The sequence below is a fragment of the Oncorhynchus gorbuscha genome, linkage group LG15 (genome assembly GCF_021184085.1).
Source record: "Oncorhynchus gorbuscha isolate QuinsamMale2020 ecotype Even-year linkage group LG15, OgorEven_v1.0, whole genome shotgun sequence".
NCBI lineage: Eukaryota > Metazoa > Chordata > Actinopteri > Salmoniformes > Salmonidae > Oncorhynchus > Oncorhynchus gorbuscha.
In genome coordinates, this window is record NC_060187.1 from 61,591,290 (window position 1) to 61,714,093 (window position 122,804).

At 42.2% G+C, this 122,804-nt stretch overlaps 5 protein-coding genes and 1 pseudogene across 9 annotated transcripts; 5 read left to right on the top strand and 1 right to left on the bottom strand.

The window, feature by feature from the left end:
* Positions 1-4,667: 4,667 nt before the first annotated feature.
* LOC123997657 lies at positions 4,668-73,973 on the bottom strand. 5 transcript variants are annotated; one of them, XM_046302110.1, is made up of 16 exons: positions 73,861-73,973; positions 23,132-23,285; positions 22,945-23,040; positions 22,569-22,635; positions 22,348-22,431; positions 21,698-21,998; positions 21,541-21,599; positions 19,404-19,630; positions 18,316-19,319; positions 17,769-17,921; positions 16,222-16,299; positions 12,337-12,453; positions 11,402-11,551; positions 11,016-11,182; positions 5,062-5,253; positions 4,668-4,810 (listed from the first exon to the last, which is right to left on the bottom strand). In XM_046302110.1, exons 6-14 carry the CDS (start codon positions 21,710-21,712, stop codon positions 11,051-11,053), a joined length of 1,935 nt encoding a protein of 644 aa, XP_046158066.1. In that variant the 5' UTR covers positions 21,713-21,998; positions 22,348-22,431; positions 22,569-22,635; positions 22,945-23,040; positions 23,132-23,285; positions 73,861-73,973; the 3' UTR covers positions 4,668-4,810; positions 5,062-5,253; positions 11,016-11,050. The 5 variants fall into 5 exon arrangements, with proteins under 5 accessions (XP_046158066.1, XP_046158067.1, XP_046158068.1 ...); XM_046302111.1 differs by lacking the exons at positions 22,348-22,431; positions 22,569-22,635; positions 22,945-23,040; positions 23,132-23,285; positions 73,861-73,973 and having other exon boundaries at positions 21,698-22,319; XM_046302112.1 differs by lacking the exons at positions 21,541-21,599; positions 21,698-21,998; positions 22,348-22,431; ... (2 more) ...; positions 23,132-23,285; positions 73,861-73,973 and adding an exon at positions 20,690-20,783.
* On the top strand, positions 24,741-46,968 carry LOC123997655 (annotated as a pseudogene).
* Positions 48,393-50,757, top strand: LOC123997661 (RING finger protein 225-like). The gene is made up of 2 exons (XM_046302117.1): positions 48,393-48,568; positions 49,168-50,757. Exon 2 carries the CDS (start codon positions 49,274-49,276, stop codon positions 50,210-50,212), a length of 939 nt encoding a protein of 312 aa, XP_046158073.1. The 5' UTR covers positions 48,393-48,568; positions 49,168-49,273; the 3' UTR covers positions 50,213-50,757.
* Positions 55,390-58,375, top strand: LOC123997660 (alpha-1,3-mannosyl-glycoprotein 2-beta-N-acetylglucosaminyltransferase-like). Its single transcript, XM_046302116.1, has 3 exons — positions 55,390-55,610; positions 55,951-56,876; positions 57,023-58,375. Exons 2-3 carry the CDS (start codon positions 56,262-56,264, stop codon positions 57,719-57,721), a joined length of 1,314 nt encoding a protein of 437 aa, XP_046158072.1. The 5' UTR covers positions 55,390-55,610; positions 55,951-56,261; the 3' UTR covers positions 57,722-58,375.
* On the top strand, positions 59,665-67,994 carry LOC123997659 (SH3 domain-binding protein 5-like). Its single transcript, XM_046302115.1, has 6 exons — positions 59,665-60,388; positions 60,578-60,640; positions 60,859-60,987; positions 61,207-61,371; positions 61,903-62,076; positions 65,887-67,994. Exons 1-6 carry the CDS (start codon positions 60,134-60,136, stop codon positions 66,445-66,447), a joined length of 1,347 nt encoding a protein of 448 aa, XP_046158071.1. The 5' UTR covers positions 59,665-60,133; the 3' UTR covers positions 66,448-67,994.
* LOC123997656 (gamma-aminobutyric acid type B receptor subunit 1-like) lies at positions 68,630-119,900 on the top strand. Its single transcript, XM_046302109.1, has 24 exons — positions 68,630-68,976; positions 72,229-72,315; positions 72,565-72,629; positions 73,098-73,236; positions 76,477-76,662; positions 78,987-79,004; positions 84,083-84,243; positions 94,698-94,832; positions 96,204-96,374; positions 97,093-97,194; positions 97,474-97,539; positions 97,850-98,041; positions 98,640-98,885; positions 99,110-99,173; positions 100,011-100,088; positions 103,833-103,983; positions 104,467-104,599; positions 104,992-105,108; positions 106,291-106,398; positions 112,709-112,802; positions 113,403-113,530; positions 115,616-115,744; positions 116,038-116,181; positions 117,802-119,900. The coding sequence occupies exons 2-24, from the start codon at positions 72,237-72,239 to the stop codon at positions 118,090-118,092; spliced, it is 2,997 nt and encodes a 998-aa protein (XP_046158065.1). The 5' UTR covers positions 68,630-68,976; positions 72,229-72,236; the 3' UTR covers positions 118,093-119,900.
* The last annotated feature ends 2,904 nt before the right edge of the window (positions 119,901-122,804 follow it).

A 122,804-nucleotide genomic window follows, 5' to 3' on the forward strand; every position in this document is an offset into this window, starting at 1 on the left:
CAGTTCCTGCAAGAGGAAGGCATTGATGCTATGGACTGGCCCGCCCGTTCCCCAGACCTGAATCCAATTGAGCACATCTGGGACATCATGTCTCGCGCCATCCACCAACGCCACGTTGCACGACAGACTGCCCAGGAGTTGGCGGATGCTTTAGTCCAGGTCTGGGAGGAGATCCCTCAGGAGACCATCCGCCACCTCATCAGGAGCATGCCCAGGCGTTGTAGGGAGGTCATACAGGCACGTGGAGGCGACACACACTACTGAGCCTCATTTTGACTTGTTTTAAGGACATTACATCAAAGTTGGATCAGCCCGTAGTGTGGTTTTCCACTAATTTTCACTCCAAATCCAGACCTCCATGGGTTGATAAATTTGATTTCCATTGATAATTTGTGTGTGATTTTGTTGTCAGCACATTCAACTATGTAAAGAAAAAAGTATTTAATAAGAATATTTAATTCATTCAGATCTAGGATGTGTTATTTTAGTGTTCCCTTTATTTTTTTGAGCAGTGTAGAAACTTTTAACGGTTTCCTCCAGCATCTTCACAAAGTAATTTGCTGCTGTTCTGGGATTAATTTGCACTTTTCACACCAAAGTACGTTCATCTCTAGGAGACAGAACCCGTCTACTTCCTGAGCGGTATGACGGCTGCGTGGTCCCATGGTGTTTATATTTGTGTACTATTGTTTGTATAGATGAACGTGGTACCTTCAGGCATTTGGAAATTGCTCCCAAGGATGAATCAGACTTGTGGAGGTCTGCAATTGTGTTTCTGAGGTCTTGGCTGATTTCCCCATGTCAAGCAAAGAAGCACTGTGTTTGAAGGAAGGCTTTGGAATACATCCACAGGTACACTTCCAATTGACTCAAATGATGTCAATTAGCCTATCAGAAGCTTCTAAAGCTATGGCATAATTTTCTGGAATTTTCCAAGCTGTTTAAAGGCACAGTCAACTTCGTTTTTGTAAGCTTCTGACCCACTGGAATTGTGATACAGTAAATTATAAATTAAATAATCTCTAAACAATTGTTGGAAAAATGACTTGTCATGCACAAAGTAGATGTCCTAACAGACTTGCCAGAACTATAGTTTGTTAACAAGAAATGTGTGGAGTGGTTGAAAAACAAGTTTTAATGACTCCAACCTAAGTGTATGTAAACTTCCAACCTTAACTGTATAGCCAACAAGATTGAAAATAATGCACATTCCGTCACTATTCATTTAATTCATCATAACTTTAACATATTAAACTCACCATTTTAACTGTGGTTTTGAGATCAACGTTTATTCTTACACAAAGCGTCATGAGCACCCCCACTTCAATTGTGTCTGTGCGCCTCGGGGTAAACGCGGCGGCGCTACTGCTCCGCGCACGTCTGACAGACCCTGACCGTCCTGCATCGGTTTGCCACACCAAGTGTTCTGCTCGTCGTTTAGAGTGCAACCCATTATCTCGCCAGACTGAGGTCCTGACGCCACAGAGGCGAGGGGAACTGACTGAACAGGTATCTATTTTTTTTAGCCGCTTTTCTTTACATTTAAACTCAGCAAAAAAATAAACGTCCTCTCACTGTCAACTGCGTTTATTTTCAGCAAACTTAACATGTGTAAATATTTGTATGAACATAAGAGTTAACAACTGAGACATAAACTGAACAAGTTCCACAGACATGTGACTGACAGAATTGGAATAATGTATCCCCGAACAAAGGGGAGGTCAAAATTTAAAAAGTAATAGTGAGTATCTGGTGTGGCCACCAGCTGCATTAAATACTGCAGTGCATCTCTTCCTCATAGACTGCACCAGATTGCCAGTTCTTGCTGTGAGATGTTACTCTACTCTTCCACCAAGGCACCTGTGAGTTCCCAGACATTTCTGGGGGGGAATGGCCCTAGGCCTCCGATCCTACAGGTCCCAGACATGCTCAATGGGATTGAGATCCGGGCTCTTTGCTGGCCACGGTGGAACACTGACAGTTCTGTCTTGCAGGAAATCACGCACAGAACTAGCAGTATGGCTGGTGGCATTGTCATGCTGGAGGGCAATGTCAGGATGAGCCTGCAGGAAGGGTACCACACGAGGGAGGAGGATGTCTTCCCTGTAACGCACAGCATTGAGATTGCCTGCAATGACAACAAGCTCAATCTGATGATGCTTTGACACACCGCCCCAGACCATGACGGACCCTCCACCTCCAAATCAATCCCGCTCCAGAGTACAGGCCTTGTTGTAACACTCATTCCTTTGACGATAAACACAAATCTGAACATCACCCCTGGTGAGACAACCGCGACTCGTCAGTGAAGAACACTGTTTGCCAGTCCTGTCTGGTCCAGCGACGGTGGGTTTGTGCCCATACGCAACTTTGTTGCCGGTGATGTCTGGTGAGGACCTGCTTTACAACAGGCCTACAAGCCCCCAGTCCAGCCCCTCAGTCTGAGCACTGATGGAGGGATTGTGCGTTCCTGGTGTAACTCTGGCAGTTATTGTTGCCATCCTGTACCTGTCCCACAGGTGTGATGTTTGGATGTACCGATCCTGTGCAGGTGTTTACACATGGTCTGCCACTGTGAGGACGATCAGCTGTCCGTCCTGTAGCGCTGTCTTAGGCGTCTCAGTACAGACATTGCAATTTATTGCCCTGGCCACATCTGCATTAGAGATGCCTCCCTTGCAGCATGCCTAAGGCACGTTCACGCAGATGAGCAGGGACCCTGGGCATCTTTCTTTTGATGTTTTTCAGAGTCCGTAGAAAGGCCTTGTGTCCTAGGTTTTCATAACTGTGACCTTAATTGTCTACCGTCTGTAAGCTGTTAGTGTCTTAACGACTGTTCCACAGGTGCATGTTCATTAATTGTTTATAGTTCATTGAACAAGCATGGGAAACAGTGTTTAAACCGTTTACAATGAAGATCTGTGAAGTTATTTGGATTTTAACGAATTATCTTTGAAAGACAGGGTCCTGAAAAAGGGACATTTCTTTTGTATTTATTAATTACCAGGTCTCTTTAGATTAGGTTACTAAATTACAACAAGTTCACCTCAACCTCAGAGGGTCAAATAAACTAGTGTTGAAATATGATCTCCAAAACAGTTCCCAGGTAACCAGAAACCACGGTCCTGCTTGTGATTGATTGGACAAGAGTTCAGTCAGTTGTGGGGTTGACTGAGGTCATGTTGAGATGGGATCCAGCTTTTGCCAAACTTACGCCCCCCCAAGATATTTATTACTAACACTAACTGCCACGTTAATTCTCCTAACCTGCTGCGTAAGTACTCCTAAACCGCCTACAAAAAGTACTTTCTGACAAATGCTGGATCCCTTCTAGCCATGACCGTTTACTGGGGATCATATTCCAAGTGTGAAGTACAGAGCAAAAGAGACACCCGCGGGTCATGAAAGTCCCTTTGATCATCCATGACATAAGCAGCAAAGTACATGCAAAGAAAACAGACTAGATTCAATCATTTCGATCATGTAGAGTTGTATTTCTCAATCTCACAAAGACTTTAAAAAAATTAAAACATGTCAGACATAAAATTAAACCTTTTCCCAAAATAAATGTATCAAACCATTCTGTAGTAAAATTGAACCTGCCAAAAAGTACCAAAATATTTTGGGGTAAAAAATGTAAACCCCTTTATGACAATCACAATACCAAGCAGAAATGATGTAGCTAATTTGTAATGAAATTGGCAGTGTGAATAGAAATAGCCCATTCTGACAAAAAGACACAGGGGGAAAAAAATAAAATCACAGAACTTACAGTATGACACCAATAAAGAAAGCTCTTGGGAAACTGCGACATCAAACTGTCCAGATTCAACACAATAATAATCCCCCTTCTGATAGCACATATCAAGAAGGCTGCACTACACTATGCCCTGAAGGACACATTAACAAATCTCATCATACATTTCCCCATGTCCCATTCTACTAGTTAATCAATGTCTGACAAGGACCAAAGTGTATTTTGAATAAGCATAAATAGAACTCTCGGGAAATGAAATTATTTGAACTGTCTGTATTGATACATTTCATTGACAGAGTACTACCATTTAAGCAAACTATTTCAAAATATACTTTGGTCCATGTCAGACATTAACTACTAGCATACTTCATCAATATGAATATACAAATATGAATGATGCCAAAACAGAGTAATAACATCACTATTGACAAATATCCAGTCAAGAGTTTTGTAAAAGGCCATAAATTGTTTTAACAGAAAAACCAAGGCTTGCCTGCCAAGGCAAGATGCAACTAGTGCAAATGTGCAAAACACAACCTTTTTTAACTACCTGTGGAGAAAATATTGGTTCATGCAACTCCTCTATATAAAATGTGCATTGTACCTTCATGGTTCTATGTTTTTTGCTCTTTCACCATCTTGTTTGTCTTTCATAATGTGTGTTTGACAGCAATCATGGGTTCACATTTGTTCAGCAGGTTCTGTTGAAGTTCTTTGAGTAGATGATCCCGTTCTTCGGAATCCAGGAGAACTTGCTAAATAAAACAAGTTTACAAATCAAAATAGTCAGTTAATTTGGTCCGACCTTTAGTGCTGTTCTAAAGTCATGTATGTGCATACCTCGCTCATGTACGGACATACCTCGATGAGTTTGTCTCTCTTCTCCAGGCTCTCCCTCAATTTCCTCTCCTCCCTCTCTTTGTCATCCATTTCGCTCCGCCAGGCTCGCTGTGCCTCCTTGTTCTCCTTCCCGCTCTCCCTCAGGTCGTTGCGTGTGTCGTTGAGTTGCTTTGACAGTGAAGACACCGTCTGACTATGATTCTGCTGCTGCACCTTGTAAAGGCAGGGGAAAAGATGGGAAGAGAGGAAAGGTATGGGTTCTAATGACCAAACTATATTATAGGCTTGGTATTTTAGATACCTCACTGAAGATGACCTGAATTGTGTAGAAGACAATGGAAGACACAGCACATCTCAGTATATAGAGGGAGCCTCTTTACTAGTCTTACATGGCTTCCCCTTCACTGATATGAAAGACAGGGATTGGTGAAAGCATCCACTCTCCCATCCTCGTTTGTACTCACCTGCACTATACCCTGATAGTCCTGCAGGGCGGTGGTGAGCTTGGAGAACTCCCGGAACATGGCGGCGCTGTGCTCCTCTCTGTCCTGTAACCAGGCTATCACTAGGCTCTCCTTCTCCTTCAGCTGAGAGGCCAGAGCCCCCTCAGCCCCACCTCCTGACACCCCTTGGCTAATCACAGAGTCTGACAGTGCCTGGGGGGAAAGAAAACAAGTTATGAGGAGGAAAGTCTCCCTGAAGCCAGTCAAAAGAGCTACATGTAGAATTTTTGCATTGTAATTTAAAAAAAAGTACATATAATAGCTGGGCCAATACAAAAATCGCGAGCTGCTCACTCCCTCTCCCCACATTGTGCAAGGACAAATGGAACAATACAGAAATTTGACATTTGGAGCAACTTTGACATTTGGAGAAATGTGGATAAATGTCAGAATCTGATGTCAAAATTGGTAAAACCGAGGTCTTGTATAATGAACAAAAATGTGGCCTTTAATTGGAGACAATTAAAGGCCACACTAAAATGTGCAGTTGTCACAACACAATGCCACAGATGTCTCAAGTTGAGGGAGTGTGCAATTGGCATGCTGACTGCACCAGAACTGTTGCCAGAGAATTTAATATTAATTTCTCTACCATACGCCGCCTCTGTCGTTTTAGGGAATTTTGCAGTACGTCCCAACTGGCCTCACAACCGCACACCACCTGTTTGGCGACGTGTTGGCGAGCGGTTTACTAATGTCAACATTGTGAACACAGTGCCCCATGGTGGCGGTGGGGTTATGGTATGGGCCGGAATAAGCTATGGACAATAAACACAACTGCATTTTATCGATGGCAAATTGAATGCACAGAGATATCGTGATGAGATCCTGAGGGCCATTGTTGTGCCATTTATCTGCCGCCATCACCACATATTTCAACATGATACTGCCCGGGCTCAGGTCACAAGGATCTGTACAGAATTCCTGGAAGCAGCAAATGACTCAGTTCTTCAATGGCCTGTGTACTCACCAGACATGTCAACCATTGAGCATGTTTGGGATGTTCTGGATTAACATGTATAACAGCGTGTTCCAGTTCCCGCCAATATCCAGCAACTTCGCACAGCCATTGAAGAGTGGGACAACATTCCATAAGCCACAATAAACAGCCCGATCAGCTCTATGCATAGGAGATGTGTCACTCTGCATGAGGTAAATGGTGGTCAACACTAGATACTGACTCTCTGATCCACGCCCCTACCTTTTTTTTAAAAGGCATCTGTATTCCCAGTCATGTGAAATCCATAGGTTAAGCCTAATGAATTTATTAATCTTTGAAATGGCTGCATTTATATTTTTGTTGAGTATACATAAAATAGCAGAGGCCCATCAATTAGCCCACATGGCTATATAGCAACAATATCATATTTAGAGTTAGCAGTCTAGCTAAGTGTTTTGAGTTCCGACTTCACCAGGTAGTGAATAATATAGCCTATAGGCCAATATGCTGGCAAAAAATATATAAATCGGCAAAAAAATAATGTCCCTTTTCCAGGACCCGGTCTTAATCATTTGTAAAAATCCAAATAACTTCACAGATCTTCATTGTAAACGGTTTAAACACTTTTTCCCATGCTTGTTCAATGAACTATAAACAATTAATGAACATGCACCTGTGGAACGGTCGTTAAGACACGAACAGCTTACAGACGGTAGACAATTAATGTCACAGTTATGAAAACTTAGGACACCAGAGGGCCTTTCTACTGACTCTGAAAAACACCAAAAGAACGTGCCTTAGGCATGCTGCATGGAGTCATGAGGACTGCAGATGTGGCCAGGGCAATAAATTGCAATGTCCGTACTGTGAGACGCCCAAGACAGCACTACAGGGAGACAGGACGGACAGCTGATCGTCCTCGCAGTGGCAGACCACGTGTAACAACACCTGCACAGGATCGGTACATCCAAACATCACACCTGCAGGACAGGTACAGGATGGCAACAATAACTGCCAGAGTTACACCAGGAACGCACAATCCCTCCATCAGTGCTCAGACTGTCTGAGGGGCTGGACTGAGGGCTTGTAGGCCTGTTGTAAGGCAGGTCCTCACCAGACATCAACAACTTTGCGTATGGGCACAAACCCACCGTCGCTGGACCAGACAGGACTGGCAAAAAGTGTTCTTCACTGACGAGTCGCGGTTGTCTCACCAGGGGTGATGTTCGGATTTGCGTTTATCGTCGAAGGAATGAGTGTTACAACAAGGCCTGTACTCTGGAGTGGGATCGATTTGATGGTGGAGGGTCCATCACGGTCTGGAGTGGTGTGTCACAGCATCAGACTGAGCTTGTTGTCATTGCAGGCAATCTCAATGCTGTGCATTGCAAGGAAGACATCCTCCTCCCTCATGTGGTACCCTTCCTGCAGGCTCATCCTGACATGACCCTCCAGCCACACTGCTCGTTTTGTGCGTAATTTCCTGCAAGACAGGAATGTCAGTGCTCTGCCATGGCCAGCGAAGAGCATGGATCTCAATCCCATTGAGCACGTCTGGGACCTGTTGGATCGGAGGGTGACGGCTAGGGCCATTCCACCCAGAAATGTCTGGGAACTCGCAGGTGCCTTGGTGGAAGAGTGGGGTAACATCTCACAGCAAGAACTGGCAAATATGGTGCAGTCCATGAGGAGATGCACTGCTGTGCTTAATGCAGCTGGTGGCCACCCCAGATACAGACTTACTTTTGATTTTGACCCCCCCCTTTGTTCAGGGACACATTATTCCAATTCTGTCAGTCACATGTCTGTGGAACTTGTTCAGTTTATGTCTCAGTTGTTGAATCTTATGTTTACACAAATATTTACACATGTTAAGTTTGCTGAAAATAAAAGCAGTTGACCGTGAGATATAGATATACATTACCAGTCAAAAGTTGACATACCTACAATGGTTTTTCTTTATTTTTACTATTTCTACATTGTTGAATAATCATGTAGTAACCCAAAAAAAGTTAAACAAATCAAGATTCTTCAAAGTAACCACCCTTTGCCTTGATGACAGGTTTGCACACGCTTGGCATTCTCTCAAACAGCTCCACTAGGTAGTCACCTGGAATGCCTTTCAATTGAGGTGTGCTCTGTTAAAATATCATTTGTGGGATTTATTTCCTTCTTAATGCATTTGAGCCAATCAGGTGTGTTGTGACAACATAGGGGTGGTATACAGAAGATATTGATATATCTATATCTATATCTATATATATCTATATCGAGATATAGATATAGATATCCATATCGATATCTCTATCCATCCATCCATCTATCTATCTATCTATCTATCTATCTATCTATCTATCTATCTATCTATCTATCTATCTATCTATCTATCTATCTATCTATCTATCTATCTATCTATCTATCTATATATATATATATATATATATATATATATATATAGATATTGCCCTATTTGGCAAAAGACCAAGTCGATATTATGGCAAGAACAACTCAAATAAGCAAAGAGAAACTACAGTCCATCATTACTTTAAGACATGAAGATCAGTCATTGTGGAACATTTCAAGAACTTTTCAAGTTTCTTCAAGTCCATTCGCAAAAACCATCAAGTGGTATGATGAAACTGGCTCTTATGAAGACCCAGAGTTACCTCTGCTGCAGAGGATACGTTCATTAGAGTTACCAGCCTCATAAATGCAGCCTAAATGAATGCTTCACAGAGTTCAAGTAACAGACATCTCAACATCAAATGTTCAGAGGAGACTACTTGAAATCAGGCCTTCATGGTCGAATTGCTGCAAAGAAACCACTACTAGGACACCAATAACTTGCTTGGTCCAAGAAACGAGCAATGGACATTAGACTGGTGGAAATATGTCCTTTGGTCTGATGAGTCCAAATGGGAGATTTTTTGGTTCCAACCACCGTGTCTTTGTGAGATGCAGAGAAGGTGAACGGATGATCTCCACATGTGTGTGGTTCCCACCATGAAGCATGGAGGAGGTGTGATGGTGTGGGGGTGCTTTGCTGGTGACACTGACAGTGATTTATTTGGAATTCAAGGAACATTTTACCAGCATGGCTACCACAGCATTCTGCAGTGATACGCCATCACATCTGGTTCACGCTTAGTGGAACTATCATTTGTTTTTCAACAGGACAATAACCAAACACACCTTCGGGCTGTGAAAGGGCTATTTGACCAAGGAGAGTGATTGAGTGTTGCATCAGATGACCTGGCCTCCACAATCACCGGACCTCAACCCAATTGAGATGGTTAGGGATGAGTTGGACCGCAGAGTGAAGGAAAAGCAGTGGGAACTCCTTCAAGACTGTTGGAAAAGCATTCCAGGTAAAGCTGGTTGAGAGAATACCAAGAGTGTGCAAAGCAGTCAAGGAAAAGGGTGGCTACCTTTCAGAATATACAATATATTGTGATTTGTTTAACACTTATTTGGGTACTACATGATTCCATATGTGCTATTTCATAGTTTTGATGTCTTCACTATTATTCTGCAATGTAGAAAATAGTTTAAAAAAAGAAAAATCCTGGAATGAGTAAGTGTGTCCAAACTTTTGACTGGTACTGTAGATGCAAAAAGAGACAAAAATAAATCTGATAATTCTGGATCCTATTTTGACAGATTTCACATCAATTTATCAATCATGCATTCCCTGGATATGTTAGATAAATAGCTTACTTTTGAAATATTATTCTACCATTCTACTCAGTTGACTTACATGGCACTGCAAAAATGTGTCAAGAGTCCTGACGCTAATGCAAAGTAACTGTCCATTAAAACTGTTTTATTGTTGTAGCAACATTCCTTCTAATTTTTTGGGGCACGGTAACTTGAACTTCGTGCAACTTCTGGCGCGCGTCTACAGTGAACACTGTAGGCTGTACCCTTACAGTGTTAGACAGTAGCCAATAGGCTATTGTGGCTATTTCAGCATGATGTTGGCCTACCAACAAAACAGTATGAATCCCATAACATTTGCACATGGAAATAGCTTATGATTTCAATGATATAGCCTACAGTAGCCTATATGTGGTGTTCAATGCAGGCCTACATTGCATAAGACTTCTAAAACATTATGAAGGGCTTGACATTAATTCATGATTTTTTTACCGGGTCTGTAACATGGGCCAAATAAATGACTGTAAATTGCATTTTATTGTGTTGTATGATGCAAGAAACCACTTTAGAAAACAAAATGTATTATTATTACCACGCAGAGAATTAGACCATGTAGGCTACCCCTCCATTGGCTTATTTGCATAGTCAAGCCAGTCTCAAAAAACAAGGAACAATTGCAAACTGTGGCAAGCAGCCAACGTAGAAATCGCCCTGTAATTTCATAGTTGCATAAAATCTACACCCTTAAAACCATTTCAGTTTATGTGAGAAAACATGCACTGAATAGTGTAGGGAATCATTGTACCATCTAAATCGCAGTGAAATATCTCTGACTGCTTGAAGTTGGTCGACGAAACTGAACGCAAAATAGCCTCCATCATGGTCCATGCTACCCGGGATCCTTGGATGTCGGATAGCACTAACCTCTCCACCGTATTGCAGGGAAATGGGATGTGTGGGAGTGGAAAGAGTTGTTTTAAAAAATAAAATAAAAAGAGTTGTCGTAATTCACCTTGCTTCCACATGGGTGAGAATGGACATGTAGCACCTTTAACTTGAATAACAGAGGTCAGTGCATGCAGCACTGGTTACTGAACCTGACACAAACAATTGTGGGCACACTAAAAAGAGATATATCTGGAATCAATTCTATTTAGATCAGGAATGGTCAAACGAACAGATAATCAAATCAATCAAAACACCATCTTTCAAGACATCTGGGTCTGTATTCACAAAGCGTCTCAGAGTAGGAGTCCCACAACACACCTAATTTAATTCAACCTATAGAGACACTGTAGGTTGAGGTGATCCCCCTCACCTGAATGTCTTTCTGAGAGCTCTTTAGTGCCTCCTTCAGGCAGAGGAGAAGTGACTCTTTTCCTGTAGGACTGCTGTGAGGGCCTGGTCCCGCTGTCTCCACACTTCCCTCTCCTTCTGCACCTCCCGCTGCACTCGCTCCTTCTCAACCAGCTCCACTCTCAGTTCCTGGGGGTTAGAAGAAAAACAGGGCCCTTATGGGAGAAATGACTAGTAACACCTTTGACTGAATGACTATAGTGTATCCAGCACAATATGTTAATTGTGTTAATGAATTTGAGTTAATACATCCAAGTGAAAGAGCGTGGGGGTGTGTGTGTTCTACAGCAGCTGCCGTACATTGGTAGCACAGCAATCACACGTGTGGGCTTTCAACATTAGACTCACATTGATGATGTCTTGGTTACATTGGAGCACAGCGTTGAGTGTGGAGAGGTCTTTCTCCTGGTCTCTCCCGGCCTTCTTCAGTGCCTCCATCTCGCTCTCCATCCTCTTCTCCCTCTCACTCACCTCAGAGAGCAGAGCCTCCAGGGCTAGCTAATGAAGTGGTAGAACACAAGACATCAGCAAAATAACCTTGTACAGAAATGTTCTATATCCCATACAACAGGTGGGTCTAATCCCGAATGCTGATTGGATAAAACCGCATTCCAGCCAGTGTCTATTCCACAAGTTGCCACCGGCTAAATCTACGACGTTAAAATGCCTATTCACTCTGTTCCATCTGACTGCGCAATCCACTGTCATCAGCCCAGTCAAGCAATTTATGAACTTGATTTCCACTATTAAAAGTATCTAGACATTCTCAGATTTATTTTAGACTAACATTTTGCTGTGTTGTTGGCTAACTCCTGACAAGTGTGCACATTTTCTATGCTAAGAGAAATCGCACCTCATTAGCTCATTGTTTTGGATGTATCAAAATAAATGTCACTAGAAAACAGCGGAAACAAATGCAAATACTTTGCTGTTATTCTGGCTGCACTTTTTAACATGACTAAGTTAGCCGTAGTTGGCTAGCTAGCAAGCAAGGGATAAGAACGTTGCCAGACAGTATGGTAATGGAACATTTAGAACGAAGGACTGGGTCGCGTCTAGATACAGAACAAACGTAGTCTCGGGCCCAACAACACCCATGCCAATATATCCTCCAAACACCGGCTTCTCTGGTATTATCACTTAAGTAATGTCATTTACTAAGGAAATATTCACACATTTTATTGTCCGTGCTTTGACAGTCTACACAAGTTTATTTGGTGATTTTATTGTAAACCAATAGCTTATTCAAATAATAATCAAATGGGATCAATCTTAACCCTCACCTTATTGTCGGAGAGAGTTTGTTTCAGATTGTCAGCGAGTGCCTGTGTTAGTCTGTCAGCCACGTCTGTCCCTGTCCCCACCTCAACGCACATCTTCCCGATCAGACACATGCACTCCTGAGACAGACAGGAAGACAGGAAATTAATATCTGATCATGGAATAACACATGGCTTGTCCCAGAGATGGCATCAGAAAAGGACTTGATGTGGTAAGAAAAAATAAAAGACATTTAAATGACAATCAGAATACAAAAACTGCATTTAAACAAATGTCTCAATGATAAATATTGCGACAATGATAGTTAAGAAAACAGGGTTTGCCCCAACCACTCACGGTTGGGACAATTTGGGTTGATAATTGGATTTCTTGATTATCGTTATTATTTTATTTGATGGATTATTTGTGTACCTGCTTGACATTTTACTGCATTGTTAGGAGCTAGTAATATAAGCATTTCATTGCACCCGCTATAACATCTGCTAAACTGTGTACACGACCAATAAATGTGACAAAAATACACATAGAACCGGTCAAAACGTTTGACACACCTGCTCATTCAAGGGTTTTTGTTTATTTTGACCATGTTCTACATTGTAGAGTAATAGTGAAGACATCAAAACTATGAAATAACATATGGAATCATGTAGTAACCAAAAGTGTTAAATCAAAATATTTTATATTTGAGGTTCTTCAAAGTAGCCACCCTTTGCCTTGATGACAACTTTACACTCAACCAGCTTCATGAGGTAGCCACCTGGAATTATTTTCCAAAGGTCTTGAAGTTTAGTACATATGCTGAGAACTTGTTGGTTGCTTTTCCTTCACTCTGTGGGCCAACTCATCCCTAACCACCTGAATTGGGTTGAAGTCAGGTGATTGTGGATGCAGCACTCCATCATTCTCCTTCTTGGTCAAATACCTCTTACACAGCCTGGAGGTGTTTTGGCTCATTGTCCTGTTGAAAAACAAATGATTGTCCCACTAAGCGCAAACCAGATGGGATGGAGTATTGCTGCAGAATGCTGTGGTAGCCATGCTGGTTAAGAGTGCCTTGAATTCTAAATAAATCACAGACAGTTTCACCAGCAAGCACCCCCACACCATCTCCTCACGGTGGGAACCACACACAGTGGTGTAACTTAAGTAAACAATTATTTCAAGTACTACTTGAAATTGGGGTATCTGTACTTTATTTATATTCTTGACAATTTTACTTCACTACAGTCCTAAAGAAAATGTTACTTTTTACGCCATATATTTTCACTGACAACCCAAAGTGCTCGTTAAATTTAAATTTCAAATTGTCATGCACTTATCAAGATAAAATGTGGCCGTCCTTACTGCCTATGGTCAAGTGGACTCACTTAACACAAATGCATATTTTGTAAAAGTCTGAGTGTTGGGAGTGTGCCCCTGGCTATCTGTAAATTTGCTTACTGTAAGGAATTTTAAATGATTTATACTTTTACTTTTGATACTTAAGTATATTTTAGCAATAACATACTTTGAGACTTAAGTACAGTTGAAGTCAGAAGTTTAAATACACTTATGTTGAGTCATTAAAACTCGTTTTTCAACAACTCCACACATTTCTCGCTAACAAACTATAGTTTTGGCAAGTCGGTTAGGACATCTACTTCACGCATGACAAGTCATTTTTCCAACAATTGTTTACAGAGCGATTATTTCACTGTATCCCAATTCCAGTGGGTCAGAAGTTTACATACACAAAGTTGACTGTGCCTTTAAACAGCTTGGAAAATTCCAGAAAATTATGTCATGGCTTTAGAAGCTTCTGATAGGCTAATTGACATCATTTGAGTCAATTGGAGGTGTACCTGTGGATGTATTTCAAGGCCTACCTTCAAACTCAGTGCCTCTTTGCTTGACATCATGGGAGAATCAAAAATCAGCCAAGACCTCAGAAGAAAAAAAAATTGTACACCTCCACAAGTCATTCATCCTTGGGAGCAATTTCCAAATGCCTGAAGGTACCACGTTCATCTGAACAAACAAGAGTAAGCAAGTATAAACACCATGGGACCACGCAGCCGTCATACTGCTCAGGGAGGAGACGCGTTCAGTCTCCTAGAGATGAACGTACTTTGGTGCGAAAAGTGCAAGTGTGCATCAATCCCAGAACAGCAGCAAATGACGTTGTGAAGATGCTGGAGGAAACAGTATCTATATCCATAGCAAAACGAGTCCTATATCGATATAACCTGAAAGGCCGCTCAGCAAGGAAGAAGCCACTGCTCCAAAACCGGCATAAAAAAAGCCAGACTACGGTTTGCAACTGCACATTGGGACAAAGATCACTTTTTGGAGAATCCTCTGGTTCTCTGGTCATATGAAACAAAAAAACTGTTTGGCCATAATGACCATCGTTCTGTTTGGAGGAAAAAGGGGGAGGCTTGCAAGCTGTAGAATACCATCCCAACCGTGAAGCATGGGGGTGCAGCATCATGTTGTGGGGGTGCTCTGCTACAGGAGGGACTGGTGCACTTCACAAAATAGATTGCATCATGAGGAGATTTATGTGGATATATTGAAGCAACATCTCAAAACATCAGTCAGAAAGTTAACGCTTGTTCGCAAATGGGTCTTCCAAATGGACAATGACCTAAAGCATACCTCCAAAGTTGTTGCAAAATTGCAAGACAAGGATTTTCTTCTCGGATTAAATGTCAGGAATTGTGAAAAACAGAGTTTAAATGTATTTGGCTGAGGTGTATGTAAAATTCGACTTAAACTGTATATTTAAAACCAAATACTTTTAGGCTTTAACTCAAGTACTATTTTACTGGGTAACATTCACTTGAGTAACTTTCTATTAAGGTATCTATACTTTTACTCAAGTATGACAATTGCATCTCACAAAGACACAGCGGTTGGAACCAAAAATCTCAAATAAGAACTCATCAGTCCAAAGGACAGATTTGCACCAGTCAAATATCATTTGCCTGTGTTTCTTGGCCCAGGCAAGTCTTCGTATTATTCATGTCCATTAGTATTGGTTTCTTTGCAGCAATTCGACCATGAAGGCCTGATTTACACAGTCTCCTCTGAACAGTTGATGTTGAGATGTGTCTTACTCAAACTCTGAAGCATTTATTTGGGCTGCAATCTGAGGTGCAGCTAATTTCCTATTTCTGAGGGTGGTAATTCTAATGAACTTATCCTCTGCAGCAGAGGTAACTCTGGGTCTTCCTTTCCTGTGGCGGTCCTCATGAGAGCCAGTTTCATCATAACGCTTGATAGGTTTTGTGACTGCACTTGAAGAAACTTAAAGTTCTTGAAATTTAACAAGGCACACCTATTAATTTAAATGCATTCCAGGTGACTACACCATGAAGCTGGTTGGGAGGATTCCAAGAGTGTACTGAAGTGTACTGACACCATGAAGCTGCCATCAAGGCAAAGGATGGCTACACTTTTTTGGTTACTAAATGATTCCATATGTGCTACTTCATAGTTTTGATGTCTTCACTACTATTCAACAATGTAGAAAATAGTAAAACTAACTAAAAACCCTGGAATGAGTAGGTGTGTTCAAACTTTTGACTGGTACTCTATATTAAACCGATTTGATTTATCCATTTGTCTAACAGTCAGTATATGTTAAGCTGAGGAAGTTTGCTCACCCATACAAACTTTAATAGAGTTAGACATTTTGTTTGGGATTTGTGATGAAAATGGATTCCCATCTGCTAAAACCACTACATCTTAAGTTAAGTCTGGGAGTTTAAGAGCTTGGGGTGTCCATGTTGTGATGGTAACATTCCACTAGCTCAGCCACTGTCTCATTTGTGAGTGAAGTGGATCCCTGTGTTTTAGGCATGACTGCATTGTCTCCCCTCATAGAATCAGTATGAATCACTCACCCGGATAACTCTGTCTTTGCTGAGCAACGAATGCCCCAAACTCTGCAGTAGCAAGTTTCCCCCGTCCTTTTGCTGAAACTGAAAAAGCCATAATCACAACATATACAGGACTTAGATGAAGGATGTTAAATCAACACGGGGTTGGCATTGTTGCAGCGATAGAAGAGCAGACTAGCCTGGTACTAGATCAGTGTGTGTTTTCTTTCAAACTGATGACAATGACCACAGGCATTGCCAAGACCGCACAAACATATTTGGGACCAGGCTAGAGCAGCAGACCTGTCCATTTTGAAGCCAGTGTCTTGTGGGTGATATATGCCACTATAATACAGTTGATGCTTTCATAGAATGCAGGCAATCAGTTTGCATTATTGTAATACATTTAGAACATATATTATAAGCCTATAAATTTGCCCCGCAAGTGCCAAGTATTAAAGTTCCCCACCACAAAAGCTTGATATACTGTGAAATCTCACACAGAGCACACAAATAATCCCAATGATTGACTTATTTGAATTTTTCTAGGATTGGGTGGAGCCAATGTCAGATTCCAGGCAAATTCAAATATTTCCTTGTGTAGAGCTTTCTGTGGTGCTCTTAATCGTCAAAGCTCTTCGTGGATTTACAGCTCCCATTCCCAGACTGAACTTGCTAATATATCCCAAAAACTGGAACTCAAGCTAGATCGGAATCTCAGACGCAAATCTCATGAAATGAGAATCAGTTTAGGTAAGATGCCTTAACAGCTGGGTGTGAGGCCTAGACATGCTAGAACCATAGGTAGATGCATGGTTGGATAACTTGAGTCTACTGTAAGGAAGTAAGGACAAGAGATGCCACTCAGCAGCCGAGTAGCATGTTAATGATCTCTTTATGAAAAGCCATCCTGAGCTGCAGGGCAAACTCCACTAGTTGGGGAAGATTCCAGGGAGATGTGTGTGTGTGTGTGGTTATATGAGTGCACCTGCATTAAGGAGACACCACCCCCCCAGTCCAGAAACCAAACCAAACTAACACACCCATCATTCCATGCATAATGCTTTATTTGTGCTTAGTCAACACAAACGTGGCTTAAAGACATAGCTATCCAAGTGATTCTGTAGACGTGTGTGCGCACGCAAGTACATGAAGAGGAAGCATGTTAGGGACACTATGTTCAGGCCATTATATTGCTGTGCACCAGTTGACGAGGCATATACCTGTTTATCTTGTATAAAATGTCAGCAGTCAATTACCATGACAAGGAGTGTCAACCTCAGTTGTACTTGTGTGTGCGCGCAACCAAATTATCATGACCCTTCAATTCCGCTCACCAATTTATACTGTTTTCTTTCTCAATTGAGTTACTATAAATACTATGGACCGGTTTCCCAGACACAGCCTAGTCCTGGTATAAAAGAATATATAAATGCTTTCATTGGAGAATCTCCATGGAGAATGCTTTTTAGTCCATGAGTAGGCTTCATTTGTGTCTAGGAATCCAGCTGAAAATGTCTAAACTCGGGGGGGGAAATCAATGTCAAATCAATAAACTACTCAGTGCTTACCTTAAGCCAATCCTCTGGTCCACTGACATTAGCTTCTGGTTTGGTTTTGGTCCCGTGTTTAAGCTCAGTTTCTAGGGTCTTGATGCGTGTCATGGCTTGATCAAGCTGTCCTCTCAACTGTCTGACTGCAAGGTGCACTCGACCTGTATTGCTCTGAAATGAAATAATAAAACGTCATTTCGTGAAAGACATAAGTTGTCACTTAATTCTGTTGAAGTCCTACTCCTGTATTTATAAGTAAGAGAATATTCAGTTGGACTTTTGCACTGGCTCCAGACATTAGATACTAGATGGCATATTACAGACCACTAAGTAAATATTTACACTCCGTGATAGACGGCGTGATCCACAGACCACAGGCAAGGCAACCAGTCGGAAAATCCTCATTTAGGGCAGAGATATTTTCCTGACCAGGGAAAGGGCCCATTTATAGGCTATGAGAATCCAAAGTGTTGTCGTCAGAAGAAAATCCTAGCTCTACTTATAATCACTTCCTATCATTATTTGGCATGCTGTATTTTGATAGAATATAAGAAAAAAAACTCACTTCTCTGTGTAGTGGAATAAACTCGTCCCTCAATTCAGTCAGAACGTCATTTGTCTCTCCGTCCACTTCCTCTCCTCCATTCTCCCGCTCTCCAAAATTCAGCACCCTTGTTACCTCAGGGGAGGATGTCTCACCTACCTCTCCTGAATATCGCCCTTCCCTCTTACCCAAAACGGGAATCTTACTCCCCGAAGGTGAACTGACAGGCTTTCCTTCAATACCTTTCAACTCTCTGAGGACCAGGAGTGACAAATCATCCGGGAAATCAAATGGATCACGGCAACACAGCGAGTCCAGCGATTGGATGGACTCAGTGCGAGAGGACGCTCGTAAGGAGAGAGCGGATCCAGTCAATGACGCTGGGCTAGAGCTTAGCGACGGCACTCTCGACCAATGAAGAGGCATGCTCTGCGACTTATCCCGCGATAGAGCCAAGGGGGAAAAGGGTTGGAAGGGTAGGCGGCGGGGAACCCCACAAACCGACTCATAGGCGGAGTCAGACACCCTCAGAGAATCACATCCCTCACAATTCTTCCCCATCGTGCATCGTTTCCCCGTTCTCCTGAAGTATGGACATGCGTCCCATTTCTCAGACCAACACTCATACTCTGACAGGGCCATGTTCTCCTTCAACATTTCAATGTAACCCTCTCGGTTTCCCATTCCCTCCCCATCCTCCTCACTAGTGCTGCTCCTCATCCGGAAACCCTGAGGGCATCGCTGGCGGTAAGCGCTGCGTACCCACTGCCTGACCTTGTCCCTCTCCTGGGTCAACTTCTGAAGCCTCTCAGAGGATAAGACCCTCACCCTGGAAATGACAGAGTCAAACTTGAAAACCCGCTCTAGAACTGAAACACATTTGCCACACAAGAACTCCCCCCGCCCACTGCCCCGTGGTACGGACTGGCCTAGTATGTGTGTCAGCACAGAGAGAAGGTCCATTGCTTTAGAAGGTGAGGAAAGGGACGAGAGAGAGACCGTGGAGCCAAGAGACATGGTGCTACCTGCAAAGTGGGAAAATAAAACATTTAGAACAGACACACGCACATATACGCAGAGAAGTGCGCACACACACACACACACCTCACCCCAGGGGCTGCTTTGAGAAGACCTGGAGAGACTTCCCCTGCCCAGCGAGTCTGATGGGGTCTGAGGCTGACCATCTTTCTTGTTCTGACGCCCAAAGAGCCATCGCCGTTGGTTGCCGTGCAGGGCACCCCCACACACCAGACACTCCTCACCTTTGCCTCTGGAGGACATAGTAGACGGAGAGGCTAGAAAATCCCCTGATGTCCACAGAATGATCTTCAATATTCTGTTGGAATAAAGCAGAAATTATTCTTCGCTGCAGCCTTAACTAAATGTATTCTAAACGTTTTGATCATGGTGTAGATAACGGTTTGATATCTAATCTTAGAATTACATTCTATATAATTGCACTTGCTGGCAGTGACATTCAAATAGGTTTTTCCAAGTCAGAATTGGGTTTTCAAGAGCTGGCTTCACTTTTGGCCCACTTATATATTAAACATTATTATACTAGGCTGTTTAGCCTAATTCAGTTATCTGCTCTAACTAGCTTGCAGCGTAGAGCCTCGATTTTTGCTTTGCCTCAGTGCGCTTTAATATTATAGTGGATGTTTTGCTCAACATGTTGGCTCTTTTAGCACAGAGCTGTGAGTGTTTACAGTTGAAACCCACAGCCGCCTACACGTCGACCTTGAACCACGTTGTCAGTACATTTCGCCAACTGTCAAAGCAACAACTAAAAAACAAGCCTCGCAAACGTTCACGATCTCCCCGCCATTCGTTTCACTGCTCGCTTGTACCTATGATAATAAACTTTAGACAACAGCAGCCTATTCCTATACGATATCGAATATCTGACACCAGCAGCTGTCGTCTCTTTCTGTTGCCCGCGGTACACAACCTATAACCAAAACTAATGACCTGTCTATGCAGTCCTATTTTAAGAGGCGGAGGTGTGTAAATACATTTCATTCCGACAACGCGGAGTCCGTAACCACGAAAGTTCTAGGCTGTGTTCACGGTCTGAATCAAGTTAAGCAGTATGACTTCACCAAATTAATTATCCTTCCTTTAAAGATTGCCAAAATCACATATTTGTTTTATGTGCCTCCACTTTTAGACCATCTGCATGCATAAAGTGTTTGGATAAGTATGGTTTATCTTTCTCGATCGATTAAATCTGGTTTCGCGCTCTGAACACGATAAAGTTGGGAAGTCTTGAACGCGAACATTAATCCCGGTGGCTTCCTCGGTGAAGTTAACCGGGTCCCATCTACATTTTAATGACTTTACCAATGACCACATCGTAAAGAAATACAATAACAATTTTTTAAAAGTGTCTTACAATGTCAACCAGGAACTCGAGCGCACTGCAGTTGCCTACACCGGAAAGGAGCTGTGAGTGTGCACTACCTTGCTGACGTCATTAGTCATACCTGGGGTGTATTCATTACGCCAATTCTGTTGCAAAACGTTTCGTAAACGGAACGAAACGGGTAGGGACCCACCTGAATTTGTCCAATAGAACATCTCTGTTTAGACTAATGATTACACCACTGTTTTGAGAAGTGAATGGCCGTAAATCAGCAGTCGATTGGATTATTTTCATAGGCACACTTGTCATTTGGTAATATACCGCGCCAGAGCTCCATTTCATTCTGCGGTTTTAGCCTACGGTTTTAAATTTCTGCTCAGATCATGTAATCTATGGAAATCTATGGAACTATGACATTTGCATGCTTGGGCGATTGTGTGCCAACATGGTAGTTCAATGCTTGGTAATTCTTTTTAAGATTCAGTCAAATATAAAGATTATACACTATCACCAATCACAAAGATTTATTCAAAGAGAGAAACAAGTCTGATTCACCAGGAGAAGAGTGAAAGCATTGTGCAATCACACACCATGTGAAATTGAGTTAATTTCAGTGTATTTCCTATTAATGTACAAAAAACACTTGATTTCGCTGTTTCATAATCACAGACAAACAATACTGTATATATTTAAAAAAGGCACTACATACAACTATGATATGTCAATCAAAGACAATGTGCATAACCTTTTATGTCTGTTTCTGTGAACATTATATTCAGTGTGTATGTGTGCATGTTAATGTCAGCCACTCCTCTATGCAGCCTCTGAACACCGTCTCATTAGCATGCCAATAGCTGTGCTTCACTCCTGAGAGTACATACACAGCCAGGTCTCCACGAGCATGCAGTGTCTTCAGCCCAAACGAAACCCTAACGTACCACTATTCAAACGAGAGAGACAAAGAAGCACATAGTTACCCATCACATTATGACATGAACATTATCAATGATGGTAGATGATACCATTAAACTAACTTACTTCCTGGTTCCTCATCTCAACAATGGTCTCATTAAAGTCATAAAATCCAAACTGACTGATTGAAGAGAACAGAAATGGTTAGTCCAATAGGTATAGAGTGTCACTAGTGTCGAACCTACGTCTCAGAGATGCAACCAATGTGTGTGTAAGAATGCAGGATATACAACGGGGCAATTAATTTAGTGTCAAATAATGGTGGTGATGGTGACCATGGATACCTGGACTCCCATGGTGTAATCACGCCATCATCTGGTCCTCCAATCAACACCAGCTTGTTGATACGCAGGAAGTTCTTCCTCCACTTTGATGATTAGAGAGAGAGATACATGTATTTGTTTTGAGAGTGAGACTAACTAGGTCTCTCCACATTTTATAGAATTTAAAACTATTTAGGCCAGTGTCAGTAGGGCCAGACTGAATCTGAAGTTTTATCAAATATATATATTCTGGGAAAGTATGTAAAGCCAAACTAAATTTGTTGCTACAAAATGTGTAGTTCTGTTCATTATGCAGACAAGGCAGTGTGAAAGGAGAAGTAAGGAACTTTGCTGGATATTTTGTCTCTCCCTTATCAGTCAATGATGACTAATCGAATCTAGGTTTTCGGTTTTGGATATTGAGATTTCTGCAGTAGGAATGCATTTCAGTACCTGTCATTTCCCTGCGTGGTCTCTCTCCATTCAGCAGGGCCAGATAATTGCTGCTCCTCAGGAAGCGTTCTCTTTGGTGTGGGTCTGGTAGGACAAAACATTTAAAAAAGAACAGTTGTGAGCCTCTTTACTGTGCTCAGATACACATCTACAAACAAAAGTTCTGGTCCTCTATTTGTTCGACACCGAAGTTCCCCTTTAACTACCCAATTCTGTCTTACCATTCCAGAAATTTCAGATGGACCATTTCTGTCCCACTGAAGAGTAGCACACGTGAAAAACACAGGCCTTTAGATAGTGAGGAAAAAACAATGTCAGAATGTCTGTGTCTGTGGGAGAAGCACAACGAAAAGGCTAGTTAAATGTGTGTGGTGTGTGGAACATATAATGTGTTTGAAGTTTACATTTGGCTTGCAAAGTTTAACTTTTTATTTGAAATGTGAGACATTAATAGATTTTAGTTTTACTTTGTTGTACGACAAAAATCAAAACTTCAATGTGTTAGAATTTGTTGGAGGAAATCATTTAAAAAAAGACCTATACATAGGCCTTGCTTGATAGAAAATTACTTATGAGAAGAAAGTGACCATCACTGACCTCCATACTGGCCAGCCTGTGGTGATGAGAGGGAGATGAAGGACTGGACATTATGGTCAGGAAGTGTAGAAATAAGTCCTCGGCATATCAGACCACCTAGGAGAAGCAGGGGGAGACAACATTAAGCAGGCAGAGCTATATCTCTATGTCTTGTTCCAAAAATGCTAAATAACTGAGATAGAGAGACCTTGTGAGAAGCAGATAAGATGGACGTCATGCTATGCCTCCTGCATGATTGGATAGAACGTATTTTTGAAGCCCTGCACCTGCACCCACAGTGGCGTCGGGCTGGCCATGTTATCAAACAGATCTATCACTGACACATTGGTACCTGGATGGGCCTGTCAAAATAAGATACAAGAAAAAATTATGTACTTGAAACATGTTATCCTATCATATTATAACATACATTATAAACTGGGTGGTTCGAGCCCTGAATGCTGATTGGCTGAAAGCCATGGTATATCAGACGTTATACCACGGCTATGAATTAAAAATGTATTTTTACAGCTCTAATTACATTGGTGACCAGTTTATAATAGCAATAAGGCCCCTCAGGGGTTTGTAGTATATTGCCAATATACCACGGGTAAGGTCTGTAATCCAGGCACTCCACATTGCTGTATCCAGGCACTCCACACTGCGTTGTTCATGAGAACAGCCCTTAGCCATGGTATATTGACCATATACCACAACCTCTCGGGCCTTATTGCTAAAGTATAATGATATGATGGGCCAATATTATAGGATGAAAACGTGTTTGCTCCTGGTATGGGGGAAATTATGGATGGATTACTTTTTTCTCTCTGGAGAATATTTAACAGGACAATAGCCACATGTTTTTAGAGGAATGTGTTATGTTACATTTGTATCACAGGTGCACTAAAACAGGATCTTATAAAATTCTCTCTTCATGTGAAACTGTTTCCATTAATACTTCTTGCCTTTTTAGTGCTTTTATTTATGGAAACATGTCGTAATATTTATATTTATTATTGGAGTTTTGATGGCCCAAAAAACATATGTTATCACTCATAGACTGTATAAAGTATAAGGAATTGTTTAGGGCCGTGAACAATGATGACCGGTTTGTACCCAAGCGTGTCGGCCAGGTTAACTCCACATAAGAGCAGCAGAAGTCCATTGATGTCCAACGATGCTCTCATTTTCAATTAAACCACCGAAAAATAAAGTTTGATTCCTTCAGCGTGCAGGAGATAATAATTGGTTACATAACCCTAGCATAATTGCATTACCCGAGAAATGGAAGTTCCAGTCTACTATGTTTACCTACTTTCATTATTACACATCTGTGTGGTGGGGTTCACGGAAGAACACACCCCTTTTCCCTCTATCATCTGATTTCATTGTCAGGCGCATGCTAGCCTCACTTGACTTTGAGTGTTTGGTGTCATCAATTTAGTTCACTGTAATTCAATGGTCACGACACGCACATGGAAGGATGTTTACACTTTCCAGTCTGTGCCTAAATTCCACTCACAAAAGGATTAGACGGGAAATAATGTAAATGGATATATAAATTAGACAGGTCTTTAACCATTGAGTGTAATGCAAAATGCCTCATCAACTAATGGTATTAACGATGACCGATGTACATAGCGGGAAGAATATGTTTATAATACAGGCTCTTCATTCAGATGCAGATGTGCCATCATTTGGACAAACAAATTGCACACTGTTCTGATTGGGTTGTTCAGTACACCAGCCACCAGGGGGCAAAATGCAGAATCCTAGCAGATACTTATTGAAACTCCGTAATTCCGCTTCCAGCTAGCAAGAAGTTGTGGATATGTTTTGCAACAGGATTGTTGTTAGTAATGAGAGGGCTAATTTGAACTTCACTCGTTAGTTAAACGTCCACATATTAGTCAGGCGTGAAGCAAATTAACCTAAACTGACAAAGTTTTTGCTAAACTTGCTAGCTGTTGCGTGTTGTGCTGTTTCATACATCACCCCATGTTCATGGCGGTTTAAAAACAAGGTAATGTGGCTCGCTGGCTACCTATCTATGTTATGAATAGTTTCCTCTTCAGATCGTCAAAGAGAAAATAAAGGAGGGAAAGAAAAGCTACAGGGCTTTCACTTGGAAAGTTCCTACTAATGCTCATCCAGCGGATCTTTTCCGTTTTACAATTAAGCAGTACCGCACGAGGTGGTTTGGTATTGGCCAATATTCCACCGGTAAGGGCTGTTCACCCGCACGACGCAACGTGGAGTGCCTTTACAGCCCTTTTCCGTGGTATATTGGCCATATACCACAAAACCCCCGAGGTGCCTTATTGCTATAAACTGGTTACCAACGTAATTAGAGTATTAAAAATAAATGTTTTGTCATACCTGTGGTATATGGTCTAATAAAATTATTTTACTGCTCTAATTACATTGGTAACCAGTTTATAATACCTTTAAGGCACCTTAGGGGTTTGTGGAATATGGCCAATATACCATGGGTAAGGGCTGTATCCAGCCACATCGCATTGCTTCGTTCCATAAGAACAGCCCTTAGCCATGATATATTTGCCATATACCACACCCCCTCCTTCCTAATTGCTTAAATATACCCTTGTGTAGCATAGGAATCTTGCTGTGGCAGCCATTCCCTGCTACATCATCACCATTGCTATAGAAGTTCCCCATTTATATGACATTTTATATACCTAGCACAGGAGGTTGGTGGCACCTTAATTTGGTAGAATGGGCTTGTGGTAATGACGAGTGGGATAAGCAATTATTATGAGCCATTTTCCCCTCAGCAGTCTCCTATGATACCTAGTACTATGCAACTCTCTGTGTACATCTATACCGTAGCTAACTGATTTTGTCTCCCTATTAGTAAAAATGGCAAACCTAGAGCAATGGGTGAGCGACAGTCTGCACGACATCCTCGGCCTTAGTGACAGATATGTCGCCCAGTTCATGATCGGCTCTGCGCGTAAATCCTTGAGCGCTCAAGACTTTGTGGCCCACCTCAAGTCGACGGGCACCATCGACATTAATCAGAGAGTGATCGCCTTTGCACAGGACCTATATGAAAAGGTCAAATGATTTGCTTTCTTTGTATTGAACTGCATGCTTGTTTCTTATTTTGACCGTGGTTATTATGACCATCTAGTAATGACTTTCCGGCTATGTGTTTCAGATTCCTCGTAAACAAGTCGTTGAAAAGCCAGCCAGAGCGATAGAGCGACGTGTCATGGAGATTGAGAGGAAGAATCGAAATTACACCCTACTGTCGGACAGCGAGAGTGACGGAGAGGCGGTGAGGGAGAAGGAGAAGAAGAAAAGTAAAGACCGAGGCGATAAGAGGAAGCACCTCAGGAAAAGGGAGGAGAGTCAATCATCTAGTGAAGAGGAGACCCGTAAAAGGTAATCAACCTTGAAAGGGGTTTCATGTTGCTTGCTTGTGACACATTCTACCAGCTTTCCTCTCTCTTGTTGCTTTTTAGCTAAATGTTGACACCTGTATTTGACTTGTATGGACTTCAGGGAGACAGGATGCAGCTTCTGGAGTCTATGGTCTCATGAACTGAATTGCAACCATAAATACATTAAAACAATGAAGTCAATTACCCTAGAATATTTTGATTGTTTTCATGCTGTGTAGTCTCCATTTTTCAGCTGCTACTCCTCTGTGGCTTCAATGTCTGCTTGAACAAGCCTCCACTTAGATTGTGTGGTTGGAGTTTCTAAAAGGCCCTTCATCTTTCTCACTAGTAAGCTGGGCCATGGCGACCAGAAGTCCAGTAAGAAGGATGAAGAGGAGGAGGAGGGAGGAGTGGGAGAAGGAAGAGAGAGAACGCGTACTGGATCTGGAAGAGAGGGATGCCTTTGCCGAACGAATGAAACTGAAGGACAAAGACAAGACGAGGAACATCATGGAGAGAACGGACAAGAAGGTGGGATTGACTATCAATGACGCAATCCGACCCAGTTTATTTGACTTACTAGTGTACTTGTAGTTGTAGGTGTGTTTTGTGTGTTGGCTAAATGTTTTTCCATTACTTTTTCACCAGGGCTACGAAGAGGCTCAGAAAAGACTAAAGATGGCAGAGGAGGATCACAAGAAAATCGTGAGCACATTATTAAAATGCCCAGTAACTATTATCATATAATCGTCTAGGTATAAAAAAGGTCTAAAAAAAAAAACACAGTAGAAATATAATTAATAGAACAGGGAAAGCCCCTGAGACTCATTATATGTCTATGGTCACCACCTATCTTTTCCTCTTTTATATAGCTTCCAGAGTTGAGGAAGGAGTCTCGCAGGAACTACCTGTCCAAGAGAGAGGCTGAGAAGCTGGAGGACCTGGAGGCGGAGATAGCCGACGAGGAGTATCTGTTCTCCACGGACGCGCTGACGGAGAGGGAACGGAAGGAGCTGGAGTACAAGTGCAACCTCAGAGATCTGGCCAAGGACTACAAGAAAGCCGGCGACAAGGAGAAGGAGGAGAGGGAAGAACAGATACTACATGCCGGAGGAGAAGAGGAGTAAAGTAAGGAGGAGATAGTTGGCTGCTAATGGTCCTGCCATGGATAGCCAGTACTCTTGTTGAAATGGAGATATGTAAAACACTAGTATCCGGGGCTTGATTATAAATATATCTCGCTCACACTCTATTTCCCTCTTCCTCTGTCCCTCCCTCTATCTCCGACTCTCTCTCTCTCTTTCCGCCTCTCCAGGATATTCCTCAGAGGGACATGGAGCTGGAGTTGGAGATGCCCATGGAGGGTGGAGGAGAGCAGGGTCGCTGGGAGGAGGAGAGGTTGAAGACCGCCTCGCTCAGCTTCGGGGCCAAGAAGGAGAGGGAGAAAGGCTTGAAGCCAGAAAGAGAGAAGTACCAGTTGATCCTGGAGGAGGACAAGATGATCAACTTTGTCAGCAGTGCCGTCATCATGAAGGGAACCCAGGATGAGAAGGTGGGTTGAAACTAAGTTTTATCGTTAAAGCGCTTATCTCTGATAGATTGCAAGGAATAGAGCTATAATTATGGATATTTTGTCTGAAGGCTACTTGAAAAAAATGTTGCAATAATTCAAATTCAGAAAATATTTTACATTCCAAGCATAACCAGTCGCAATCAACCAATACACACCTGAGCTTCTGTAGCATTTCAAACTGTGCAAATGACACATTTCCGTGTCACCATGAACAATAAAGTACAATTGTAATGATGCACAAGCATTTCGCTACACTCGCATTTAACATCTGCTAACCATGTGTATGTGACAAATAAAAATTTGATTTTGATGCCTTCATCTATGTATGCTGTGTGTCTCCAGGAGCAGGCAGCCCTGTCCCAGGCGGAGGTCCAGAAGCAGTCCATCCAGGAGGTGAGGCGCAGCCTGCCCGTGTTCCCCTACAGAGAGGACCTGCTCCTGGCCATCCAGCAGCACCAGATCCTGGTCATCGAGGGAGAGACGGGCTCCGGCAAGACTACAGGTACCACTATATGCCCCATCTGTCCTTCTCTTTAGACATGTTTTCCATATGTAGAGGTTTATGTTTAAAAGTGGTGTATTAGGAAATGAAATAATCCCCTGCCATATTGTTTATAGTCAGTATGACAGGATAACAATACACGGTCAACGATCCCTTCCTCTCTCTCAGTGTGGTCATCATCGATGAGGCTCACGAGCGGACGCTGCACACAGACATCCTGTTTGGCCTGATCAAGGACATTGCCCGGTTCCGTCCGGACCTAAAGGTGCTGGTGGCCAGTGCCACCCTGGATACAGAGCGCTTCTCCTGCTTCTTTGATGACGCCCCTGTCTTCAGAATCCCCGGCAGGAGGTTCCCTGTGGACATCTTTTACACTAAGGTGCCGCTGCTGACAATCTGTTTAGTGGAAATTCCTCAGGACAAAAGATTGCATCCCCATTCTCCAACCTTCTCCCAAAGTGCGCACTTCCCACCGGGGATTTAACATGGAAACTCCCTCCGGTCAATGTTTAAACCGATCTAGAGCCTTTAAATCTGTGACAGGAAGTGAATAAGTGCACTCTTTGAGGCAAGGCGGAAGAAATGGAATAATGTAAATACCTTTAGAATGTGAATAATTTCACTCGTGAAAAGTGCTGGATGATGCTAATGTACGTCAAAGATGTAGGCCAATTATCTGTTCTTCTGTTGTACTCTTTGCTCTCTGGTATGGTTTGTTTACGACTTCCCTCTCTCTCAGGCTCCTGAGGCAGACTACCTGGAGGCCTGTGTTGTGTCGGTGCTACAGATCCACGTCACACAGCCCCCCGGAAACTGTCTGGTCTTCCTCACTGGACAGGTCTGACACACTCGCGCCTTGACCCCTCACTTCAACGCTGACGTTCACATTACGTCAGCTATTACGTCGCATCTGCTCTCGCTCAACGTCAGATCCTACATCGGTCACTACACATTAGCTACTACGTCACGTCACATCTGCTCTCGCTCAACGTCAGATCCTACATCGGTCACTACACATTAGCTACTACGTCACGTTACATCTGCTCTCGCTCAACGTCAGATCCTACATCGGTCACTACACATTAGCTACTACGTCACTTCACATCTGCTCTCGCTCAACGTCAGATCCTACATCGGTCACTACACATTAGCTACTACGTCACGTCACATCTGCTCTCGCTCAACGTCAGATCCTACATCGGTCACTACACATTAGCTACTACGTCACTTCACATCTGCTCTCGCTCAACGTCAGATCCTACATCGGTCACTACACATTAGCTACTACGTCACTTCACATCTGCTCTCGCTCAACGTCAGATCCTACATCGGTCACTACACTTTAGCTACTACGTCACTTCACATCTGCCCTCGCTCAACGTCAGATCCTACATCGGTCACTACACATTAGCTAGGCCTACTACAAATCACACTACATCTGCTAAATCACACTACATCTACTAAATCACACTACATCTACTAAATCACACTACATCTATTAAATCGCACTACATCTATTAAATCACACTACATCTACTAAATCACACTACATCTACTAAATCACACTACATCTACTAAATCACACTACATCTACTAAATCACACTACATCTGCTAAATCACACTACATCTACTAAATCACACTACATCAGCAACCATCTTAAGTCTATTCATTCTGTATGTGACTCTTTAATGTGAAGGGTGCCGTCTTTCAGATACGGGTGTTAAACGGGTGTCCTGACTCTGTGGTCGCTAAAAGATCCCCTGGCACTTATCGTAAAAGTAGGGGTGGTTACCCTGGTGTCCTGGCTAAATTCCCGATCTAGCCCTCATACCGTCATGGCCACCTAATAATCCCCAGCTTCCAATTGGCTCATTCATCTCTCCTCCCCTGTAACTTTTCCCCAGGTCGTTGCTGTAAATGAGAATGTGTTTTCAGTCAACTTACCAGGTAAAATAAAGACATGACAGATACATTTCTGCCAAGGTGTCTGTCCTTACCGCTCTCCTGTCTCTCTCTATTTCCACAGGAGGAGATTGAGACTTGCTGTGAGCTGCTGCAGGAGAGATGCAGGCGTCTGGGCTCTAAGATATCTGAGCTTTTGGTGCTTCCCATCTACGCCAACCTACCTTCCGACATGCAGGCCAAGATCTTCAGCCCCACACCACCTGGCTCACGCAAGGTGAGAGGACCTCTTCTGTCCATTTAAACTTGTGCAACTAGGGGGTGCTCAAGCACTACTTTGGAAATATGTTTTATCCTCTGTGATCAAATAATGTTAGAAAATATGTATGCATTATTTTCCTTACCCAAATGGAAATCCAACCCAACTGAAGGAGATGGCTGCCGTTTTAACGATCCCGTAACCAATTGTGTGTGTTTTTTTCCTGCATTTTATTTGTGACTTAATTTGTACATTATATATTTTTTTATTATGTTTGTTTTTACGCGTTTTAATTAATTTGTACATTATGTACTTTTTTTATTATGTTTGTTTTTACACGTTGTATTTGTAACATGTTGTTTTTATTTGTAACTTAATTTGTACATAATGTTTCTACCACCATGTCTTATGACCGAAAAGAGCTTCTTGATATCAAGGCAGCGATTACTCACCCCATACTGGAGGAATTCTTCTTCAACGAGTCAGACGGGAAGGATTTACTCCAGACACCCTACAAGGCCCTCGTCCCCGTCATTCGCAGGAGGAAAAAACAGAGGTATCGTGGACTACGGTGCGGGTGCCTTACCGAGAGGGTAATCGACCTTTACAATCGGTCCTATTAGCCAACGAACAATCAATCGATAATAAAATAGACGAACTACGAGCACGTATATCCTACCAAAGAGATTATTAAAAACTGTAATATCTTATGTTTCACCGAGTCGTGGCTGAACAACGACATGATTAACATACAGCTGGAGGGTTTAAGCTTTTTTCGGCAGGATAGAACAGCAGCCTCTGGTAAGACAAGGGACAACGGTCTATCTATATTTGTAAACAGCTGGTGCATGAAATCAAAGGAAGTCTCAAGGTTTTGCTCGCCTGAGGTAGAGTATCTCATGATAAGCTGTAGACCTCACTATTTACCAAGAGAATTTACATCTATATTTTTTTTAGCTGCCTATATACCACCGCAGACCGATACTGACATTAAGACTGCACTCAATGAGCTGTGTACGGCCATAAGCAAACAGGAGAACGCACATCCAGAGGCGGCACTCCTAGTGGCCGGGGACTTTAATGCAGGGAAACTCAAATCAGTTTTACCTAATTTCTATTAACATGTTAAATGTGCAACCAGAGGGGAAAAAACTCTAGACCTGTCACGCCTTGGTCATTGTATCTTGTGTTTTTGTTATATGTTTGGGTAGGCCAGGGTGTGACATGGGTTTATATGTTGTATTTCGTATTGGGGTTTGTATTAATTGGGAGTGTGTATTAGTAGGGGTGTGTCTAGTTAGGCTTGGCTGCCTGAGGCGATTCCTAATTGGAGTCAGCTGATTCTCGTTGTCTCGGATTGGGAACTGTATTTAGGCAGCCTGAGTGCGCGTTGTATTTCGTGGGTGATTGTACCTGTCTCTGTGTTAGTCACCAGATAGGCTGTAATTTGTTTCACTCGTTTGTTGTTTTCGTATTTTCAGTTATTTCATGTACCGCTATTTTCTTCATTAAAAGTCATGAGTAACCTACACGCTGCATTTCGGTCTGACTCTCTTCAAACAGCAGACGGACTTCATTACAAGACCACCTTTACTCCACACATACAGACGCGTACAAAGCTCTCCCTCGTCCTCCATTGGGCAAATCTGACCACAATTCTATCCTCTTGATTCCTGCTTACAAGCAAAAACTAAAGCAGGAAGCACCAGTGACTTGTTCAATAAAAAAGTGGTCAGATGAAGCAGAAGCTAAGCTACAGGACTGATTTGCTAGCACAGACTGGAATATGTTCTGGATGGCATTGAGGAGTACACCACATCAGTCACCGGCTTCATCAATAAGTGCATCGATGATGTCATCCCCACAGTGACCGTACGTACATACCCCAATCAGAAGCCATGGATTACAGGCAACATCCGCACTGAGCTAAAGGGTAGAGCTGCCGCTTTCAAGGAGCGGGACTCTAACCCGGAAGCTTATAAGAAATCCCACTATGTTCTCCAATGAACCATCAAACAGGCAACTCGTCAATACAGGACTAAGATTGAATCGTACCACACCGGCTCCGACACTCGTCGGATGTGGCAGGGCTTGCAAACTATTACAGACTACAAAGGGAAGCACAGCCGAGAGTTGACCAGTGACACAAACCTACCAGACGAGCTAAATTACATCTATGCTCGCTTCGAGGCAAGTAACACTGATACATGCGTGAGAGCACCAGCTGTTCCAGACGACTGTGTGATCACGCTCTCCGTAGCTGATGTGAGTAAGACCTTTAAACAGGTCAACATTCACAAGACCGCAGGGCCAGACGGATTACCACGACGTGTACTCCGATCATGCGCTGACCAACTGGAAAGTGTCTTTACTGACATTTTCAACCTCTCCCTGTCCGAATCTGTAATACCAAAATGTTTCAAGCAGACCACCATAGTCCCTGTGCCCAAGACCACTAAGGTAACCTGCCTAAATGACTACCGATCCATAGCATTCATGTCAGTATCCATGAAGTGCTTTGAAAGACTGGTCATGGCTCACATCAACACCATTTGCGTACCACCCCAACAGATCCACAGATGATGCAATCTCTATTGTACTCAACACTGCCCTTTCCCACCTGGACAAAAGGAACACCTATGTGAGTATGCTATTCATTGATTACAGCTCAGCGTTCAACACCATTGTGCCCTCAAAGCTCATCACTAAGCTAAGTACACTGGGACTAAACATCTCCCTCTGCAACTGGATCCTGGACTTCCTGATGGGCCACCCCCAGGTGGTAAGGGTAGGAAACATCACACCTGCCACGCTGATCCTTAAGACGGGGGCCCCTCAGCGGGGGGGGTTCAGTCACCTCCTGTACTCCCTGTTCACTCATGATTGCATGGCCAGGCACGACTCCAACACCATCATCAACTTTGCCGATGACACAATAGTGGTAGGCTTGATCACCAACAACGATGAGACAGCCTATAGGGAGGAGGTCAGAGACCTGGCCGTGTGGTACCAGGACAACAACCTCAATGTGATTAAGACAAAGGATATGATTGTGAACTACAGGAAAAGGAGGACCGAGCACACCCCCATTCTCATCGACAGGGCTGTAGTGGAGCAGGTTGAGAGCTTCAAGTTCCTTGGTGTCCACATCACTAACAAACTATCACGGTCCATACACACTAAGACAGTCGTGAAGAGGGCACGACAAAGCCTATTCTCCCTCAGGAGACTGAAAAGTTTTGGCATGGGTTCTCAGATCCTCAAAAGGTTCTACAGCTGCACCATCGAGAGCATGGTTGCATCACTGCCTGGTATGGCAACTGCTCGGCCTCCGACCGCAAGGCACTACAGAGGGTAGTACATACGGCCTAGTACATCACTGGGGCCAAGCTTCCTGCCATCCAGGACCTTTATACCAGGCAGTGTCACAGGAAAGCCCTAAAAATTGTCAAAGACTCCAGCCACCCTAGTCATAGACTGTTCTCTGCAAGCGGTACCGGAGTGCCAAGTCGAGGTCCAAATAGCTTCTTAACAGCTTCTACCCCCAAGCCATAAGGCTCCTGAACATCTAATCCAAGGGCAACCCAGACCACTCTTTTTACGCTGCTGCTACTCTGTTTATAATCTATGCATAGTCACTTTAACTTTACCTACATGTGCATATTACCTCAATTACCTCGACTAACCGGTGCCCCCGCACATTGACTCTGTACCGGTACCCCCTGTATATAGCCTCACTTTTTATTTTACTGATGCTGTTGAATTATTTGTTCATTTTATTTTCTGTTTTCTACTTATCTTTTTTTAATAAAAAAAGTGTTTTTTTTAACTTAAAGCATCGTTGGTTAAGGGCTTGTAAGTAAGCATTTCACTGTAAGGTGTACACCTGTTGTATTCGGTGCATGTGACAAATATAATTTGATTTGATCACTTAAGACATCATTCTTCAGAATCCTGCCTCCGTGTTTCTCATTCTCTTGTGGATGTTCTGTATAAACACATTATCTGATGTACAAAGTGTCCTCTCCCTGTTTCCTTAGGTGGTGGTGGCCACTAACATTGCAGAAACCTCTAACCATCGATGGGATCATATACGTCATAGATCCAGGCTTCTGCAAGCAGAAGAGCTATAACGCCAGCACTGGGATGTAGTCTCTGATTGTCACGCCTTGCTCACGGGTAACACGCTAGCTTTGGTTTTTAAACAAGCCATTTCATGGTTATTGTCCTAGAAAGTATCATTCATGTGAGTCTTTTCGGGGTTATTGTACCGGGGTTGTGGAAGGTGCCTCTTGCCAGTATTTCAAACACCTGTTTCTTTGACTGTCTTTCTGTAGATTTTGTTTTTAGTTCTCTGGACAACATTCTGACCATTTTGCTGACTCCATCTGTGTTTTGATTCACCGCAGGCCTCAGCCAATCAGCGAGCAGGTCGTGCAGGCAGAGTGGCTGCTGGGAAGTGTTTCCGTCTCTACACTGCGTGGGCGTTTAAACACGAGATTGAGGAGTCCACCGTGCCCGAGATCCAGCGAACCAACCTGGGCAACGTAGTGCTACTGCTCAAGAGCTTGGGTATGGAACAAGTGCTTTATGGAACTAAATCATGTTCCAGTGATAAGTCAGAAAACAACAACAACAACAATCCACTTAAGTATAGTCTGTAGTTCACTATTATGAGTTTGACTTACTTGACTTATTAGTTTGAGCTCCTAGTGGAGCGAATGGCCTGGGCCTCATTATGAGTGTCTTAAACCCAGGTGTCGATTTGTTTTTACATTAGAGTATTTTTTTCCTGACAGGAATTAATGACCTTATCCACTTTGACTTCATGGACCCGCCCCCTCACAAGACCCTGGTGCTAGCTCTGGAGCAGCTGTACGCACTGGGTGCACTCAACCACCTCGGAGAGCTCACCAAGGTAACTAACGCCTGGCTGTCTATCAAAACAACGGCACCATTCCAATACTTTTATATCGCATTGTCACCGTTCCCTCCTCCTTTCCTTGTTAAATCAGTTGAATAAGAAAAAGGCTTCTACGGCTATCCCATCTCAATTTAATGTTGGAAATAAGACCCATAGTGATCCTGATGTTATCTCATGTGAATGGAATAACTTTTTTGTGAATGTGGGTTCCTCTCTGTCAATGAAAATCAAAAACATACGTTAAGGAACATTTCCCTTCTCTGCGTTAGTTTGATCCACCTGGTGTAACGGAGGTGATTGGTAACTTAAAGAAATCAGCAGCAATTAATGATAAGGTGCCTTTTTGGTGAAATCAGTGTCTTCCTCCGTTATTGAGCCTCTAACGTATATCTTACTTCACCAAATCAATGCAAACTGGTATTGTTCCTAAAGATTTGAAAATTGCCAAAGTTGTCCCCCTCTATAAGATCCAAGATCTTTTACAAACATCTTTTCTAAAATCCTAGAGAAAAATCTGGTGTATAAAAGAATGTTGAATGTTAAACCAACACTGTATTATATATAAGCACCAATATGTTTTTTTGTAAAAAATAAACTACTTGATTTGGCTCTTTTATAACTTGAGGATCAAATATCTACAGCCCTGAAGAACAATGAATACGCTCTTAGCATCTTTCTAGATTTATCCAAAGTGTTTGAAACAGTTGATCATGACATATCACTTGCTAAATCGTTTTCATGATTATACATGTGGTTATATAATTCCATATATGAGAGAGAACAAGTTGTATATGCAAATGATTGTGCATCTCCCGTACTTCCCATTCTTTTTGCTGAGGATACCAACTTATCAGACAAGAATTTTGATTCAATAATCAACGAAGCCAACTCAGGCATGGGCAAATTTTCAGAATGACCAGATAATTTGTTTATCTTTAAATTATATTTAAAAAATTGGGCTTCATTGTATTTACTGGTAAGAATAAGAAATATTTTTAAAAGAGCCAGAATCACAATTGGTGGGAATGAAATGGACCAGGTTTAATTTACTAAATTCCTAGGTGTTTGAGTTGATGAGAAGTTGTCCTGGAAAAATCATATTCACTTTGTGTGCAGCAATGTGGTGAAGTCCTTTGGTGTCATCAGAGAGATAAGTGATTTGGGTCATCAGGCTTGCTTCCTAACACTATACTATAGCTTCATTTACTCATATCTCATTTACTTCAATTATCATTTACTTCAGCATTAATATACTCAAATGATGCACCGTCATCTACAAATATACATACCTCCCAGACAACTTACCTAAACCCTTCAATTGTTTTACAATTTTAATTGAACCTTTTATTTAACTAGGCAAGTCAGTTAAGAACAAATTCTTATTTACAATGCCTGGATTCGAACCAGGGCCTCTTGCACTGTCTTACACCACTGTGCCACTCGGGAGCCCAAATGAATTCAGGTTAATTGCCAAATCACTGCGATAACCTTTACCCTCCCACTGCCGCACCTCACATAGTCAATTCTCTAGCCGATACAGAGGTTTCATACTCTGGAATTCCTATCTTCACATTGCCAAAACATCATCATCCCTCAATAACTTCAAGCGTAGATTAGGGGTCAGCCCGATGAACCAAACCACCCAGTAGTCTACTCCTTGTAGCCTAACACCCACTCTTACACACACACACATACAGTGGGGCAAAAAAGTATTTAGTCAGCCACCAATTGTGCAAGTTATCCCACTTAAAAAGATGAGAGGCCTGTAATTTTCATCATAGGTACAAATCAAATCAAATCAAATGTTATTTGTCACATACACATGGTTAGCAGATGTTAATGCGAGTGTAGCGAAATGCTTGTGCTTCTACTTCAGACAATGCAGTAATAACCAACAAGTAATCTAACTAACAATTACAAAACTACTGTCTTATAGACAGTGTAAGGGGATAAAGAATATGTACATAAAGATATATGAATGAGTGATGGTACAGAGCAGCATAGGCAAGATACAGTAGATGGTATCGAGTACAGTATATACATATGAGATGAGTATGTAAACAAAGTGGCATAGTTAAAGTGGCTAGTGATACATGTATTACATAAGGATGCAGTAGGTGATATAGAGTACAGTATATACGTATGCATATGAGATGAATAATGTAGGGTATGTAGACATTATATTAGGTAGCATTGTTTAAAGTGGCTAGTGATATATTTTACATCATTTCCCATCAATTCCCATTATTAAAGTGGCTGGAGTTGTGTCAGTGTGTTGGCAGCAGCCACTCAATGTTAGTGTTGGCTGTTTAACAGTCTGATGGCCTTGAGATAGAAGCTGTTTTTCAGTCTCTCGGTCCCAGCTTTGATGCACCTGTACTGACCTCACCTTCTGGATGATAGCGGGGTGAACAGGCAGTGGCTCGGGTGGTTGTTGTCCTTGATGATCTTTATGGCCTTCCTGTAATATCGGGTGGTGTAGGTGTCCTGGAGGGCAGGTAGTTTGCCCCCGGTGATGCGTTGTGCAGACCTCACTACCCTCTGGAGAGCCTTACGGTTGTGGGTGGAACAGTTGCCGTACCAGGCGGTGATACAGCCCGCTAGGATGCTCTCGATTGTGCATCTGTAGAAGTTTGTGAGTGCTTTTGGTGACAAGCCGAATTTCTTCAGCCTCCTGAGGTTGAAGAGGCGCTGCTGCACCTTCTTCACGATGCTGTCTGTGTGAGTGGACCAATTCAGTTTGTCTGTGATGTGTATGCCGAGGAACTTAAAACTTACTACCCTCTCCACTACTGTTCCATCGATGTGGATAGGGGGGTGTTCCCTCTGCTGTTTCCTGAAGTCCACAATCATCTCCTTAGTTTTGTTGACGTTGAGTGTGAGGTTATTTTCCTGACACCACACTCCGAGGGCCCTCACCTCCTCCCTGTAGGCCGTCTCGTCTATGACAGACAAAATTAGAAAAAAAATCCAGAAAATCACATTGTAGGATTTTTCATTAATTTATTTGCAAAATATAGTGGAAAATAAGTATTTGGTCACCTACAAACAAGCAAGATGTCTGGCTCTCACAGACCTGTAACTTCTTCTTTAAGAGGCTCCTCTTTCCTCCACTCGTTACCTTTATTAATCGCACCTATTTGAACTTGTTATCAGTATAAAAGACACCTGTCCACAACCTCAAACAGTCACACTCCAAACTCCACTATGGCCAAGACCAAAGAGCTGTCAAAGCACACCAGAAACAAAATTGTAGACCTGCACCAGGCTGGGAAGACTGAATCTGCAATAGGTAAGCAGCTTTGGTTTGAAGAAATCAACTGTGGGAGCAATTATTTGGAAATGGAAGACATACAAGACCACTGATAACACACTACGCCGCCAGGGACTCAAATCCTGCAGTGCCAGACGTGTCCCGCTGCTTAAGCCAGTACATGTCCAGACCCGTCTGAAGTTTGCTAGAGAGCATTTGGATGATCCAGAAGAAGATTGGGAGAATGTCATATGGTTAGATGAAACCAAAATATAACTTTTTGGTAAAAACTCAACTCGTCGTGTTTGGAGGACAAAGAATGCTGAGTTGCATCCAAAGAACACCATACCTACTGTGAAGCATGGGGATGGAAACATCATTTTTCTGCAAAGGGACCAGGACGACTGATCCGTGTAAAGGAAAGAATGAATGGGGCAATGTATCGTGAGATTTGAGTGAAAACCTCCTTCCATCAGCAAGGGCATTGAAGATGAAACGTGGCAGGGTCTTTCAGCATGACAATGATCCCAAACACACCGCCCGGGCAATGAAGGAGTGGCTTCGTAAGAAGCATTTCAAGGTCCTGGAGTGGCCTAGCCAGTCTCCAGATCTCAACCCCATAGAAAATCTTTGGAGGGAGTTGAAAGTCCGTGTTGCCCAGCAACAGCCCCAAAACATCACTGCTCTAGAGGAGATCTGAATGGAGGAATGGGCCAAAATACCAGCAACAGTGTGTGAAAACCTTGTGAAGACTTACAGAAAACGTTTGACATCTGTCATTGCCAACAAAGGGTATATAACAAAGTATTGAGATAAACTTTTGTTGTTGACGAAATACTTATTTTCCACCATAATTTGCAAATAAATTCATTAAAAATCTTACAATGTGATATTCTGGATTTTTTTTTCTAATTTTGTCTGTCATAGTTGAAGTGTACCTATGATGAAAATTACAGGCCTCGTCTTTTTAAGTGGGAGAACTTCCCAATTGGTGGCTGACTAAATACTTTTTTGCCCCACTGTAGACATACAATCAAACATGTTTTTTTCTTGTATACTGAGTATATTATGTACAGTTATAGTTAGTATACTTTGTTTAACTGATTGAACACACCTTTTTTTGTACTTATATTTGTGTTTTGGTTTTTGTGATGTGGTTTTTATCTGTACTGTTTTGTCTTTCCATTTATTCTTTGGTGCGAATAAATATAACCTAAAAAGTGAAAATGACCTTTGGGAATTAAGGAAGGCTATATAATAGGGCAAATAGATTCCATCACCATTAGACAGGTGAATGAACATATTGGCTTCTAATACCTTAGAAAGGTGACTATTTGATGCGAAAGGTCATGTAATGTGTGTTGTGTTCCAGTTGGGCCGCAGGATGGCTGAGCTGCCGTTGGACCCTATGCTGAGCAAGATGATCCTGGCCTCAGAACAGTGAGTCTCTATGGCAATCTTGCCTCAGAACAGTGAGTCTCTATGGCAATCCTGGTACTTGCCTGGAACAAATGATCATCTTGGAATTCATTATTGTTATTTCATCTTTCCCCTTTCTCTATCTTTCCCCCTCACTCAATACTATTGAGTGCCAATTATTCAACAGGACATGAAATACCTTTTGTTTTTCACTGAACATTTCCATCTTCCTCTGTCTCTCTAGGTATAAGTGTTCTGAGGAGGTGTTGACCATTGCTGCTATGCTGTCTGCGAACAACTCCATCTTCTACCGGCCCAAAGACAAGGTGGTTCACGCTGACAACGCCAGGCAGAACTTTGTGGTCCCCGGAGGAGACCATATGGTGTTGCTCAACGTCTACACACAGGTCAAGAGGATTGGGTTTGATAGTTAGGATAAAGATGTGATACTACCTCACTTTGTTGTTTTCACTTGTTTCATATAAGGTTTCAGGGTAGCAGTTCTGGGTCATATTCATTTGGCACCAACTGTAAAAAAAAATATATTAAAAAATAAAAACGGACTGAAACATGGAGGGACTACCTGAACGTGTCCAATAAGAACTGCATTTTCGTTTTTCTGTTGGAAACCATTTTACCATGGTAATGCCCTAATGCAGGAGAAGGCATCTAGGTTCAGCAGCGGGCTGATTTTTGTCGGAGCAGCGGGTCGGAACATAATTATTTGTACACTGCAAATTGAAAACAAGTAAGCCCAAAAAGAGGTTGTATTCGAAAATAATAATTTCATACCTTGATTACATTGAGGCACGATCACATGACTCCTTTTAAAAATTATTTGTGGGAATACTTGGGAACAGATTATCTATATTTAACTCTTGACCAAAAACTAAAATCCTAAAAAAACGTTAAATAGTTGGGGGCTGAAAAGCCCCCCCTGTTTTGTCCTGATTTTGGAGCAAAACTCAAAGTTCTATGTCAGGGTTTCCCAAACTTGGTCCTCGGGACCCCAAGGTATTTGCCCAAGCACTACACAGCTGATTCAAATAATCAACTAATCATCAAGCTTTGATCATTTGAATGAGCTGTGTAGCGTTAGGGCAAAAGGCAAAAAAACGACACGTGTTCGGGAAACGCTGTTCTATGTTTTGTTTTCAGTCTGTGATATTGACTGCCTCATTTGTCCCTCAGTTGCTGGAGAGTGGCTACTCCACTCAGTGGTGCTATGAGAACTTCATCCAGTTCCGCTCCATGAAGCGGGCGCGGGATATCAGGGAGCAGCTGGAGGGCCTGATGGACAGGATCGAGGTGGAGGTGTGCAGCTCAGGCGGAGACATTGTGCCCATCCGCAAGGTCGGTGTGACTGTGAATGCACCTTAACCTCATGACCATGAACACATTATAAAATCGCTTCATCTTGTAAACCATTCTTTTTTTTTTAAACACTCTCCTTGAGCGTAGACCAGTATTTCCCAACCCCAGTCCTTGGGTACACCCTCCCCACAAACAGCACACCTGATTCAACTTGTCAACTAAACATCAAGCCCTCCATGTTGAATCAGGTGCTTTTGTCTAGTGCTACAACTAAAAGTGTGCTGTTGGGGGTACTGGAGGACCGGAGCTGGGAAACACTGGCCTAGACCACTTTGTTCCACTTCTAATTTGCTGTGTTACCTGACACCAAGCTCTTTGTTACATGTGTAGCCAATGTGTGAATATGGTCCACACGACATCTGTGTGCAGTGACTGTGCAAATTTAGCAGCAGATCTGAGGGATTGAATGGAACCCTTTATAGGTGATGGGATTAGTTTTTGTCTGCTCATGAAAACAGTTCTTAAATCATGCCGGTTGTTAAATCATGCCGGTTGGAGAGGCAGGTTGAGTTCACTTCATATGCATCTGAATGGACACTCTACTTTCCCAATTCCCAACTTCATCATCATAGTCCATCCCACAGTGAAACTGCTACACAAGGACTCCCCAAAAGGCAGTCCGTGGGTTATTTTAATTGGAAACCCAAGTAATTAAAAATAAATAAATATATATTTTATATTGTTTTAATAATTTTAATAATTTTGAAAAGACTATTAAATCACCAGGAAATCATTTCAAAGTGATTTTAATTCTGGAAATCTGTTCCCAAGTATTCCCACGCATAAATAGATTGTATGAAATCAAGGTTTGAAAGGACTCTGTTTTTGTCAAATACTAAATCTGTTTGGGATTTTTGCCATCAATTGTCAGTGTACAAATGATTTATTTAATAACACATGATTTATTACAAATGATTTATTTATAATTATGTCCCCCCCCACACCATCCACTCAAAGAAAAATTGGCCCACGGCTGAATGTAATTGGGGACCCCTGTGCTAACCCCTTTCCCCATTTCAGTAACACCATCACCACTCACTCTCTCACAGCGTGCACACATACATTCACTCATACATCCTCTTTGTCCCTCTCACTGATACTTCATTTAAAAATATGTATTTTGACCTCAAATGGACAACCATGTAAAATAAAGGTGAAATAAATAGAAAGGATCTCTCTCAGGCAGTGACGGCGAGGTACTTCTACCACACGGCGCGGCTTAGCAAGGGGGGCTACAAGACAGTGCAGCACCAGCAGACAGTCTACGTCCACCCCAACAGCTCCCTGTTCGAGGAGCAGCCCCGTTGGCTCATCTACCACAAGCTGGTCTTCACTACTAAGGAGTTCATGAGACAGGTCTTTGATCAGTACTAGTAGACTTGTGGTCATGTTTGTGTGTATGCTTCTCCGTGTGAGACAGATCTGGAGTCAGATGGAATCAATCCACCACCGTGAAGGACAAAGTAAAACTTTAGGGGAGAGTTGTTGCTGTCTTGCCACTGTTGTTGTTATTATTATTATTATTATATAAAGTGACTTCAGGTAGCATTGTCTTTGTATACAGTATTATATACAATGCCTTCAAAAAGTATTCAGACTTCTTGACTTTTTCCACATTTTGTTAACGTTACAGCCTTATTCTACAATTGATTAAATAAATAACAATTCTCAGAATCTACACACAATACCCCATAATGATAAAGCGAGAACAGGTTTTGAGAAATTTGAGCAAATTTAAAAAATAACCAACAGAAATACCTTACTTACATAAGTATTCGGACCCTTTGCTATGAGACCCGAAATTGAGCTTGGGTGCATCCTGTTTCCATTGATCATCCTTGAGATGTTTCAACAACTTGATTGGAGTCCACCTGTGGTAAATTCAATTGATTGGACATGATTTGGAAAGGCACACACCTGTCTATATAAGGTCCCACAGTTGACAGTGCATGTCAGAGCAAAAACCAAGCCATGAGGTCGAAGGAATTGTCCTTAGAGCTCCGAGACAGGATTGTGTCGAGGCACAGATCTGGAGAAGGATACCAAATAAGGTCTGCAGCATTGAAGGTCCCCAAGAACACAGTGGCCTCCATCATTCTTAAATGGAAGAAGTTTGGAACCACCAAGACTCTTCCTAGAGACTTGTCGGGATCGAGACAAAGATGAAAGGAGCAAAGTACAGAGAGATCCTTGACGAAGACCTACTCCAGAGCGCTCAGGACATCAGACTGGGGTGAAGGTTCATCTTCCAACAGGACAATGACCCTAAGCACACAGCCAAGACAACACAGGAGTGGCTTCGGGACAAGTCTCTGAATGTCCTTGAGTGGCCCAACCAGTGCCCGGACTTGAACCTGATCGAACATCTCTGGAAGGACTTGAAAATAACTGTGCAGCAACGCTCCCCATCCAACCCAGAGGATCTGCAGAGATGAATGAAAGAAACTCTCCAAATACAGGTGTGCCAAGCTTGTAGCATCATACCCAAGAAGACTCAATGGAGTAATCGCTGCCAAAGTTCGCCTCACAAGTCTTCAACTGGCAGCTTCATAAAATAGTACCCGCAAAACACCAGTCTCAATGTCAACAGTGAAGAGGAGACTCCGGATGCTGGGCTTCAAGGCAGAGTTCCTCTGTCCAGTGTCTGTGTTCTTTAACCCATGTCATCTTTTCTTTTTATTGGCGAGTCTGAGATATGGCTTTTTCTTTGCAACTCTGCCTAGGAGGCCGGCATTCTGGAGTCGCCTCTTCAGTGTTGAAGTTGAGACTGGTGTTTTGTGGGTACTATTTAATGAAGCTGCCAGTTGAGGACGTGTGAGGCGTCTGTTTCTCAAACTAGACGCTAATGTACTTGTTCTCTTGCTCAGTTGTGCACCCGGGCCTCCCACTCCTCTTTCTATTCTGGTTAGGGCCAGTTTGCTCTGTTCTGTGAAGGGAGTAGTACATATTTTTTATTCAATACCAATCAAAAGTTTGGACACCTGCTCATTCAAGGGTTTTTATTTATTTGTACTATTTTTTACATTGTATAATAATAATGAAGACATCAAAACTATGAAATAACACATATGGAATCATGTAGTTCCCACATATGCTCAGCACCATTTATCTGCTTTTCCTTCATTCTGCTGTCCAACTCATCTCAAACCTTTTCATTTGGGTTGAGGTTAGGTGATTGTGGAGGCCAGGTCATCTGATTCATCACTCTTTTTCTTGGTAAAATAGCCCTTACACAGCCTGGAGGTGTGTTGGGTCATTGTCTTGTTGAAAAACTAATGATAGTCCCACTAAGCACAAACCAGATGTGATGGAGTATCGCTGCAGAATGCTATGGTAGCCATGCTGGTTAATTGTGCCTTGAATTTTAAATAAATCACCAGCAAAGCACCATCACACCACCACCTCCATGCTTCATGGTGGGAACCACACATGCGGAGATCATCCGTTCACCTTCTCTGCATCTCACACGGCGGTTGGAACCAAAAAGCAAAAATTTGGACTCATCAAACCTAAGGACAGATTTCCACCTGTCTAATGTCCATTGCTCGTGTTTTTTGGCCTAAGCAAGTCTCTTTTTCTTATTGGTGTCCTTTATTAGTGGTTTCTTTGCAGCAATTCGACCATGAAGTCCTGATTCACAAAGTCTCCTCTGAACAGTCGGTGTTGAGATGTGTCTGTTACTTGAACTCTGTGAAGCATTTATTTGGGCTGCAATTTCTTAACTCTAAAGACCTTATCCTCTGCAGCAGAGGTAACTCTGGGTCTTCCTTTTCTGTGGCGGTCCTCATGAGAGCCAGTTTCGTCATAGCGCTTGATGGTTTTTGCGACTGCACTTGAAGAAACTTTAAAAGTTCTTGACATTTTCCGGGTTGACCGACTGTCATGTCTGAAAGTAATGATGGACGGTCGTTTTTCTCTGCTTATTTGAGCTGTTCTTTCCATAACATGAACTTGGTCTTTTACCAAATAGGGCTATCTTCTGTAAAGCACCCCTACGTTGTCACAACACAACTGATTGGCTCAAACGCATTCAGATGGAAAGAACTCCCACAAATAGCCTTTTAACAAGGCACACCTGTTAATTGAAATGCATTCCAGGTGACTACCTTCTGAAGCTGGTTGAGAGAATGCCAAGCCATGTGCAAAGCTGTCATCAAGTCAAAGGGTGGCTACTTTGAAGAATGCCAAATATTAAATATATTTTGATTTGTTTAACACTTATTTTGTTTACTACATGATTCCATATGTTATTTCATAGTTTTTATGTATTCAATATTATTCTACAATGTAGAAAATAGTTTAAAAAATCAACAACAAAAAAAGGAAAAACCCTGGAATGAGTAGGTGTGTCCAAACCATTGACTGGTACTGTAAATGAGCAAAAAGTTCTAAACTTGGTTTTGTTTTATCATTGTGGTGTATTGTGTGTAGATTGAGGGTAAAAAAAATACAACATTCTAATACATTTCAGATTAAGGCTGTAAGGTAACACAATGTGTAAAAAGTCAATGGTTCTGAATACTTTCCGAAGGCGCTGGGACAGAATGGCAGATGGAATACGGTTGAAGGGGCTGTGCCGTTATTCTTACATTACTTTGAATGAATGTTCATATATTTTCCCCCTTTATTTGAACTTCTTTCTCTGCCTCTCAAGGTGATTGAGATAGACAGCAGCTGGCTGCTGGAGGTGGCTCCCCACTACTACAAGAACAAGGAGCTGGAGGACAGCAGCAGTAAGAAGATGCCTCGCAAACAGGGCAAGGCCAAGGAAGAGCTGGGCTAAGGACAGGAACTAGAAAAGACTTTCTCCCCTCAGAGATAAGACAGCCAAGCAGGGCTGCCATAAGGAACAGAGATTTAAAAAAAAAACAACCTTTGAGGCCCTTGAGCCCCCAAAAAAAGGTACTGGATAAAAACTTGCATGGTTGTGGGCTCATTCATCATAAACCACCTATCGGAGCTAGACGAGCTTGATGATAAGGAAATGTTATGCACTTGGACTGTCAGTTTCCTGTGTCTGGTATGATGCAGGGTCCAGGGTGAAGTTTCCCCAAGGGTACAGATCTAGGATCAGCTTCCCCTCCCCATGTCCTAACCATTAGGGGGGAGATGCAAAACTGACCCAATTATCAGCATCTAGGTGTAACTTCACCCTGCTCCATGATGCAGAAACAAGCAGCAAGACAGATGAAAACAAATGGATACTGCTTTGTATGTAATGGCCAATGACCAGCAGAGAGTTAGCATATTTACTTTCCCTAAATAGTTCACTTTCTTTGCCCAATGTCTGGATGTTGTTGGGGTTGTAAATGTATTTTCTTCTCCCAATTACACCTAACAGACGGACAGCCAACAATTCTGTGTGTATTTGACTCCAGTATGGTTCCACTATCTCTTTCATTTTCTATTGGAATAAACTTTTTACAGGCACTTGCTTTGTCCTGCTTAGTCGCTAAGTGTTTGTTTTTGTAAACATGGGAGTGTCTGATAGTTTACAAAAGTTGCCTGTCCCCATTATTCATTAACCGTATGATAGCCCATACATATAATTAGCTACTTCTAGTCTTTGATTTCCCTGTATGAGGAAGTTCAGAGTATCAGGGCTATATTTAGGTTGCTGCTTTGCCTGTTTGAATGGCACAGGATAATGTGTTTTTTTACCAGTATCATGTAAATCCTGGGATCAGGGTTTGTTCGTTGAAGTGTGTGTTTTATGGGTTGTTTGGATTTTCTGGGATCAGCCAATGGATACAACCAATTTCAAACAACTGAAGCGTGATGGGATCTCAGGATGATGTGCACATCATTAGTTTGACTATAGTGGCTTCAAGAATGTTTTCAACTGAATTAAATTAGCAAGTCATTCAACACTAATAATCTGGCTGATGTTCATTGGACTTTTAAACCTAATGTCATAGAAACCACAAATTCCTCAGCTGCTGTTAGTGGGTTGTTTCTATTATCTGTGAAGTTTGCTAAATGAAATGAGAAACCCGGATTACATGCACTTCTATGGCTGATTTTTCAACCCTTTCAACATTAGTTTACCTAAATGGGCTTTGTGAATGAAATTATTTGCACATTTTTAGTTCTGGGTGAGGTTCATTGGACCTCAATGTTGTCATATAAAACCGCATAATGGTGTCGCTGAACCATTGCAGATAGCCTTGAGTGCTTTTGGGTGGATCCTGTTTGTCTTGTCATTATGGTAAACCTGCATGTGAAGCTTTAGTCTGATGCCACAAAAACACTTTAGGTATGACAAGTACGCATCATGACATGAGCTGCAGTGCAGTGGACAGTTAGGTGCACTGCTTCAAGAGTCGAGTGGAGTTTTCCGTGCCGCCGAACACTTCCCCGACCCCACAGCAGACAAGGAAACGAACACATTCCACATTGTGGTCTGTAGAATGTCAAAACGTTCATTTGGAATGGGGGATTTAAAGTAAGATGATAAACAACTGTAGTGGCCATTGGAGATAAATGAGCATTAAGGACATGTTAATACAGTTTATGCAAATATTGACGTGTCGTGAAAACCTCAAATGTTTACACACACAGACATGGAAAACACTATCTGGCAGCGGTACCCAGACTACCCACATTACAGTTCTACAGGTTCCAGAAACTATGTACAAATACACACAATGAGATACAAAAACATCATGCAATAACAGTATTGATTTTACCCTCACATTCCAGAGATGCACACAAACTTGAGGCAGTGGTTTAAATGCCAAATAAACTGGTACGACTGGTCAGACGAGAGGGAGTGAGAGGTTGCAGATGGAAAAGGGAGGGATGAGGGAGGAATATAAAGAGGTAATACCGTACACAGATTTACAGATCGAGAGAGAAGGGAAAGGAGAGACAGCTAAGAGAAGAGGGGGAAAACTAGAGGAGTAAGGTCCACTTGGCATGTTATTGTCTCAATGGAGATGCAAGGGACTCACTGAATGGGATTTTCTCCACTGGAAAAGTACTCTATGAAGGACCATCTCTGACAGACTGGTACATGCTACCGCCACAGGTAAGTAAGTGTTCATGATCATGATGAACTTGTCATTGTGAGAACTCAATGTACCATACTCTCCCATACTCTTTCTTAGCACTATTTGCTAATAGTTTGCAATGTTGTTGATGACTGTTACAACTAATGCAACTTTTGTTGAGTAACTGATACAAAATCCCATAGTGACTTCCTCTACTAGATAGTGTGTTAAAGTATGTGAATTTAGCATTTCAGTAGCTCAGCATTTTCAGCTCTACTGTTCAGAACACCAAGACTGTTTGAACATGTTCCTGGTCAAGTGGTAAGTTCAAATGTCATTTACATTTGACACAGTCGTACAGACCATTGGCTATGTCTTGTTTGTCAATGGCTCATCCATATGCACAAACGACATGGCTTGTGTAAATTGAATTCTAGTCAATAGATTGTATGGCAAGTAATGAGTTACAGTATATTCATAGACTAAACTATATTTCCCTGTCTTTACCTATTTGAGCTAGACAAGAGGTACTTTTTGTTGCGTCCTTGCTAGAAATGCACTCCCTATGCTCTTTATGTTGCCTGAACTAAATTAGCTCTGTGACAAACCAATTGCCTTATCTCACATTCCCTCACAGCTCCTCTGGAGAGACGTGAAAAACCAGAACTTCCTGTCACTCTCCATCGTGACTGAAGCCATCACAGCTACGTCTATCACAGCACCTCTGCATATCTCTGTCCACCATGAGTGACGACAGGGAAAGACAGGGTGCCGATGGAGGCTGCGGGGCCAAACAGCCGCCCAACGTCAAACCCAAACCTGACAGCAAAGACAGCATCAAGAAGGAGAAAAAGGACAAATCCACCAAGGTGCGTAGGTCCATGAGCACTGACTCAGAGAGAGGAGGGGGATCTGGGAGAAGGAGGGAGCGAAAGAGAGACAAAGGCTTGAGGAGAGAGCGTGGTAGAAGCGAGGAGAACAGGAGGCAAGACAGGGATGGAGATGACAGCAACCGGAAGGAGTCTGACCCCCAGGAAAATGACATGGAGGACACTGAGTGCGTGGTTTGCTTCTGCGAATACAACAACGTCTTTAAAACCCCCAAGCTGCTCTCCTGCGGGCACACCTTCTGTCTGGAGTGCCTGGCCCGGATCAACGTGAACTCCTTAGAGCTCAAGTCTCTTTCCTGCCCTGTGTGTCGAGAGCTCACCAAGCTGCCCCATGGCCGCAACCTGCCCCAGTTGGGCAACAACCAGGACATCTTCCGCAAACTCCCTCCAGAGATGCAGAGGGCGTTGTCCGTGCGCTTCAAGCGCAGCAAGGGCAAGCTGGTCCTCAAGAAGCCCCCTCCTGGTACTACTAGCCTGGCCAAGTCCAGCCTCACACTGCCCACTCTCAAGAAGCAGGACCGACAGGCCTCCAGCGACCTCCAGCTGGGCACCATGGACCAGGGCCTCGCCACTGTCGTGGATGTGGGTCGCCCCCCTAGCAGGGTCAGAGGTCGCCTGCGCAGGATGTTCCGCTCGGACCAGTGCTACTACACCGTGATGGCGTCCATCATCACCATCGCCGTGGCGCTGATGCTGATGGGCGTCCTGGCCTTCATGGTCATGCCCAATGAGGTCCTCCACAACGGCATCAAACCGCAGCAGGGGAATTCCAGCCAACCACAGGCCGGTTAACCAGGGGGTCAAATACCCTGAGGAGAAGAGGGGATGGTGGTGGGATGAATGGAAGTAAGACCAGAGGAGATAATCACTCTGATGTTTTGAGAGGACAAAGATTGTCAGTGACCCTAGTATCTGCCGTTTCATTTTCTTTACTAATACTCAGTTACGAGGAAAATGTGAATGAACTGAAAAGAAAGGTGACCCTGAAAGCACTAGAGCACACTCAACTGGGGTCAATACATAACAAGGACCATGTTGTTTATGAAGGACTGATGCACTACTAATGGGAAAAGTGTATCAAGAGTTATTTTTTATCCACCATTTTGTCTTCCTTCCTGCAGTATACACATCATGAACAAGGAACATTTACCCAAATGTGAACGGGACAGCTATTGCAGTGAAGTGAGAGTGGACAATGGATGTTGTCTGGGGAAATGTAATTCATTAAAAAGTTGTGTATTATGTAATTGCACTGAAGTCTGTCATGGAGAATTATTTGATTACACAGAGCATTATCTTATTCTTTACATCGCGAAGTAAAAATGTTCCGCTCATGATTTTGTTTTACATTCGTTGATGTCTAACTAATGTGTGTTTACGTACAAAATATGAATATACATACGGAGTTCAAATAAGAATAATATATTTGTTAAAAAAAATAGATAAAAAAATAACAATGGGATAGGTCTCTCTTGCCATAGCAGAGGTATCCTACCACCCTGAAAAGAACGATTACATTTCCAATAGGCCCAGTGCCATGTTACATGCCGTTGCCTTACAGTAAAACCAAATGTGCTGATTTGATTTCTGATAAGATCTTTGTCTGGCGTAACGTTCCATGACATGTGCACCTTGGTTCCACCTTCCTCTTTTAGTCCCATTAGAGAATCATTTTCTTTTCTTTAATATACTATTTCCTGACAGGTTCAGTGTGTGTGCGTGTGTGGGTGTGTGTGTACTGTTTTAACATTTTACTGAAAGCTATGAGTATACAAAACATTAAAAACACCTGCTCTTCCATGGCATAGACTGACCAGGTGAATACAGGTGAAATCTATGATCCCTTATTGATGTCACTTGTTAAATCCACTTCAATCAGTTTCGATAAGTGGAGGAGACCGGTTAAAAGATTTTTAAGCCTTGAGACAATTGAGACATGTATTGTGTATGTGTGCCATTCAGAGGGGGAATGGGCAAGACGAAAGATGTAAGTGCCTTTGAACAGGGTATGGTAGTAGGTGCCAGGCACACGGTTTGTGTCAAGAACTCCAATGCTGCTGGGTTTTTCACACTCAACAGTTTCCTGTGTATATCAAGAAGGGTCCACCACCCAATGGACATCCAGCCAACTTGACACAACTTTGGGAAGCATTGATGTCAACATGGGCCAGCATCCCTGTGGAACACTTTCAACACCTTGTAGAGTCCATGCCCTTACGAATTTAGACTGTTTTGAGGGCAAAAGGGGATATCAGGAAGGTGTTCCTAATGTTTGGTATACTCAGTGTATGTATCAGTGAAACAGTGTCACTAATCTGGCTATGCTAGTATGTCTTTGCCTTTTTTACAAGCATGTGTTTCAACCACTGTTCACCAGTCCAACCTATATTTAATGTTATGTTCTTATGGTAAATTCATCATGGTAAGTAATTATTACGGTAAACATATTCATTATAAGGTTCCCACTTTATAGTTCTATTCAGTGATGCAAAAGCAAGTAATTATATGCACATACTGAAGGCAGGTACATTGTAATTACATAGCATTTGATGTCTCCCTCTCTCTCTGTGTGTGTGTGTGTGTGTGTGTGTGTGTGTGTGTGTGTGTGTGTGTGTGTGTGTGTGTGTGTGTGTGTGTGTGTGTGTGTGTGTGTGTGTGTGTGTGTGTGTGTGTGTGTGTGTTTATAGGAGGGACATACAATAGGGCCAACTATTTCAGATTCGCGGTGTTTACATCTTCCCAGAAAGATAACACAACAATCCTTATTCATGTATTTTCAAATCTTTGACATTATGTAAGCCAGGCATAATGCTATAGGTGTTGTAAATTGTGACTTTATATAAATTGTCCATAGGCCATTCTATTCTAATCAATTTAAACCCATTTTATGCAATCTATTTCAACTTTGTGCAGGGACCAAACCTCGTTCGCCATTCCTCTCAAAAAAGTTTGTAGCCTATGGACATTTACCCACCCTCGTTGACAAAGTATACTCACGACCCCGGGCTTGCCAGAGCTTCTGCTTGGGTAAACCAGACCCCGGTCCAGAAAGACCCTTGACGCAAATTGGATATTGGCCTAACATTGTGAGTGGTCGCGTTGAATAACTATGTCATCAAACATGGATATGTTTTCCTCTTGAATTACAGTGCTTGCATAAGTTAATGGTAGATGTGTGACTGAATAGAATTAACATTGCGGACAGTCACCACTAGAATATCGGCAACGATGGCTTCTACCCCTTCTGCTTCTGCTTTGTCCGCTGTTCTACGGTGTCGTGGGAAGATCCTAGCCAGGAATCAAGCAAACAAGAAGCGGCCTGCCACCTCGGGATACAATCTCGGATTGGCTTGCGGAGCGGTATGCGACTCCGTGCGGCCAAAACGAACTCCCTCAATATGGAAGTCATTTTTTCAAGAACGACTTGAGTTTGGAAATTGAGTGTTTTTGGAATATAACCCTGAGTCGAACACCAAGACGAGAGATTATGAGTCGGTAAATTATACTTGTCAAGCAAAGATTTCGGAGCCAAGAATTTGTGCGCCAGTGGTCCCGTGCTCCTTGAATATGCCAAATGCCCAAAATGAAAAATTACCCAAATGTGAAAGAATTTTAAAATGACGTAAAAAATTGGGACAAAATTTTAGAAACCTCCCCTGCCGTTTTGAATGTGACCATAACTTGGCACAATAAGGAAATAGAGGAAAATATGATCCCTGCTTTTATAATAATAATAATAATATATGCCATTTAGCAGACGCTTTTATCCAAAGCGACTTACAGTCATGTGTGCATACATTTTATCCTAAATGGTTGGTCTACTCTGAAGAACAGATGCATATTTTTCACCATATATGTGTCTGAAATAATGCAGGTGAAAGTGTGTTCTGCAGGTCCAGGCCAAGTGATGTAGGTGAAGCTGCCATGGAAGGACAGACCACGATCAGAGGAAAAAGCACCTCTGTCAAAAGTATTGCTAAACAGGTGAGTGAAGAACATTGAGATTTCATAATTATGCCTCTGCCATAGCTTACTGTGCCTGAACCAATGAAAAGTGGTGTGCTATACCCAATGTAAACCATACCCCAATGGAATGACAAATATGTCCAAAACAATGGGCTTCACAATGTAGCCTATTTTTGTTCGGTTTTGCAGGGTGAGTCATTGAATGGACAAAGTGGAAGTCCATTTGTTTAACAGCCTTTGATTGACACCAATCTCCTGAACAATGGACCTCAGAGGGCAGTGCACACCCATACAGACACACACACACACACACACAACAAATATGCATAGGCGATTCTCCCAGGCCCCAGGGCGGAATGTCCAATATGAAAACACACTGTAGTGTACCTGCTGTTTTAATATTTTCAAAGCCCTTTATATGGGACTTCCAGAAAGGCGATGAACTGTGAGCACCTGACTTTGAGACACGCAGGACGATGACATGTTTTCTTATCAGTTGACAAGTCACTCAGTTGTTTTGACAATCGCTTTGCTGTATGAAAGCCAACGATCTCTGTTAGCTCTGATGATTATTAGAAATAAACAAAACATCTGACAGATTTGTTTCAATATTGTTCAGGAAATAATTATGCTATGAACTCCATCAAATCAATCTAACCCTCTTTTGATTTATCCTGATACTCTATATTGTTTGTAGTCTTGTATTGGTCCTCAGGTTGCAGTGTATGTACACTGAGTGTACAAAATCTTAGGAACAACTTCCTAATATTGAGTTGCAACCCCTTTTGCCCTCAGAACAGCCTCAATTAGTCGGGGCACGGACTACAAGGTGTCAAAGGTGTTCCACATGGATGCGGGTCCATGTTGACTCCAATGATTCTCACAGTTGACTGGTTGTCCTTTGGGTGGTGGACCATTCTTGATACACACGATACACACGGGAAACTGTTGAGCGTGAAAAACCCAGCAGCATTGCAGTTCTTAACACACTCAAACCGGTGTGCCTGGCACCTACTACCATACCCAGTTCAAAGGCACTTAAATATTTTGTCTTGCCCATTCACCCTCTGAATGGCACACATACACAATCCATGTCTGAATTGTCTCAAGGCTTAAACATCCTTCCCCTTCATCTACACTGATTGAAGTGGATTTAACAAGTGATATCAATAAGGGATCCTAGATTTGACCTGTATTCACCTGCTCAGTCTATGTCATGGAAAGACCAGGTTTTCCTAATGTTTTGTACACTCAGTGTATAATTTCACACCTTATGAAATACAACATGTTCCATGTATTGTCACGGACACAAAGGTGTTAGGAATCTATTATCACATGACTAAAGGTGCAAATAAATGGGTGTGTGATAGACTATATAAGCCTATCCTGTTGCATAACTATGCCAGGTTGCCTTACAAGAATGAGATCTAAGTCCATTGACAACTTTCTTCTTTTGATTCTAGACAGGTGTCAACTGTGATTGTATAGTAACATTATATGTATCTTTATTGGCCTGAAGCCACATTTAGCCTTTTTGATGAATAACCAAGAATAATGGTATATTTTGTTATCTAGAATGTAATAGCCTATGCACGTTTAGATGATCCTGAAATGTATGATAATCGATTGCATGTTGTTTCCATTAGTTACTGAAATGGTAAGTAGGCATATGACCAATAAAGGCCTACAGCCCTTGTGGTGAATGCAATATTTTTGCATTTGTAAACACGAAAAACTCCTGTAAAAATAAAGGATTATTTTTTACCATGTAAGACACTCATGAATTATGAAAATATCTGGACTATATATATTTTGGGGAAAATAAATTAACATTAAGAACACGATAAAAAAAACCTTGCTCCAAAATATATGTATCTAAAATAGGCTTAAGACTAGTACACAGTGTGATACAGTTTGATGATTATGAATTATACTGTATTCGGTCAGTTCTATTTGGTACAGTTGGATACATTCTCAAGGTGACGGTTAAGGCGGGGCTTCCGGTAAAAATGTGCTATCCGGAAGTCTGCAGTCTTGTGAAAACATATGGCAAGAAATGAAGTTGATTTGATAACAAACACAAACAAAATCAAAGTGTGACATCGATACATTATTTCCCCTTCACTTGCTTTATTGATCCTGCATACTGTCATCGAAGAGTTTAGTGAAACGAAGGAAGAAATGGCTGCAGAGACCGAATGTGTTCTACGTTAGGAAGCTGGAGGTAAGTGCTAATTTCTGGGAACGAAATGTTCTGTCTAACATTAGCTTCCAAAGCAATTCGGTCGAAAGATTACCTAGTTCCAATATAGTTTTTAAACAATGGATGGATTACTCAGAAAATAAAGTAAGTCTCGCATTCCGGGGGTGCGTGACGAGAGCTAGCTACAGGTGAAAAAAAATCAATTAGCCTAAGACTATCACCTTCCTAATATGGCTTTCCCTCCAACTATCTACAGTGGGCCTATAATTCATAGTTTTATACTCTATTAATGTAAGTGAAAGTGACTTTGTTAAATGACTAGCTCTTGAACCCTGTGCTTTATCTATATCCATCATTTCAGATTGACATGGAAGGTATGAACTGAAGAACAGCACTTTCATCCCCTAACCAGCTCACCCACCTCCTGTCCAAGATGAATCCAGCTCTCCCTCAATTTTTCCCTCATACCTTATACATCTTCCTTGTCTTTTTTTGACTCTGGCTCTACCTCATTCTATTTACTTGCTTATGTGTTCATTACTTTACTATAATATTATTTCAACTAAGTTACCGCTCCACATGTCCTTTTTGCGTTCTGCATTCCTTTAGTGCAACTTGTTTTTTACAAACCCAGTCCTACAAACTTCCTTTCCCTCCTAAGTTGTTTGGGCCATGCTCCGTAAGAGAGGTTCTGCTATTCTCTGTGGTGTTTTTCTCTTTGTCGCCTGGAATGCCATCGTGGTCCTCTATCTGTGGGGCCGATCCCTGTCTGGTCGAGAGGAGAGGGATATGGATGGAGGACGGGGGGCTGATTTGGCTGGGGATGTGATCCACATGGCAGAAGCCTTTGAGGCAGAGCTTGAAATGCAGAGAAAAATCCTGCTTCAGATACAGGGTCATCGGTCACTATGGGAACAACCCAATGAGAATGGTGCCAGCAGAATTGGCCCCCCTCAAGTGGTCATTCCCATCTTGGTTATAGCCTGTAACAGGGTTACTGTCAAACGCTGCCTGGACAAACTCCTAGAGTACCGCCCCTCAGCTGAACTCTACCCAATTATAGTCAGCCAGGACTGTGGGCATGCAGAGACTGCACAGGTGATTGGTTCTTATGGCAGTCAGGTAACTCACCTGAAACAACCAGACCTGTCAGATATTGCCGTGAGACCAGAACACAAGAAGTTCCAGGGCTACTACAAAATCTCTAGGCACTATCGCTGGGCTCTCAACCAGGTGTTCAACTCTCTTTCACATTCCTCTGTTGTTATTGTGGAAGATGATTTGGAGGTAATAACTTTCTCTACTCTGACATGAAATATGTACTGAATGTGATAAAGTGAAATGTTAAATCCACTTGTTTTATGCTCATCATTGTTTACATCCTCTAGTTGCCAGTTGAACAAAAAAAACATTGTTTTTCATTCTCTCACTAGGTGGCACCAGACTTCTTTGAGTACTTCAGATCCCTTCACCCAATCCTGAAATCTGACCTGTCTCTGTGGTGTGTGTCTGCCTGGAATGACAATGGCCGAGACGGCTACGTCGACCCTGGTAAAGCAGACCTCCTGTACAGGACAGACTTCTTCCCTGGGCTGGGTTGGATGATGCTCAAGGAACTCTGGGTAGAGCTGGAGCCCAAGTGGCCTGGTGCATTCTGGGACGACTGGATGCGTCAGCCAGATCAGCGCAGAGATCGAGCCTGTATTCGACCCGAAATATCCCGAACTTTAACCTTTGGGCGGAAAGGTGTGAGCCTAGGCCAATTTTATGACAAATACCTACGCTACATTAAACTGAATAGTGAATTTGTGCCTTTTACCAAGTTGGATCTGGCTTACTTGAAGGAGGAGAAATACAAGGAGATCTTTGAGAAGCAGGTTTACAGTGCGCATTTGGTCAAATATGAAGAGGTCCAACGGGGACAGTTAAAAGGAGCGGGTCCATTTTGTCTGCACTACTCAAGTAAAGATGGTTTCAAAGTGTTGGCCAAAAACCTGGGCGTGATGGAGGACCTGAAGTCAGGGGTCCCACGGACAGGGTATCGGGGAGTAGTCAGTTTCCTGTCAAGGGGAAGGAGAATCTTTCTGGCACCCCCTCCGGGATGGAGCAAATATGACCCAACCTGGAGTTGATAACAAACACAATGGACTGAAGAGGAAAGGACTCTACGTTACATCTAGTACTATGGCAACAGAAGTGAGACCAATGAATGCCAGATGTGGACCTTTGGCTTTAAGCTATAGTGAGACCGTTATGACAGATGCCTATCCTTTGTCTTCCATTTCTGATGTTTGATGTTCTCCCCATACTTCTCAGGTTTTTTCATACACTCAAATGAATATATTTTTTGCAATGTGGGGTTGGGATAGTAGGGTAGGTAGAGATATGTCATTATTTTCAGAGATTTCTTTTTTTATATACTCTAATCATGCACATGAAATTCAATGCAACATCCACTCTGATTATTCTCAATCTTGTATGCAATTTCTGGGAGCCTATCTGTTACTAATTTATGTCAGATGAAAAATATCTGTGATGTGTTCAATAATGGTGGTGGTCAACTTGTGATTTGTCCTAAAGTATAATTGCTTCACAATATTTAGTTAATCTTTTGGAGAACTTTTTTTGTTTGTCATGTTTTGACTATTTTAACCTGGTTATTATAGTGCTTAATGTTTTTCCCAAAGAGATGGCTACTGAAGTATGTATTTATTTAAATGCAAGACACACATCAAATGCTGTATGTTATGTAATTTTGGGAATTAAATTCTACCAATCACCTCTGATGTTTGCCATTTGTTTCTGCCTAGGTTTCTTTGCCATTTGTTTCGGCCTAGGTTTCTTTGCCATTTGTTTCTGCCTAGGTTTCTTTGCCATTTGTTTCTGCCTAGGTTTCTTTGCCATTTGTTTCTGCCTAGGTTTCTTTGCCATTTGTTTCGGCCTAGGTTTCTTTGCCATTTGTTTCGGCCTAGGTTTCTTTGCCATTTGTTTCGGCCTAGGTTTCTTTGCCATTTGTTTCGGCCTAGGTTTCTTTGCCATTTGTTTCGGCCTAGGTTTCTTTGCCATTTGTTTCGGCCTAGGTTTCTTTGCCATTTGTTTCTGCCTAGGTTTCTTTGCCATTTGTTTCTGCCTAGGTTTCTTTGCCATTTGTTTCTGCCTAGGTTTCTTTGCCATTTGTTTCGGCCTAGGTTTCTTTGCCATTTGTTTCGGCCTAGGTTTCTTTGCCATATTAATATACTGTATATACACACATTAAGGACACCTGCTTTTTCCATGACAGACTGACCATTTCGGTACAACCGCAATAACATCTGCTAAATATGTGCATGTGACCAATAACATTTAATTTGAAACCAGGTGAAAGCTATAATCCCATTCAGCTTGTGAATGGGCAAGACAAAAGTTAAGTGCCTTTGAACGGGGTATGGTGGCAGGTACACCGGTTTGTGTAAAGAACTGCAACGCTGCTGGCTTTTTCATGCTCAACAGTTTCCTGTGTGTATCATGAATGGTCCACCACCCAAAGGACATCCAGCCAACCTGACAACTGTGGGAAGGAGGGGTGAAACTCAATATTAGGAAAGTGTTCCGTATACTCGGTGTATATATTTTTCAAATGAATGATCTCCACCTCACATAAGGCAACTAAATACTGAACAATTTAAACAATTGCCCCACCCTTCCCCCAAAACACGTAAATATTTTACTATAAATTGTGCCTTCCTGTATTATACTTGTTAATTATATTCTACTTAGCCATTTACTTTATGGTCGTATTATTTCTTATTGTGCATTGTCGAGAAGGAACCTGCATGTAAGCATTTCGTTGGATGGGGCATACCATGTGTATCCCGTACATATGTCTAATGGTTTAACATTTAAAATGAATTAATTACTTAATTTGTTATTACGATAGAAATTGACTTACAAACAAAATGTTAACAGACTGCCTGGGCAGGTTGGAGACTTCTGAAAGCCAAGTCTGGCTACGGAACCCTTATGAGTTCAAACCTAAGATGAGGCATGGCTACGGAACCAATAAGAGTTCAAACCAAAGGACGAGGGAAGCGTTCTCTATTTACCTTTTGTTTTGCTAGCTAAGAACAGAGCCGAGGTTAGCTAGCAAGCAAACGGTGGAGGAAGAGATGGAGAGACTACTGGTGATGAAAAAACACTATTTGTTGTCAATTAGATGTAATTTCAATGTCCATTATTTGCAGTCAATTTATGTTTAAATAATATTTTGTTTTCATGCAACTTTCATGTAGCTTTATAGAGCTAGCTACTGTACTGGTAGTATCGTCACGTCGTTAGTCTCCTGTGTTGTGGCTAAACGAGCGGGATTGAATGATACACTAGAAACGCCAGAGATAGTCGGGCTTTGCTGTCTCTCAAACTAGTTTCCCCCCTATGATTCATAATCAAATTCTCACACATACAAAACGCAGTAGTAACTGGCTAGAACACATAGCTAGTTGGCTAAAAAGAGAAGCAACGTTACCGTTATTTGGCTAGCTAACGTTAGCTTGCTAACTGGGCCTGGAATGGAGCCAGGTGATTTGCGTGTGAACCCAGCCGGCTCCGGAGACCCCGAAGTGGGCGAATTGAGGGAAGAGACGCCTGGTGCGGATGCTGAGGTGAAGGGCGGGGAACCAAATGACAAGGAAATTAATGGAGATACAGCTGAAACGGTGCTAAAAGAGAAAGACAACTGCGAGGGAGAAGAGTGTACAGAGAAAGAGAAGAACGAAGGTGAACTACACAGCCCATATGAAGAGGAATTGGATCCCAGAATTCAGGTGGCGAAAAATTGACCGAACCCTTTTATAATACATTTTAATCTCAATGGGATTTCCTGGTCTATAAGACGTAGCTAACGGTTTACAAAATTAGTTGCATGCATGATATTAACTGATTGTGTTGTTACAAACCAACTAATCAAAGTATCTGCTTCCTTCTGTGCTCCCTCATATATTTTCTGTTTCCAGGAGGAGTTGGAACACCTCAACGAGGCCAGTGTAAAAATCAACCAACTAGAACTGCACTTGGATGTAAGTGGATATCATCACTTCTTCCATGATAAATCTGGCCCCATACATCGACCCTTTCCGTACTGATCAGTTTTTTTTCCAAAGAATCAATCGTCAGTTCATTTTCAATTCCCATAATATGCTGTAAACCCATTGTTAATCTGGAAAATATGCTTTAAATGATCAGAAATGCCCATTACAATGAAATCTGATTAGGAATTCCTTTTTTATATGTGTAGGATGCCAGATCGGGTTATAGGAAGATCCTCACAGACTCAGCCAGAAAACTGAACGCCCACAGCTCCCAGCTTGGTACCTGCATCGAGAAGGCCAGGCCCTACTATGAGGCTCGTCGACTTGCCAAGGAGGTACTGTTGTACATGCGCTGTGGTATTTGCAACAACAAATTTCAAGAGTTCTTTATCACTGAATCAAAATATGGGACTCGGTGCAGTATTTGCCATTCACCTGCTCGTCCCACTTTTCTCAAATCTCAACAACAGTTTGATTGTTTGTCCCACGTGGTTGGTTGCTGTGCAACTGCATGCACTATTCTCTCAGTATCTGATTGGCTGTCCCTCTCACAGGCTCAACAGGAGACCCAGAAGGCGGCGCTGAGCTATGAGCGGGCCGTCTCCATGCACACGGCTGCCAGGGAGATGGTGTACGTGGCAGAGCAGGGCCTCATGGCTGACGGCAGGAACACCCTGGACCCCACCTGGCAGGAGATGCTCAACCATGCTACCTCTAAGGTAACAGGGGAAATCCCAGATACCGCTATAACTGCATCAATACAACATAAAATGCTAAATATGTTAATCAGTTAGTATGTGAGCGAGTTGATATGGTATTCATTTAATCAGTATTTCCCTTACAATCCCCACCCCACCGCCAAGTAGCTATGTTCCCCCATGACTAAAACTGGTTTAAAATTAGTTTGGCAGTTAGCCTTGTTTGGCAGGATATTGGTCAACTATGCTACCTCCAAGGCAACATGGGAAACCGCAACTACCAGTGTAAGCAGTATTCCAGGTTATGTGTTGCATTCTATATCATTCCATCAAACGTCATCAATGTGTAGGCTATTTGAGGTGGCTGATATGGAATACATTGAATCAGTATTTTCCTTACCATTCCCCACCCCCTGGGTACTGTAGTTATTTTCTCCTATGCCTAAACTCTATTTTTAATTGGATTGCTCTCAATTAGTTAGGCAGTATATTTTGTTAGGATACTGATTGTTGTGTTTTCCCGTCTTAACATTTTGTATGGTTGTGTGCAAGGTGAACGAGGCAGAGGAGGAGCGCCTACGCAGCGAACGGGAGCACATGCGTGTCACCCACTCTTGTCAGACGGCAGAGGCTCGAGTCCAGACCCTGCAGAAATCTCTCAAGAGGGCCATCGTTAAGTCCAAACCTTACTTCGAGCTCAAGGCCCAGTTCAACTACATACTTGAGGTACATAGATATATAATATACAGTGCATTTGGAAAGTATTCAGACCCCTTGACTTTTTACACATTTTGTTACATTACTTCCGTTTTCTAAAATGGATTAAATGAATTAATTCTACACACAATACCCCATAATGACAAAGTGAAAACAGGTTTTTAGACATTTTTGTACATTTGATAAAAAACAGAAGTAGGCACACACCTGTCTATAAAGTGGGCTCCAACATTACTGGTACCCCTGACTGGCACTGCACAAACAATACATAATAAAATATAAACAATATAAATATAGAGAGAATCTCGAAATACTGGACTTTATTAATGTTTCAATGGAACCCACCAAAATCATTTGATTTTTAATTAAATCAATGTCCTCCAAATCAAGGTTTCACAATTAATGGCACCCTTAAAGATTATTGTAAATAACATCTACCAAAATTTAAACCAGGAATTAAATTCCACTTATTTAAGGTGATCAAAGTCTTAAGGAACTGTATTGAGCTATTACATCACTTCCTGTTTCACTAGGGAATAAAAATGAGGTAACACGCATGCAATATCCCTTTGTCATCCAACACCATGAAGGAAACAAATGAACTGGCAGTACAAAGGAGACAGATGGTCGTGGACCTTTGTAAATCTGGTAATGGCTACAAGAATATCCACAAATGATTGAATATACCACTGAGCACTGTCAGGGAAATTATGCAAAAAATGCAAAAGATATGGAACAGTTGAAAACCTCACGGGTAGTGGACGCAAATGCATTTTGCCCCCCAGCATAGGGAGGAGGATGGTGAGCGAAGCAACAAAATCCCCAAGAATCACTGAAAGAATTGCAGGCCTTGGTGGCGTCTTGGGGTCACTAGGTTTCAAAAAGCACCATCCGACGCCACCTCCACAGGCTCTTTGGAAGGTTTGCCAGAGGAAAGCCCTTTCTGACCCCAAGACACAGATGCAAGTGCTTGGAGTTTGCCAAACGTCATTTAAATTATGTCTGGAAGAAGGTACTCTGGTCAGATGAGACCAAAATTGAACGTTTTGGTCCGATACAGCATTGGCATGTTTGGCGTTGAAACAGAGATGCATACAAGGAGAGACACCTCATACCCACGGTGAAATATGGTGGTGGGTCAGTGATGTTTTGGGGCTGTTTTAATTCCAGAGGTCCAGGGGCACTGGTTAAGATGAATGGCATAATGAATTCCACCAAGTATCAGGCAATTTTGGCTGACAATCTGGTTGCCTCTGCCAGAAGGCAGTAGGTGGACTTTCCAACAAGACAATGACCCAAAACATACCTCAAGATCACAGAAATGGTTCTGTGACTACAAAATCAATGTTCTGCCATGGCCATCTGTCGCCGGACCACAATCCAATCAAAAACCTGTGGGCTGAGTTGAAGCTGAGATAAGCTCAAACCTAAGAATGTGAAGGATCTTGAAAGGATCTGGTCCAAAATCCCTCCAAATGTGTTCCTTAACCTTGTCAAACATTACAAATTGACTCCATGCTGTTACCCTTGCCAGAGGTATGTTGCACTAAGTACTAAATGAGGAGTGACAATAATTATGAAACCTTGATCTTGATTACATTTATTTACTATTAGTATTAAATAATTGTATGATTTTGGTTAGTTCCATTGAAACATTAATAAAGTACAGTATGGCCTCCCAGGTGGCGCAGTGGTTAAGGGTGCAGTTATGCAGCGCCAGCTGTGCCACCAGAGACTCTGGGTTCGCGCCCAGGCTCTGTCGTATCCGGATGCGACCAGGAGATCAACAATTAGCATAGCGTCGTCTGGGTTAGGGAGGGTTTGGCCGGTAGGGATATCCTTGTCTCATCGCGCACCAGGGGCTCCTGTGGCGGGCCGGGCGCAGTGCACGCTAACCAAGGTTGCCAGGTGCACCGTGTTTCCTCCGACACATTGGTGCGGCTAGCTTCCGGGTTGGATGTGCGCTGTGTTAAGAAGCAGTGTGGCTTGGTTGGGTTGTGTATCGGAGGACGCATGACTTTCAACCTTCATCTCTCCCGAGCCCGTACGGGAGTTGTAGCGATGAGACAAGATCGTAGCTACTAACAATTGGATACCATGAAATTGGGGGTAAAATAAAATAAAAAATAAACTACAGTATTTCTCAAGTTGGTGTTTTGAGATTATATCTAATTATTTTAAAGCATTGTTTGTTTATTTTAAAGTATTGCCAGTCAGGCGTGCCAGTAATTTTGGAGCCCAATGTATAAGGTCCAGCAGTTGACAGTGCATGTCTGAGCAAAAACCAAGCCGTGAGGTCAAAGGAATTGTCCATAGAGCTCTGAGAAAGGATTGTGTCGAGGCACAGATCTGGGGAAGGGTACCAAAAAATGTCTGCAGCATTGAAGGTCCCCAAGAACATAGTGGCCTCCATCATTCTTAAATGGAAGAAGTTTGGAACCACCAAGACTCTTCCTAGAGCTGGCTGCCTGGCCAAACTGAGCAATCGGTGGTGAAGGGCCTGGGTCAGGGAGGTGACCAAGAACCTTATGGTCACTCTGACAGAGCTCCAGAGTTGCTCTGTGGAGATGGGAGAACCTTCCACGAGGACAACCATCTCTGCAACACTCCACCAATCAGGCCTTTATGGTAGAGTGGCCAGACGGAACCCACTCCTCAGTATAAGTCACTTGACAGCAAACTTGGAGTTTGCCAAAAGTTACCTAAAGGACTCTCGTTCCATGAGAAACTCGATTGTCTGGTCTGATGAAACCACCAAGATTGAACTCGTCACGCTTGGCATTCAAGCCAAAGTCTGGAGGAAACCTGGCACAATCCCTACGGTTTAAGCATGGTAGTAGCAGCATCATGCTGTGGGGTTTGTTTTTCAGGTGCAGGGACTGGGAGACTAGTCAGGATCAAGAGTAAGAGGAACAGAGCCAAGTACAGAGAGATCCTTGATGAAAACCTACTCCAGAGCGCTCAGGACCTCCGACTGGGGCGAAGGTTCTCCTTCCGACAGGACAATGACCCTAAGCACACAGCCAAGACAACGCAGGAGTGGCTTCGGGACAAGTCTGAATGTCCTTGAGTGGCCCAGCCAGAGCCGGGACTTGAACCCAATTGAACATCTATGTAGAGACCTGAAAATAGCTGTGCATTGACGCTCCCCATCCAACCTGACCGAGCTTGAGAGGATCTGCAGAGAAGAATGGGAGAAACTCCCCAAATACAGGTGTGCCAAGCTTGTAGCATCATACCCAAGAAGACTCAAGGCTGTAAACGCTGCAAAAAGTGCTTCAATGTACTGAGTAAAGGGTCTGAATACTTGTGTGTAGATTGAGGGTGGGAAATATATATGATCCATTTTAGAATAAGGCAGTAACAAAACAAAATGTGGAAAAAGTCAAGGGCTCTGAATACTTACCGAATGCACTGTATATGATGTATAACAGTGAAGGCTGCTGAGGGGAGGACAGCTCATAATTATGTCTGGAACGGAGGAAATGGAATGGCATCAAACACATGGAAACCATGTGTTTGGTATATTTGATACCATTCCACCTGTTTCCACTCCAGGCACTACCACTAGCCCATCCTCCCCAATTAAGGTGCCACCAACCACCTGTGATATTTAATATATATTGCAGTTAATATATATGTAATTTCAAGCTGTTATTGTAAGAAAAGCAGGGAAATGGTTGATACAGCGCTGTCATGTCCGTCCATGATCGCTCCTGTTGGTTATTGTTTCCTCTTTGGCCTCAAACCAAGGAGGAAGAAATATTGTATGTTGCTCTGTCTTTTCTCTCCATCATATTGGGTTTTCTGTGACTTCAGGAGCACAAAACCAAAGTGATGCAGCTGGAGGAGCATGTGACCAAAGTGAAAAATCGCTACTCTGTCGCCCTGCACAACCTGGAGCAAATCAGCGAGGCCATCCATGCTCAGCGGGGGCGGGACCAAACCGATAGTGGACAAACAATGGCCTGTGGTGGGCGGAGTCCCCCTATTGGGGCTGAGTCGGACAGTGTGGTGTGTGGTGACGAGGGCGGGGCATGTGGAGGAGGGGCAATGGAGACTGATAGGGTGAACAGAAGCGGTGTGGTGGATAAGAAAATTGGGCTGGTGGAGAAATACAGGGAGAGCGGGGGAGAGAGGCCCGAGACGCATGGAGAGAGAGCAGGGTCAGATTCCCTCTCTGTCTTCAGTCTGCAGACCATCGCTTCTGACCTGGAGAAATGCGATTCCATCGAACACCTCGGAGAATTTAGCGATGTGGGCAGTCTGCCTGGGGAGGATGGAGAGAATGAGAGAGGAGGAGGAAGGGAAAGAAGGGAAGGGCAAATGCAGCGCCAACAGCAGTTCCTGAAGCAACATCACAGGAGCTTCAGCTTGTGAGAGCTGTCCTTATCGTTTATAGTTTATCAATTGAAAACAAGTGTCCGGTCGAGCTAGCTCATTATCCTGGCAAAAGACCAAAATATAAAATATGACAAATCAGATCTGCTGTATCTAAAGTAACACATTTTAAACAGGGGGGTATGATATTCAGTAGTCGCAAAGCACAGGTACGTTGACAAGACCTGAAAATATAAGGAGCCTGACAGGTTTTGCATCATATTACAACACTACTGAAACTCCTAGACTGTACATGCCTCTGAGATTAGCTGCTTTACTTCCTTTATTCTGGCAATAACGAAACCTTAGACACGTATGTCCTAGTGCATGAAGGAACAATCAAAGTAAGAGACTACAATAAACATGACAACTGGGAGCCCTATTCAATCTAAACGGTAGTAACTGAATTTCTGGTGTAAGATAAAATCAATGTTTTTTTGCAACAAAAAAGTAAGTGTGAATTCATATTGTTTATTTTAGGACAAATGTAAACGCGTATTGTAAAAAGTGCAAGAACAATTCGTTTTTTTGTACATATTCTGAAAACCTGGTTTCAGGGTTCAAATCAATAGGACCCCAAAACAAACTAGAGAGTTAAACTCCATTCTGACAACTTGCTTGATGACAGAAAGCACTCCATACTATTTATTTAGAGTTTTATTATATGTGTACTAGTATTCAGGTCTAACTAAACATTTTTATAAATTGTTCATAAAATATTACGCTGGCATAATATTATGTTTTACTTGTTTCAATTTTAAGCCCATAATTTTAAGATCCTTTGTTTTTGTATTTTTTTTAAATAAAATAATTTCCCAATATATTGTTTCTTTAGAGCCTCCTGGGTCGTAAACTGAAATGTGCCTTGTCCTTGACACAGTACTACGCAAACAAAGACAGCATAGCACTGGCTGCAATAACACACTGTTCAGATCTGTGTATACAGTATTAAACTGTGGTCAACAGTTGAGAAATACTCCCATGAAGGACATGCTTTTGACCATATGTTTAATTTGAAATGTGAATCATCTGTGAGTCATCCTAACTCTGTTTTGCCTGGACTTGTGATATTTATTTTATTAATTTGAATATGTTGTCTGTGTACTGCTTTGGCAAAGTGAAGGGTACAAGGAATGTAGTCAATGGATTAAATGTAAGTTTGTGTATAATTAAACCATTTATAGAGAAAATAATGAAATGTACAGATTTATTTGAATGTCTTTGTATAGTTATTTTAAAGGGAGCTTATTTAATGCTGGTTATCTGCTGTATTCCTGAATCGACCTCAGTCTCTGTCCCGCTCTTTACATACTTCCAATATATCTATCTCTTCCCCTCATTCTCTCAGCCATAGAAATAGAATGACTAGCAATTGTATTTCTATGCTTTCAACCCTTCAATTATTGTCCATTTGATGTCTTCCTCTTTATTTATTCATTAAGTGGTGCAGTAGTGTGATGTCACCCAGCTATATAGTACAGTTCACCGTTGTTATTTACATGTATGCAATATCAAACAGATAAAAAATAAAATAAGAGGAATCTTGACTTTTTGCCATTTTAAGACCCAATATGTTGTATTTTGCAATCTGTCTTCTACTTCAACACTACATAAGGATGAAGATGTGATACTAAATTTCAGATTTAGAAGAAGAGGAGAATATGGGGTTTGCAGAAAAAGCGAGAGAGTTGGAAGGAGACAGGAAAAGAGGAGTTATTTTATCCCCCTGCTTCAATTATTCAACAGGATATAAATATGAAGGAGACTGTGTGCTCTCAGGAATAGATGTCTGGAGAAGAGGAGGGAGAGGGGTACCAAATCCTGTATTATAAGAACATCTCTGGTGTTACTAACGCTGAAAATAGAGGTTCAATGTTGTAGAAACTATGTATGCCTGCTTTATTGACATAGGATCTGAAGGCTTAATACTGGCTTAATAAAGTGCATGTATTGGGAATCTTCCATATTTCTTATTGCGTATAAATACTTAACCGATTAGGATAACTCCATAACGTTTATCATAAATGTAAAACTCTTCGATTTGCTAAGATCACGATTTGCTGGTGTGGCCCAATACGTAAACATGCATCTTTGAAAAGGAGATGTGTGCGTGAGAAAATGACTTTACGCACGGTAGGCCTACCTACGTACGTCTCTATCATGACGTCGTGAATTAGCTGGAGATTGTAGGGAGAGCAAAAGGGAGGGAGTGTGAGGATTCGGTGTTTCGTCGTACATGGGGAAGCGATTGTACATAGTGCGTGTATTTATATGTACATTTTTCGTTTCTGACTTCTCACCATACGAAATTAAGTAGATGGCAATAGACTGATTAATACGGTTGTTTTTGACATTCAATGTATACGCTATGCACGGGGACCGGGTTGCCATTTATAGCCATACAAACATAGCCATACAATACGTTGCAAAGAAGCACATTTGACCAAATAATTCGACATTTGGGTGATCTCAAACGAGTCGCAACCGATGGACATACGGTCATCTTGACTGAGCGCGTCGAAAGTATTTGTAAGTACACATTATTACATGCTACAATATCTTACTCAGTATGCAACTTAAACAATGGTGTATAATTCTAATGAATCAAGATTGCATAAATGTGGCTGTTTGTATTATATTTGTATTCAGATGACTGTTCTACTCTAGCCTTTGGTAATTGTATTCTCGTAAATGACAGGTTTCGCCAAGCAGCAACGACTTTACATTGTTTTTTATTATCGTAGCATAATATAACACACAGTCCCACCTATTAATGACGTTAGTTTATCTTTAGATTTATTGCGCACGTTTTCAGTGAATGTATTTATGCTATGGGAATGAACGGCAACCTAGAATTGACCTGAAATCCGAACTTCTCAAATCTGAATTCTGCAAACGGATATAGGGCTGGCCTTCTTCCATAGGCCGTCAAGGATTCCCGGCCGTGTCAACACGGACCAGCAACTACCGGTAGCCTACTGTTGGTGGCACCTTAAGAGCTACCCTCATTAAAGCGTTTGTAGGCAATATCAGTCCAGTGCACGTGTTTGGATGTTTAAATCCACCTGCGCACCATTGTAAACATATGTCTATTTTTGCATTGCTTTAGCATTTCTCTAATAGCATGTCAGATGTGGCTTGCTTAATAAATAAACTACATCTCTTGGATGGAATGTTGTGTCGCCGTTTTGGTCTCTGGCTTAGATAAATCTCTGTGATGCCGTGGGTGCTGCTGTCCATGGTCCTGAAATATGTTTCTCTATGCTCGTCCCAGTTGGAATCTTTTGTTCAGATACATCCGCTGTCCATGGTGTAGAAATGATTCTTTCTGCACCTAAAGATATAGAGCAGCTTGTTGATTTAATATAGGCCACTGATATTACCATAATATTTATTAAACTGGCTAGCTTGATACATTTTAATCTGTCTGATCCATACCTCGCTCACAGTTTGCTTTTATGTATCTCAGTGTGTGAGGAGTGTCTCCCACTGTGTTGTCCCTCTCTAGCTCGCTCCTTGCTCTCTCTCTCTCTGTCTCACACATGCTTCTCGTTGCATTACCCACTTTCTCTCTCTCTCCCGTGTTTGTCTCTTCCTGCATGCTCTTGTTAGTGCTCTAAAAATACACCATAATGCAAATGAAGTATCCAACAGTGTCTGTCTTCCTTCACTACCCTTCCCTTCCTTCCCACCATCTGTCTCATGGTGGAGCTTTGTTACACACTGTCCTCTCTCTATCTCTCCCTCTTTTCGTGTGACAACATGATGAAGTTGCATTCATTATTCAGCATTTCAAATGAGTGGCTATATTTAGGTGTATTTATACTTTAATACACACTCTTATGGCTGCTGTGTTGTCTGTGTTAGCACTGAAAGCACACTGTTGGACTGAATGAGCCATCTTAACCTATCCCACTCCACTGTGGGAGGAGCTCATGAAATCTGTACATTATGTGCAGGGTTATGGCAGAGTGAGTTCTGCTCTCATACTATCTCTCTATAGCGCATGGAGCCAGCACATATTAGTAACAACTAACACACTGGTCTTTAGCGGCAGGAGCACGACTCACTGAACTGTGTAGGTGAGGTTTTTGTTCTAGATGAATAGTGTACATATGAAGGTTGGTGTATGTTGTTGTTTGGGCAGTTGTTTAGATGATAATCTGGGTTGTCCTTGTCAATGGTTATGAATTACATTACCTGTCAAAAGTTAACATCTACTCATTCAAGGGTTTTTCTTTATTTGTACTATTTTCTACATTGTAGAATAATAGTGAAGACATCAAAACTATGAAGAAACACATATGGATGTAGTAACCAAAAAAAGTGTCAAACAAATCAAAATATTTGAGATTCTTCAAAGTAGCCACCCTTTGCCTTGATGACAGCTTTAAACAGTCTTGGCATTCTCTCAACCTGGTTCATGAGGTAGTCACCTGGAATGCATTTCAATTAACAGGTGTGCCTTCTTAAAAGTTAATTTGTGGAATTTCTTTCTTAATGCGTTTGAGCCAATCCGTTGTGTTGTGACAAGGTAGGGGAGGAGTATACAGACGATAGCCCTATTTGGTAAAATACCTAGTCCATATTATAGCAAAAACAGCACAAATAAGCAAAGACAACCGACAGTCCATCATTACTTTAAGACATGAAGGTCAGTCAATACGGAAAATGTCAAGAACTTTTGAAGTTTCTTCAAGTGCAGTCCCAAAAACCATCAAGCACTATGATGAAACTGGCTCTCATGAGGACTGCCACCGGAATAGAAGACCCAGAGTTACCTCCACTGCAGAGGATAGGTTCATTAGAGTTACCAGCCTCAGAAATTGCAGCCCAGGTAAATGCTTCACAGAGTGTAAGTAACAGATCTCAACATCCACTGTTCACAGGAGACTGCGTGTATCAGGCCTTCATGGTTGAATTGCTGCAAAGAAACCACTACTAAAGGACACCAATAAGAAGAAGATACTTGTTTGGGCCAAGCAATTCGAGCAATGGACATTAGACTGGTGGAAATTTGTCCTTTGGTCTGGAGTCCAAATGTAAGATTTTTGGTTCCATTTGCCTCGTCTTTGTAAGACGCAGTGTGGGTGAACAGATGATCACCACATGTATTTCCAACCATAAAGCATGGACGAGGAGGTGTTATGGTGTGGGGGTGTTTTGCTGGTGACACTGTGATTTGTTTAGAATTCAAAGCACACTTTTCCAGCATGGCTACCACAGCATTCTGCAGCAAAACACCACCCCATCTGGTTTGGACTTAGTGGGACTATAATTTATTTTTCAACAAGACAATGACCCAACACACCGCCAGCCCGTGTAAGGACTATTTTACCAAGAGGGAGAGTGATGCATCAGATGACTTGGCCTCCACAATTCCCTGACCTCAACCAAATTGAGATGGTTTGGGATGAGTCGGACTGCAGAGTGAAGGAAATCAGCCAACAAGTGCTCAGCATATGTGGGAACTCCTTCAAGACGGTTGGAAAAGCATTCCACGTGAAGCTGGTTGAGACAATGCCAAGAGTGTGTGAAGCTGTCATCAAGGTAAAGAAAAGCAGTTGAATGAGTAAGTGTTCTAAAAAAAAAAATCACCAGTAGTGTATGTGTTTGACTGTCCCATTATGAATGTTGGTATCTCCAATAAACTTGAGGTTTTTGTTACGATATAATGACTGTACTTCTGTATAGAGTCTGTTGACTTCCCTCTGTCTCTACCTTTCATTTTCTTATTTAATCCTTTAGTTTTTTTTTCTCTCTCTCTCTCTCTCTCCCCAGATCCAGTAATGGCACAGCTATTGTTTCTTATAATTCTGTATGCTCTGCCATCTCTTGTTGTGGCCATACATAATTCAACAACTGGAGGTAATTATGGTGTTTGTGTGTGTACATGTGTGTGCAAAGTGTGTTTGTGTAAGTGTGTTAGCAGTTAGAAATACTGTAGAGATTGCAAAATGACCTAAATGGAGCATCATCACAATGTTGCTGAATGCATGGAGGAAGGCGTTAGATGGAGTGAGGATTATAATTGGAGTGTAATACATCTCATGGCTGTAATGTAGACTACTGTAAGTGATTATTCTTCCACACATGTCTTTCTCTCGTCCTTTTTAGGCTGTGCCATCATCCGTCCTCCCAGAGATGGAGGCATCCGCTACAGAGGCCTGACACAAGAACAGGTACAGTACTCTCAATACCATCGCAGTATATTCTTTAAAAAAAGGTGCTATCTAGAACCTAAAAGGGTTATTCGGCTGTCCCTGTAGGAGAACCCTTTTGGGTTCCATGTAGAACCCTTTCCGGAATTTCTACATGGAACCCAAAAGGGTACTCCCGTGAGGACAGCTGAAGAACCCTTTTTTCTAAGAGTGTACTACCACTGTTATCACAGTACTGTCAAAAGCCCTTACTCCTTTAATCATATCCAACCCTAGATAAAGTAGAAATAGCTCATATAGTTGCTTGTAAATTCTGACATTATCGCCCCTTTGCTTCTCTCTACCATGGCCATATCTAGCAACCATGTTCTTGTTGTCCTAATCATAGCAAAGCATGGAAGCCTATAGGAAAAATGACTCATTGGTCAGGTGATGTACATATTTAAAGACAGCTAAACATATATCTACATCATCTATTTCTGTGTGCAGATTCGCAATGTGCAGATCCTACCAGTGGACTACGAGATAGAGTACATCTGCAGGGGGAACAGGGTCATCGTGGGCCCTAAGGTCAGGAAGTGCCTTCCCAACGGCACATGGACTGATATCACACAGCACAGCAGGTGTCGTAAGTACTCTCTACTTTATTTACAGCCAACCAGTTTAACTTCATTGTCACTCTATTGTCACTCTCTAAGGGTAAATTCCCTCTTCAATGCCTGTCAAGAGTGAATTCCTGGATTGACTAGACTATATCACTGCCACTACTTAAGAATATCTCTGATGTATCATTGATCACCACTCTGCTCTGTGTTCATTTCATCAACAATAACTATGACAAAATATTTGTCAACAACCTATTTTTCCTGACGAAAACGAATCACGATAACGAGAAGCCATTAAAAAACAAAAACGGTAACAAGTTAGTTTTCATTTTAGTTGATGAAAATGTGACGATATGATAATTCCACATGAGACAAATTGGCATTCAATTTGACATTAAGCTCCTTTTCATCTGTTTTTTCCAATCATAAATATGTATGCCTTTGCAGAATATGTAACGCAATCCTCACATTGGCAGAATTAACGTCTTTCAGTTGCACGGTCTGATTGAGCCGCGGTGATCTGCCCAGCTCTCCCACACATGTCACTTCAGTCACTCGTCAAACTTTTTAACTGATGCATAGCCAGCAGGCCAGGACACTTCCATTGTAACTAACCTTAACTAGAAAGAATGTTTAGTCTCTCTTACTTTCAATGTAGGCTTAGTTTTGCTTTGATCACATCGGACTGGAAGCTCTATTTTCCAATGTGCGCTGTTCTTCATCTGTGTTGATGCTCTCACGGTCGGAAAATGTGAGCGCAGTTTATTTCAGATTGGAAATATTTAATGCTATTTGCTGAGTATTAGGAGTATTAGCCGACCAGCTGGCTCTCTTTCTGTCGAACCATCTGGTTTCCGAGCGCCTCAGAACGGGACTTGACAGGAAGCCTATGGCAGGAGCGGACGAAACAACTACTGGTTTTAATTGGCTGATCTCTCAGCCTATCACCATCTACCGCAACCCTTAGAACCTCCCTCTAAGTGTCCTGCTTCCGGTGGGCAGTATTATTATTTTTTTGTGTTCGTGTGCAACGAAGAGAACGGTTAGCTCGTGCAACATGGATATTACAGAATCTACTATATCTTAAGTGTGTAAACAGCATTCAGTGACATCAGTCTCTCTCGTGTTACAGGACGGCTAGCAGAGTTACGCTGGCTAGCTATTAGCATGAACGGCGATATGTGACGCACCATAACAAAACTTTTCTGCATCGATTTGGTGCCACTCCTCACAGTCGTGTGATTCGCTCAGAATTTGAATTGATTATCATGTCCCTCAGTAAATCCCAAACGGTCCCCACTGTTACCAGGCTCTATGCGTCAGCAATTGGAGCCTGGAGACGAGGTTAGGAGTACAGTAATAATTCTGGCATTGTTGGAAAGCTCAGATTCTCCCCCTTTTAAAGGAATCACTGTTATTTACCCCCATCCAATGGTTATGATTGGGAGAGAAGAGCTCTATGCCTAAATTGTTTGACCTGTAGCCAAGGGTTTGAAGCTTATATGGTAATAGTATGTCTAGTTGGACAAGTCTGTTTGAATGTGCACATGAAGGAAGTAAGAGGTAAATACATTATACATACAAAAGTATGTGTATGTAACAGTTTAGCTTCCGTCCCTCGCCTCGAACCAGGGGCCCTCTGCACACATCAACAGGGGAACAACTACATCAAGGTCTCAGAGCGAGTGACATCACTCAGAGCGATTGAAATGCTATTAGCGCGCACCACTGCTAACTAGCTAGCCATTTCACATCGGTTACATGGACACCCCTTCAAATGAGTGGATTCGGCTATTTCAGGCACACCCGTTGCTGACAGGTGAATAAAATCGAGCACACACCCATACAATCACCATAGAAAACATTGGCAGTAGAATGGCCTTACTGAAGAGCTCAGCAACATTCCAATGTGGCACCATCATAGGATGCCACCTTTCCAACAATTCAGTTCGTCATATGTCTGCCCTGCTAGAGATGCCCTGGTTAATTGTAAGTGCTGTTATTGTGAAGTGGAAACGTCTAGGAGCAACAATGGCTCAGGCACAAAATGGTAGGCCACAGAAGCTCACAGAAAGGGAGTGCAACACTCACTACCGAGTTCCAAACTGCCCCTGGAAGCAACATCAGCACAATAACTGTTCATCGGGAGCTTCATGAAATGAGTTTCCATGGCCAAGCAGCAGCACAGAAGCCTAAAATCATCATGCGCAATGCCAAGCTTCGGCTAGAGTGGTGTAAAGCTCGCCTCTATTGGACATTGGAGAAGTGGAAACGTGTTCTCTGGAGTGATGAATCACACTTCACTATCTGGCAGTCCGACAGACTAATCTGGGTTTGGCAGATGCCAGGAGAACGCTATCTGCCCGTATGCATAGTGCCAACTTTACAGTTTGGTGGAGGAGGAATAATGGTCCGGGGCTGTTTTTCATGGTTCGGGCTAGGCCCCTTAGTTCCAGTGAAGGGAAATTCTATGATTCCAACTTTGTGGCAAAAGTTTGGGGAAGGCCCTTTCCTGTTTCAGCATGACAACATACCTCCTGTGCACAAAGCGAGGTCCATACAGAAATAGTTTGCCGAGATTGGTGTGGAAGAACTTGATTGGCATGCACAGAGCCCTGACCTCAAACCCATCGAATACCTTTGGGATGAATTGGAATGCTGACTGTGAGCCAGGTCTAATCGCTCAAATTCAGTGCCCGACCTCACTAATGCTCCTGCGGCTGATTGGAAGAAAGTCAATGTTCCAACATCTAGTTGAAAGCCTTCCCAGAAAAGTGGAGGCTGTTATAGCAGCAAAGGGGGGAGGAGGGGGGGGGGCAACTCCATATGAATTCCCATGATTTTGGAATGAGATGTTGGACGAGCAGGTGTCTATATACTTTTGGTCATGTAGTGAATGAATTATTTAATTGGAAAGAAATGCACTGACTAAAACAAGACAAAAATTGTCCAGATTTATTGTTGACTGATAATAACTAAAAGTAACAAAGAAGGAAATTATTCAAATGTGACTGCCATTTATTTGAAGACTAAAACTAAATAGAAAAAAGATGCCAAAATAAACACTGGTGCCGTATTAGCCTGAGTGCCAGTCTGTTTTCTGCTCTCTTGCCAACTCCTTGTAGAATTGTCATGCCATATTTGTTCCATAAGGAGTTGGCATGAGAGCAGAAACACACTGGAAGTTAGTACATGTCATGTAAATATGACTGCTGTCATTCCCACTAACCTTCCTCCCACTACCCTGCCCATCTCTCTCCCAGTGCTGCTGTGCCCTCGTGTGTGGACGTCCCTGGAGAATGGGAGGGTGGCGCTGAAGCCCCCTGGGCCACCGGTGGAGGGCACCGTGCTGCACTACAGCTGCCATGCTGGCTTCATGCTGGAGGGCAGGAACATCACACACTGCACCAAACTGGGCAAGTGGGACTCACCCAAACCGGTCTGCCTCTGTAAGTGCGGAATGGAATCCCAATCTATTCATGTTATTCAATTGTGATGTTTGTGTTGATATTATATGTTTTGGTTTAGCTTCAAAATGGAAAAACAACACATATACTCCATGGAAACATACACAGACAAACATATATACGCTGAGTGTACAAAACATTAGGAACACCTTCCTAATATTGAGTTGCACCCCTTTTTCTCTCAGAACAGCCTCAATTTGTCGTGACATGGACTCTACAAGGTGTTGAAAGCGTTCCATAGGGATGCTGGGCCATGTTGACTCCAATGCTTCCCACAGTTGTGTCAAGTTGGCTGGATGTCCTTTGGATGGTGGACCGTTGTTGATACACAAGGGAAACAGTTGAGTGTGAAAAACCCATCAGCGTTGCAGTTCTTGACACACTTAAACCAGTGTGCCTGGCACCTACTACCATACCCCGTTCAAAGGCACTTAAGTCTCTTGTCTTGCTCATTCACCCTTTGAATGGCACACATACACAATCCATGTCTCAATTGTCTCAAGGCTTAAAAATCCTTCTTTAACTTGTCTCCCCATCACCTACACTGATGGAAGTGGATTTAATGAGTGACATCAATAAGGGATCATAGCTTTCACCTGGATTCACCTGGTCAGTCTTTGTCATGGAAAGAGCAGCTGTTCCTAATGTTTTGTACTCTGTGTACATTGATATATTGTCAATATAGTTGCGTGTCCAGGCATGTATTCTACAATGCTGTATATGCTTTGTTTTGTGTGCAAATCATAGGTGTGTGTATAGGTACAAATGATAAATGTTCAGCTTTTTTGGATGAAGGTCAATTGTATTTCCTTGAATCCTCGCATCCTCTCTCCTTGCCGCGTCCTCAAAACACAACGGCGGAGAAGGTCAGAGGTTCCTCCCCTTGGTTCCTCAAGAACTTAGGAGTCAATCATATGAATGTACCATCAAATGTGAACTGAGGATTATTTTACCTTTTGTTGTTCTAAATTTGTTTGTTGAGATTTTTTTTTCCTTCATGGATTGATGCGCTATACGTGTTACTCATGACACATGTACAGTACTCTATGCTCCTTAAATTGACATCAGTATGTAGGCCTACTGTAGACTACTTTTACTGTATTGTCTGTATACCCTGTGGAAGTGACGGCCACTTCCGCTTCACTTCCGGGTCATGTCCCAAAATCTCTCTAATGGATTTCAAGATTATATCACAAAATTAATTTAATATATATACAGCAAACAAATTTAGAACAACAAAAGGTAAAATAATCTTCAGTTCACATTTGATGGTACAAGGGAGGATGCGAGAAATCCAGGAAATACAATTGACATTCACCCCCTTGTTCTGTGTACTTGTCATAAACAGGGAGTTATAGTACTGTCACCTGGTGGACACAAGACATATTTTATGAATAATTGTGCAATACTCCATGATTGTGTGATAACCCATCAATTTTACATCTGTTCTCGTTTTGTAGTCTAAGAGTGGGCTTCATATTTGTTCATGTGTATATGTATATGTGCTTTGGTATGAATTTACTTCAACATATTTGACGCTCAAGAAGAAGCACGAAGCAGAGAATTTACAACCGTTTTATTTGAACTACACATATGAACTACATCTCCCACCAATCAGCTGTATATTTCTCTATTTTGAAAAGCTTGCAGGTCTCCATTTATTTGATATATTGTTTTCATTTTCAAACAGTACTGGCTGGCAAAAAAAAACTGCTTAATCTAATATACAAAACATCAAACTAACTGGTTCTTATCGTCCTTATCGCCAAGAGTGTGCAAAGTTGTCATCAAGGCAAAGGGTGGCTACTTAAAATATATTTTGATTTGTTGAACACTTTTTTGGTTATTACATCATTCCATATGTGTTATTTCATAGTTTTATATATATTCACATTTATTCTACAATGTAGAAAAATAAATAAATAAATGGAATGAGTTGGCGTGTCCAACCTTTTGACTGGTACTGTATAAATATTAAATTCATTTTATGATATAATCTTGAAGCCCATTAGAGAGATTTTGGGACATGACCCGGAAGTGAAGCAGAAGTGGCCGTCACTTCCACAGGTTATACAGACTACAGTAAAAGTAGTCTACAGTAGGCCTACATACTGATTTCAATTTATGGAGCATGGAGTACTGTACATGTGTCATGAGTAACACGTATAGCGCAATCAATCCATGAAGAATGAAACAATTCACAAACATCACACAGTGTTAGTGTTGCATTTACATATGCTACCAGTCACCAAATCATTTTGACTATTAACAAATGTAATTTTGTCTTTTCTATTTGCTTGCCACAGATGACAGAAACTACAAAGGTAAGAGCGATTGGTTTTGGTTGGGGTGTCTATGAATGTAAAAGCTCATTGAAACAAATGTTGCAAAAAGTTGTAATGCTTCTGTGAAGCACAAGAGGGCAGTGGTACATTTCTAGAGCAGGATGCCTTCTGTTGACCAGTAATTCTACTGGTGAAGGATTTAAACGGATTCGAATTAGATAAAGGGAAATAATAATCTTGTCAACACCACATCGTCCAACTGAATGCGTTCAACTGAAATGTGTCTATTGCTTTTAATCCTAACCCCTCTGAATCAGAGAGGTGCAGGGGGGCTGCCTTAATCGACATCCACGTCTTCGGCGCCCAGAGAACAGTGGGTTAACTGCCTTGCTTAGAGGCAGAAAGACAGATTTTTACCTTGTCAACTCGGGGATTCAATCCAGCAACCTTCCGGTTACTGGCACAATGCTCTAAGCACTAGGCTACCTTGCCAAGAGTAGAAATGACACACAATATGTTATAGTTAAATTGTTGTCCTTGTGGCATTGACAAGATTATTATTTGTTTGTCATTTTTGTTGAAGATTATTGCTTAATTTAAGAGGCTACCTATTATATTCCTGTCGTAAAATACTGGCATAACACTTTTCAACTCCTCTTTCAGATCGTACAATATCACCAATAATTATTTAATGATTATTATCAACCATTAACAACAACATTACTCACTCATTTCAACTTAATCTTCTCCTGCGCCAACCTGTCCTAACGGTGCATAGAAAGCACATTTCCTTCCAAAATCTCCATGAAATGTGAACCAGGCTTACTCTCTCCTCTTATCTCTCATTCACTCTCTCTCGCATTCTCTCTCTCTCTCTCTCTCTCTCTCTCTCTCTCTCTCTCTCTCTCTCTCTCTCTCTTCATTCCACTTTTCACTCAGTGTGGTATCAACACCCACTTACTGCCTTCTCAGCTGGGTAAAGGTTAACACCCAGGTTTGTCTGTGTCTGTGGAGGTGTGTGTGTGGGTGTGTGTTAGCAGCAGTCAGAGGAAGTCAGAAAAAGCATTCTCTCTTCTGTGATCTTAAGCCCTGTGTTCTTATAGGTTAACCAGAATAGGGATTCCTGTACCACACTGGGTCCCACCACTGATACAGTTGATATAATAGATAGCTCTGGCAGAGGTGTTGCGACAGCGTTTAGTTTCTAAGGCTGTGGGCGACATTTTAGTCACACATACGAGCACAGATCTGTACAAAAATACCGTAAAATTATAATCTGCTTCGTGATTTAATTTGAAGCTTTTCTTTAGCGATGTGCCTTATAAGGAGGAGATTATTTAACCAGAGTTAAAGGGGAAATCTGTAGTTGCTACATCCACTTTTGGATTTATACAGTACATGTATTATATTGGTTATTGAAGAATAACACTTAAACATCATACCAGATCAGAACCCAAAATACAGTATAATCTTTTACTCCATTATTTATAAACAATGTAATTGTAAACAAACACTATATAGCCTAAACACATGATATCATGGGTAGTAATGTCATGGGTAGTCAGTCCCTGCTTCCATAGCTCTGTCTACCAATTTGAGAGTGGTTACATTTCTCCAGCCCCATCCCTCAGTTATTTACCAAAACCAGTGGCGAGGTGACCACTTTGATTTTGTTTTTGTTTGAATTGCAGATTGCCCCTTTAAGTAAACTCTACGATGTGCACCATGCACGCAATCCAACTGAGAGGTGCAGTATTTGAAACTAGCATTATATTATTTGCCATAACGTCTATTCAAAATGTTGTTTTTTCAGAGTGCTCTTGTTGTGACAAATGTCTGCCCCACTATGTGTTGTTCGGTGTTTGCTGGCATATAGACGGCCGCGTAATGGAATAGCATTTAAATATCAGGTGTGAATAATACATGGCATGCTGCGAAGTTCAGACAGGTGATCTATGAGACAGAGGAGTTCTACGTCATTGTGGGCTACAGATGGCTCAGCGGGTTAGAGGTTGGAACACGCATGGTGCTGGCTGGCAACACAAGGGCTGTGAGTTGAATTGCCACCTTTGCCAAGTATACTCAATAACAGTTAGTAGCTTTGGGTCTGCTATTGACTATTACTGTATTCAGATGCAGTTATGTAGTAAATACATTCCACTGTAATTGTACTGAGGTGGAGGGAAGGTGGCTATTTCTCCATCACACAATCTATCCCAAAGTGCACAATAAGAGTATTTCTACAGTGATATTACATAGAGAACCTAAAACCAGCCTAATTATTGAGCAAAGGTGGAATGCATTTATAGCATTGGGTTTACTCTCTAGTCCCCAGAGTGCCAGTAGCTGTTGCCAATGAGTCAGGTGTTACATTTTAGCCGTGGAAGAGGTGGAGTCATTTTCTGACTAATTCTATAATTCTATTATAGCTGGTTCTAATTATGTTATTCATATTGGCCTACTTGGGGGTATGAGAGCCCTGTCTAAGAGCTGAGAGTGAAACGGTGGTTGCGTCGCAAATTGCACCCTATTATTTAGAGTACACTACTTTTGACCAGAGCTCTACTTTATAGGGAATAGGGAGGCATTTGGGATGCGGTCAGTGCTACATTGGCTGATTTAAAGGGCAATGAGAGGAGGCTTTAAAACTTCTTTGGGATCGGTGTACCTTCCACGGGACGGTTGAGCTAACGTAGGCTAATGTGATTAGCATGAGGTTGTAAGTAACAAGAACATTTCCCAGGACATAGACATATATGGCAGAAAGCTTAAATTCTTGTTAATCTAACTGCGCTGTTCAATTTACAGTAGCTATTACAGTGAAAGAATACCATGCTATTGTTTGAGGAGAGTGCACAGTTTTGAACATGAATAGTTATTCATAAACAAATTAGGAACATTTGGGCAGTCTTGATACAACATTTTGAACAGAAATGCAATGGTTCATTAGACCAGTCTAAAACTTTGCACATACACTACTGCCATCTAGTGGCCAAATTCTAAATTACAGCTTTGCTGGAATAATACATTATGGCCTTTCTCTTGCATTTCAAAGATGATGGTACAAAAAAATACAAAAGAAAAGTTGTTTTTTTCTTTGTATTATCTTTTACCAGATCTATTGTGTTATATTCTCCTACATTCCTTTCACATTTCCACAAACTGCAAAGTGTTTCCTTTCAAATGGTACCAAGAATACGCATATCCTTGCTTCAGAGCCTGAGTTACAGGCAGTTAGATTTGGGTATGTCATTTTAGGCGAAAATTGGAAAAAAAGGGGGCAGATCCTTATTAAACTGGACAGATGATTCAAATAGCATGTATGCTGTAGCCTGTACAGTAGCAGATCTTGGCTATACATCACACAGACTGACTCCAGGTCAACTTAAATGAAGGGAAAAGGAGAGCAGGGAAATTGATGCACTGACTGGTCCCACTGCTTTTGCTGATTTCTCAAAGTTGCCCTTGAGGCATTTAATGGTCTTTCTATTGGCTTGTGGCTTATGTGAATGAATGTTCTTTCATTGGTTCATGTGGTTGAGAATCGATTTGGCTCACTTTCAATCTAAAGTCTATGTTGATTTGATATTCAAATATTTGATTTATATCAGTGTACCCTCTATTTTCCCAGATAAAGTTAACTTAGTCATATATTGATTTGAATAATCTATTGCTCCCAAAAGATGAATTAGAGAGTGACAGATACTGAGAGTGTGCCAATACTCTTTGATTGTAGAAACAAGGTGTTACACACTTCTTTTGATTGTAGAAACTATGTTTTACACACACACACACACACACACACACACACACACACACACACACACACACACACACACACACACACACACACACACACACACACACACACACACACACACACACACACACACACACACACACACACACACACACACACACACACACATATGCTCACGCGCTCGCTCGCTCGCACGCACACACTCTCGCACGCACGCACAGACTCACACTCACACACAATTCAAAAGTTGGTAAATAGGCACTGCAGTTTATAGTGCCCCCTTAACCATCCCCCTGCCTCACTTGCTCTCTCGATGTCTCTACACATTCACCGACTAGCAAATATCATCAGAGTTGTCCTTGCTCATACACACATGCACACACACAGACGCACACTCATAGCCTCTGCTGCAGTTGATGATATACCTTTCGCGTATCATTCCTGGACACTTCGTTTCATCCTCTACAATTGGAAATACGGGTCGTTGCACGGACAGATTATTTAAAAATCCTGAAATGACGCACAGTGCGATTTGCTTTTATTAACCAGAGAATAAGGACAATTCAAACGTTATTCGTAACCCGGAGCTCATTTTCTGCCGTCTGGACTGGTCGCGCGCGCAAACCTTTCGGTGCAAAATCATGGTGATCATGAATTATTAGAAATAACCTAGTAGCATTATTTTAATGTCTGTCCAATATTCTCAATCGCGACGGAAAGGGAAACTATCCTGCCTCATTAGTTTTTACAGCACTTGGAACAAAACCATTCAACTTATTTGCTGAACCCAATTAATTGAACACTTCATCTTAGGTTTTGAAATGATTGAACTCTGCCTGCTGAACGACAAAAGGAGGCAAACGTGGCTTCCAAACAAGTTATACCCTATTTATAAATCCAACATTCAACGTTGATAAAAACATTAACTATTTGGGTTGTATATCATGGACCTCTGCACGGACAAATTATAAATCGAAACTATTAGTCCACTGAAATAATATAAGAGCAGGCGAGCTAGACTATTTTTTTTTCTAACAATCATTCACTGTATGTTAGCGTGGCGAACACGTGAATCCACTTTTTGGAGAGCGCAAAATTATTGCAATGAAATGCTATTGCGATTCTTTGCAAATTCACCTCGAGGCTCTCTAAAACTTTTAATTACACCATAATCTCCTATTATTCTAATACGAACCCAACTCCACTGCAACATTTGGATATCGCTTCAATTCAAATTACCTGACCATGGCGGTAATTGGAAAAAGTCTGCGGCAATTATCGAGTGTTGCGTCCGGCCATATTGCACTTCGAGCATCGCTCACCTTACTTCTCCTCTCTTGGCCGTGCCCGTCCCTAGGCAAGAAGAAACTCTACATCGGAGCTCTCTTCCCCATGAGCGGCGGTTGGCCGGGCGGCCAAGCATGTCTCCCCTCTGCGCAGATGGCTTTGGATCTGGTAAACAACCGGACGGATATCCTGCCGGATTACGAACTGGAGCTGATATACTATGACAGTATGGTGAGTAGATGTTGGATCAAATAGATCCATTGTTGTAGTTAAAAAGTGATAGTCACATAATCAGAAGAGAATACATCTTTATCTTGGTTTTTCACAAGTCTCTAGACCAGTTGAAATTAAATTAGACCAGTTTGTGTCCATGTAATATTAAATACATGAACACTTAATTTATATTTCAGGTACAGCCTTTCTTCCTTACATATGTCTCTATACATTGTTAAAACTTGCCAACATGATATTGATTTCCAGCAGGCATACTTCTTTGAATGTATTGCCCTTGTAGCAGGTGGGTGCAGTAATGTAACAACTCAGCAGCATACTTATTTAATATTGTCAAGGGAGTTATGTACCAAAAGCCAAATTATATTACCCCTTTTAGAATTGTTGCACAGTTGCCCATTTAATTTTTTTAAACAAGGTAACAGTAAACATGTCATCCCCCACAAAAGATGCAGCGTCCCCCTTGGGCCAATTGAGATAAATCTCGCAACTAACACATTTCAGTTCATTACCATAGCTCCGGCTTTAGGCCAATTAGTGTCATTTTGTAAATGCGGGATCTCTATGGCAAGACGCATAATTGTCGTCAAAATGGCAAGACCCAAATCTCGTCAAAATCGGCCTAGTGTTGTCTGAGATATCGCATGTGGCGAATGGACAGAGACCGATCCACAGTCGCCTCCCCGATTTCATTGTGGTGGACGATAAACTAAACTAATGCCACGTCAGACACTGATATTGGCTTGCTGCAATTCAGCACCAAGGACAGCCACAAAGCATCAGCTAGCTGCTAAATTACGAAGTGGGAGGCAATAACTGGGGCAGGAACAGTGGGAAACATATAGAGTGTATAGTGCTGACATTTGAAAATGCCTATATGATGAATGATTGATGAGAGACAAGCAGCGGGTGTTTTGTTAATTTAATAGCACAAATATTTGGCTCTATCATTTCCTGGTTAGTCACTGGAGCTTAGTGGTTAGCTAGTGGTCAAATGGGTCAGTGATGGTCAGCTATATGTGACATCTTATCCCGAGGAGACCTCGGTAGTGGCATTCTGTCCACTGAAGAAATGTCCCTTGTGCTGTGACATATAGACATTGGTCTTGACATATAGACATTGGTCTTGACATATAGACATTGGTCTTGACATATAGACAATGGTCTTGACATATAGACAATGGTCTTGACATATAGACATTGGTCTTGACATATAGACATTGGTCTTGACATATAGACATTGGTCTTGACATATAGACATTGGTCTTGACATATAGACATTGGTCTTGACATATAGACATTGGTCTTGACACATAGACAATGGTCTTGACATATAGATATTGGTCTTGACATATAGACAATGGTCTTGACATATAGACATTGGTCTTGACATATAGACATTGGTCTTGACATATAGACATTGGTCTTGACATATAGACAATGGTCTTGACATATAGACATTGGTCTTGACATATAGACATTGGTCTTGACATATAGACATTGGTCTTGACATATAGACATTGGTCTTGACATAGGGACATTGGTCTTGACATAGGGACATTGGTCTTGACATTTAGACATTGGTCTTGACATATAGACATTGGTCTTGACATATAGACATTGGTCTTGACATATAGACATTGGTCTTGACATATAGACATTGGTCTTGACATATAGACATTGGTCTTGACATATAGACATTGGTCTTGACATATAGACATTGGTCTTGACATATAGACATTGGTCTTGACATATAGACATTGGTCTTGAAGTATAGACAATGGTCTTGACATATAGACAATGGTCTTGACATATAGACAATGGTCTTGACATATAGACATTGGTCTTGACATATAGACAATGGTCTTGACATATAGACAATGGTCTTGACATATAGACATTGGTCTTGACATATGGACATTGGTCTTGACATATGGACATTGGTCTTGACATATGGACATTGGTCTTGACATATAGACATTGGTCTTGACATATAGACATTGGTCTTGACATATAGACATTGGTCTTGACATATAGACATATGGACATTGGTCTTGACATATAGACATTGGTCTTGACATATAGACATTGGTCTTGACATATAGAAATTGGTCTTGATATATAGACATTGGTCTTGACATATAGACATTGGTCTTGACATATAGACATTGGTCTTGACATATATACATATGGACATTGGTCTTGACATATAGACATTGGTCTTGACATATAGACATTGGTCTTGACATATAGACATTGGTCTTGACATATAGACATTGGTCTTGACATATATACATATGGACATTGGTCTTGACATATAGACATTGGTCTTGACATATAGACATTGGTCTTGATATATAGACATTGGTCTTGATATATAGACATTGGTCTTGATATATAGACATTGGTCTTGACATATAGACATTGGTTTTGACATATAGACATTGGTCTTGACATATAGACATTGGTTTTGACATATAGACATTGGTCTTGACATATTTACATATGGACATTGGTCTTGACATATAGACATTGGTCTTGACATATAGACATTGGTCTTGATATATAGACATTGGTCTTGACATATAGACATTGGTCTTGACATATAGACATTGGTCTTGACATATAGACATTGGTCTTGACATATAGACATTGGTCTTGATATATAGACATTGGTCTTGACATATAGACATTGGTCTTGATATATAGACATTGGTCTTGACATATAAACATTGGTCTTGACATATAGACATTGGTCTTGATATATAGACATTGGTCTTGACATATAGACATATAGACATTGGTCTTGATATATAGACATTGGTCTTGACATATAGACATTGGTCTTGACATATAGACATTGGTCTTGATATATAGACATTGGTCTTGATATATAGACATTGGTCTTGATATATGGACATATAATAATAATATATGCCATTTAGCAGACGCTTTTATCCAAAGCGACTTACAGTCACGTGTGCATACATTGGTCTTGATATATAGACATTGGTCTTGATATATAGACATATAGACATTGGTCTTGATATATAGACATTGGTCTTGACATATAGACATTGGTCTTGACATATAGACAATGGTCTTGACATATAGACATTGGTCTTGACATATAGACATTGGTCTTGACATATATACATTGGTCTTGACATATAGACATTGGTCTTGACATATATACATTGGTCTTGATATATATACATTGGTCTTGATATATAGACATTGGTCTTGACATATAGACATTGGTCTTGATATATAGACATTGGTCTTGACATATAGACATTGGTCTTGACATATAGACATTGGTCTTGACATATAGACATTGGTCTTGACATATAGACAATGGTCTTGACATATAGACATTGGTCTTGACATATAGACATTGGTCTTGACATATAGACATTGGTCTTGATATATAGACATTGGTCTTGACATATAGACATTGGTCTTGATATATAGACATTGGTCTTGACATATGGACATTGGTCTTGATATATAGACATTGGTCTTGATATATAGACATATAGACATTGGTCTTGATATATAGACATATAGACATTGGTCTTGATATATAGACATTGGTCTTGACATATAGACATTGGTCTTGACATATAGACAATGGTCTTGACATATAGACATTGGTCTTGACATATAGACATTGGTCTTGACATATAGACATTGGTCTTGACATATATACATTGGTCTTGACATATAGACATTGGTCTTGATATATAGACATTGGTCTTGACATATAGACATTGGTCTTGACATATATACATTGGTCTTGACATATAGACATTGGTCTTGACATATATACATTGGTCTTGATATATATACATTGGTCTTGATATATAGACATTGGTCTTGACATATAGACATTGGTCTTGATATATATACATTGGTCTTGATATATAGACATTGGTCTTGACATATAGACATTGGTCTTGACATATAGATATTGGTCTTGACATATAGACATTGGTATTTTTAAGACACATCACTTCATTAGCTTTAACACACAGCCATCCTTCCCACTGGGTTTCCATATCAATCATACTACAGGACAGATGCCTCCACTACACCCGGGCATACAGCACACAGGCATGAAACAGTTAACTGTGCTGTGACTGGTTAGGGAGCAGCGCTAGCTTTGTTCTGATTGGTGTAAAAGGCTCTGCAATGGAATCCCATTGTAAAGAATAGGGGAGAGGAAAGTTGGCATGGCAACACAGTTACCATTGAAGCAAACAGGCTTCATATTTTTCTCCTTTCAATTAGATAATAATATGGATGAATAGATATGGTTGATGTATACATGTCGAGATTCAGGGTTTAAAAATCATATACAAAACATGACGTTAGGCTGTGGACATATAAAATATACTGACTATACATATCATTTAACTTGAAACAGCTTTGTGAATCAATGGTACGGGCCATATAATACAATATATTCTAAAATCTAGAATTCCAGAATTTATGGAATTAATATCACCCGTTGGTTGATTTATGGTTCACTTTTTGTTTTGACAAACCAATAGATTTACACCTTTGTGACAGACCAATACATGACTAGAACCAAATCAATGAACATGTCAGACAGTGAGATTTTCTTGAATGTAGCCTGCAGGTGCGTGCTAGTGTACAGTTGTTGCTAATTACAGTTGGGTTTGATGATCACTTTAACGATCAGTGGATTGTGAATGCTTCACACCTGGCTGTAATATTAATGAGCAGCTTATGGCATTACGAGTGAAATTATAGGAGATGGAATTGAATACGGCTACTATTTACTTTCAGTTATTATCCAATCAACAGCTCTTTTGGTCAGTTACCAAACATCACCCAGGCAATCATAACTCACACTCTGTTTGAGCATGAGATTTAGAAATAAGAATCACCATCATCCAATTGCTTGTCTTCTTAATTGCTTTATCATATTAAATATGAAGACGTGCTCATACAGTGGTCTTGGCTTGAATGTATAATGATGTTCAACAATAGAATGTGTTCATCTACTGTAAAGGTCACAATAGTTCCAGTGAAGCTTCCAAAGTGTGATCCTTGGGTAAAAAAAAAGAAGAAGAGATGACTCATCAAATATAACATGACATAATTAGACGCTGAATAATGAAATATCAAGAAGACTTTAGTGTAGATGAACTTCAACACTTACACTGTTTATTTGCAATGCGGCATATGTCTAGCTTTCAGTGCGGCAGGTAGCCTAGTGGTTAGAGCCAGTAACTGAAAGGTTGCTGGATCGAATCCCCGAGCTGACAAGGTAAAGATCTGTCATTCTGCTCCTGAACAAGGCAGTTAACCCACTGTTCCCCAGTAGGCCGTCATTGTAAAATAAGAACTTGTTCTTACAGTGGCAAGAAAAAAGTATGTCAACCCTTTGGAAATACCTGGATTTCTGCATAAAATTGTCATAAAATGTTCTGACCTTCATCTAGGTCACAACAATAGACAAACACAGTCTGCTTAAATTAATAACACAAACAATTATACGTTTTCATGTCTTTATTGAACACACCATGTAAACATTCACAGTGCAGGGTGGGGAAATTATGTGAATCCTTGGATTTAATAACTGGTTGACCCTCCTTTGGCAGCAATAACCTCAACCAAACGTTTTCTGTAGTTGCGGACCAGACCTGCACAACAGTCAGGAGGAATTTTGGACCATTCCTCTTTACAAAACTGTTTCAGCTCAGCAATATTCTTGGGACGTCTGGTGTGAACCCCTCTCTTGAGGTCATGCCACTGCATCTCAATCGGGTTGAGGTCAGGACTCTGACTGGGCCACTCCAGAAGGTCAGGACTCTGACTGGGCCACTCCAGAAGGCATATTTTTTTTCTGTTGAAGTCATTCTGTTGTTGATTTACTTCTGTGTTTTGGGTCATTGTCCTGTTGCATTAGCCAACTTCTGTTGAGTTTCAATTGGCGGACAGATAGCCTAACATTCTCCTGCAAAATGTCTTGATAAACTTGGGAATTCATTTTTCCGTTTGCTGTCCAGGCCCCGAGGCAGCAAAGCAACCCCAAACCATGATGCTCCCTCCACCATACTTTACAGTTGGGATGAGGTGTTGATGGTGTGCTGTACCTTTTCTTCTCCCCACAGTGTTGTGTGTTCCTTCCTTCCAAACAACACAACTTTAGTTTCATCTGTCCACATAATATTTTGCCAGTAGCGCTGTGGAACATCCAGGTGCACTTTTGCAAACTTCAGACGTGCAGCAATGTTTTTTTTGGACAGAAGTAGCTTCTTCAGTGGTGTCCTCCCATGAACACCATTCTTGTTTAGTGTTTTACATATCGTCGACTCATCAACAGAGATGTTAGCATGTTCCAAATATTTCTGTAAGTCTTTAGCTGACACTCTAGGATTCTTCTTAACCTCATTGAGCATTCTGCACTGTGCTCTTGCAGTCATCTTTGCAGGACGGCCACTCCTAGGGAGAGTAGCAACAGTGCTGAACTTTCTCCATTTATAGACCATTTGTCTTACCGTGGACTGATGAACATCAAGGCTTGTAGAGATACTTTTGTAACCCTTTCCAGCTTTATGCAAGTCAACAATTCTTAATTGAGATCTCTTTTGTTCGAGGCATGGTTCACATCAGGTAATGCTTCTTGTGAATAGCAAACTAACATTTTGTGAGTGTTTTTTATAGGGCAAGGCAGCCCTAACCAACATTTCCAATCTCGTCTCATTTATTGGACTCCAGGTTAGCTGACTCCTGACTCCAGACTCCAATTAGCTTTTGGAAAAGTCATTAGACATTTACATTTACATTTAAGTCATTTAGCAGACGCTCTTATCCAGAGCAACTTACAAATTGGTGCATTCACCTTATGACATCCAGTGGAACAGCCACTTTACAACAGTGCATCTAAATATTTTAAGGGGGGGGGGTGAGAAGGATTACTTTATCCTATCCTAAGTATTCCTTAAAGAGGTGGGGTTTCAGGTGTCTCCGGAAGGTGGTGATTGACTAGCCTAGGGGTTCACATACTTTTTCCAACCGACACTGTGAATGTTTAAATTATGTATTCAATATCGACAACAGAAATACAATCATTTGTGTGTTATTAGTTTAAGCACATTTATGTTTGTCTATTGTTGTGACTTAGATAAAGATCAGATCAAATTTCATGACCAATTCATGCAGAAATACAGGTAATTCCAAACGGTTCACATACTTTTTCTTGCCACTGTAACTGACATGCCTAGTTAAATAAAGGTTCAATAAAAATCTATCTAAAAAAAAATCTACTTGTTTGTTTGTGTGGCAGTTTAGGGAGAGAACATTAGACTATTTACAGCACATTGAGATCTATACACAGACACACCACTCACCCTCTCTAGACCGTTGCCATGGTTATATCAAAGCGGAGACTGATAACTTTGATCAATTATTAACTGTGGTGGAGGGAGACAGAGGTAGAGAAATGGCGTGATGAGCTGCTCTCTGTGTAGGGGTGCCGTCTTTCGGATGGGACTTTAAACTGGTGTCCTGAATCTGTTGTCACTAAAGATCCCATGGCACTTATTGTAAGAGTAGGGGTGTTAAACCCTGTGTCCTGGCTAAATTCCCAATCTGGCCTTCACACCATCACGAACACCAAATCATCCCCAGCTTCCTATTGGCTCATTCATCCCCCCTCCTCTCCTGTAACTATCCCCCAGTTCGTTACTGTAAATGAGAGTGTGTTCTCAGTCAACTTACCTGGTAAAATAAGGCTTAAATAAAAAAATTAAAATCTATAATTTCTACTTTAATGGGTGGCTGGAACATGATAGGACTCAATCAGGGACCAAAATGATTAATATTTCCACACAGTCCTCGTGCACTATCTCACACGCATGCATGAACACACACACACACACGTGTATCACATTCATGTATGCACCATTTAACACCACGACTCAAGTGGTACTCAAGATTTAATTACAGGGGGAGATTTAGAAATTCACAGTGACTTGAGAGAAGACATAAGATCCTACTGGTCCTCTTATATATTCACACTTCTTTTATATTATTCACTCTGAATGCAATTAAAGAGAATAAAGCATATCAGCATATGTGGCTTCTTCTCCTATTCTTTCTGTGGGATTAGTCTCTCATCAAAGTCTCATGAGCGGATAGATTGGATGCCGGGAGTAGTATCGAAGTAATGCTAACTCTGACACTAATATTGGGTTGCACCGTTTCAGCACCACTGACAGTGCATGTGGGTGTGTGGAAAAGAGGAGGGTTATACATCCCCTTACAAAAACAAAACCCATGGTTTTCGGACACGTGTGAAGTTTCCCCTTATAATTTATTTTTAATTCCCACTTCCAGCTTCCCACTTCCCACTTCCAGCTTTAATTCCCACTTCCAGCTATCTGGTCTCCCATCCAGGGACTGACCCTGCTTAACTTCAGAGGCAAACCAACAGTAGGGTGCTTTGTATCTGTAATGAATTTGCAACTGGAAAAAAGGCAGGGAAAGCAAAGTCCAGAGTAACATAACCAAAGATAGGGAAAATGTCAGGGAAGAGGGAGGAATTTTATTTAATTGCATTATCATCATTTTTGTAAACGGAAAACTTTTCTTTTGCGTTCATTTACATTTCATTGGCTTTCACATTTTAAAATGATTTTGTTTGGCTTATCAATAGTTTAGGGTTTATGTTATGCATTCAATATCATTATTTTTGTTTGTAATACTAAGAATGTTGTTCTGGACTACAGACGTTTTGCTTCATATTAATGGCACAAACGTAGCTCACTCACTAGAGCAGGGTTAGACAACCCTAGTCCTGGAATGCCGCAGGCGCTTCATGTTTAATTGATGTAAAAAATGTAGCCACTTTAAACAATGCTACTTTACCTACCCTACATTACTCATTTCATATATATATACTGTACTCTATACCATCCACTTATCTTGCCATCTTTATGTAATAAATGTATCACTAGCCACTTTAAACAATGCCACTTTTATATGTTTGCATACCCTCCATTACTCATCTCATATGTATATACTGTACTCGATACCATCTACTGCATCTTGCCTATGCCGTTTTCTACCATCACCCATTCATATATTTTTATGTACATATTCTTCATCCCTTTACACTTGTGTGTATAAATTAGTTGTTTTGAAATTGTTAGGTTAGATTACTCGTTGGTTATTACTGCACTGTCGGAACTAGAAGCACTTCGCTACACTCGCATTAACATCTTCTAAACATGTGTATGTGACAAATAAAATTGGATTTGATTTAGATTTTTTGATTTAACCAACCTGGAAGACAAGGTGTGTTGAAGTTAGGCAATCACTGAACTGATCAATTAGCTCAGTTGGTTCCGATGTGGTGCCAAGTTCGAACAAAATCCTGCAGCACTCCAGGAACAGGGTTGCCTACCCCTGCACTAGAGGATTGCACCATGTAACAACGCTGTTACTCAATTAGAAGTGTTTAAAGTGGCGGTCCTTAATTCAAACATGAACAAAGTGTTCTCCTTGCCACAGTTTCAGTAAACAGCTGAGGGTTGGAGCTGGAGAAATGCAACCCCTCTTATATCCATAGGCTACGCTATGCATGCAAGCAACCATCATTGAAATCAACAAGCAATTTTTGCATCCAACACATTTGCTTCTTGAGTGCGCTATTTCCATCTCGGAAAACAAACGGAGACAGACCAACACACAAATCAGGGCCCATAAGGTCCGTTGTTAAGTCACAGTTTTCCACAACCAGATTGCTTGTGACACTCAACTGCAATGCATGGGAGTTCTGTTTCCTCTCTCTTCCCCCTGCACAGCAAATCACCATTAAACGTGTCAGGCTGATTTAGATCGGGCCCTATTGAGGACTGGGATGGGGATGGCTTATTCAAAACCTTATCCATCACAAGCCTGTGATGGATCATTTGTTCATGATTGGACCACCTCAAGCTTATTTTACATTCATTTGAGGCTTTGATTGTGTTCTGTTTGTGATCTCTCCCTCCCTCTTTCTGCAGTCATATTTTCTTCCTGTCCCTTTTTGGACAGCGTGGTCGATTTAACTCTCTCTCTGGCCATCTTTTCCCACTTTTATACTGACGCTCGATAAGGCTGAATATCGATCGCTGTTCTGTTCTTCTCTTTCTGATATTCTTCTTTCTTCCCCCCCCTCCCTTCTCTCTCTCTCTACCCCTGTTCTCTACCCACCCCTTCACTTTCTCTCCCACATATCTCACCCCTCTTCTCTTCCTCTCTTTCCCCCTATTTCTCTCCTAATCTTCCTCCTCTTTTTCCTCCCTCTCTTTCCCCCTTCATCTCCCCCTCTCACCCTCACATCTGTCTCCCCTTTTATTTCCCACCATCTCCCCCATATCCCCTCCCCCTCCATTTTCCCCCTGTCCCTCTTCCTCTTTCTCTCTCTCTCTTAGTGTGACCCAGGGGAGTCCACCAAGTTGCTCTATGATCTGCTCTACACAGAGCCCATCAAGACAGTCCTGATGCCCGGCTGCAGCTCCGTATCCACACTGGTAGCAGAGGCTGCTCGCATGTGGAACCTCATAGTGGTGGGTAGCTACTGTGTGTGTGTGTTCGTGTCCCATTCTCTCGCTCTCGCTCTCGCTCTCGCTCTCGCTCTCTCTCTCGCTCTCGCTCTCGCTCTCGCTCTCTCGTCATCCAATAATCAACTTTTTAGCCAAGTAATTAATTGTGAACAAATTAAATCTCCCTATCTATACATTTCTCTCCTTCATTAAAAGCTCTATCTCTTTTTGTTTTCCTCTTCACTCCCTCCACTTGTCAGCAACTAGTGCCCTGGGCCTGTCTGCTTGATTTCCTCTGTTCTCTTCCTCTCAGCCTCCTTGTTCCCACTCTAGCTGTCTCCCCCCGACCTACACACACACACACACACACACACACACACACACACACACACACACACACACACACACACACACACACACACACACACACACACACACACACACACACACACACACACACACACACACACACACACACACACACACACACACACACACACACACACACACACAAAGGGATCTGGCTCTTTAGTGAGAGAGTGTACACCACCACCAATCGCCACACACTTATTTCTGTCTCTCTTCAACCCTCAGGAGGAGTATCTCTCTGCATGTCAAACAAGCCTATCAGAGAGGGAATAGAGCCAAGGACCAAACAGACCAGAATCAAGGGACTTCTGGGTGCTCCAATTGTTATACCTGCACTGTGAAACATTTTAAAACATTTAGCAACGTAAAACAAAAATGTGTCTTTCTTGTTGGACAAATCCAGTTAATCCCTTCCTGTTATAGTCCATTTGGTGCATAATGAACACGACCCTGAACCAACTCATTTTGAGGCTAGTGTTTCAGGTCATGAAAAAAAGCACATTGGAGTACTTCTCTTCTGCTTCCTGCAAAGTGGTGTTTTATGAGCCTCTCTGTGCCCCGCCGCTTTGCTCCATTTCCTTCAATTTCATTCTCCCGTGTGTGTGTCACCCCTAATGCTGGAGCTGTTTTCCACAGGCTGATACCATTGTCCCCCTGACTGCACTCAATAGTGAGCTGGCAAACTCCATTCTACTCTACATGTATTGTCTGCTGTCCATGTATTGGGGGCTCCACTACCTCTACATACACCAGGACATTTGTTTACGCGATATTGTACATGACGTTTGACATTTGACATTTATCATCAGGTCTCTACCTTCTTCTTCTCTCAATCCCTGATGTCAGGGTGCCGATGCTCTGAACACCGAAACCAAAGTCATGATAGATAAAGAACAAGAGATCCCCTTCATCTCTTAATTCAATTGAAATCAGTGCAATACGTTGCATTGGTACGGAATAAATTAGGACTGTATATTGCCTGGCTGTCTAGTGTTTTAAATGTTTATCTCCCGCTCTCTTTCTCAGTTGTCCTATGGCTCCAGCTCTCCAGCCTTGTCCAACAGGAACCGCTTCCCCACCTTCTTCCGCACCCACCCCTCGGCCACCCTCCACAACCCCACCAGGGTACGCCTCTTCCAGAAGTGGAAGTGGACAAAGATCGCTACCATCCAGCAGACCACAGAGGTCTTCACTTCGGTCAGTACACTCTCTCCGTCTATCTCTTCTCTCTATGTCTCTCTCTCGCTCTCTTTCTATCGCTCTGTCTCTGTATCTCTCTCTGTCTCTGTCTGTCTCTCACTCTGTCTCTCACTCTATGTCTGTCTCTCTCTCTTTCTTCCACAGTCTCCTCTTCAGTGACTCTCCCACATCTTAATGAGCAAATGAGTGTGTGGGAGTGGGTGTGTGCGTACGTGGGACTTATATGCAGTATGACAGTCTTTTAAGTATTCAATCCCACAATTGATCGTGGATTTGTTGGAATATTGGTGGTGAGCAACCGGATGGATGATGTGGCACTTAGAGTTAACCTCCATTAGAGGAAAGAACCCATCGCTCCTCTTTCCCTACGTCTTTTCCCTCTTTATCATCTCCCCTTCTTTCTGCCTCTCGTTTTTCTCTCTTTCCCCACCTCTCTCTCTCAAATGATCTTTCTCTTTCTCTCCCTCTGTCCTTTATTATCTCTTTCCTCTTTTACTCTCTGGTTTCTTGGTCCATTTCAATTTCTTGTGCCTTTCCTTCCTCATTTTCTCACCCCTTCCATCTTTCTTTCAATATCGACCCCCCCCACCCCCTCTCTTTCTATCTTCCCCATCCCTTCTCCCATCCCTTCATCCCTTCTCTCTTTTGTCTTTCCTTCTCTGTTCTCTCTTCCTTCTCTCTTTCTATCTACCCTCTCTCTTCTTCTCTCATATAGACTCTGGATGATCTGGAGCAGAGGGTGAAGGAGGCTGGGATTGAGATCAGTGTGAGACAGAGCTTCCTCACTGACCCGGCTGTCGCTGTCAAGAATCTCAAGGTGCTTTGATAAAATATTCAATGGGGGGGGGGGACTGCTGTTGCTCTCCCCTGCTCACAGCTGCACCTGTTAGCGAAGTGAGGTGATTTAGTACAGGAAATGAATACAGGAGGCTAATTAGCACTACCAACTGCCAGGCTGTGAAGTGCCGAGGTAGCCGAGGTTGTACCATAGAATTGGAATAGTCAAAGTGTAAAGGCTTGTATCATTATTATTGAACTATGCGAATGTATTTTCATTAACATGGCTTAAATCATTGCGCTTCCTGTCATTGAATAGCGTCAGGATGCCAGAATAATTGTGGGGCTCTTCTATGAGACGGAAGCCAGGAAAGTGTTTTGCGAGGTGAGTGTTTTTCATTGTTGACCTCAAGTTATGTTGAGCATTAAATTATCGGGCTATTTGTGGTTATTGACCTCTTGTATATTTTATTTAATTAATTGTCATTTGTACTGTGGTGATGATGTAGCCTTGAGAAGCAAATAATATTTATGTGTAATTAAGAATAATTTAACAGACAATTAAGTGTTTCATCTTCTTCTTTTCTGTCTATTTTCTAAATGTTTCTATTTTTTCCTATTTTCTCTCTCTTTCGCTTTCTCTCCCCTCTCTCCCTCCAACTCTCTCCCTCCAACTCTCTCCTTCCATCCTCCAGGTATTTAAGGAGAAACTGTATGGGAAGAAATATGTCTGGTTTCTGATTGGTTGGTACGCTGATAACTGGTTCAAGATCAAAGACCCGTCCATCAACTGCACCATCGAGAACATGACAGAGGCGGTGGAGGGCCACGTTACCACAGAGATCGTCATGCTCAACCCCGAGACCGTCCGCGGAGCCTCCAACCTGGTGAGAACATCTGGTCCGGATCTCATACTGATCCAGGATCAGGTCCCCCAAGTCCATGTAATGTTATTGATTATGATCCGCATTCCAATGTGGTGAGCAACATCTGCTCTCCATCTGGTCATGTCGTCCCTTCAATTTCACATGCTGCCAGCTTAGCTGCTGATTATCTTCATATTCCTTCCTCTACCTGCAGAGCGGCGGCTTGATGTGCTTCTGCAGTAGTACACTCTAGGGGCCCTTTAGGCTTTTCCACACCACATGTTTCTTAGCCCAGGGCAGAGACACATACTTAGACATTTATATGAAATAAATATCCCTGGCCCAGGGCTAGCCCTGAGCTAAGTACAGTACCGTTTGATTTCAAAGGCTAGTAATACGTAACTAGTAATACGTAACTAGTAATACGTAACCATTACACAGTGCTTGAGGGTCCATTATTGCCTAAATCTAAGTTGACCCTAATACAACTAACATAGTGATTCTAATTATATAAATGTCACACTAATGAGTTTGGTGGACAATAGTTCAGTTTGAAAGCCACACGAATGGTGACGCTCATATATCAACTCCTCCCCTTCCCGATGTCTGGTCCAATCAGACCTCTCAGGAGTTCCTGGGGGCGTTGATGAACCGGCTGGGGGGTAAGAACCCGGAAGAGACAGGGGGCTTCCAGGAGGCCCCTCTGGCCTACGACGCTGTCTGGGCCCTGGCCCTGGCCCTCAACAAGACTGTGGCCCCTCTGAAGGCCAAAGGCCGCAGGCTGGAGGACTTCAACTACAACAACCATGACATCACAGCAGAGATCTACCGCGCCCTCAACACCAGCTCATTTGAAGGCGTGTCTGTGAGTACAGGAGGGAGGGCCATCCAGTAGAATATACTAGGGCCATGTTCATTAGGGCACAAAATGTTTGAAAACCTTTTGCAATGGAAAAAGCAAATGAGTGTTTCTTATTATACAAGTCCAGGTAGAGAACATGTGTGTAATGTATGTATTGGCTCATTCAATAAGTCTGAATGGATGACAGTAGATTTCTGACTTGATGTAGCACTTTTCTTCTCCTTCAGGGCCATGTGGTGTTTGATGCCCAGGGTTCCAGGATGGCGATGACCCTTATTGAGCAGCTGCAAGGTAAAGTCATCTATCACCATTTCAACCATATTTCAGACTTTCCTTGTTCTGGATATCCTACAGTAGTTTTTTTGTTGTTTTTAAATGAGAAAGAATCATTGACATTCTGTTGCGGAGCGATTGAATGTCAGCCAGTCCAGTCCGTGCATCAAGATTAAGGCTGTCTGCTGAAGCTGTTCTTACTTTCCCTCCGTTCTCACCCGTGTTGATTTGAGAGCAAAGTGGGGGGTTTTTTGGACAGGCAAATTGTGTTTATTTCCAAATGTGTCGAGTCAAGCCTTCAGTCTAATTGGAAGAGGCCTGGACCGAAGCTAAAGTGGCATATTATTGTGTACCTTTGTTCTTTTTGGAGCCCTAATGGATAACGAAAAATAATCATCCTACTTCTGCCTGCATCACTGGGTGGCATTTCGCGTGCTGCCGTGCTCGTGACGAGGTCGGGTAATCGGGTTAATACATTGAAAGCCTTGACTTGAATTTGTGAATTATTCTCGTCAGTATTCATGGTTCAGGATGCCACATATTCATTCTCTCCCTCTGTCTTTCTTTCCCTGTGGTAGCTCTGTGTCGGTACCTCTCTCTGTGTCGTCTCGATCTCTTCGTTCCACTTTTTCCCCTCTTCTCTCTTTCTCTCTATTTGTGGATCTGAAATGTTCTGCCGTGTACTTCCGTAGCCTTCTTTTCATAATGATATTTTGATCTGTCTTTCTTTTTCAAAGTGTTTCTTTTGCTTGTTGTCGTTTGAACCCTTCGTAACCCAAGGACATTATGTAGGCTGGAAAGAAAGAGGATCTGAGAAGATGCTAATTGAACTATCTTCTCCCTCTCGCTGTGTAGGAGGCAGTTATAAGAAGATTGGATACTACGACAGCTCTCAGAAGAATCTCTCCTGGTTCGGCAACGATGTGTGGATAGGTGGGGCGGAGTTGATTACGTTTGTCTTTGTCAGGCTTCCTGTGTATGTCTCTCTCTCTCTCTCTGTGGGTGGGGATGTGTGTGTGTGTGTGTGTGTGTGTGTGTGTGTGTGTGTGTGTGTGTGTGTGTGTGTGTGTGTGTGTGTGTGTGTGTGTGTGTGTGTGTGTGTGTGTGTGTGTGTGTGTGTGTGTGTGTGTGTGTGTGTGTGTGTGTGTGTGTGTGTGTGTGTGACTGTCTCACTGTGAGTCATCTATGTAACCATCTATCTCGTTCCCCTCACATTAGACCTACTGTTACGCCTACTCTTTCTCTAAGCCCGCGATGCCTCCATCCATCATTTCCATGTCAGACAAATCACCACTTCTGGCTTTAAAAGCAATCATTTGGACCCTCATCCTCCTTTACCCAGAATTAGTTTACACCCACAGCCCAGTGGCCAGACCATGGCAGTCAGGAAAGCCTGACCCCCACCTACACTTCTTCACTTTAGGAAAGTTCAACATCCACCACAGTCACAGAGCGTGACACTGTCTGCAGAGAAATGCTGTTACTGTCGATTTGCTTCAGCCACACCAAGACAAATGTTGTAGTTCCGTTGTTTACCGGCCCAGCCCTCCCTTGAGGGGTGACACACTTGTGCCTGGGCTCAGAATTACTGCACCGCTAATCAATCGTGCATGCTGGGAGTCCAGAGAGAGGGCACCGTTGTAGACTTTTAAGGAAACGATTTGTTTCCAAGGCTTAGCTTAGCCTCCGAGGGGAGCGGGGCCAATGGGTCCAATCAGAGACGACTATATGGTGACCTGTATCTATCTCTGTCCTTCACAAGGCCAACTTACTGTAGGGCTGAGTTTGGTGGTCTTACTGTTATGTAGTGTGACAGGAGTGAGCTTGGTGTGATGTAGGTTTACAGAGGTGAGGATGGTTTGTTCCAGAGGCGATGGAGGGGAGTCTAGTTTTCTGGAGTGTGATGGAGGTTAGTTTGTTCCAGAGGTGATGGAGGGGAGTCTAGTTTTCTGGAGTGTGATAGAGGTTAGTTTGTTCCAGAGGGGATGGAGGGGAGTCTAGTTTTCTGGAGTGTGATAGAGGTTAGTTTGTTCCAGAGGCGATGGAGGGGAGTCTAGTTTTCTGGAGTGTGATAGAGGTTAGTTTGTTCCAGAGGGGATGGAGGGGAGTCTAGTTTTCTGGAGTGTGATAGAGGTTAGTTTGTTCCAGAGGCGATGGAGGGGAGTCTAGTTTTCTGGAGTGTGATAGAGGTTAGTTTGTTCCAGAGGGGATGGAGGGGAGTCTAGTTTTCTGGAGTGTGATAGAGGTTTGTTTGTTCCAGAGGTGATGGAGGGGAGTCTAGTTTTCTGGAGTGTGATAGAGGTTTGTTTGTTCCAGAGGTGATGGAGGGGAGTCTAGTTTTCTGGAGTGTGATAGAGGTTAGTTTGTTCCAGAGGTGATGGAGGGGAGTCTAGTTTTCTGGAGTGTGATAGAGGTTAGTTTGTTCCAGAGGGGATGGAGGGGAGTCTAGTTTTCTGGAGTGTGATAGAGGTTTGTTTGTTCCAGAGGTGATGGAGGGGAGTCTAGTTTTCTGGAGTGTGATAGAGGTTAGTTTGTTCCAGAGGTGATGGAGGGGAGTCTAGTTCTCTGGAGTGTGATAGAGGTTAGTTTGTTCCAGAGGTGATGGAGGGGAGTCTAGTTTTCTGGAGTGTGATAGAGGTTAGTTTGCTATAGAGGTTAGTTTGCTATAGAGGTGACGGTGTTAAGATTAGTTGACCCGCACGCTCTTAGAAAAAGGGTTCTAAAGGGTTCTTCAGCTGTCCCTATTGGAGAACCTTTTTAGGTTCCATGTAAAAAAACTTTTTGGTTTAAACCATTCTGGATTCCATGTAGAAGCCTCTGGACAGCCAAATTACCTTTTTAGATTTTAGATGGCTCCTTTTATTCTAAGTGTCTACAGTAACAGAGGTGAGTCAATATTACTGGTGAGTCGCAGCCCAATGGGCCAAACTGGTTGCCACGTCATTTTCCACGTCATTTCAACAACAAAAAACGTTATGACGCTGAATCAAAAAGTCATCCACATTTTTTCAACCAACTTTGATCCTAAATCCAATGGGGAAATTCTTTGTTGATTTCATGTTGAATTCACATTAGTTGACAACTCAGTCAAATGCAAATCAAAACTAGACATTGAACTGATGTCTGTAACCAGTGGGAGAGTTGAGGTTAGTTTGCTATAGAGATGATGGAGGTGAGTTTAGTTTGTTCTTGAGGTAACGGAGCTGAGTTTAGTTTGTTCTTGAGGTAACAGAGGTGGGTTTAGTTTGTTCTTGAGGTAACGGAGGTGAGTTTATTTTGTTCTTGAGGTAACGGAGGTGAGTTTAGTTTGTTCTTGAGGTAACGGAGGTGAGTTTAGTTTGTTCTTGAGGTAACGGAGGTGAGTTTAGTTTGTTGTAGAGGTAACGGAGGTGAGTTTAGTTTGTTCTTGAGGTAACGGAGGTGAGTTTAGTTTGTTCTTGAGGTAACGGAGGTGGGTTTAGTTTGTTCTTGAGGTAACGGAGGTGAGTTTAGTTTGTTCTTGAGGTAACGGAGGTGAGTTTAGTTTGTTCTTGAGGTAACGGAGGTGAGTTTAGTTTGTTCTTGAGGTAACGGAGGTGAGTTTAGTTTGTTCTAGAGGTAACGGAGGTGACCCCTTGTTGAATTACTCCGTCACTTTCTTTCTCTCTTCGCGGTCGCCCCTAACAACCACTTCAGCATAGCTGTCTTCCTAATCACTGTGGCAACTGTTACAGAGCTTGGTCTCCATGGCAACACCCTGTCCTGATTCCTTGATCAAGGACGGAGGAAGGTTTAAACAGTGCAAACACATCAGCTGACAGGACAGTGCTCGCTCTCTCATCAACGCACACAAGAACACACCCATCTTCTCACAGCCGTTACTCTGTTCTTAGACAGGATGTCTCAGATGTCACTTTAGGCAAGTCAGTGATGTGATATCGCTGAAACCGTCAAACCAAATGTGGGCGCCCTGGTATTGTGACACCCCTGGGGCTCGACACTGTGTCACCCTCTTCCTGACATGGACACGTCACCACACACTGACACAAGTCCATGTCACTGTCACCACCCTTACATAAGGACACAGTGACACCCACACCCCGAGAAGCTGTCAGGATCTGCAGGCAGAGCTGGATTTAGACAGACAGGAGGATACAGAGAGAAATCAGAGACAGATAAAGTCAGTCAGCTGCACTTTCAACGATCTCCTACCTTGAAAGAACCAATGGTTACTTTTTAGTTATGCACATGTTTTGCGATATTTAGGGTGATTTCCACATCTATCCTCATTTATTCTTAATTTCTGTACCTTCTTGGTCATTGAATTAAATCATTGGTTACTGTGTAAATTGATCGTGCCAATTTCATTTGATCCTTTAGGTTGGTGTCTGTAGAGGTTACTGAACGTAGTGCCCTCCCTGTTCAAATTCTGATTTTGATCTTAATTCAAAACATAATTGTCCTTTTGCCCTGTTCTGAGTGACATCAAGTACAGTGCAGTAGACTGTCTGTCTCTTTAAGGCATGGATGGACTAACCTCTGTCCGGCCTCCTTTCGTTTTTTCGTTCTTTCTTTCGTTCTTTCTTTCGTTCTTTCTTTTCTTTCTTTCTTTCTTTCTTTCTTTCTTTCTTTCTTTCTTTCTTTCTTTCTTTCGTTCTTTCGTTCTTTCTTTTTCTTTCGTTCTTTCTCTCTGTTCAGGTGCCGGGCCCCCGGCTGACTCGACAATAGTCATTGAGGAGTTTAGGTACCTCTCTCAGAAGCTGTTTGCTGCTGTGTCTGTCTTCGCTGGTCTGGGCATCCTGCTGGGCATCGTCTGTCTGACCTTCAACATCTACAACAGCAACGTCCGGTAAGATTATAACTTTATTTCCCCTCCAGAGGGAATTTATCTCGCACATTTAAGCAACACTGTCATCGTAGGCCGTCATTGTACCTAAGAATGTGTTCTTAACTGACTTGCCCGGTTAAAGTTTCAATTAAAAAAGATTACAGCTCGAAAAACAGCTAGCAATTCATCATCAACAATTCATCATCACCACGCTGGGTCGAGTATGACTGTCTTTCTGGTGGGTCCTGCTTGTAGGTCTTCAGATGGCTGTGGGCAAGTGATAGTCACGTCTATGTCGGCATTTGGCATTACTGTCTCCAATCCATGCAGAATGCCTTGTCACTTTGCATTCAGTGACAAAATATGCCACTTTTATGACATTGCTGTTGTGACAAGTAGTTCCAATGCAGTGTAACGGACAGTGCACGTGAAACAGTCCCTTTGTGGGTTTCTGTCTATATTCTCTGGCCTTTCTTCATACCCTCTTTGTGTGTGTTGTGCCAGGTACATCCAGAACTCCCAGCCCTACCTGAACAACATGACGGCAGTGGGTTGTATGATGGCCCTGGCTGCTGTGTTTCCCCTGGGGATCGACGGACACCACATCCACAGGTCCCAGTTCCCTGTGGTCTGTCAGGTAACGCAGCTAAAGCCGTGGGAATGGGTTGTTCTTCTGGTGCTAGAGTAGAGGGATGTGCTGCGATGGCTTGTCAGGGGAAATGATTCCTCTCTCTGCCTCTGTTTCTCATATTCTATTTCTCTCTCCCTCTCTCTCTCTCTCTCTCTCTCTCTCTCTCTCTCTCTCTCTCTCTCTCTCTCTCTCTCTCTCTCTCTCTCTCTCTCTCTCTCTCTCTCTCTCTCTCTCTCTCTCTCTCTCTCTCTCTCTCTCTCTCTCTCTCTCTCTCTCTCTCTCATTATCAATTCAGTTGTTGCTTTATTGGCATAATAAAAATTGCATTTGCATTGCCAAAGCATCAAAAAAGTTCAATATTGAATCAACAAAATCTCTCTCTCTCCCTCTCTGTCTAGTTCCGTCTGTGGCTGCTCGGCCTGGGCTTCAGTCTGGCATATGGCAGCATGTTCACCAAGATTTGGTGGGTACACAATCTCTTCACAAAGAAGGAGGAGAAGAAGGAGAAGAGGAAGGTAAGCCTTTTAGGAGGGCCAGAGGAGGGAACAGGGAAGCTCCAGAGTCTACAGTACTGAGTGTGTGGTGTTGGCAGATAAAAAATACACAAGCCGCTGGGAGATGTGCTTTGCTCTGCATGTTAAAGTATCTCTGTATATCTTGAGTACAGTAAAATAGAGTACAGCACAGTAGAGTAAAATAGAGTAAAGTTGAGTACAGTAGAGTAGAGCAGCGTACGACAGGCTTGAAACAGACAGGAGTAACACAGACACACGTACACGCACACAGACACACACACTCACTCACACTCATACAGAGAGATACCTTCACACACACACTCTTACCTGTGATGCTCACACTATCGGCTTGATTACGTATGCATGTGTGTGTCCTGTCTAAGATAGCGTGTCCTGAAGCTAGGGAGACACTGCGAGTGTGTGATGTGTTGTGGGAATTCTTCTAAGACCTAATCAGGAGAATGAGAGATTAAGCCATTTATGGAGCATTTATGAATATGTATGAGTATTAAAGTTCTATGTGGAAATCCAACCTTCGGGGGCTTTATTAGTTGAGCCAATGCAAGACGAATCAGGTTGACTTTCAACTCTCTTTAATGGCCGTGCAAGGGCAATTTGCCAAAGAGCTCTGTGAAAGTACTTTAAAAAGTTTCCAAGTCAGAATATGGCAAGACTAGTGAAGGCAGTCAAATCATTTCATGCACTTGGAGAGAAGAGGTGACAAGGTCTATGCGATACGGTTTGGTTATGTCTGGGGTGAACGGTTGCAGGGCTAGAAGCAAGCCAGAATGAAGTGATGGAAAATGAAGAAGCATGTTGTTTATTTTGCATTTTTTTGGGCCCAATTTCTTCTTGATATGTTACCCATTCAAAAACCACTGTTGTGCGTATAGCATCCACTGCCTAGAAACTCCTCAATTTACACTTAGAATATTTCAACAGTATTGTCTAAATGCCAATGAATTTGTGTGTGCTTTGTTTAACCAGGGAAGCCCATTGACATGAATCTCTTTTTAAAGGGAGCTCTGATAACTTAAGTATTCTGTGCTGATACACGTATACAATACTGTACTCTGTTGGCACTTTATCTACCCTATGCTTGAGTCCTTTTGTCCTTGTTTGTGGACTCACTGCATTACCCTTGGTCCTTGGATTGTGATTGGTTCTCCTGTATCCCTGCAGCACCTGGAGCCATGGAAACTCTATGCAACAGTTGGAGTGTTACTAGCCATAGACATCCTGTCACTCATGATTTGGCAGATTGTGGATCCTTTACACATCACAGTAGAGGTACAATGACACTGTCGCATCGGTCACACCCCTGGACCTTTTTCCTATTGCTGTTGTTTTAGTCTGAATTCAAAATGGATTCAATTGTTGTTTTTTTGTCACCCATCTACACACAATACCCCATAATGACCAAATGAAAACATGTTTTTAGATTTTATTTTGCAAATTTATTGCAAATTAAATACAGAAATATCTCATTTACATAAGTATTCACAACCCTGGGTTAGTACGTTGTAGAAAGAAGCACCTTTGGCAGCGATTACAGCGGTGAGTCTTTCTGGGTCTCTAGTGCTTTCCACACCTAGATTATGCAACATTTGCCCATTGTTCTTTTCAAAATTCTTCAACTCTGTAAAATTGGTTGTTTATCATTGCTAGAGATCCATTTTCAGGTCTTGCAATAGATTTTCAAGCAGATTTAACTCGGCCACTCAGGAACATTCACTGTCTTCTTGGTAAGCAATTCCAGTGTAGAGACTATATACAGACGGGAAAACGAGTCAATGTGCTGGGGCACCGGTTATTTGAGGTAATACAGTTGAAGTCGGACGTTTACATACACCTTAGCAAAAATACATTTAAACTCAGTTTATCACAATTCCTGACATTTATTCCTAGTAAAAATTCCCTGTCTTGGGTCAGTTAGGATCACCACTTTATTTTAAGAATGTGAAATGTCAGAATAGTAGTAGAGAGAATAATTTATTTCAGCTTTTATTTCTTTCATCACATTCCCAGTCGGTCAGAAGTTTACATACACTCAATTAGTATTTGGTAGCATTGACTTTAAATTGTTTAGCTTGAGTCAAATGTTTCAGGTTGCCTTCCACATGCTTCCCACAATAAGTTGGGTGAATTTTGGCCCATTCCTCCTGACAGAGCTGGTGTAACTGAGTCGGGCTTCCTTGCTCACAAACGCTTTTTCAGTTCTGCCCTCAAATTTTCTATGGAATTGAGGCCAGGGCTTTGTGATGGCCACTCCAATACCTTGACTTTGTTGTCCTTAAGCCATTTTGCCACAACTTTGGAAGTATGCTTGTCCATTTGGAAGACCCCACTCATGTCTTGAGGTGTTGCTTCAATATATCCACATAATTTTCCATCTTCATGATGCCATCTATTTTGTGAAGTGCACCAGTCCCTCCTGCAGTAAAGCACCCCCACAACATAATGCTGCCACCCCCGTGCTGCATGGTTGGGATGGTGTTCTTCGGCTTGCAAGCCTCCCCCTTTTTCCTCCAAACATAACAATGGTCATTATGACCAAACAGTTCCATTTTTGTTTCATCAGACCATAGGACATTTCTCTAAAAAAGGAACGATCTTCGTCCCCATGTGCAGTTGCAAACCATAGTCTGATGTTTTTATGGAGGTTTTGGAGCAGTGGTTTCTTCATTGCTGAGCGGCCTTTCAGGTTATGTCGATATAGGACTTGTTTTACTGTGGATATAGATACTTTTGTACCTGTTTCCTCCAGCATCTTCACAAGGTCATTTGCTGATGTTCTGGGATTGATTTGCACTTTTCACACCAAAGTACGTTCATCTCTAGGAGACAGAACGCGTCTCCTTCTTGAGTGGTATGACAGCTAAGTGATCCCATGGTGTTTATACTTGCGTACTGTTGTTTGTACAGATGAACGTGGTACCTTCAGGCGTTTGGAAATTGCTCCCAAGGATGAACCAGACTTGTGGAGGTCTACCATTTTTTTTTCTCGGCTGATTTCCTTTGACTTTCTCATGATGTCAAGCAAAGAGTCACTGAGTTTGAAGGTAGGCCTTGAAATACATCCACAGGTACACCTCCAATTGACTCAAATTATGTCAATTAGCCTAACAGAAGCTTCTAAAGCTATGACATAATGTTCTGGAATTCTCCAAGCTGTTTAAAGGCACAGTCAACTTAGTGTATGTAAACTTCTGACCCACTGGAATTACTGCAGTGAATTATAAGTGAAATAATCTGTCTGTAAACAATTGTTGGAAAAATGACTTGTGTCATGCACAAAGTAGATGTCCTAACCGACTTGCCAAAACTATAGTTTAACAAGAAATTTGTGGAGTGGTTGAAAAACAAGTTTTAATGACTCCACCCTAAGTGTATGTAAACTTCCGACTGAGGATCTGAGGACCCATGCTAAATTGTTTCAGTCTCCTGAGGGGGAATAGGCTTTGTCGTGCCCTCTTCACGACTGTCTTAGTGTGTTTGGACCATGATAGTTTGTTGAGGATGTGGACACCAAGCTCTCAACCTGCTCCACTATGGCCCTGTCGATGAGAATGGGGGTGCTCGGTCCTCTTTTTCCTGTAGTCCACTATCATCTCTTTTGTCTCGATCATGTTGAGGGAGAGGTTGTTGTCCTGGCACCACACGAACAGGTCTCTGACCTCCTCCCTATAGGCTGTCTCATCGTTGTCGGTGATCAGGTCTACCACTGTTATGTCATCGGCAAACTTAATGATGGTGTTGGAGTCGTGCCTGGCCATGCAGTCATGAGTGAACAGGGAGTACAGGAGGGGACTGAGCACACACCCATGAGGGGTCCCTGTGATGAGGATCAGCGTGGTGAATGTGTTGTTACCTACCCTTACCACCTGGGGGCGGTCCGTCAGGAAGTCCAGAATCTAGTTGCAGAGGGAGATGTTTAGTCCCAGGGTCCTTAGCTTATTGATGAGCTTTGAGGACACTATATGCTGAGCTGTAGTCAATGAATAGCATTCTCACATAGATGTTATTTTTGTCCAGGTGGAAAGGGCAGTGTGGAGTGCAATAGAGATTGCATCATCTCTGGATCTGTTGGGGTGGTATGCAAATTGGAGTGGGTCTATGGTTTCTGGGATAATGGTGTTGATGTGAGCCATGATCAGCCTTTCATAGCACTTCATGGGTATTGACTTGAGTGCTACGGGCCGGTAGTCGTTAGTGTTCTTGGGCACAAGCACTACGGTGGTCTGCTTTAAACATGTTGGTTTTACAGACTCGGACAGGGAGAGGTTGAAAATGTCAGTGAAGACACTTGCCAGTTGGTCAGCGTACGCTCGCAGTACATGTCCTGGTAATCCGTCTGGCCCTGCGGCCTTGTGAATGTTGACCTGTTTAAAGGTCTTGCTCACATCGGCTGCGGAGAGTGGGATCACACAGTTTCAGTGTTATTTGCCTTGAAGCGAGCATAGAGGTAGTTTAGCTCATCTGGTAGGCTCGTGTCACTAGGCAGCTCTTGGCTGTGCTTCCCTTTGTAGTCTGTAATAGTTTGCAAGCCCTGCCACATCCGACGAGCATCAGAGCCAGTGTAGTACGATTCGATCTTAGTCCTCTTGCCGCTTTACCTTTTTGATGGTTCGTCGGAGGGCATAGCGGGATTATAAGCTTCCGGGTTAGAGTCCTGCTCCTTGAAAGTGGCAGCTCTAGCCTTTAGCTCAGTGTGGATGTTGCCTGTAATCAATAGCGTCTGGTTGGGGTATGTACGTACGGTCACTGTGGGGACGACGTCATCAACGTACTTATTGATGAGGCGGCAGGGTAGCCTAGTGGTTAGAGCGTTGGACTAGTAACCAAAAGGTTGCAAGTTCGAATCCCCGAGCTGACAAGGTACAAATCTGTCGTTCTGCCCCTGAACAGGCAGTTAACCCACTTGTTCCTAGGCCGTCATTGAAAATAAGAATTTGTTCTTAACTGACTTGCCTAGTAAAATAAAGGTAAAATGTAAAAAATTTAATTAAAAAATGAATCCAATGACTGATGTGGTGTACTCCTCAATGCCATCGGTGATATCCCGGTACATATACATATTCCCGTCTGTGCTTGCAAAACAGTCCTGTAGCTTAGCGTCTGCTTCATCTGACCACTTTTTTATTGATCTAGTCACTGATGCCTCCTGCTTTCATTTTTGCTTGTAAGCATGAATCGGGAGGATAGAATTATGGTCAGATTTGCCAAATGGAGGATGAGGGAGAGCTCTTTATGCGTCTCTGTGTGTGGAGTATATAAAGGTGGTCCCGAGTTTTTTTTCTCCTCTGGTTGCACATTTAACATGCTGATAGAATTTTGGTAAAACGTTTTTCAGTTTCCCTGCATTAAAGTCCCCGGCTACTAGGAGCACCGCCTCTGGGTGAGCGCTTTCTTGTTTGATTATGGCAGATTACAGCTCATTCAATGCTGTCTTAGTGCCCAGCCTCTGCTGGGGGGTTATTTAAACAACTATGAAAAATACAGATTAAAAATCACTAGGTAGGTAGTGTGGTCTACAGTTTATCATGAGATACTCTACCTCAAGTGATCAATAGCTCGAGACTTCCTTAGATATCGTGCACCAGCTGTTATTTACAAAAATACGTTGTCCGCCACCCCTTGTCTTACCAGACGCCGCTGTTCTGTCCTGCCAGTGCAGCGTAAACCAGCCCGCTGTATGTTGATAGTGTCGTCGTTCAGCCTTGAAACATAAGATATTACAGTTTTGAATGTCCCATTGGTAGTTTAATCTTCAGCGTAGGTCATCTATTTTATTGTCCAAAGATTGCACGTTTGCTTGCAGAATGGAAGGAAGTGGAGGTTTATTCAATCGCCTACACATTCTTAGAAGGCAGCCCTTTTTCTCCACCTCCACGCAAATCATGGGGATCTGGGCCTGTTCCCAAGAAAGCAATATATTGTTTGCATCAAACTCATCAAACTCGTTAAAGGAAAAAAAGGATTCTGCCAGTCCGTGGTGAGTAATCGCAGTCCTGATGTCCAGCAGGGATTTTCGGTCATAAGAGACAGTAGTGGCAACATTGTGTACAAAATCAGTTTAAAAAAAAGTTCCAAACAAAAAACCCAATCGGTTTGGGGCACATAAAACATATGCCTTCTTCTCCGGTGCCAACCCACTGTTCCCCGGTAGGCCATTATTGTAAATCAGAATTTGTTCTTAACTGACTTGCCTAGTTAAATAAAGGTTCAATATCAAAATGGTGGAGTAATAACATTGTTGATCTATCCTCAGTTTTCTCCTGTCACATCCATTAAACTCTGTAACCGGTTTAAAGTCACCTTATGGTGAAATCCCTGATTGGTTCCCTCCCTCTCCGGCAACTGGGTGTATTGATTCACCATGTTCAAAGGGATATTCAATGTCTGCTTTTTACATTTTTACGCATCTACCAGTAGGCTTTTTTTCGCGAGGCATTGGAAAACCTCTGTGGTCTTTAGCGGTTGAATCTGTGTTTGAGATTCACTACTTAACTGAGGGACCTTCCAGATAATTGTATATGTGGGGTACAGAGATGATGTAGGAATTCAAAAATCATGTTCAACACTATTGTTGCATACAGTGTGAGTCCATGCAACTTTACTACTGAACTTATTTAAGCTTGCCATAGAAAAGGGGTTGAATACTTATTGATTCAAAACATTTCGGCTTTTAATTTTCTATTAATTTGTAAACATTTCTAAAAACTAACAAAATTCCACTTTGACATCATGGGGTATTGTGTGTCGGCCAGTGACCAAAAATTGAAATGGTATCAATTTAAAATTTTGGCTGTAACTCAACAAAATTCAATATTAAAAAGGTACTCGGACATCTGAGCTGTCTTTTTTGAGGGGGCATGGTAACAGAAGAAATAAGAAACCCACACACCACTCTTGATAGTATCACTGTTCTTTAGTAAGCTTTTATGTATTGGCCACACGGCCTTCGTCAGGCTGTAACACAACAAGATGTGGAAAAAGTCAAGGGGTGTGAACACTTTCTGTATGCTATGTGGCATTAGCTTTCGTATGTAAGCACTGTCACATGTCTGGTGTTCAACAAAATATTATTTCTTTGATGTCAGTCATCTTGTTGTTCGTTTACTTTCTACTTGTGAGTTTTAAAGTTAATAAATTGCGGATATCACAACGGAATGTCTTTCACTCTGTCTCCCGTTCTCTCTCACTTTCCCTCTCACTTCCTCTCTCTCTCCCTCGCTCCCTGTCTCGCTCTCCCTGTCTCTCTCACTTCCTCCCCCCACCCTCTCTCCCTCTCTCCCTGTCTCGCTCTCCCTGTCTCTCTCTCTCCCTGTCTCTCTCTCTCCCTGTCTCTCTCTCCCTGTCTCTCTCACTTCCTCCCCCCACCCTCTCTCCCTCGCTCCCTGTCCCTCGCTCCCTGTCTCTCTCTCTCCCTGTCTCGCTCTCCCTGTCTATCCCTGTCTCTCTCACTTCCTCCCCCCACCCTCTCTCCCTCTCTCCCTGTCTCGCTCTCTCCCTGTCTCTCTCTCTCCCTGTCTCTCTCTCTCCCTGTCTCTCTCTCCCTGTCTCTCTCACTTCCTCCCCCCACCCTCTCTCCGAGTAGAAGTTCACTAGGGAGGCCCCTAAAGGAGACTTGGATGTCCTGATTCAGCCCCTCCTGGAGCACTGCACCTCAGAGAAGATGAACACATGGCTCGGTATCCCTCCTCTATTCCCTACTCCTTCTCTCGCTCACTCCCTCATTCCCTCTTTTTTTTCACTCTCTCACTCCCTCAATCCCCAGTCCATTCATTGTTAATTAAACACTCCTCGTATCTCAGCCCCCCACATTAGCTCTTTCTCTCTTTTTTTTGTCTGACCCCACTTTTTCTTCCCCTCCTCTCACTCACTCAACTCAGTCATTGCCCGCCTTTATCTTTCCCGCATACGCTTTCATTTTATCTTCTCCTTTCATCTGTCTTTCTCTCACTATCACCATACTGCCTCTCGTCCTGACAGTGGCAGTTCTTCTGAATGCATTATACTATCAAATTCAAATAATATGGGTCACAAACTGTGCCATTGCCCCATAGCATTCCCTCTCTGTGCTATGCAAAGATATTGTCACCCCATTGAGCGACGTAATGAAAGAACAATGGACACTTGGACAGAAGAAATAAAGGGGGAATATGCATTTCCTTCAGTCAACTGCCTAACACCCCTCCATCGTCTTCGCTTTCCATCTCGCTCTCGCTCTCTCATTCTCTCTCTCTCTCTCGTTCTCTCTCTCTCTCGTTCTCTCTCTATCTCTCCACCAGGTGTAGTGTATGGCTACAAGGGACTGCTGCTGTTGCTGGGGATATTTCTAGCCTACGAGACCAAGTCTGTTTCCACGGAGAAGATCAATGACCATCGAGCCGTGGGGATGGCTATTTACAACGTGGCTGTGAGTCTCAACCATCACAGGGGGAGTGCTCTGGTTTCCGCTCTGCATTTTAGGCAGTCCATCGAGCGAATGATCTCCAAGCAACAATTAACTATTGGTAGAACGATAGCAGGGGCTAGGCATGGTCTCTGTGTGGACATGAGATTCAATGATTCGTCAGTGCATAATGATGACATACTGCTAAGACTCATTATTTCTGGTGGTAAGCATGTGCTCATAAATGTATTTTTGGAAGACATATTTTTGGCATAAGGCAAAGCATTAGTGCTATACTTAAACAATCATTTGAATTTGATTTGAATCGGTGAAGGATCATCACCAAAAGATAGCAGCGATAACATACGGTACCATCTAAGTGTTGCAAACAAGTAGCCATAGCCATTCGGTAATCCTACTCACACAGGGGTAATCCTACTCACATAGGTGTAATCCTACTCACACAGGTGTAATCCTACTCACACAGGTGTAATCCTACTCACACAGGTGTAATCCTACTCACACAGGTATAATCCTACTCACACAGGTGTAATCCTACTCACACAGGTGTAATCCTACTCACACGGTGTAATCCTACTCACACGGTGTAATCCTACTCACACAGTAATCCTACTCACACAGGTGTAATCCTACTCATACAGGTGTAATCCTACTCATACAGGGGTAATCCTACTCACACAGGTGTAATCCTACTCACATAGGTATAATCCTACTCACACAGGTGTAATCCTACTCACACAGGTGTAATCCTACTCACACGGTGTAATCCTACTCACACAGGTGTAATCCTAATCCTCACACAGGTGTAATCCTACTCACACAGGTCCTACTCACACAGGTGTAATCCTACTCACACAGGTGTAATCCTACTCACACAGGTGTAATCCTACTCACACAGGTGTAATCCTACTCACACAGGTGTAATCCTACTCACACAGGTGTAATCCTACTCACACAGGTGTAATCCTACTCACAGGTGTACAGGTGTAATCCTACTGTAATCCTATACAGGTGTAATCCTACTCACACAGGTGTAATCCTACTCACACAGGTGTAATCCTACTCACACAGGTGTAATCCTACTCACACAGGTGTAATCCTACTCACACAGGTGTAATCCTACTCACACAGGTGTAATCCTACTCACACAGGTGTAATCCTACTCACACAGGTGTAATCCTACTCACACAGGTGTAATCCTACTCACACAGGTGTAATCCTACTCACACAGGTGTAATCCTACTCACACAGGCGAGCAAATCCATGAAATGTCTGGTAATGTAGACTATTGCTGGAAAAAAACAAACACTGCTCTTATACGGGCAAACATTTTTATAACTTTAGCTTTAGGCTGGGTTTCTATTTCTGCTCAACAATGTGCAAACATTTTAGTACTCTCTGAACAATGATTTACCTAATTGCCAGAATTTGCCCAGATTCCCATCTCAAAACAGCTTAATGAGGAACCAAAACACTTACGACTGCAAACCACCCACAGTTTTACATCTTTTGACTGCGCATTTGCTGTGGGGCGGTTGTGCAATTATGAAGTACATACAGTCGTTTTTTTTGCAAAGCAGAGGAAAGAACATTTAATTGATCAATCATTCAGAAAGCTTGATGAAATTGTTAAACACAGCTGCAGTTCCGGACAAAGGGGAAGCATAGATGTTGATTTCACCATTTTATTTAATTGTGTGTATTTCGTGGTGTAATACACATAGATGAATTATACATTTCCCTACATAAATGGTGCCCTGTATGTGATGGACTCCTTTAAAATAAATCTGCAAAGGCCTCCTTGTTGGGAAGCAGAGAGCTTTTGTAAGGCTTGATATTGAGATGATGTGCCAGTATGGTACTGCTAACCTGCTACTTCATCTATGACTTTTTAATGATGTTTTCATATTGGGAACCTCGTTGGAATGATAAGCAGTTGCCGAGCGCTTTTTGAGATCTTATATTCCTCTTTCACCTCTCCCTTGATATTTACCTCTTTGTTTCTCTCCCTCTCTCTCTTTCTATATCCCTCTCTCCCCTCTCTTTCCCCTTTCTCTCTCATCCTCTCCCCCCCCCCCGTCTCTGCAGGTGTTGTGCATGATCACGGCTCCCGTCACTATGATCCTCACGTCACAGCAGGACGCTTCCTTTGCCTTTGCCGCGTTGGCCATAGTGTTCTCTGTCTACATCACGCTGGTGGTGCTCTTCGTGCCCAAGGTACACTATACTGTGTAGAATAGGCCTGCGTCCCAAAAGGCACCCTATTCCCTTTATAGTGTGTTACTTTTGACCAGGGCTCTGGTCAAAAGTAGTGCACTATATCGGGAATAGGATGCCTAGGACTCTGAGTCATTTAGCAGCAGTATTTAATGGACACTTGCATCAGCACTGGGAAAACAAAGTCTCAATACTTTCCTCAATGTTAACATTTCCAAATTCACATATAGTATATGGTTCTTCTCTGTCTCTCTGGCTGTGTAGAAATAATGTTATACTCTGTTCTATTCTAGATGCGCAGGCTGATTACGCGTGGTGAGTGGCAGTCGGAGCAGCAGGACACGCTGAAGACCGGCTCGTCCACCAACAACAACGACGAGGAGAAGTCTCGCCAGCTGGAGAGAGAGAACCGTGAGCTGCAGAAGATCATACAGGAGGTACAGTACACGTGTTTTACATTTACATTTTACATTTTACATTTAAGTCATTTAGCAGACGCTCTTATCCAGAGCGACTTACAAATTGGTGCATTCACCTTATGACATCCAGTGGAACAACCACTTTACAATAGTGCATCTAAATATTTTAAGGGGGGAGGGGGGTGAGAAGGATTACTTTATCCTATCCTAGGTATTCCTTAAAGAGGTGGGGTTTCAGGTGTCTCCGGAAGGTGGTGATTGACTCCGCTGTCCTGGCGTCGTGAGGGAGTTTGTTCCACCATTGGGGAGCCAGAGCAGCGAACAGTTTTGACTGAGCTGAGCGGGAACTGTACTTCCTCAGTGGTAGGGAGGCGAGCAGGCCAGAGGTGGATGAACGCAGTGCCCTTATTTGGGTGTAGGGCCTGATCAGAGCCTGGAGGTACTGAGGTGCCGTTCCCCTCACAGCTCCGTAGGCAAGCACCATGGTCTTGTAGCGGATGCGAGCTTCAACTGGAAGCCAGTGGAGAGAGCGGAGGAGCGGGGTGACGTGAGAGAGAACTTGGGAAGGTTGAACACTAGACGGGCTGCGGCGTTCTGGATGAGTTGTAGGGGTTTAATGGCACAGGCAGGGAGCCCAGCCAACAGCGAGTTGCAGTAATCCAGACGGGAGATGACAAGTGCCTGGATTAGGACCTGCGCCGCTTCCTGTGTGAGGCAGGGTCGTACTCTGCGGATGTTGTAGAGCATGAACCTACAGGAACGGGCCACCGCCTTGATGTTAGTTGAGAACGACAGTTTGTTGTCCAGGATCACGCCAAGGTTCTTAGCGCTCTGGGAGGAGGACACAATGGAGTTGTCAACCGTGATGGCGAGATCATGGAACGGGCAGTCCTTCCCGGGAGGAAGAGCAGCTCCGTCTTGCCGAAGTTCAGCTTGAGGTGGTGATCCGTCATCCACACTGATATGTCTGCCAGACATGCAGAGATGCGATTCGCCACCTGGTCATCAGAAGGGGGAAAGGAGAAGATTAATTGTGTGTCGTCTGCATAGCAATGATAGGAGAGACCATGTGAGGTTATGACAGAGCCAAGTGACTTGGTGTATAGCGAGAATAGGAGAGGGCCTAGAACAGAGCCCTGGGGGACACCAGTGGTGAGAGCGCGTGGTGAGGAGACAGATTCTCGCCACGCCACCTGGTAGGAGCGACCTGTCAGGTAGGACGCAATCCAAGCGTGGGCCGCGCCGGTTTTGATACACCTTAGCTGTCAACGTAGAATCACAACACATCGAGATTGAAATACATTTAATACATTTAAAGTACATCTGAAAAATTGGAACTAGTAATTCATCATTCAAACAATCTTCATCATACAGGTGGTACTACAATACACTCTCACTTTGATACCTTAGATATCAAAATACAATCACAATGCATCTATTAAAATACATCTAATATGTCTGAATTATTTGACCAACCAATAAATTTTATCATTCATTTTATTATATTTTACTAAGAGATATGATTGATACATAAGGAATACATGTCTGATTCATGCTCAGTGAATGATTTAGAAATGATTCAGCTTTACCCATGAGTGTCCAGTATTAATAAGACCTCTCCCTCTTCCGTGCTCTCAGAAAGAGCAGAGGGTATCGGAGCTCCGCAACCAGCTGGTTGAGAGACAGGCCCTGCGCAACCGACGACGGCCCTCATCCGGCACCAATCAGAACCACAGCAACCCGTCCCCGCCCTCTTCCCAGCCAGACCCCAAGTCTCTCCTGCCTCCACCCGGTTACCCCAACCCCGCGTCGGACAATCACTCCTCCTTACCCCCCTCCTTCTCCAACTCCTCCAACCTGTACCAGGCGGACAGCAAGATAAGTCGCAACCACTGTCACAACAGCCAGATCCCCCTGCTCTACAAGTGAAGGGGGTGGGGGTGGTGGGCTGGAAGAGCGCAGAGCACACGGAGGAACGAACACACATGGAGGCACTGACTTTCACTTGTTGTGGAAAAAGAGCACAAGCTACTGACATTGACAGAGTGAGTGGAGGCACACGACGGCAGAGGGCTTTTCCATTCACTACAGGCTGCGGTGAGGCGAGTCACCCGGGGTAACACCAGTCTTTCTCACAGTCAATCTCACTGTGGGAACCTGAAGCACTTATGACTAGTAATACGAGTTATTGAATAAGAGACGAGCACATCCCAGAGTAACCCTCAGTCTACTTGTGGAGACAAGACAGATCTCCCCTTTTCACTCCTCCTCTTTCCTCCTTCCCTTTGTTTTCTCGTTCTGTTGTGCAGGTGTATCTAGGTTCTCCGGGAGGACTTTGTGTACTGTGTGTGTTTGCTCCTTTTTGACTCCTGTCTCTATTTGTCTCTTTTTGACTCCCGTCTCTGCCTATTTGTCTTCTGTTTGTTGAAATAGCGAAGCACATGGTAATTGATTAATATTGTTATTGCATAATGTATGATATGTTATGTCATGGATTCAGTGTTGTGCCCTATATCTATTTAGTTCAATAGTTTTTTCTTTTTTTTGGGGGGGGGGTGTAAAGGGGTGGAATCTGTTCAAATGCAATTAGAGTGGAAAAAAACAGCACAGTTTCCCTGTGGATTCAATTTACTGGATTTCATATCAAGACGCCATCTAAACTCAGTGTAAAGTCATCCTAACTGACAGTGAATTGCCAACATAGCCATATGCAGTAGAGGGTTTTGGAATGGACACCCACATTTTGGGACAATAGCAAGATATTTGTGGATGTTATGCTGTACACATATTCAAGTACAGCTTTGTATCTTCAATCACATGTTTGCTGTTATATGCTCTTGAATAGATGAAACCCATTTGATAAGAAACGTGTGTAATGTGATGTGTAACCTAATCCATTTTCTATGGAACATCTTTTTGAACGTTTTCAATTGGACTTGAATGGATATGTTCCGGCGATTTGAACTTTCTTGGACACATCAGAGATATTCAAAGGGAGCTCAACCTCCTAAAGATTTTAAACGGCATATGTATTATGCATCAGTCTTCCAAGCAATTTTTTATTTTTTTTTGTCTTTGGGGGAAAACAGATTTGAGTGACAATCTGTATATAAATGTAAATGTGAGGGTACATGCCTGTCACCCGGTGGTCTTATATTTGATGTTCCTTTCCTAATTGTCCCTCCAATTTTAGCTTTGTACAAACCACGTCTGTGAATGTGATGACGAAGAGTGTAACGTATTCTGACATGCGTCTACGACAGTTAATATATATGTACAATCTCATTCGTTAGCAATTCGTCCAAATGTATGAAGCAATGATATAACACAGCTTTATTGGCAAGTTACGTAAGTGACGATACTTTTCCAAAATAGCGTGATCTCATGTTGCACTATAGTTCAAGACGTAACAGGGTTTCAGGTCAGGATTTTGTTGCCATTCTAATGACATACTGTAGCTCAGGGTATAGGAAAGTGAGATATACAACCTCTCCATAGGAAGTTATTGGATGAAATAGTCCCTATTTATTAACTGTACATGGACGACATTGGGTAATATTGTAATATATGTATGCGAAGATTATTTAGAGAAATATACTCTTGCACATGTATGAATATACACTGAGTGTACAAGACATTAAGAACACCTTCCTAATATTGAGTTGCAGCCCCTTTTGCCCCCAGAACAGCCTCAATTCGTGGGGGCACAGACTCTACAAGGTGTTGAAAACTTTCCACTGGGATGCTGGCCCATGTTGACTCGAATGCTTCTCACAGTTGTGTCAAGTTGGCTCGATGTCCTTTGGCTGGTGGACAATTCTTGATACACACGGGAAACTATTGTGAAAAATCCAGAGTGTTGCAGTTCTTGACACACTCAAGCCGGTGTGCCTGGCACCTACTACCATACCCTGTTCAAAGGCACTTTGTCTTGCCCATTCACCCTCTGAATGGTTCACATACACAATCCATGTTTCAATGGTCTGAAGGCTTAAAAATCCTTCTCCTCCCCTTCATCTACACTGATTGAAGTGGATTGAGCAGGTGACGTCGATACGGGATCATAGCTTTCACCTGGATTCACTTGTTCAGTCTGTCATGGAAAAAGCAGGTATTCTTAATGTTTTGTACACTCAGTCTATACAACTGGATTTGAAGATATTTGTATACACTATATTTACAATTTTAAATGTTGATATATTTCAGATTATATGTATTCAAATATATGGATAATCATAGTAAAATAAACCCATTGTTTTTCACTGAATTTGTGTATTATGTTGTGTTCAATTGGACTAATCATGAACATAATTTCATGTAAACACCCTCATATACCCTGAAATACGACAAAACACTTCATTATGCTTTGAATGGGTATTTTTATGACAGACAATATGTGGTATCATAACCATGTCCAAAGGGACATGCATGTCACACACAGCTGTTTTAAACACTAGATGTCACCATCAGTTAATGACACCCAAGGGATTCTGTTATCACAGTTTCTCAATCGCTTCGGCTAATTTTTTGAAACAGTCTTAGTCTTAACATTCTCTAAACTGTACGTGTGATTGTCACTACAGTTTTATGGAACATCACAACTATTGCATGTCTGCAAAATGTAGTAACTCACCCAAAACATTTAATTAATGCTTCAAAACCATAGTTATTGTGTCAAATTGTCCAATGCCACCAAAATGAAACATTTTTTTGGGGTTCATCGTGTGAGCCCTATTGGTCAAAATGTTTAGATGTTTTTTCACCATGGCAACCCTGGAAATGTTTGTTATATACAAATGGCATTTTTGTTCTACTTTTTTTGTTGACACTGACTGCTTACTGTACTATAGAAGAATGTCCGTTTTTGTCTAGCGGAATGCTATTGTGTATCACACTGAGCTTTTTAGAGACCGATATCAATAGTAGGTCGAAGTTTACTGGGGAAAGTCAATGCTCTGTAGTACACAGAAAAAGGATATGCACATTTGTATGTATGCAGTACACTTATTTTTTGTAGCAATGTGTTACAAGTAAATAGAAATTCACATTTGCATGTCCATTTTGACATGTAAAGTCATATATAGTGAACAGAAAATGTGCCACAAAATGACATCCATGCAACAACAAAAAAATGTAAACACTCCACAACATTGTAAAAAAAACAATCAATTGTACCTCCTCATAGTACGTACCACTACAAGTTCCCACCTTCTTGGTGGACATTCTGTCGCTCTTGTTGGTCTGGCCAGAGAATCGTCAACATCACATGGTGGAGGATGGTGGAAGGAACTCCATTGTTATTATTTTATGCGCAGCAGACCATTCCCAAACACTGTTGGGTCGGTGGAAGCTGACATCAATCCCACACAATTACAGAATATGCCAAACACAGTCTAACTCTTTCGTGTTCTGGCATTAGGTCTCTGTAAAGTGTGTTTAGGAAGGCCAGGAGAAGTTGGGTGTTATAGAGCACAATGTGTTTTCATTCTCAGAAATGGCAGCACACGTAATACTGCCCCCACGTTGGCCTGGTGTGCCAATTCTAGCTCGGTGCCTTTAGCCAGATTGAACCCAACCTCTGCCACAAAAACAAGAATGTGGGTCATTTCATGTCCTTCCAGCTCCATTATTCTCTACATGGTAACACAAAAACAAAATATAAACTTATGCTATGTAAAACTATTCTCGAATCAGACAGTTTAGTAAAGTATAAATGTTTTCTGTTCTTATGAGTACCTACAACTTCAAGAAGTATATACAGGCATCATTAAAGTACAGTAAACCTCCCTGAACAATTTACCCTGTGCACACCAATGGTTTACCTGGACATACTTGTAATGAATACTCAGGGAGAAAAAGGTGTAGATTCACACGCAGAGCGCGGCAGATGTTTATTAAGCCGTTGCAGAAGGCAGGAATCGTGGTCACATGCAGGCAATGGTCAAACACGGGTAGGTAGTCAAAAAACAAACAATACCTCAACCATACAAACAGAAAGAACTGAACTGAATAGGGAGCTGATGAGACCAGGTGAGAAACAAACACAGGTGAAATCAATGAACAAAAATGAAAGACAGGACTACGTTCCGGAACACAAAGAAAAATAACACAAGGTTGACTAACAAAAGGAAAGCAGAACCTGACAATACTGGTACCGCAGCTCCTTCACTATTCCTCTCAAATGGCAACTTGGAGAGTTGTTTCATAGTCATTTGATTTTTTTTTTGTATTCTCCAAAACTCTGTCTATAATGGAAATGCCGACAGAATTGATATTTGCAAAGATATTGTTGTCATTTATGATTGCACTTTGGATCTCTCTTAGCCTGATGGAATTGTTGGCTATGACCATGTTGCAAATGTCTTGTTCTTGCTGAATACTGCTGCTCTGCCACCAGCATGAGGCCATTGTGCAGTCCGAAATATGACATGTAGAATTCACAAATATATCACGTTACAGATATTACATTGTATTCTAATTCTGCTGTATTACTGTATTACTGTGTATTCCTCACACTTATCTTACGGTACATTGTGATTTTCAGAATTGCATTTACCTTTACAACAGTTGCTGTATTGTTGTGAATGAAATGCTGTAACAAGAGTAAAGAAGGAGTACATATTTACCTGTTTTCCCTATGG

Coding starts and splice junctions, on each gene's coding strand:
- LOC123997657 (XM_046302110.1), bottom strand. Junction 19,631..21,540: donor GCTCGTGGAGACCTGGCTGT/GTATGTACTCTC, acceptor TTATTCCAACAG/AATATTGAAGATCATTCTGT. Junction 12,454..16,221: donor GCAAAGACAGAGTTATCCGG/GTGAGTGATTCA, acceptor TGTCTGTCTCAG/GAGTGCATGTGTCTGATCGG.
- LOC123997660 (XM_046302116.1), top strand. CDS start 56,262: ATGCTCCGTAAGAGAGGTTCTGCTATTCTCTGTGGTGTTTTTCTCTTT. Junction 56,877..57,022: donor TTGTGGAAGATGATTTGGAG/GTAATAACTTTC, acceptor TTCTCTCACTAG/GTGGCACCAGACTTCTTTGA.
- LOC123997659 (XM_046302115.1), top strand. CDS start 60,134: ATGGAGCCAGGTGATTTGCGTGTGAACCCAGCCGGCTCCGGAGACCCC. Junction 60,389..60,577: donor AATTGGATCCCAGAATTCAG/GTGGCGAAAAAT, acceptor TTCTGTTTCCAG/GAGGAGTTGGAACACCTCAA. Junction 60,988..61,206: donor CTCGTCGACTTGCCAAGGAG/GTACTGTTGTAC, acceptor TCCCTCTCACAG/GCTCAACAGGAGACCCAGAA.
- LOC123997656 (XM_046302109.1), top strand. CDS start 72,237: ATGGCACAGCTATTGTTTCTTATAATTCTGTATGCTCTGCCATCTCTT. Junction 99,174..100,010: donor CCTTATTGAGCAGCTGCAAG/GTAAAGTCATCT, acceptor CTCGCTGTGTAG/GAGGCAGTTATAAGAAGATT. Junction 103,984..104,466: donor ATCTACAACAGCAACGTCCG/GTAAGATTATAA, acceptor GTGTTGTGCCAG/GTACATCCAGAACTCCCAGC.
- LOC123997661 (XM_046302117.1), top strand. CDS start 49,274: ATGAGTGACGACAGGGAAAGACAGGGTGCCGATGGAGGCTGCGGGGCC.